The following is a 144,179-nucleotide window of genomic DNA, read 5'->3' on the forward strand; positions in this document are numbered from 1 at the left end:
AGCTCTATTCTAGATTCTTTGCCCACACTCTTCCTCCTTCTGACATTATTTCCTTTGACAAATCTGCTGCGTTTTTGGCATCAAATCTGCACCAAATAAGCAGGAAATCCGCAGCAAATTCTCAAACCTTTATACACCTGCGTATTTTCTTCAGATTTGAGTGCCTCAATGGAAGTCAATGGGTGAAAAACGCTGTAGATCCGCAAAAAGAACTGACATGCTGCAGAAAATAAAATGCTGCAAAGAGACGGAATTTTCTGCATCATGTGCACACCAATTCTGGATTCTCATTGATTAACCTTGCTTTAGTAATCCTTTGCGGTTTTGGTGCATTTCCGCGCAGAAAAAAACGCTGCGGAAACGCAACAAATCCACATCATGTGCACATAGCCTTAATTTCTATGAATGACTTGACTTGTTGGTGTCAGAAATTTTGGAAAGAGTCTTTTTTTGATAGATGAAATAGAAATCAGGAGAACAGAGAGTAATGCTGCTTTTCAGGAATTTTGTAGATTTGTACCAGAGAGTCTATTAAAAAGGTCAAAAATTGGTCTCCAGAGTTTGTTGAGAACAGGACATGCTGACCAAATATGAGTCCTACACCTCCAACATTTATCAGAGCATTGCATATCCTTCTTTTTATACTTATTAGGACAGCCTATACATCTTTCATATATTTTACTGCTCTATTGCCTGTTGTCATCTATCTTCAAAGTAAGAATTCTTTCTAAAACAAAATTGTTCATGTTATCAATTAACAAAATGCAAAGTGCATGCACAAAAGAGCAATCTAAAATCAATATTTGATATGACCACCATTTGCTTTCAAAATACCAATATCATATATACTCGAGTATAAGCCGAGGCACCTAATTTTGCCACGGAAAACTGGGTAAAGCTTATTGACTCAAGTATAAGCCGGGTATGCATTGTCCCCTCATCCCTGTCCTGGTATGCGTGGCTTAACCATCCTGTCCTGGTATGCATGCTTCATATTACAAAAAAAACCAAACATCCTACTCACCCTCGCAGCATCTCATTGATGCAGGCTTCCAGCAACTCTTCCTGTGCAGAGCAATTACATGACACCGCTCATTAAGGTAATGAATATTCCCTGAACGCCTATGGGAGTGGAGCCGTGTGCATATTCAATACCTTAATGAGCAGTGCCATATTATCGCTCTGCACAGGAAGAGTTGCTGGAAGCCGGCACCAACGAGATGCTGCGAGTGCACGCTGGAGGGGTGAGTAGGATGTCTTCTGGAAGTCTTTTCCCCCCGCCCTGCCACAGTTATGTCCATTTCAGTGGAGCTGGGGGAAATTGGTGTGAAAACGACAAAAGGCGCTACATTTTGGTGCAACTTCAATTTGCGCCCAAATTTTGTGACTTTTCAATGTTTTTACACCACATTTTGGGCATAAAAACTTTGATAAATTGGGCCTATTGTGTGTGTGTGTTTGTGTGTGTGTGTATATACACTAAGGGAGATTAACTTGTTTAATGTAGGGTCTCATCAGAAGAAGTTGCCTTGTCTGGGCAGGGAAGCTAACATTTTGTTTTGTATTTACACTAAAAAACACTAAGGGCCTGACCTGTATATGGTTAGTAAAGATGTGTGTATTTCTTGCCACTTACAGAGCACCATTGTATCTTTTTGTTTTTTTGAGTTGTGTTGCAGCCACAGCAGCCTTAAACTACACATTTGCCCCGTTGAAGTACTAGCCCACTGTTTTCCCTGTCACTTACACTTTTTTCCTCTTCTTCTTTTTTTTTTTTTTTTAACAGGGTCAATCTGCAGGAAATGTGTTTCTAATAAACGTAGGCTGTGTGAAGAAACCTCTGCATCTGTTCTGTCCAACCATAGCATATGTCTGCCAAGTTTAAGATGGAGAAAGACGGAGATGAAATGACTGAGACTTTATTAAGTCTGACCTTGAGGATGATCTACTTGTTAACTGGAGGGGTGAGAAATGCTTCCACAATTGTGTTTACATTTTGCATACATTTTCTATGTAAATCATGGCTTTTCATATGGAGGAGTAACAATTTTGACACTAAATTTATAGGAATATGTTATTGAGAAGAAGACCTTGGGGGATCATTTACCTCACTCTAGAAGAAAGAAGAAAAACAACTATCAGGAAATCTTAGACCTGACCAACATGATTGTTCATTTGCTGACTGGAGAGGTGAGCACTACTGGGAACGCTGGGAATTTATGTAGTATCATTAATGGAAGGATCTGGACAATGAAGGTATCATTGTATTTTAGGTTCCTCTAAGATGTCATGATGTTGCTTTGTATTTCTCCATGGAAGAGTGGGAGTATTTAGAAAGACACCAAGATCTATACCAAGATGTAATGGCAGAGACCCTCTGCCTCCCCACCACATTGGGTAATTGATATTGTAAGGGTTAGTAATCGGGATCTGATATCATTTTATAAGTTTTATTTCAAATCTATTTCTTTTAAACAGGTCAAAAAAATGTCGAGGACTTCCCAGAAGAACATGTCATCTCTGATTCCCCAACAGACTGTTCTGATCTTCACTCACCTGCAGACCTCTCAATATGTGCTTCAAAACCAAATATTTTGTTAAATAATGTACATGAAGAAATCATCTTGTGCGACGAAAATGAAGACATATCGGGCACAGCGATTTACAAACCCACAGACCATATGCAACAATATTCAGCCTGTACTCTTAACATAGACGTTTTGGGGTGTGAAGAAGAGGAAATCATAGATGCTGACATTTATATACCAGTTGATCATACCATACAATCTCCATCTACGTCTATAACTAGAAAATTGGTGTCAACTGAAGGGAAGAATCATCAGGTTATTGATATTATTACCATCCCAGATCACTCCCCAACCCATTCTGATGTCACAGGAGATTGTGATTGGTCTGATAATGCAAAAGTGAGGTATCAAGCTGTCTTGGAGAGTCCCAAAAATTCTGGTAAAATCTTGCATCAAGCTTCTAGCGTCCAAGCACAACATGATAAAGATGATAAAAAGTACAATGGCTCACAGTGTGACAAACCTGCTACAAAAATCCTTAACCATTTAGTAGAACATCCAGACTCTCCATCTTTTATCTGCTGCGAATGTGGAACGTGTCTTCCATCTCAGTCAGATTTGGAGATCCATCAACGGAGTCACATTAAAGAAAGCAAGTGTTCAGGACTAAACGGGAGGAAATCCATTAGTCGTAAACCCATTCCAAAACCACATATTGGTGGAAAAGACGAATTTAAATGTCGCATCTGTGGATTATGTTTCAGCAATACAACTGAACTTGTCACCCACCACCAAATTCATATCAAGAAACCATATTCCTGTTCAATATGTGGCCGAGGATTCTACAGCCATTCAGGACTAGTCACGCATCAGAAGACACATGCATTCCAGAGGCTTTACGACTGTCCCACATGTGGTAAAACTTTTATTTCAAATGCTCATCTCATATTACACCAAAAGGTACATTCCGAAGCTGGTGACACTTCAGAAACTGGGCCTGATGCTGGAGATAGTTCAGGAGGAGACTCCAACCTAACTGACTACAAGCATTTCGGAAGCCAAAATAAATTATTCTCTTGTTCTATATGTGGCGAATGCTTCTATAGCAGTGAACATTTTCTACAGCATCAGAAAGGCCACTTCAAGAGCAATCCTCTGATGTGCCCTGATTGCGGCAAGCTCTTTATGAGAAAGTCAGGGCTTTCTAAGCATCAGAGGGTCGTCCACCGAGGAGACGTAGCACTGATGTGTTCTGCATGCGGGAAAGGCTTTGCTTGCAAATCGGAGCTTTCTAGGCATATGACTGTTCACTCGGGACAGAAACCGTACACATGTACTGAGTGCGGAAAATGCTTCTCCTTTAAATCTGCTCTCGTGAGGCATCAAAGGATTCACACTGGAGATAGACTGCAATATTGCCCTGAGTGTGGAAAGGGATTTTCATGCAACTCCGAGCTTCTTCGGCATCAATCTGTTCATCAGTAAATATTTACTTTTTTTTTTTTCTTTTTTCTTTTCAAGGGCAGGAACTCAAAAGTTCTCTGTCAAATCAAATTTTCGCTAAAAACTTAAAGTGTAACTGTCTTTTAGAGCGCCATTAGGTAGGAGCGGAGACCCTGATTACTGGGATGTGTCAGTTACTTGGCTGTGTTTTGTTGTTTCAATGCAATCAGTGTTGTATCAGTAGGAGGTTATCATTACAGGTCTTGTGCTTCCTTGCCATCTCCTCTGTTCAATCCCACCCCCAGCACTGATTAGCAGCTTTCTGTCTATATACATTTTACAGAGAAAGCTGCCAATCCCTGGTGTGAGCGTGGATTTACGGGGCTTAACATTCCGGTTTCTGATTCTATCACAACTGCAACTGACACATCACTGGAATCGGGGTCTCTGTCACTACATCATTACGTAACAAAACCTACTGACAGATTCCCTTGAATATTGATTTTACTCATGAATTGAGAGTGAAAAATCAGTCCAAAAGAATCCGATTTCTCTCTAAGACTTATTACAAAGTTTGTTTCTTCTCTTTACCATTGATCTACTATGAAAAGCAAAACTAAAAACGAGAGTTACCCTTTAACATTTTATGTGCATTTAAATCCAATTTTTCCCCTTAGGCCGGGATCACACATGCGAGGAATACGGCGAGTCTCGCATGTTAATACCCGGCATTGCCACCGGCACTCGGGAGCAGAGCGTGTAGCTCCATGTATTGCTATGCGGCCCACACATTCCGCTCCCGAGTGCCGGTGGCAGTGCCGGGTATTAACATGTTAGACTCAGCCGTATTCCTCGCATGTGTGATCCCGGCCATAATTTTACTCTCACAAGGGCCACATATGACAGTTTTCATAGCACAATATTAGAATGATTCCATCTCTCCCACAACTTACAAGAGTCATCACTTGCATATCACCATAAAGTGTGGCTTGTTCTTCATCCGAGTTTCCTTTTCTGGAGGGTGGTAAGGACACTTACAACGGTCTGTACTGACTGTTTTTTATCCATCATTGTTCAACAGACCACTGTGTCTGTTTTTATATGCAACTAGCTGAAGAGCCCGGCGCTGCCCGGGCATAGTAACTAACTGTGGTTAGTTATAGCAAATTATAATTATCCTCCATCCCATTGTCCCGTGCCCATATACCCATCATACATATCCACGATCCTATAGGCCCGTCACCCATCATACATATCCTCCATCCCATAGTCGAGTGCCCATATCCCCATCACACATCCTCCATCCCATAGTCCTATGCCCATATACCCATCATACATATTCGCCATCCCATAGTCCCATGCCCATATACCCATCAAACATATCCTCCATCCCATAGTCCCATGCCCATATACCCATCATACATATTCGCCATCCCATAGTCGAGTGCCCATATACCCGTCATACATATCGTCCATCCCATAGTCCCGTGCCCATATACCTGTCATACATATCCTCCATCCCATAGTCCAGTGCCCATATACCCATCACACATCCTCCATCCCATAGTCCCGTGCCCATACACCCGTCATACATATCCACCATCCCATAGTCTAGTGCCAATATACCCATCACACATCCTCCATTCCATAGTTAACCAATACGACATCATAATGAGCGGCGGGGCTTGATGACATCAGCGTCGCCATGGCAACCATTGTGACATAATGAGGGGCGGGGCTTGACACGCACACACTGTTTCCCCAGTATGCAAATAGGGGCATTATGACATCATAATGAGGGGCGGGGCTTGACTCGCACACACTTTTTCCCCGGTATGTAGATGGGGGCAAAATTGTTTGGTGAATTGGAACGCGCGGGGTTAAAATTTCGCCTCACAACATAGCTTAGGACGCTCTCGGGGTCCAGACGTGTGACTGTGCCAAATTTTGCGGCTGTAGCTGCGACGGTGCGGATGCCTATCCCGGACATACACACACACACACACACACACACACACACACACACACACACACACACACACACACATACATACATACATACATACATACATACATACATACATAGATACATACACACTTTGAGCTTTATATATTAGATTGGATCACTTAATATTGAGCAGAATTAAGTATGCTGACACCCCTATATCGTTTGAACCCGATGACAGCCCCTTCGTGTACCATATGAGCCCCCCACAGCCCCTTATATACTGTAAGAGCCCCACACAGCCTCCGCCGTATGCGGCGTGAGCCCCACACAGCCTCCGCCGTATGCGGCGTGAGCCCCACACAGCCTCCGCCGTATGCGGCGTGAGCCCCACACAGCCTCCGCCGTATGCGGCGTGAGCCCCACACAGCCTCCGCCGTATGCGGCGTGAGCCCCACACAGCCTCCGCCGTATGCGGCGTGAGCCCCACACAGCCTCCGCCGTATGCGGCGTGAGCCCCACACAGCCTCCGCCGTATGCGGCGTGAGCCCCACACAGCCTCCGCCGTATGCGGTGTGAGCCCCACACAGCCTCCGCCGTATGTGGCGTGAGCCCCACACAGCCTCCGCCGTATGCGGCGTGAGCCCCACACAGCCTCCGCCATATGGCAGCATGAGCCCCACACACACAGCTTCCCCCATATGTGGCATGAGGCCCAAACAGCCTCCGCCATATGCGGCGTGAGCCCAACACAGCCTCCCCCATATGCGGCTTGAGCCCGACACAGCCTCTTCATATTGCGTCATGAGCCCCCCACACACAGCCTCCCCCATATGCTGCATGAGGCCCCACACAGCCTCCCCCATATGCGTCATGAGGCCCACACAGCCTCTGCATATACTGAATGATGCCCTCATAGCCTCCCCATGTGCTGCATGTCACCCCCATAGCCTCCTCATGCTGCACGACGCTCACATAGCCTCCCCATGCGCAGCACGTCGCCCCTATAGCCTCCCCATGTGCTGCATGTCACCCCCATAGCCTCCTCATGCTGCACAACGCCCACATGGCCTCCCCATGCGCAGCACGTCGCCCCCATAGCCTCCCCATGCGCAGCCCGTCGCCCCCACAGCCTCCCCATGCGCAGCCCGTCGCCCCCACAGCCTCCCCATGCGCAGCCCGTCGCCCCCACAGCCTCCCCATGCGCAGCCCGTCGCCCCCACAGCCTCCCCATGCGCAGCCCGTCGCCCCCACAGCCTCCCCATGCGCAGCCCGTCGCCCCCACAGCCTCCCCATGCGCGGCCCGTCGCCCCCACAGCCTCCCCATGCGCGGCCCGTCGCCCCCACAGCCTCCCCATGCGCAGCCCGTCGCCCCCACAGCCTCCCCATGCGCAGCCCGTCGCCCCCACAGCCTCCCCATGCGCAGCCCGTCGCCCCCACAGCCTCCCCATGCGCAGCCCGTCGCCCCCACAGCCTCCCCATGCGCAGCCCGTCGCCCCCACAGCCTCCCCATGCGCAGCCCGTCGCCCCCACAGCCTCCCCATGCGCAGCCCGTCGCCCCCACAGCCTCCCCATGCGCAGCCCGTCGCCCCCACAGCCTCCCCATGCGCAGCCCGTCGCCCCCACAGCCTCCCCATGCGCAGCCCGTCGCCCCCACAGCCTCCCCATGCGCAGCCCGTCGCCCCCACAGCCTCCCCATGCGCAGCCCGTCGCCCCCACAGCCTCCCCATGCGCAGCCCGTCGCCCCCACAGCCTCCCCATGCGCAGCCCGCCTCCCCATGCGCAGCCCGTCGCCCCCACAGCATCTCCATGCGCAGCACGGCGCCCCCCCATAGCATCTCCATGCGCAGCACGACGCCCCCCCTAGCATCTCCATGCGCAGTATGTCATCCCTATAGCCTCCCCATGCGCAGCACGTCTCCCCCACAGCCTCCTCATGCGCAGCACGTCTCCCCCACAGCCTCCCCATGCGCAGCCCGTCGCCCCCACAGCCTCCCCATGCGCAGCCCGTCGCCCCCACAGCCTCCCCATGCGCAGCCCGTCGCCCCCACAGCCTCTCCATGCGCAGCCCGTCGCCCCCACAGCCTCCCCATGCGCAGCCCGTCGCCCCCACAGCCTCCCCATGCGCAGCCCGTCGCCCCCACAGCCTCCCCATGCGCAGCCCGTCGCCCCCACAGCCTCCCCATGCGCAGCCCGTCGCCCCCACAGCCTCCCCATGCGCAGCCCGTCGCCCCCACAGCCTCCCCATGCGCAGCCCGTCGCCCCCACAGCCTCCCCATGCGCAGCCCGTCGCCCCCACAGCCTCCCCATGCGCAGCCCGTCGCCCCCACAGCCTCCCCATGCGCAGCCCGTCGCCCCCACAGCCTCCCCATGCGCAGCCCGTCGCCCCCACAGCCTCCCCATGCGCAGCCCGTCGCCCCCACAGCCTCCCCATGCGCAGCCCGTCGCCCCCACAGCCTCCCCATGCGCAGCCCGTCGCCCCCACAGCCTCCCCATGCGCAGCCCGTCGCCCCCACAGCCTCCCCATGCGCAGCCCGTCGCCCCCCCATAGCATCTCCATGCGCAGTATGTCATCCCTATAGCCTCCCCATGCACAGCACGGCGCCCCCCCATAGCATCTCCATGCGCAGCACGACACCCCCCCTAGCATCTCCATGCGCAGTGTCATCCCTATAGCCTCCCCATGCGCAGCACTTCGCCCCCAGAGCCTCCCCATGCGCAGCACGTCTCCCCCACAGCCTCCCCATGCGCAGCACGTCTCCCCCACAGCCTCCCCATGCGCAGCACGTCGCCCCTATAGCCTACCCAAGCGCTGCACGTCGCCCCCACAGCCTCCCCATGCGCAGCACGACGCCCCCACAGCCTCCCCATGCGCAGCACGTCGCCCCCACAGCCTCCCCAAGCGCAGCACGGCACCCCCATAGACTCCCCATACGCAGCGCGACGCCCCCCATAGCATGATAGCATCTCCATGTGCAGTATGTCATCCCTATAGCCTCCCCATGCCCACCCAGACATATGAAAGAATAAAAACCACCACATACTCACCTTGGTCCCATTCCCCGGTGCTCTGCTTCTGTTCTGGTCTCCAGTGTGCTGACTCTCTGCAGTACATAGCTGACGCGATGAAATTACGTCATCGCATCAGGTGTTTCACACGCTGATTGGTGGAGGAAGTGGCCACAGGCCCTTCCTCCACCAAAGAAGTCAGCGCTGATGGAGACAGGGAGCAGGCGGGCACAGTGTTTACCTGTAGGCCTCTGATTTCCAGCCCCACCGCTGTCTCGGTCCGCAGGCCGGACTGAGACGGCCAGAGGGTCGGATGTGGGCCACACTTTGCCCTGGTCTGGTCTACATGGCACTGTAAGCTTCATATTAAATCGGTTGACACTGAAAAGGATCTTGTGATCTCCACTCTTTACCTCCTCAGACACCATCAGTATCACTTGTTCCTTTTTTGTAAGAGTGCCTAAAACTGACTTGTCAGTTTTATACACTGAAGGTGTAATGTATGCCCAACACTTAAAAGGGGTAGTTTATTTTTAGAAAAGTGGATCCCAAACTCTGGAAAATATCTAAAATAGCAAACTCAGCAGGTACTCCCCCTCCTTGGGTCCATCACTGGCTCATCACCGCTCCTCTTGCATCTTGGATGTAGTGGTGACACCACGTTAACAGTGCGCATCACTGATCTAGCCAATCATTGATCTCCGTGCTGAGTTGGACCCCCAACATTCTTATATTGTTGACCTATTCCAAGGATAGGTCATCTATATGTTGTGACAAGTCAACTACTTTGATGCTAGAGGTAGAACTCTGAAAAAAAACTCTTGTGACCATTAAAAAAATGAAAATGTTGCATATATCACATAAAAGGCAATACTTTGATACAAGAATGTGCACCTTCCTTAAATGTGACTTTGGCCATGCACTCCATTAATAGGTAGAATAACACTGGAACTATGCACTTTTACACACAGGAGGAAAGTGGCAGTGCTTGACAAGCTGTTAGATGGGGGGTCCTTCACTTTCATAAAGAACCCTGCTCAATAAGTTATCTTACAATCATGTCTTCATTATGTCTCTTTAATCAAGGGGGTTGCAGAAGGTGCCCCAGTGGACATGGAGACTTTCTTTTTGTTTTGTAGATAGGTAACTGTAAAATGTGTGTTATTTGAACCCAAATTCTTGTTAGTACTTGCACTGATTTTTTTATAAATCTGGAGGCTTATTGCAGCTCTTTGTAGAGGCTGTAGTAGTTACAGGAAAATATATAGTGGAGGCAGCAGTTAGCATCATGTCTGTTAGAAAGCAACTATGATAAAGGTCCCATGTTTCTTCCATGTCACACCACAAAGTAAAACATTATATACATGAGCTGTACCCCAAGCCCCAAAAGGCCCTGGATCAATACTGTAAAATCCTATTTAACAATATCTGAGTTGTATAATGTATGGGAATATAAAGTAATGCCTATTTTTTTTTCTTACAGGAGTCTATATCTGACTTCCATGGTTCTGCCTATGGTTAGATCAGTTGGTGATCACACTACAGGGAGTATCTCAGGAGAGGCCTAAGAACAAACTTTACAAAGTGCAATCTCTTTAAACTCAGGTTTTCCTATTTAAAAACACAAAGCTGCTGTCTACTCCGAACATGAAACTACTGAGATGACAGCATTGAAATCACCGTGATCAGAGGCAGGCACAAGGACTTACAATGCTGCTATACAGTGTTAGGAACCCACCAAAGACCTTCTACCTTACCTTCTTGGATACTTGAGAGATTGATATTGGGGAAATGAGATTTTGCAGTATTCACACACGAATATATACTGTACACACAATGAGTAGTTAGTTATAGGTTATGAATGGCCATAAATTTGAAGTTTTTAGCAGGCGAAAAAGCAGCAAATTTCTGCCAACTTTTTGTGAACCAATGTCCAATCTATTCATCTACCATATTGGATTGCTTTTGGTTATAGTCAGGTGCTGTAGTTGGAAAGTTCATGACGAGCGACAGTTCTGCATCCTATTAGACCATGCATAGCAAGGTAGATATCAATCAGTGATTTGTCGATTTCCTAATGTCTATTATTGTCATAGATAATAACTTTTGCAGACCAACTAAAAACAAAACAGTGGTTCAGAATATGGCCATCTGAAATCTGTTTATATGGCTAGGTTTAGGATTTAAATGGGACGATTTCGGATTTTGTGGAGTGCAAAATTAATTTTTATTGTTGTAACATAATTCTTACTAATTTTATGTGAATGTTTTATATGGATGGGGGAAAAAATAAAATATATTCTACTGGTTAAAGAGTAATATTGTAACTTACCGCGAAAACTATGTTTTCCCTGCGTTGTCATATGTTACATTTCTTGTTCCCCAGCAGATTATTTTTGGTAAACAATTTTGTGGTTAGAAATGATCAATTCACAATTTTTCAGGTTACAGAATAAATGCCATCTTTGCTAAACTTTTAATATAGGATTTTGCTATTTTGGTCAAATGAGTCCAGTTGCCATAAGAACCGTCATTGCCCAGAACAGTAATGAGCACCTCCACGTTACATTAGAGGTTAAGTGGATTGATCTTAAACATTTAGGATGTGGTCAATAGTGGTGATCCATCCTAATTAAAAGGAAACTTTCTAGGACATTTGGTGTAACCATACAGTATCCGTGGGTGTGTAGGCCATACCATCAAGTTCATGCATGCGATGTGCCGCAGTGTAGAGAGAACCTGGATAGAAGTCTTTGTAAATGGCCCATTGTACTTCCATGCTCATCAGTATCTACTTCCTAACGGAGTCTTCTCTGTGCTGTATCATAATTACCCTAGCCATTTTAGCAGATTCCCTTTTAAGATATGTGCAATAATCCAAAATATTCGACATGGTCTTGGTGTTCAGAAGGATTACAGCCAATAAATATGAAGTTAAAACAAAACTCAAGGGAAGTCTCACATTCATCATACATAAATAAGGTCATGAAATGGTAGCACTGGAATGTGTTGTGCCCAGAATAATATCCACTTAGAGGAGTTGTCCTCAGAAATAATATTTTACTTCTAGATAACAACTTTTCAGATGCCATCATTTTTAGGGAAATGCCCTTAGTTAAAACTATTACATACTAATAGAGGTTGCCCACTTTCTCGTTAGTGCAACTTTCCTCCAAAACTAACCAGCTCTTCTGGCCTTACAATGGCTGCTGATGGAGGAACATGTGACCAGACCAGTCCATCAGTCTCCTTCCATAGAAAAGCAGCTTTCCCATGTGAGATGTTTGACAACTGAGGGAGGCTGATAGACTGGTCTGGTCATGTTCTCCTCCAGCAGCAGCCATTGTATGACCAGAAATGCTGTACAGTCTGTAAGGAAAACTGCATTAACCAAAGCAAGTGGCTAGCTACTTTAATATTGAATAGGTATTCTCAAGTTATTCCCTATATGTGGTCTGACCGCTGGGACTCCCACTCCCACTCCCGTGGATCTGATAAGCCCTGTGTGAATGGAACTGGGGTCAATCATTCTCTCTGTTGAACCACTCATTTTTTAAGAGAGTGCCAAAGACCAGACAGACTATATCCAGCAAGTCCTATTAAGAATGGACAGAGTGGTAGTGCACATGCTCAATCACCACTCGATTTGCACAGGAGCCCAAATTCTCAGGATTTGTGAGGATCCCAGCGATTGTAAGTTTTTCCCTATCCCATGAACTTGAAACAACCCCTTTTGAGTTCTTTCCATTTCTTTTGATGCCACTTAATGTATACAGTACCAGAGGCCTCTTAAATGCTGCTGTCAATCACTGACAATAACATTTAAGCACTGCGATTTGTCCCGGGTGTACTTTTGGATGCCGATCAGCAGCCAGCCAATGGTATGCTATATTAGAAAGAAAAGTAAAAACCAGATCACCCAGGCTGTAGGCACGTTGAAGCACGGAATCCAAGGGACCGCTTGTAGGTCAAATATATAAAAAATCCAGCTTCTTAAAATTGCGATATTTATTAGAAAAATTAATTTATAATAAAAAAATCAGTACATGGTATTTACATAGGTACTACCTATTAAAAACACACATGTGACATGCACAATGTGAACAAGTCTGTTGGACCATGTTCACTCCACCCTGACTGAAACACAAACAAAAAGCACAGAATGACAAATGTGCAAAAATACCTTGCAATAAGACACATAACAGTAGTCAGCAAGTGCTGATAAAAGGTAATAACAAACACAGGGTATTTAGTCTATACGTTTTTTTGCAAAAAAATGTATACCAAGCTGCCTCACCAACGTCAAGGTAACCCGTATTGAAGCAGTCCCTATCTAATGTATTTAATACCTGAACATATGAACTGTGTCTAATTGAGCAGGATTAAGACAGGCGCTTTCTGGTATGGGCACGTGATGCAAGACAGCTCCTTATGTGCATGTCACACAAGAGAGGGGTGGGGTCTCTCAAATCATGCATAAGCATGAAAAAAACTGGATTAAAAACACACATGTGACATGCACAATGTGAACAAGTCTGTTGGACCATGTTCACTCCACCCTGACTGAAACACAAACAAAAAGCACAGAATGACAAATGTGCAAAAATACCAGAGCCTGACTGTCCCTCTCTTGCACTATGCAGGAAAAGGCACAACCGACAGCGCCCATTCCCACGACCAAACAGATGGAGAAAGACCCAGGGAAGCCCAATAAGTGTCCCGTATACAGAGTTGAGCTCCCCAGCAAGCACAAGAAGTTGCTGTGTGACACTTGTACGGCCAAAGTAATGAAAGGCGAACAGCCGTCCCTCCTATCGGAGATGAGATCACTGATTCGAAAGGAGGTCCAGGCTTCCGTGGCCACCTTGTCCCAGCCACAGCCAGCCAGTCCAGGCCCCAGTGCTAAGCGAACCAGACAGGAGATGGAGCTTTGTTCAGAGGAAGGAAACTTACCGCCACATGGGAGGCCCTAAGAAGAAATCAGGACAAACTAAGAAATCAACACGTCAAGATTCTATCGGACAATGTGACGGCGGTTTCCTTCCTCCGGCATCAAGGAGGAACAAGGCATTGGGCACTCCAGGACCTGGCAAAAAAGATCTTTTCCTGGGCAGAAAATGCTGTTCTGTCAGTAACAGCCGTCCATCTCAAAGGGTCGCAAAACACAGTGGCAGATTATTTAAGCAGGCAGGAGATCTGTCCCACGGAGTGGGAGCTGAACACAGAGATCTTTCAGAACTTATGCCAGCGCTGGGGAAGACCGCAGATAGACCTCTTCGCAACCAGAAAGAATACGAAGACGTACAGGTTTTTTCTCTGAATCCGTTGGACAATCCAGAAGGGGTAGACTCCCTAAGCCAAAAGTGGGGGCAGACTCTCATATGCATTTCTCCCGATAGCTCTCATTCCAGCCATCCTCAGGAAGATTCAGGAGGATCAGACAAGAGTGCTACTGATAGCACCTTATTGGCCGAAAAGGAGCTGGTTTCCACTACTGGGGATTATGGCAGAAGATCGACCACTCCTGCTTCCACAGAGGGAAGACATCATTCACCAAGGGCCAGTGCTTCACCAAGATCCAGGGAGACTTCACCTGTCAGCCTGGATCCTGAACGGCAGATCCTGAGGGCTCGAGGCCTGTCAGACCAGGTCATATCGACTATTCAGGCCAGCAGAAAACCCGTAACTTCTGCGATATACCACAAAATTTGGAAAAGATTCTGTCTGGACTCAGCGGAAGGAAAGCCAGACACCCCAAAGATACTGGATTTTCTTCAGGCAGGCTTTAATAAAGGACTAGCACGCTGAAGGTCCAGATCTCGGCATTAAGAGCCTTTCTGGACTACCCCTTGGCATCCCATCCCTGGGTAATAAGATTTATCAGGGCAACCCAGAGGTTACGTCCCACAGTCAGGAGGTCAGTCCCCCCATGGTATCTTAGTCTTGTCCTGCGGTCCCTTTGCTCAGATCCCTTTATCCAGAGTCAGGAGATGCCCATCTCACATCGAACCATGAAGGTACCATTCGTAGTGGCGATCACCACTGCAAAACGGATAAGTGAGATACAGGCGCTATCTATCCGAGACCCATATCGCCGAATCTGGGAGGATCTAATAATCATGAGATTAGACCCCACCTTTTTGCCCAAAGTTGCGTCAGTCCAAAACTTAAACCAGGAAATAATTTTACCTTCCTTTTGTGAGAACCCCTCAAATGACAAAGAAAGGGCCCTGCACGAATTAGACATACGCCAGGCAGTCATTGATTACATCAGGGCCACGCAAGGTTGGAGACAGGACCATAACCTATTTCTACTCTTTGGGGGGAAAAACAAAGGGAGAAAAGCCTCAAAAGCTTCCATCGCGAGATTGATAACATCGCTAATCAGTTTAGATTGTCTCGCAGGGGGCTCCTCCCCCAGAAGGGTTAAAAGCTCACTCAACACGAGCTTTATCAGTTTCCTGGGCGGAAAGAGCAGGGGCTTCAGTAAACCAAATCTGTAGGGCCGCAACCTGGTCCAGGTTGGACACATTCTGTAAGCATTAAAAATTAGATGTGTTATCTAACCAACAGACTGCTTTCGGGAGAATGGTTCTCCAGGCAGTCATCCCACCCTAAGGGGATACTTTGGTATTCTCCCTAGTGCTGTCAGGAGGGATGTCCTGGAAAATAGGCATTAGACCTACCGGTAATTATGTTTCCAGGAGTCCATCCTGACAGCACGGATAGTTCCCTTCCCAAATTAATGATGTCATATGTCGGAATATGATTCTGGAAATAAAGTGTTCAGTTGCATCATCCACGGTGTGGTACTTGGAAAAACACTGAGTGAATGGGGGTGGAGACTGTTTTTATCCTTGTGTGCTCTTCCTGTCCCTGCAAGGAGGCGAGGGACGTCCTCCCTGGTGCTGTCAGGATGGACTCCTGGAAACATAATTACCGGTAGGTCTAATGCCTATTTTTCCCAAGGATGACAGGAGAAAATGGTCCCCAAAATTTGGTGTGCAATTTCTCATAAGTACTCCGATACCCCCTATGTGGAGAAAAACTACTGTTTGTGCGCATGGCAAGGCTTGGAAGAGAAGGAGCGCAATTTTACTTTTTGAATGCAAAAATGGTTGGAATCAAAAGCGGATGCCATGTCGAATTTGGAGAGCCCCTGCTGTGCCTAAATATTAGAAACTCTCCATAAGTGATCCCATTTTGGAAACTAGACCCCTTAAGGAATGTATTTAGATATGTGGTGAACACTTTGAACCCCCAGTTGTTTTACAGAAGTTTATAATGTAGAGCTGTGAAAATGAAAAATCACATTTTTCCCACAAAAATTTTCTTAGCCCCCAATTTTTCATTTTCACTAGAGTAACAGAAAAATGGACCCCAGAAATTGTTGTGCAATTTCTGCTGAGTTAACCAGTACCCCATATGTGATCAAAAACTACTTTTGAGACACAGTGCAAAGGTCAAAGGTGAAGAAGTGCCATATTGGAGTTCAGAGTTTGCCTGAATGGTTCGAGGATGCCAGAATAGCCGAAACCCCCCATAAGTGACATTGTTTTACAAACTACATCACTCAATGAATTCATGCAAGCATGCAGTCCTAATAGAAATTTATACGATTGGGCTGTGAAGAAAGAATAATTACATTTTTACCACTAAAATGTTGTTTTAGCCCCAAATTTTTATAAGGCATGATAGGAAAAAGTGGACCTCACTGTTTGTTATGCAATTTCTCCTGAAAGCACCAATACCCTGCATATAATCAGGAACTACTTTTGAGGCATATTGCAAAGCGCAGAAGAGAAGGAGCGCCATATTATAGTGCAAATTTTACTGTTATGGTTTGCGGTTGCCATGATGCACTGGGAGAGCCCCTGAGGTGCCAAAACAGCATAACCCCCTCCACAAAAGTGACCCCATGCAAACAACACCTCTCAATGGATTCATCAAAGGGTGCATGGGTGTGTCACCAAATTTTATTCTATTGGTCATTGGAGAAAAAAATTACATTTTACAAAATGTTTATTTTAGCCCCTGCACAAAATCATGGTGCCCACAGTCTCCTCCTTTCCATACTGGGCCCCCTATTCACACTACTCCTCACCCCCCGTGTATACTGTCCTCTCTTAATTGCCCCCCACACTACCCTGTCTACTACGTATATATACTAAATTTTATTACTATTGTGGTGTAGTGACCACTGTGTCCGCTAGGGGGCGCTGTGTGGGTGTCCCAGGACGAACGGATAGCCTTGTCCAGAGTGGTAACAGGAGCAGCGTGCTAAAGGATCGTTATGTATCTCAAGGTGGGTGGCCTTGGGATGGAGGCTTGCTTATGTGCTGATCAGCAGAGCTGATCTTTCATTCCAATGTGTCAGGGAGAAGTCTCTGGGTAGCTAGTGAGATGGGCGGAACCAGTTACCTACAAACCCACCCAGGGGGTGTGTTTAAGAACGCTATTGTAAAGTGTGTATGAGTGGTAGAAGGACCTGTGATGAGGTCATAGCCATGTGACCCGGTGGGCGTGGCTATGGTCCATATAAGGTGGTCAGGGTAGGTCACATGGAGTGAATGTTGGGACCTGGTTGGTCCGTTTTGGAAGGTCCCGTCTGAGAGAGATGGGGCTGTCTTCCTGACAGCAAGTGAATGCTGTGTTTAATGGCTGCATGTGCCTGATAGTTCCCTTGAGGGAATGGACGTCTGCTGCGTGGTGAAGCAGCCATGAGGTAAACCCAGAGAGGGGATACAACTGAGGCTAAGAATGCCTGTGTGCTGGACATGGCACAACCTGTGTGACCACAGGGATAACAGTGAAGCTCTGTCATGGACGCTATGCTGTTAATATCAACTTTATGTTGCTGGTCAGGGTTTATGATGCCTAAATAAACCGCATGGACTGTGATTGTTTTTATGGAAAACCTGTGCCGGATGTGATTTATTGGCTGCCAAGTGAGTATCCCCTACCCGAATGACAGCGCTACCTTACAATTGGTGGAGAATGCTATGGGCAGTGTTGTAGCCTTGTCTCTAGGAGCAACGGAAGAGGATGGCAAAATTCGGTTGCTACGGGCAACGGTTTCCAAAAAGCACATGGTGCAGTGCTGACAACGCTGAGCCAGGAGGGCTGACTGTCTAGAAAGCCATGTGATATACTGACAGCAGGTCAGTGGAAGAGACTTATAGGACACCTCTGCGGTAGAGGGGTCCGAGAGCCTGCGCGGCCAGCAGGTGACGGATGTGAAAGCTGTGTTGTACTGACCGGGGTCAGAGAAAGAGACTGGTGATTGCTAGGGTGCCTCTGCAAATATGAGGTACCCGAGGACCTGTGTGGCCGACACAGGTAACGAACAGGTGTTCGTGTTGTACTGACCTGGGTCAGTGAGAGAGACTGTGTATCTGGAGGGTTCAGTGAGCAAGGTCCTGGAGGGTCAGTGTTGGGAGGTTCTGGGAGAAGAATCGGATCCCTGGAGCACGTGGTATGACCTTGGACCTGGTGAGGCGTGAGTGTTGGGCAGTCTCAGGCGGAGACTGATGTCCTGAAGAGCACCCGCTGAGTCACTCGTCTGGTGAAGCAGGTGTGTTGGGAGACCCTGGGAGGAGGGTCGGCTCCCTGAATAGCACCCGGTGTGCCCTGTGTGTTGGACGGTCTCAGGCGGAGACGGAACGTCCTGAATAGCACACAGACAGGACACGTGAGTTTTGTGTGGTGTGTTTTTTTTTTTTTCTCTTTTCTCCACAGTCTGCGGTGGCTCAGGAGAGTCAAGAAGGTGACAAGCAGCTTGCTGTAACTCGGCATTACGAAGGGGACAAGCGGCTTCCTGTAACTCGGCAGGGTTACGAAGGTGACACCAGCAGCTGTGTGTGAACGGCAGCCGGTGGTGTCGGTGATCGGTGACAGCAGGAGCTGTGGTGGTGCCAGCAAGGACTTGTGTGGTATCGTAAAAGAGACATAAACTGTGTTGTGTGAACTGTGGTCTGAGAAGACCTGTAGAGCAGACATGGGGAAATCCCGAAAGGGGGTGGTGACCCAAATCGGGGTGGTAGCCCAAAAGGGGGTGGAGTCCCAGAAGGGGCAGAGACCCAAATTGGGGTGGTAACTCAAAAAGGGGTGGAGTCCCAGTGGGAGGCGGTGGCCCAAATTGGGATGGTGGTCCAGAAAGGGGCCAAGTTTGCAAAAGGGGCAGCACTAGGGGTACCTCAGTGGACATGTCTGGAGAACCGCAGTGTGTGTATGTCTTTTGAGGAGTGCGGCATGTATTTTCCAGATAACGACGGGCCCCAGGTGTGTACCGTGATGCTGCACTGGGAAGGAGTCTCTGGTAGGCTGGACTCAAAGAGTCAGGAGACTCTGACAGGAACTCTGCTCGTTTTATCTCTGACTGAGAAAAACGTCAGGGTTCGCTGCGACCATGGGGTCATTGTGAACTATATGGTGGACAGAGTCATGATGGAAATGACAATGGGGGTTAAGTGTCAAGGTGGTAGTATGCCACCAAACTTAGTGCATACCTTTGAGAGGGGTCGGGACTTTGTGTTGTTTGATGATATATGGCAGGAGGATGGAGACGTTCCTACTGTTGGGTTAGCAGACATGGTGACGGTGACGCCTGCTAAGCTGGACAGGTCAGTGGTAGAAGTGACCGGAAGAAGGGGTACGTCTGCCCAACTTACGGACCTAACGTCTCGTGACATGACGGATGGTGGGCTGGGAGATGAGACGACTGGAGTGGACACACGGTCAGAGGGTAACTGGAGGATTCTCTTGGATGGTTGGCGTGACTCAGACTCTAGGGGTGACTGTGGCTCTGAGAGAGAGAGGGAGCACAGACTAAATGAGCTAGAGAAAGACGTCTTCGAGCTCAAAAGTCACCTGGCATCGTGGCAAGGTCTGAATAAGTCCCTCAGAGAAGAGGTAGGAGTACTCACAGAAACTGTAAGAGGTCTTCTGCGGGAGAAGTGGGATGAAGACTTACAGCAGCCAGGCCTGAGTGATGAACAGAGTGAAGACAAGAAGAAACTGGAGAGTATGGAAACAGATGATCCATATGCAAGAGAAACTTGCTGCAGAGCATGCTAAAAGGTAAGCACAGCAGGAAAGAGAAACTGGCTGATGTGATTGCCAACAACAGTGGTAAAGATGCTCTGGCTTTGGAAGAAAAGATGCGGTTAGAGTCTCGCATTGTTCAGCTGGAAGAAGTGGAGGAAGAGCACGGCAACGTTAAATTAGCCAATGACAGGCTGAGAAAGGCCACACTTCAGGTTGACCAGATGAGTACTGATTTGAATGCAGAACGTAATAAGGCTCAGAAGAACGAGAATGCCTGTCAGCAATTAGATCGCCAAAATAAGGAGTTAGAAGCAAAGGTTGCACAACTGGAGGAACAGCTTGATGCGGAAATTAAAGTGCGACAATCTGCAAGCAAAAAAGTACGTCATACGGAGAAAAAACTGAAGGTTGTATTAAGGCAAATGGACGATGAAAGGCGTAGTTCTGAGCAGTACAAAGACCTGGCGGAGGGAAATGATGTGCGTCTGAAACAGTTGAAACGCCCGGTGGAAGAAGCGGACTTAGAGGCTCAACGTTCCAATACGTTGCACCGTAGATTACAGTGTGAACTGGAGGATGTTACAGGGACAGCAGGTGCAATGAACCATGAGGTTAATGCACTGGAAAGCAAACTGAGACGTGGTGGGGTACCATTTGTTACAAGACGCTTAGAGAAAGGATGGTGACTAAACAGTGTCTGACGACGCAGACAGACCATGACCGATTTTCTGACCGCTGGGGGCGGGGGAGGCCTAACATAGGGATGAGGCCGTATGACAGATGGAGACAGTTTTCTCTCGACCTGTGGGGCAGGGTGTAATGAGTGCCCGGTCTCGAGATCCTGGTGTAATGGTGTGTGTTCAACCCCACAAATTTGAAGAGGGGGGGAGGTATGTGGTGTAGTGACCACTGTGTCCGCTAGGGGGCGCTGTGTGGGTGTCCCAGGATGAACGGATAGCCTTGTCCAGAGTGGTAACAGGAGCAGGGTGCTAAAGGATCGTTATGTATCTCCAGGTGGGTGGCCTTGGGATGGAGGCTTGCTTATGTGCTGATCAGCAGAGCTGATCTTTCGTTCCAATGTGTCAGGGAGAAGTCTCCATCTAGCTGGTGAGACGGGCGGAACCAGTTACCTACAAACCCACTCACCTACAAACCCACCCAGGGAGTGTGTTTAAAAACGCTGTAAAGTGTGTATGAGTGGTTGAAGGACATGTGATGGGGTCATAGCCATGTGACCCGGTGGGCGTGGCTACGGACCATATAAGGTGGCCAGGGTAGGTCACATGGAGTGAATGTTGGGACCTGGTTGGTCCGTTTTGGAAGGTCCCGTCTGAGAGAGATGGGGCTGTCTTCCTGACAGCAAGTGAATGCTGTGTTTAATGGCTGCACGTGCCTGATAGTTCCCTTGAGGGAATGGACGTCTGCTGCGTGGTGAAGCAGCCATGAGGTAAACCCAGAGAGGGGATACAACTGAGGCTGAGAGCCTGTGTGCTGGACATGGCACAACCTGTGTGACCCCAGGGATAACAGTGAAGCTCTGTCATGGACGCCATGCTGTTAATATCAACTTTATGTTGCTGGTCAGGGTTTATGATGCCTAAATAAACCGCATGGACTGTGATTGTTTTTATGGAAAACTTGTGCCGGATGTGATTTATTGGCTGCCAAGCGAGTATCCCCTACCTGAATGACAGCGCTACCTTACACTATTATACTATTCCTCTTCCTCTTGCTCACATCCCTGCATACAGTCCCATCGATACTGCCCCCCCACACCACTCAGTATGGACACAGTATACAGACTATCTCCTCACCCATTTCCTCCCTGTTCTCCCCATACTGTTTCCTCACAAGATTCCCCCCTGCTTCTAAAACTTGTCTTAAGCCCAATATAAGGCTATGTGCACACGGTGCGGATCCGCAGTGTTTTTGATGCGTGGAATTGCAACAAATAAGCAATGTAGTGCCTAACCAATGTTAATCAATGGGAATCCAGAATTGCTGTGCATATGCTGCGGAAACATCCGCGCACATTCACATTTTATTTTTCGCAGCATAATTCTTTTTGCGGATCTGCAGCGTTTCTGCACCCATTGACTTGCATTGAGTCAGTCAAATACGCATCTAAACCGCAGGTGTAAAAAGGTCTGCGGATTTGCATGCCAAAAACGCTGCAGATAGGGAGAAGAGTGTGTGGGCGGAGACTGTGTGAGCGGAGAATATGTGCGTGACAGTGTCTGTGTGCCTGTCAGGCATCTTCTGATGGGTCTGCTACTCCCATCCAGTTATGTCTGGTGTCACATATATCCGTGACAGCATGAGCCAATGATGGGATAGTAGTCCCATCATCCGGTGACTGTGTTCAAGTGTAAAACAAAAAAAACACATTATACTCACCCAACACCTAATTCCCTGATGCCCTCCTGTAATAAAAATAAAATAATAAACCACCATAAATACTCCCTGGTCCACTGTAGTCCTAAATAACGAGTGTCCCACAACGATCTCACGAGTAGAACATTAAAGATCGAGACATATGATTGCTCTACACGGCTCCGGTGATACAGTGCGGGAGGATAGCTCCTGTCTCTGTATCACTACGCCGCCATCCGAGGTCACTGGAGTTCATGCTGTCACTTGTGCCACCACTGCGTGAGAAAATTCTCACAGCAGTGGTGCTGTAAAGTGACAGCACGAATTCCGGTAACCTGTCAGTGTATCACCGGAGCTGATGTGACTGTCTACAGGTGAGATTGTCGTGGGACACTCGTTATTTTGGACTTCATCAGACCAGGGAGTATTTGTGTTGGTTTATTATTTTATTTTTGTTGCAGGAAATGAGGGATTCGGGGATTAGGCGATGCAGTAAGTATGGAAAATTAAGATTAATAAAGGAGTCTGTTTGCTTATTTCAAATAAAGGACTTTATTTTGGGTGTCTGTGTTTATTTACCATGTAACTATAGGATTAGTAATGGATAGGTATCTTATGGATGCCTGTCCATTATTAAACCGTGGGCTTGATGTCAATACAAAGGTGACATCAACCCCACAACTATTATCCCACTTGCCACCACTACAGGGCAAGTGGGAAGTGAGGAGGCTAAGTGCCAGAATTGGCGCATCTATAAGATGCGCCATTTCTGGGGCAGCTGAGAGCTGATGCTTTTATCCATGGCCCCTTCTCAGGCTATTAACATCATGTTAGGGACGGCGGAACGCACTAAATATAAAGTAATAGAAAGTGCGTTCGCCGCCCGGGGTCCACCGTGCAGGTGTTAAACTGCTGCTATAGAATGGCAGACGCACAATATGGCGGTATATCGCACACGGATTGAACGTCAACCTGGTGTGCACTGGGCGTACTCTGTTATATTTGCAGAGTCGCCTTAAGGCATAAACATAAATGCCGAGCCTGTTGATCTCGCAGGTCGCAGCGGTGTACACGCATGGTATATGGTCACAGGACTCAGGCCCAAGACACAGGGACATTGTCAGTCTAGACCTACCATGCGTACGGCGTCGCTACCGGGGACGCCCACAAGTGCTGCTGACCGCAGCGCTGCAACTGACCCAGCCGCTATACGACAATGCCCAGGAGGGGCGCACTGTCGGATGCTAGCTCTGTGGAGATGAGCACTGTGGCTGGTAGTATGTCACTGACTGGCGCTGACTCTAAGGCTAAGTCCATATCCACACACGTAATATCAGAGGGAAGGGATCTTAATGAGTCATTCGCAGGTTCATGCATCCATCATCATTCACACAGTAGCAATTAGAGACTACACTAGCGCATGGCCGAGCGGCCATGCGGACCTTTTATAGTCGAGCGGGACCTTCCCGATCTCTGGGATGGACCAGTCAAATCAGGAGAAGGACCTGAGCACGTGACTCCCGATCTCCAATGGGAGATCGTCTCATGAGCATGCCCAGTAGCGTGACGAGGGGACTTAGCCACTGGAGTGGCTTGCTGCAGGACAGCCTGCGCTGCTATTGCTGACCCAGAGGTGGCAGCAACAACCAGCCCTACAGAGCTGGTCTGAGCAGAGCGCCTGCGACGCTGAGATTGCTGTGCAGGCTCCTGAGTGGTTGGAGAATGGGAGACCGCAGGATGCAAGGCTCTGGATTCCTGCTGTGCAGCTGCAGGAACCCGACGCCTAACACATCAGCCCTCAGGCGTCGGCTTTCCCTCTGCTGGTTATGAAAATTACGCAGCAGCCCACACAATTTTTTTTAAATTATTTTTGTAAAATAAACAGATATTGCGTTTGATGCAGATTTTGTGTGTGTGTCTTTTACTTAACTCTTTATGTACCATTTTGTTAATGAGGATATCTGGCTGACACATACGTATGTGTGTGTGTGTGTATATATATATATATATATATATATACTGCTCAAAAAATAAAGGGAACACTTAAGCAACAGAATATAACTCCAAGTAAATCAAACTTTTGTAAAATCAAACTTTCCAGTTAGGAAGCAACACTGATTGACAATCAATTTCACATGCTGTGCAAATGGAATAGACAACAGATGGAAATTATTGGAAAATTATCAAGACACACTCAATAAAGGAGTGGTTCTGCAGGTGGAAACCACATTTCAGTACCAATGCTTTTTGCCTGATATTTTGGTCACTTTTGAATGTTGGTTGTGCTTTCACACTCGTGGTAGCATGAGACATACACTACAACCCACCCATGTGGCTCAGGTAGTGCAGCTCACCCAGGATGGCACATCAATGCGAGCTGTGACAAGGTTTGCGGTTTCTGTCAGCGTAGTGTCCAGAGGCGCTACCAGGAGACAGGCCAGTACACCAGGAAACGTGGAGGGGGCCGTAGGAGGGCAACAACCCAGCAGCAGAACCGCTACTTCAGCCTTTGTGCGAGGAACAGGAGGAGCACTGCCAGAGCCCTGCAAAATGACCTCCAGCAGGCCACAAATGTTCCTGTCTGCACAAACGGTTAGAAACAGACTCCATGAGTATTGTCTGAGTGCCCAACGTCCACAGATGGGGGTTGTGTTGACAGCCCAACACCGTGCAGCACGCTTGGCATTTGCCACAGAACTCCAGGATTGGAAAATTCGCCACTGGCACCCTGTGCTCTTCACAGATAAAAGCAGGTTCACACTGAGCACGTGACAGACGAGACTCTGGAGAGCAATCTGCTGCCTGCAACATCCTTCAGCATGGTTTGGCAGTGGGTCAGTAATGGTGTGAGGTGCATTTCTTTGGAGGTCTGCACAGCCATCCATGTGCTCGCCAGAGGTAGCCTGACTGCCATTAGGTACCGAGATGAGATCCTCAGACCCCTTATGAGAACATATGCTGGCGCGGTTGGCCCTGGGTTTCTCCTAATGCAGGACAATGCCAAATCTCATGTGGCTGGTGTGTCAGCAGTTCCTGCAAGATGAAGGCATTGAAGCTATGGACTGGCCCACATGTTCCCCAGACCTGAATCCGATTGAACACATCTGGAACATCATGTCTCGCTCCATCCACTGTCACGTTGCACCAGACTGTCCAGGAGTTGGCGGATGCTTTAGTCCAGGTCTGAGAGGAGATCCCTCATGACATCCGCCAACTCAGCAGGAGCATGCCCAGGTGTCGTAGGGAGGGTCAAACAGGCACGTGGAGGCCACGCACACACACTACTGAGCATAATTTCCTTGTCTTGAGGCATTTCCACTGAAGTTGGATCAGCCTGTAATTTGATTTTCCACTTTAATTTTGAGTATCCTTTCAAATCCAGACCTCCACGGGATATTAATTTTGATTTACATTGATCATTTTTATATTTTCTTGTTCTCAACGCATGCCACTGTTTAATGAATAAAGATTTACAGTTGCGATATTTCATTCAGTAATATCTACGATGTGGTATCTTAGTGTTCCTTTTATTTTTTTTGAGAAGTGTGTGTGTGTATATATATATATATATATATACACACACACACACACACACACACACACACGAGTATATAGATATTATATTCACTTGTATTTGTTTTGTGTGTGTAAACATATTTGAATATGGAATGTAATGATATTATGGTCTTCAATGGAGAATGTAAAAGAGGTTGGACAAGGAAATGACATCACAGTTTATTTTTTTTGTTAAATAATACATTTTTATTTAGCTTGCAAATCCACATCAAAAAAGCATGGATTTTCAACTGCATTTTCTGCCAACAGAGGAAGAATCTACGCAGATTTTTACAAGAGCAAATCCGCAACGTGTACATTAGGATGACCGCAAAAAATCGATGTCGGAATTTTGTCCGTCTGGACCCCACAAAACGATTCCCCTTTCCAGATATTGAGAGAGCCAAAATTTGAGCTCGATCAAACGACGTTAACCCGTGCCGCTCGTCGCTCAAAGTTTGAAAAAATCCAAATTGAGGTATTTTAAGATTTAGGTATTTTGCATAGTCTGTTAGACTATAAAGAATGTGACAACAACATTGCAGAAATAGCCCTGTCCAAATTTTCAAACCATTTGTGGTATTTGAATGCAGAGTTGGTGGGATTATCGTTTTTTGATCCCACCATTACAGACAATGAAAAGTTGTTAATGGCTAATAAATTGCGCAGTAGCACAGATGAACCATCAGAGCACGCTAGGGTTGTAAATCCAAAAGTTAGGAAAGAAAAATTAAAAGAGGTAAGAAGTAACAGACTTTAACGACCTTCTGACAAAAGATGAAGAACAAAAGCAATATGTCCTGCAAGTTGTAAGCAAATGCCGAGCATTATATTCTGACGTTTCAAAAACTACTTTAACAAAAGCTCTAGAATAGATTAGATAACTATGTAAAATTATCAACTCATGTAGGTTAGCGTTCTCTGATGGTTCATCTGTGCTACTGAGCAATTTATTAGCCATTAACAACTTTTCATTGTCTGTAATGGTGGGATCAAAAAACGATAATCCCACCAACTCTGCATTCAAATACCACAAATGGTTCGAAAATTTGGTCAGGGCTATTTCTGCAATGTTGTTGTCACATTCTTTATAGTCTAACAGACTATGCAAAATACCTAAATCTTAAAATACCTCAATTTGGATTTTTTCAAACTTTGAGCGACGAGCGGCACGGGTTAACGTCGTTTGATCGAGCTCAAATTTTGGCTCTCTCAATATCTGGAAAGGGGAATCGTTTTGTGGGGTCCAGACGAATAAGATTCTGACATTTTTTCCCCCCATATGAGATCCGGTCACCCTAGTGTACATATACCCTAAGTACTTACCTTGCCGCTGATCACTTCCTCCAGCAGTGTGATCAGCTGAACTGACACTATTGATGTCGCCCTAATGGGCCGGTGCACAGGGTTTCAATTATACTCGAGTCTGAAAGACGTGAATGCGACTGAATGCTGGGATCTGACAGTTAATTTGACACCTGTCTCCAAGAAAGCTCAAATTCCACTCCAGGAGGTGGTATGCCACTGCCTGGGGTCATCTCAGACTGCCACATTAGGTGGCCTGACTGTATTCTCCTGCTAACTGCATCAAGAGAACATGCCCTGCCTACCTCCCACCTCTAGATATGCCCTTGGCCATTTCTGGCAGTCCCATTGACTATAAATGGAGCAAAAGTATGTGCACGTCCAATAAATTTAAGATGGGGCTACAGTGACCTGGGCTCAGGAATCCAGGACCCCTAAGTAGGGATCAGTGTGTGCCTGACCACTGGCACCCCCGGTGATCCTGCAATGCATAGGGGATAACTTTAGATATTTTGAAAAACCCTTTAAGATTTCAGTGTTGTGTGACATACAGTCCTGATTCCAAGGCTGATGCTCACAGTATGGGTCGACGGGCACTGATAACAGAGGTGATCTTTGATCGTTTATCTCCTTAGATACAGTGATCTATAGTTAAAAAAAAAAAATATATATATATATAAATAAATCAAGAAAAATAGGCAGCACTCCAAATTAAATGTAAAAAAAGTGGATACTTTACTGATCATCTTTATCATATATATATTTATTACAAATCTAAAGTGACTAATACTATCCATGAAATATCTACAGTACAGATTCCAAATGTATGATCGATGTAAGGCCCTGGTGTGAATGGATTGGTAGTGTGCGTGCATGAGCTCAGTCAGCACTCCCTTTCTTTGCCTCTTTATCCTATGTGCCAGCCTGCTGCTTAAACCTGGTTCACACAAGCTTTCTCTTCAAGAAGCTGACACAATGTAACAGATCAGCTCCCAATTCACTGGGTAGATCACATGGCAATGGCAGTGTGTGTAAACTAAGCCCAGTTCCCTTCATTTACGAGGGGCGCCTGAGAAGTTCGAGGCCCACCCATGAAATCTTTTTTGCATGGCCTTGTTTTGCAATGCAATATGTTATTTAGTTAGTTGAATCGTCTCATGAGCAATCTGGATTTATTTTGATTTTTTTTGTTTCCGTTACAGCATTTTAAAGTTGGGTCGGAAGGCTGAAATATGGAAATGGAGAAGTTGGCAAAGTTCACACATCGGCTGCTGCAATTCACTGCTGTGGTTTCCAACTGCTTCAGCACCCACCCTATTCCCCTGATTTGGCTCCCTCGGACTATCACCTATTCCCACAGATGAAAAAGCACCTTGGTGGAATTGCAGCCATTGCAACAGCCGATGTGTGAACTTTGCCAACTTCTCCATTTCCATATTTCAGCCTTGCAACCCAACTTTAAAATGCTGTAACGGAAACAAAAAAAAAATCAAAATGAATCCAGATTGTTCATGAGACCATTCAACTAACTAAATAACATATTGCATTGCAAAACAAGACCATACAAAAAAGATTTCATGGGTGGGCCTCGAAGTTTTCAGGCGCCCCTTGTATTTTTATTAAAAAATAAAAAGTGAAATATTAAACAGAAAACTGTGTAACGCACAGAGCAGGTTTTTGCTTCCTTTTTATGCTAAGAAATAATGGAACGGAAATGAGTGCATGTGTGAGTCTGGCTGGGTACGACCCTAGGTCCATCATTTGTTCAGCCCCTAAGCAGAATGGATGAGGGTGTTTTTGTTTTTGCAGGCATTCCTGTATTTGAAATTATGGAGCAGAAAAATGGAACGCCAATTACTAGTGTGAACCCAGCCTTAGTACTACCAGCAAAGGGTTGTTGGATTTGGGGCGCACTATGCCTTCTGCCAGTCATGTATAAAAGCCACATGTCAGAGAAAACATGCAGCAGTTGCCTAGAGCATCAACCACCTCTCACAGATGTAATTTGGTTGCCAGAAACAATTGCATCAGACTTTTCTATATCAGGGAATATAAAGCACCAGAATAGCACTGCACCAGTATGAGCCTGCCCCAGTATAACACTGCACTAGTATGAGCCCGCCCCATTATAACACTGCCCCAGTATAACACTGCACCGATATGAGCCCGCTCCAGTATAACACTGCACCGATATGAGCCCGCCCCAGTATAACACTGCACCAGTATGAGCCTGCCCCAGTATAACACTACACCAATATGAGGCCGCCCCAGTATAACACTGCACTAGTATGAGCCTGCCCCAGTATAACACTACACAAGTATGAGCCTGCCCCAGTATAACACTGCGCCAGTATGAGCCCACCCCATTATAACACTGCACCAGTATGAGCCTGCCCCAGTATAACACTGCACCAGTATGAGCCCGCCCCAGTATAACACTGCACCAGTATGAGCCCGCCCCTGTATAACACTGCACCAGTATAACACTGCACCAGTATGAGCCCGCCCCAGTATAACACTGCACCGATATGAGCCCGCCCCAGTATAACACTGCACCGATATGAGCCCGCCCCAGTATAACACTGCACCGATATGAGCCCGCCCCAGTATAACACTGCACCGATATGAGCCCGCCCCAGTATAACACTGCACCAGTATAACACTACACAAGTATGAGCCCACCCCAGAATAACACTACGCCAGTATGAGCCCACCCCCAGAATAACACACCAGTATGAGCATGCCCCAGTATAACACTACACCAGTATGAGCCCACCCCAGAATAACACTACGCCAGTATGAGCCCGCCCCAGTATAACACAACACCAGTATGAGCCCGCCCCAGTATAACACAACACCAGTATGAGCCCGCCCCAGTATAACACTACACCAGTATGAGCCTGCCCCAGTATAACACTACACCAGTATGAGCCCACCCCAGAATAATACTGCGCCAGTATAACACTATGACACTGCACCAGTATGAGCCTGCCCCAGTATAACACTGCGCCAGTATGAGCCCGCCCCATTATAACACTGCACCAGTATGAGCCCTCCCCAGTATAACACTGCACCAGTATGAGCCCGCCCCAGTATAACACTGCACCGATATGAGCCCACCCCAGTATAACACTACACCAGTATGAGCCCACCCCAGAATAACACGCCAGTATGAGCCCGCCCCAGTATAACACAACACCAGTATGAGCCCGCCCCAGTATAACACTACACCAGTATGAGCCTGCCCCAGTACAACACTACACCAGTATGAGCCCACCCCAGAATAACACTACGCCAGTATGAGCCCGCCCCAGTATAATACTGCGCCAGTATAACACTATGACACTGCACCAGTATGAGCCTGCCCCAGTATAACACTAATCCAGTAAGCGCCCGCCCCAGTATAACACTACACCAGTATGAGACTGCCCCAGTATAACACTGCACCAGTATGAGCCCGCCCCAGTATAACACTGCACCAGTATGAGCCCGCCCCAGTATAACACTACACCAGTATGAGCCCGCCCCAGGATAACACTACGCCAGTATGAGCCCACCCTAGTATAACACTACGCCAGTATGAGCCCGCCCCAGTATAACACTGCGCCAGTATGAGCCTGCCCCAGTATAACACTAATCCAGTAAGCGCCCGCCCCAGTATAACACTGCACCAGTATGAGCCTGCCCCGGTATAACACTGCCCCAGTATAACACTGCACCAGTATGAGCCCGCCCCAGTATAACACTACACCAGTATGAGCCCACCCCAGTATAACACTGCACCAGTATAAGTCTGCCCCAGTATAACACTACACCAGTATGAGCCCGCCCCAGTATAACATTGCCCCGATATGAGCCCACCCCAGTATAACATTGCCCCCGATATGAGCCCGCCCCAGTATAACATTGCCCCGATATGAGCCCGCCCCAGTATAACACTACACCAGTATGAGCCCGCCCCAGTATAACGCTGCACCAGTAAGAGCCTTCCCCAGTATAACACTGCACCAGTATGAGCCCACCCCAATATAACACTACACCAGTATGAGCCCGCCCAGTATAACACTACACCAGTATGAGCCCGCCCCAGTATAACACTGCACCAGTATGAGCCTGCCCCAGTATAACACTACACCAGTATGAGCCCGACCCAGTATAACACTGCACCAGTATGAGCCTGCCCCAGTATAACACTGCACTGATATGAGCCCGCCCCAGTATAAGGGTACGTGCACACTCTGCGGATTTGGCGGCGCGGATTTTGTAAAATCCGCAGGTAAATCTGCAGGTCAAAAGACCTGCGGTTTTACCTGCGGATTTTCATCTCCACAATGGAGGAGATGGCAAAGCGCAGCGAAATCCGCAGAAAGAATTGACATGTCAATTCTTTCTGCGGTTTAAAAACCGCAGGAAAACCGCGTGGAAAAATCTGCATCGTCTGCACTGCGGTTTTTAATATCCATAGGATATTACGGTAGTGTACACCGCAGCAGAATCCGTAGCGTGTGCACACACCCTAACACTGCAACAGTATAAGTCTGCCCCAGTATAACACTACACCAGGATGAGCCTGCCCCAGTATGACACTGCACTGATATGAGCCCGCCCCAGTATAAGGGTACGTGCACAGACCTGCAGTTTTACCTGCGGATTGCTCTGCGGTTTTTCATCTCCACAATGGAGATGGCAAACCGCAGCTAAATCCGCAGAAAGAATTGACATGTCAATTCTTTCTGCGGTTTAGAAACCGCAGGAAAACCGCGTGGAAAAATCCGCACCGTCTGCACTGAGGTTTTTAATATCCATAGGATATTATGGTACTGTACACTGCAGCAAAAACTGCTGCGGAACCGCAGCGGCCAAATCCGCTGCGGAACCGCAGCAGAATCCGCAGCGTGTGCACACACCCTAACACTGTACCAGTATGTCTGCCCCAGTATAACACTGCACCAGTATGAACCTGCCCCAGTATAACACAGCACCAGTATAACACTGCACCAGTATAAGTCTGCCCCAGTATAACACAGCACCAGTATAAGTCTGCCCCAGTATAACACTGTACCAGTATGAGCCTGCCCAAGCATAACACAGCACCAGTATAACACTGCAGCAGTATAAGTCTGCCCCAGTATAAGGCTGGTCACACTAACCAGCGCAAAATACGCTCCGTAGTTTACATGCATAATACGGATGAATGACCCCTAAATAGTGCTCCGTATGTCATCCGTAAGCAAGGTGTGGTCGCGTATTTTGCGCATGTCTGCATCCGTATGGCGAGATTTTCTCGCAGCCTTGCAAAATGGACATTTAACGGTTTTCAGGCCTGCTAACTATTTAAATCATTAGCCTGCACCCTATTTCTACACTCAGAAACAGGTGGCTGCCTCCATACTGTACATTTGTGAGCTTGCTTTCACGAGGTGTGTTGTTGTTCTTTGTGCAGCATGGCAGAGGGTCTGAGATTCAATACAACTGAGCAGGTTCTCTTGAACTGGCTTTTGTCACTCTGCTTTGGGCAACCATATCCTGTGATAGTGGATCCACGGAGGGGGAGACGCATGTGGGTCCATCCACTTTTGAGGCAACGACTCACAAGAGGTCATTTTCACCGCCTCTATTCTTCTCTGCGGGAGCATCCTGAGAAATTTTACCAGTACTGTCGAATGAGCATTTCCACATTTGATCGCCTCTTGGAGACAGTGCGCCCTGGGATCACCTTTCAGGACACAAGGATGCGCAAAGCCATATCTGCAGAGGAGCGACTTCTACTCACAATACGGTATGTACTACACAACCACATTCTCTATGTTCATAATGTGTGTGCTAAAGTATGTTTTTTTTGCCTTCTTGGACAAAGTTTTATGCCCTCATCTTACTCCAAATATGTTTCAACTTACACACCAGAATGTTAGCCCTAATATGTACTGCATATCACTTAGTCATTGTGGAACCAAATATGTGTGTGGTATTCTATCTCAATTCCTCCCAAGTTTGGTCGGCATGTAACTGATGTTTTTGGACTTTATGCATTCTAAACTTATCAATTTCTGTTGTTCTACAGCTTCCTGTCCACTGGCCTGTCTTATGCCGCCCTCCACCATGAGTTTCTCATTGGAAGATCAACCATTTCATTCATAGTGAGGTCTACATGTGCAGAAATCTGGACAAGACTCCATCAAGTGGTCATGCCCGAGCCCAGGATGGAAGACTGGTTGAGGATATCAAGGGACTTTGAGGAGGAATGCCAGTTTCAAAATTGTATTGGGGCCCTGGATGGCAAACATATCCGGGTGCGTAATCCGCCGAACTCTGGCTCACAATTCTTCAATTATAAACAATACTTTTCTGTTGTATTGTTGTCTCTGGTAGACCCTCAATACAAGTTTAGAATTGGTGACATTGGGGCCTATGGAAGGACGGGAGACTCAAGAGTCTTCAATACTTCCATTATGGCTCGGCGGCTACGCACCAACCAGTTGGATCTACCACCACCACGCCAGCTACCAGGCTCCCCTGAAGAATCAGTCCCTTATGTCCTTGTGGCAGATGAGGCCTTTCTGTTATCGCGCAATGTCATGAGGCCATATCCCCGGCGCAACCTTGACCACAGGCGCTGAATTTGTAACTTGCGCCTATGACGTGCTAGGCGACTGGTGGAGTGTTCCTTTGGGATTCTTTGTGCCAAATGGCAGGTACTCCAGTCTGCCATTCAGTTGAGTGAACAAAATGTCAATGAAGTTGTGAAAGCCTGTGTTGTTCTGCCCAACTTTACCAGGATACATGATTGTTCATCCTCTGATGGTGTTGTGCGTAGGCTGGACAATGTGCGCAGGGTGAGACCTCCTATGAACCCTCAACGTAGACCGCTCTCTGGCCTCAAAGTGCGTGATATTTTCACTAATTACTTTATCTCACCTGAGGGGGCAACTTCTTGGCAAGAGCATGCTGTGTCTATGTTATAATTTGTTGCTTTAAGTGTGTCTAAATATATATTACTCAAGCCTTTATGATTCTATGAGTGTTTCATTGCATTGGTTGGTGTCTGTTAGTATGTTGTGAGGGATTGTGAAAAATCACACAGAGACGTTAAGTAGAGTAGACAAATTTTTAGTTTTGCCTTTTTTTTTGGTTTCCTTAAAGGCAAACATAATATTGCCATAAGAACATTTTGGCAATGGGCAAAATGACCCTTTGTGCCTTCTTTAACTTTTTTGAAAAGTAACATTACATAACCCAAAAAAAGATTAGGCAATAACAACATTGCTGCATGACAATATTAAACTAGATTTAAAAAAAAAAAAGGTGAGCTCCATCACCAAAATAAATGCTAAAAGATAACATAACACTCACATTTCTTCATAATATTTTCCAATCATAGAAAGATTCCACCATGACAGGCAAGGCTACCTTACGGCTTTCAGACAGATATTACCTGTCTGTAGAACAGAGAATATTTAACCATGCTATACTGGAAAGGATGAAAAAACAAAACTCACTTGTTAAGACATAGAGAGAGCGTGATATTCTGAATGCTGGCTGCCTTGAATTTTTTTTCGAGAGATTGCTAGCAAAAAAGGTGACTACTTCACTAAGGCCAGCACGCCTTTCCTAGGCATTAGCAAGTGAGTAGTGTATTTTCATCCTTTCATTTTACAGTATAGCACGTTGAAATATTCTCTTTTGTACACACATGTAATATCTGTCTGAAAGGCGTGAGGTAGCCTTGCCTGTCATGATGGACTCTTTCATATGATTGTAAAACATTGTGAAAAAATAAGGATGTTAAATTATGTTAAAAAGTTTGGTGATGGAGAACACCTGTTTTTTCCTTTCTATTTGGAGCACCAGTTAAACCGCACTGGACTTCTCCGGCCGTCAGACTCATAAATCCTCATAGGTTGGGGAAGGGGAACGTGGAAGAGCAGCCTGTGGGTGCTGCTGGACACTGTGGCCAACATCGCCCTGTGTGAGGCCATACTGTTGCCCATGATGCTGGAATTGTCCTGCCTCCTGGGACTGTTGGGGATACTGGCCAGAGTAATGATGATGGTGAGGGGCATCTTGTTGGCTGTGGTAGGCACGTGGCTCATACCCACCAAGATAGCCAGATCGTCCCCAACCAGGTTGGGACCAGCCTCCAACACTGGGTGGGTACAAGTGGCCATATTGGTGGGGTTGGCTAGAGGCTGACATTTGGGGCTGCGGAATAGAAGGTTGGGTAGTGTGAGGAAGCGGTTGAGGTGTTGGCCCACGTACTAGGGGCTGTTCGGACCCTGCTTGAGCAAGCATCTGTGTTGATGGTCTCATGCGCATTAGATTTCGGGAGGAGAGCTGCCACCTCTCCAGAAATTCGAAAACCTCATATGGGGTATTGGGGGGGTGCTTGCATCAAGCAGGATCTGAATACATCCCCTAATACGGAGCCTGACCTCACGGGTAAGGGCACGGAGATAAAGGGTGAGGCTACGTGTGTAGGCCTCCTCCCCATCATCTGTAGTTACTCTAGATAAATAATTGAGCACCTCTGTGTCCACATTGGTCCTGCTCTCTTGAATAGTGATCTGGCGCCTTCTTCGTGTTCGCCGTGATGTAAGAGCAGCCTGTGGGGAGGCCCTGATCTGGCCAGTTGGGCTGCTGCTCAAGTTGCCCGGCTCTTCCAGGATGGGTGATGGGGCAGCCATTGGGTTGTCCTGTGATGCCTCATCTTCTGCCATCCTTCTTGTAGGGGGAGAAGATGGGCCAGCCACCTCATCCCCTACAAGATCTATTATGGGCTCTGCCTCTGAGGCCGTTCCTCGATCCGTAAGGTTGGATTGAGTTCTGTTATGAAATAGAACAGAGGCAAAAATACATCAATATTTTTGGCCCTGTAAAGTATTTGTGTAATGTGGTGTGAGGTATCTACTTACGGTCTCGGATCCAGAATTGAGGCGAGGAAGGACAGCCGGTCATAGTAGATGTACTTCCTTTTAACATATCCAGCATCCCCACTCCTGGACCGCTGCTGGCGTTCCCGGCGGTACTGGTCCCGGAAGCTTCGCCAGCGTTTCATCACATCTTCCACTGCAATGTGACAGGAAATATTGTCAAATTCACATATTTGAGAGGTCACATTTTCTACCAGTAGTCTAGGCATGGGGCCTTCTGGGGTGTGCTTTCTACTCATGGTGGCATATGTAATTGGGCAGATACACAGGGTCTCTTTAGCTACACTTAATAATTGTTTTGTCTAGGAGGATGAGGAGCTTGTGGCCTAACCCCAAATTATGGCTGTGTGAAGCCACGTGTCACATCCAAATCTAACGGCCTCATGAGGCTAAAAGTACATGCACAGGAAGGGGGGTGCTGATTCTATATTCCTTTTTTCTTGCGCGATAAGGTTACTGATGTTTTGCGTTGTACTTACGAATTTTATGCTGCTCCTCACGTGGTCGGTCACAAAAGTCATGGTACATCTGGTGACAGATGCGCCTCCATGACGCCTCCTTTCTTGCCCGGTTTGCATAATTTGCATCGCGTTGGTCCCAGATTTCGGGACGTTCCTGCACCAGGACAATGAGCATCTCAACATTTATGTACGTGGACGCCATGCTGCTGCTGTACTCCGTGGAGGCGTACTTCCTGGATGTCTGGAGCGCTTTTTGAGCTCATTTGCATGTCTAGGCTTCCTGATGATGGATTGCCCCATTTCCTGTCACCAGCCAAAAGACCTGCGTATTGCTCGCAGGTCACACGTCTGGTCCGTGTGTAATCCGTATTTTTTGCGCGCCCATAGACTTGCATGGGCGTAGTACGCTGACAATCGCAGCATGCTGCGATTGGCACGGAGCGTAGGATACGGATGAGAAATATACGCCTGGTGCGAGTGACCCCATAGAGAATCATTTGTCCGTGTCTAATGCGTGCTTTTAGCGCCTCTCACTCGGCCGTATTCCTCGCCAGTGTGACCCCGGCCTTACACTACACCAGTATGAGCCTGCCCCAGTATAACACTGCACCAGTATGAACCGGCAGAGCTTAACACTGCACCAGTATAAGTCTGCCCCAGTATGAGCCCGCCCCAGTATAACACTGCCCCAACATAACACTGCACCAGTATAAGTCTGCCCCAGTAAAACAATACACCAGTATGAGCCCGCCCCAATATAACACTACCCCAGTATGAGCCTGCCCCAGTATAACACTGCCACAGTATGAACCCGCCCCAGTATAACACTGCCCAAGTATGAGCCTGCCCCTGTATAACACTGCACCAATATGAGCCTGCCCCAGTATAACACTGCACCAGTATGAGCCTGCCCCAGTATAACACAGCACCAGTATAAGTCTGCCCCAGTATAACACTGCACCAGTATAAGTCTGCACCAGTATGAGCCTGCCCCAGTATAACACTGCACTGATATGAGCCCGCCCCAGTATAACACTGCGCCAGTATGAGCCCGCCCCAGTTTAACACTGCACCAGTATGAGCCTGCCCCAATATAACACTGCACCAATATGAACCTGCCCCAGTATAACACTGCACCAGTATAAGTCTGCCCCAGTATAACACTACACCAGTATGAGCCTGCCCCAATATAACACTGCACCAGTATGAAACTGCCCCAGCATAACACTGCACCAGTATAACACTACACCAGTATGAGCCTGCCCCAATATAACACTGCACCAGTATGAAACTGCCCCAGCATAACACTGCACCAGTATAACACTACACCAGTATGAGCCTGCCCCAATATAACACTGCACCAGTATGAACCTGCCCCAGTATGAACCTGCCCCAGCATAACACTACACCAGTATGAGCCAGCCCCAGTATAACACTGTACCAGTATGAGCCTGCACCTGTATAACACTGCACCAGCATAACACAGCACCAGTATGAGCCTGCCCCAGCATAACACTGCACCAGTATAAGTCTGCCGTAGTATAACACAGCACCAGTATGAGCCTGCCCCAGCATAACACAGCACCAGTATAACACTGCACCAGTATGAGCCTGCCCCAGCATAACACTGCACCAGTATAAGTCTGCCCTAGCATAACACTGCACCAGTATGAACCTGCCCCAGTATAACACTGCCCCAGTATGAGCCTGCCCTAGTATAACACTGCACCAGTATGAGCCTGCCCCAGCATAACACTGCACCAGTATAAGTCTGCCCCAGTATCACACTGCACCAGTATAAGTCTGCCCCAGTATAACACTGCACTGATATGAGCCCGCCCCAGTATAACACTGCACCAGTATGAGCCTGCCCCAGTATAACACTGCACCAGTATAAGTCTGCCCCAGTATAACACTGCACCAGTATGAGCCCACCCCAGTAAAACACTGCACCAGTATAAGTCTGCCCCAGTATAACAGTGCACTGATATGAGCCCGCCCCAGTATAACACTGCATCAGTATGAGCCCACCCCAGTATAACACTGCACCAGTATAAGTATGCTCCAGTATAACAGTGCACTGATATGAGCCCGCCCCAGTATAACACTGCACCAGTATGAGCCCGCCCCAGTATAACACTACACCAGTATAAGTCTGCCCCAGTATAACACTGCACTGATATGAGCCCGCCCCAGTATAACACTGCACTGATATGAGCCCGTCCCAGTATAACACTGCGCCAGTATGAACCTACCCCAATATAACACTGCACCAGTATGAGCCTGCCCCAATATAACACTGCACCAGTATGAACCTGCCCCAGCATAACACTGCACCAGTATAACACTGCACCAGTATAAGTCTACCCCAGTATAACACTACACCAGTATGAGCCTGCCCCAGTATAACACTGCACTGATATGAGCCCGCCCCCATATAACACTGCACCAGTATGAGCCTGCCCCAATATAACACTGCACCAGTATGAGCCTGCCCCAGTATAACACTGCACCAGTATGAGCCTGCCCCAGCATAACAGCACCAGTATAAGTCTGCCCCAGTATAACACTGCACCAGTATAAGTCTGCACCAGTATGAGCCTGCCCCAGTATAACACTGCACTGATATGAGCCCGCCCCAGTATAACACTGCGCCAGTATGAGCCCGCCCCAGTTTAACACTGCACCAGTATGAGCCTGCCCCAATATAACACTGCACCAATATGAACCTGCCCCAGTATAACACTGCACCAGTATAAGTCTGCCCCAGTATAACACTACACCAGTATGAGCCTGCCCCAGTATAACACTGCACTGATATGAGCCCGCCCCAGTATAACACTGCACCAGTATGAGCCTGCCCCAGTATAACACTGCACCAGTATAACACTGCACCAGTATAACACTGCACCAGTATAACACTGCACCACTATAACACTGCACCAGTATAACACTGCACCAGTATAACACTGCACCAGTATGAACCTGCCCCAGCATAACACTACACCAGTATGAGCCTGCCCCAGTATAACACTGTACCAGTATGAGCCTGCACCTGTATAACACAGCACCAGTATAACACAGCACCAGTATAACACAGCACCAGTATGAGCCTGCCCAGCATAACACAGCACCAGTATAACACTGCACCAGTATAAGTCTGCCCTAGTATAACACTGCACCAGTATGAACCTGCCCAGTATAACACTGCACCAGTATAAGTCTGACCCAGTATAACACTGCACTGATATGAGCCTGCACCAGTATAAGTCTGCACCAGTATGAGCCTGCACCAGTATGAGCCTGCCCCAGTATAACACTGCACTGATATGAGCCCGCCCCAGTATAACACTGCGCCAGTATGAGCCCGCCCCAGTTTAACACTGCACCAGTATGAGCCTGCCCCAATATAACACTGCACCAATATGAACCTGCCCCAGTATAACACTGCACCAGTATAAGTCTGCCCCAGTATAACACTACACCAGTATGAGCCTGCCCCAGTATAACACTGCACTGATATGAGCCCGCCCCAGTATAACACTGCACCAGTATGAGCCTGCCCCAATATAACACTGCACCAGTATGAACCTGCACCAGTATGAACCTGCACCAGTATAACACTGCACCAGTATAACACTGCACCAGTATAACACTGCACCAGCATAACACTGCACCAGCATAACACTGCACCAGCATAACACTGCACCAGCATAACACTGCACCAGCATAACACTGCACCAGCATAACACTGCACCAGCATAACACTGCACCAGCATAACACTGCACCAGCATAACACTGCACCAGCATAACACTGCACCAGCATAACACTGCACCAGTATGAGCCTGCCCCAGTATGAGCCTGCACCTGTATAACACAGCACCAGTATAACACAGCACCAGTATGAGCCTGCCCAGCATAACACAGCACCAGTATAACACTGCACCAGTATGTCTGCCCCAGTATAACACTGCACCAGTATAAGTCTGCCCTAGTATAACACTGCACCAGTATGAACCTGCCCAGTATAACACTGCACCAGTATAAGTCTGACCCAGTATAACACTGCACTGATATGAGCCTGCCCAAGTATAACACTGCACCAGTATGAGCCTGCCCCAGTATAACACTGCACCAGTATAAGTCTGCCCCAGTATAACAGTGCACCAGTATGATCCCGCCCCAGTATAACACTGCACCAGTATAAGTCTGCTCCAGTATAACAGTGCACCAGTATGAGCCTGCCCCAGTATAACACTACACCAGTATAAGTCTGCCCCAGTATAACACTGCACTGATATGAGCCTGTCCCAGCATAACACTGCGCCAGTATGAACCTACCTCAATATAACACTGCACCAGTATGAGCCTGGCCCAATATAACACTGCACCAGTATGAACCTGCACCAGTATAACACTGCACCAGTATAACACTGCACTGATATGAGCCCGCCCCCCGTATAACACTGCACCAGTATGAGCCTGCCCCAGTATAACACTGCACCAGTATAACACTGCACCAGTATAACACTGCACCAGTATAACACTGCACCAGTATAACACTGCACCAGTATAACACTGCACCAGTATGAGCCTGCCCCAGCATAACACAGCACCAGAATAACACTGCACAAGTATGAGCCTGCCCCAGTATAACACTGTACCAGTATGAGCCTGCCCCAGTATAACACTACACCAGTATGAGCCCGCCCCAGTATAACACTGCCCCAGTATAACACTGCACCGATATGAGCCCGCCCCAGTATAACACTGCACCGAAATGAGCCCGCCCCAGTATAACACTGCCCCAGTATAACACTGCACCGATATGAGCCCGCCCCAGTATAACACTGCACCAGAATGAGCCTGCCCCAGTATAACACTGCACTGATATGAGCCTGCCCCAGCATAACACTGCACCAGTATGAGCCTGCCCCAATATAACACTGCACCAGTATGTACCTGCCCCAGTATAACACTGCACCAGTATAACACTGCACCAGTATAACACTGCACCAGTATAACACTGCACCAGTATAACACTGCACCAGTATAACACTGCACCAGTATGAGCCTGCCCCAGCATAACACTGCACCAGTATGAGCCTGCCCCAGCATAACAACTGCACCAGTATGAGCCTGCCCCAGCATAACACAGCACCAGAATAACACTGCACCAGTATGAACCTGCCCCAGTATAACACTGTACCAGTATGAGCCTGCCCCTGTATAACACTGTACCTGTATGAGCCTGCACCAGTGTTAGCCTGCCCCAGTATAACACTGCACCAGTATAACACTGCACCGATATGAGGCTGCCCCAGCATAACACAGCACCAGTATGAGCCCACCCCAGTATAACACTGCCCCAGCATAACACTGCACCGATATGAGCCTGCCCCAGTATAACACTGCACCGAAATGAGCCCGCCCCAGTATAACACTGCACCGAAATGAGCCCGCCCCAGTATAACACTGCCCCAGTATAACACTACACCAGTATGAGCCCACCCCAGAACAACACTAAACCAGTATGAGCCTGCCCCAATATAACACTGCACCAGTATGAGCCTGCCCCAGTATAACACTGCACCAGTATGAGCCCGCCCCAGTATAACACTGCACCGATATGAGCCCGCCCCAGTATAACACTGAACCAGTATGAGCCTGCCCCAGTATAACACTACACCAGTATGAGCCCACCCCAGAACAACACTACACCAGTATGAGCCCGCCCCAGTAGAACACTGCGCCAGTATGAGCATGCCACAGTATAACACTATAACACTGCACCAGTAAGAGCCCGCCCCAGTATAACACTGCACCAGTATAAGTCTGCCACAGTATAACACTACACCAGTATGAGCCCGCTCCAGTACAACACTGCACCAGTATGAGCCCGCCCCGGTATAACACTGCACCAGTATGAGCCCGCTCCAGTATAACACTGCACCAGTATGAGCCCGCCCCAGTATAACACTGCACCAGTATGAGCCCGCCCCAGTATAACACTGCACCAGTATGAGCCCGCCCCAGTATAACACTGCACCAGTATGAGCCCGCCCCAGTATAACACTGCACCAGTATGAGCCCGCCCCAGTATAACACTGCACCAGTATGAGCCCGCCCCAGTATAACACTGCACCAGTATGAGCCCGCCCCAGTATAACACTGCACCAGTATGAGCCCGCCCCAGTATAACACTGCACCAGTATGAGCCCGCCCCAGTATAACACTGCACCAGTATGAGCCCGCCCCAGTATAACACTGCACCAGTATGAGCCCGCCCCAGTATAACACTGCACCAATATGAGCCCGCCCCAGTATAACACTGCACCAGTATGAGCCCGCCCCAGTATAACACTGCACCAGTAAGAGCCTGCCCCAGTATAACACTGCACCAGTAAGAGCCTGCCCCAGTATAACACTGCACCAGTAAGAGCCTGCCCCAGTATAACACTGCACCAGTATAATACTATAACACTGCACCAGTATGAGCCTGCCCCAGTATAACACTGCACCAGTATGAGCCCTCCCCAGTATAACACTGCACCAGTATAAGTCTGCCCCAGTATAACACTGCACAGATATGAGCCCGCCCCAGTATAACACTGGACTGATATGAGCCTGCCCCAGTATAACACTGCACCAGTATAACACTGCACCAGTATGAGCCTGCCCCAGTATAACACTGCACTGATATGAGCCCGCCCCAGTATAACACTGCGCCAGTATGAGCTCCCCCCAGTATAACACTGCACCAGTATGAACCTACCCCAATGTAAAACTGCACCAGTATGAGCCTGCCCCAGCATAACACTGCACCAGTATAAGTCTGCCCCAGTATAACACTGCACTGATATGAGCCCGCCCCAGTATAACACTGCACCAGTATGAGCCTGCCCCAATATAACACTGCACCAGTATGAACCTGCCCCAATATAACACTGCACCAGTATAACACTGCACCAGTATGAACCTGCGCCAGTATGAACCTGCCCCAGTATAACACTGCACCAGTATGAACCTGCCCCAGCATAACACTGCACCAGTATACTACACCAGTATGAGCCTGCCCCAGTATAACACTGCACCAGCATAACATAGCACCAGTATGAGCCTGCCCCAGCATAACACAGCACCAGTATAACACTGCACCAGTATGAGCCTGCCCCAGCATAACACAGCACCAGTATAACACTGCACCAGTATAAGTCTGCCCTAGTATAACACTGCACCAGTTTAAGTCTGCCCCAGTATCACACTGCACCAGTATAACACTGCACTGATATGAACGCGCCCCAGTATCACACTGCCCCAGTATAACACTGCACCAGTATAAGTCTGCCCCAGCATAACACTGCACCAGTATGAGCCTGCCCCAGTATAACACTGAACCAGTATGAGCCTGCCCCAGCATAACACTGCACCAGTATAAGTCTGCCCCAGTATAACACTGCACCAGTATGAGCCCGCCCCAGTATAACACTGCACCAGTATGAGCCCGCCCCAGTGTAACACTGCACCAGTATGAGCCCGCCCCAGTGTAACACTGCACCAGTATGAGCCCGCCCCAGTATAACACTGCACCAGTATGAGCCCGCCCCAGTATAACACTGCACCAGTATGAGCCCGCCCCAGTATAACACTGCACCAGTATGAGCCCTCCCCAGTATAACACTGCACCAGTATGAGCCCTCCCCAGTATAACACTGCACCAGTATAAGTCTGCCCCAGTATAACACTGCACAGATATGAGCCCGCCCCAGTATAACACTGCACTGATATGAGCCTGCCCCAGTATAACACTGCACCAGTATAACACTGCACCAGCATAACACTGCACCAGTATAAGTCTGCCCCAGTATAACACTGCACCAGTATGAGCCTGCCCCAGTATAACACTGCACCAGTATGAGCCCGCCCCAGTATAACACTGCGCCAGTATGAGCTCGCCCCAGTATAACACTGCACCAGTATGAACCTACCCCAATGTAAAACTGCCCAGTATGAGCCCGCCCCAGTTTAACACTGCACCAGTATGAGCCTGCCCCAATGTAACACTGCACCAGTATGAGCCCGCCCCAATGTAACACTGCACCAGTATGAGCCCGCCCCAGTATAACACTGCACCAGTATAAGTCTGCCCCAGTATAACACTGCACCAGTATGAGCCCGCCCCAGTATAACACTGCACCAGTATGAGCCCGCCCCAATGTAACACTGCACCAGTATGAGCCCGCCCCAGTATAACACTGCACCAGTATAAGTCTGCCCCAGTATAACACTGCACCAGTATGAGCCCGCCCCAGTATAACACTGCACCAGTATGAGCCCGCCCCAGTATAACACTGCACCAGTATGAGCCCACCCCAGTATAACACTGCACCAGTATGGCTCCTTACTACCGTTATTGGAGCAATAGCTGTCACCACGCACAGCCATCATTCCGTCGGACCCCTAGTACTTATTATTTCTCCTCAGTTGGCGCTGCTGCCGCCGGCGCTTGCGCAGTGAACGACAGCTGAAAGTCCCAAGTCTCCACACGCGCCCCGAAGGCTGACGTATTTCTCAGCGCGACTCCATCCCGGCCGGAAGTGCCCCCCCTTGTAGAAATGGGTTTATGAACTCGACTTCATTCCGGCAGAAGCCTGTGTTTTCGTCGGACGTCGGTGATCGACCCGGGCCAGGTGAGTGAATCGCAGCTGTGAATGTCATTCTCCTCAGTGTGGCAGCCGGGTCTGCCAGCTTTATTCCTGTATGGCGGAACATCGCCAAGAACATGGCTGCCAGGGGTGGCGTGGTAATATTCATGTGCACAGGTAGTTGTGCTGGTCACAGTACAAGAGGAGAGAAGACTCTGCACAGGGATACTGTATGTATAGTGAGGGAGGACATGATGGTTGCCAATATACAGGAGGAGAGGGAACACCTTGCACATGGATACTGTATGTGTAGTGCAGCAGGACACTATGGCTGTCACTATACAGGAGGGGAGAGTAAGACCCTGTACTGGGATATTATGTATAGTGAGGGAGGACACTATGGCTGTCACTATACAGGAGGGGAGAGTAAGACCCTGTACTGGGATGTTATGTATAGTGAGGGAGGACACTATGGCTGTCACTATACAGGAGGGGAGAGTAAGACCCTGTACTGGGATGTTATGTATAGTGAGGGAGGACACTATGGCTGTCACTATACAGGAGGGGAGAGTAAGACCCTGTACTGGGATATTATGTATAGTGAGGGAGGACACTATGGCTGTCACTATACAGGAGGGGAGAGTAAGACCCTGTACTGGGAGATTATGTATAGTGAGGGAGGACACTATGGCTGTCACTATACAGGAGGGGAGAGTAAGACCCTGTACTGGGATATTATGTATAGTGAGGGGGGGCATGATGGCTGTCACTATACAGGAGGGGAGAGCAAGACCCTGTACTGGGATATTATGTATAGTGAGGGAGGACACTATGGCTGTCACTATACAGGAGGGGAGAGTAAGACCCTGTACTGGGATATTATGTATAGTGAGGGAGGACATGATGGTGGCCAATATACAGGAGGAGAGGGAACACCTTGCACATGGATACTGTATGTGTGGTGCAGCAGGACACTATGGCTGTCACTATACAGGAGGGGAGAGTAAGACCCTGTACTGGGATATTATGTATAGTGAGGGGGGACATGATGGCTGTCACTATACAGGAGGGGAGAGCAAGACCCTGTACTGGGATATTATGTATAGTGAGGGGGGACATGATGGCTGTCACTATACAGGAGGGGAGAGTAAGACCCTGTACTGGGATATTATGTATAGTGAGGGAGGACACTATGGCTGTCACTATACAGGAGGGGAGAGTAAGACCCTGTACTGGGATATTATGTATCGTGAGGGAGGACACTATGGCTGTCACTCTACAGGAGGGGAGAGTAAGACCTTGTACTGGGATATTATGTATAGTGAGGGGGGACATGATGGCTGTCACTATACAGGAGGGGAGAGCAAGACCCTGTACTGGGATATTATGTATAGTGAGGGAGGACACTATGGCTGTCACTCTACAGGAGGGGAGAGTAAGACCCTGTACTGGGATATTATGTATAGTGAGGGGGGACATGATGGCTGTCACTATACAGGAGGGGAGAGCAAGACCCTGTACTGGGATATTATGTATAGTGAGGGAGGACACTATGGCTGTCACTATACAGGAGGGGAGAGTAAGACCCTGTACTGGGATATTATGTATAGTGAGGGGGGACATGATGGCTGTCACTATACAGGAGGTGAGAGTATGACCCTGTACTGGGATATTATGTATCGTGAGGGGGACATGATGGCTGTCACTATACAGGAGGGGAGCGTAAGACCCTGTACTGGGATGTTATGTATAGTGAGGGAGGACACGATGGCTGTCACTATACAGGAGGGGAGCGTAAGACCCTGTACTGGGATATTATGTATAGTGAGGGAGGACTCTATGGCTGACACTATACAGGAGGGGAGAGCAAGACCCTGTACTGGGATATTATGTATAGTGAGGGGGGACATGATGGTTGTCACTATACAGGAGGGCAGAGTAAGACCCTGTACTGGGATATTATGTATAGTGAGGGGGGACATGATGGCTGTTACTATACAGGAGGGGAGAGCAAGACCCTGTACTGGGATATTATGTATAGTGAGGGAGGACACTATGGCTGTCACTATACAGGAGGGGAGCGTAAGACCTTGTACTGGGATATTATGTATAGTGAGGGAGGACAATATGGTTGTCACTATACAGGAGGGGAGAGTAAGACCCTGTACTGGGATATTATGTATAGTGAGGGAGGACATGATGGCTGTACTGGGATATTACATAGATAGTGAGGGAGGACACGATGGCTGTCACTATACAGGAGGGGAGAGTAAGACCCTGCACTGGGATATTATATGTATAGTGAGGGAGGACATAATGGCTGTGACTATACATGAGAAGAGTAAGGCCCTGCCCAGGGATGCTGTATGTGTAGTCAGGGCTGTGCAGTTGGCAAATCAAACCACCGACTCCTCAATTTCCCTGACTTCCGACTCCATTTCTGACTCTATGGCTCCGACTCCACAGTACTGCAGAACAGACAATTATAGGACACTTCAGAAGTTTCCCATATTATGAAAACAGTTACAGCACATCCCGTACTGAACCCAATTTATTTATTTTAGGAGTCTGAGTCGACTCCACCAAAATAGACTCTGACTCCACAGCCCTGTGTGTAGTGAGGCAGGACATTGTCACTATACAGGAAGGGGAGAGGAGGCCCTGCACAGAGATGCATGTGTTGTGAGGGATGACATGATGGTTGCCACAAGGCTCTCCTTTCTCATCCCAAAGTCTTCCTTCAGGTAAATATACAATATGCACATGTATATATGGGATAGGCGCCCCTTCCTCTGTATTCTGCACATATTACATGTACATTCCCCTATATCAAGCACAGAGAATAGAGTATACAGTTGTATATATGAGAATGGAGGAGCAAGGAATTTAGCATATAGGTGTGGCATAAATGATGTAGTCAATAAATCTGTATATAAAATTACACACAAAATGATGCACAGGGCAAAAAAAGGACAGTCGGTATAATGCCAATAGGAAAGAGGACAGAAAAACAAACCGTCCAAAGAAGCCCAGTATAGACAAGAGTGTATTCAATTATAAATTAGCTTTATTAAGAAGGCAACAATGAGAATTACAAAAATTACATGGATGCAGGGACGCACACCCAGATTTAGTAAAAAAAAAAAAAAAAAAAAAAAAAAAAAGGTTGCGACAGGGAGTCAGTAATACAGAATAAGGTACAGTGCCAGTAATTGTGTATATATAGTGTAAGATATATAGCAATCAAATGTGGCATGTCACATAAATTACTGGTAACAAAATGCAAAAGTGCCCAAAGTAAATTGTCGATGCAGAATAATTAAATGATAGTGGGGGCTGTACTTACTGCACTGACTGTAGGAAGTGGATGAGGAGTCCCTGCTGAGTGGAGTTTACCTCTGTGTGTTTTAGATATTGCCTTCATCAGCCCAGACTGACTGTTCAAACTAAGGGTACCGTTGCACCAGCGATATGACGCGGTCAGGATCGCTGGTGCATCGCTAGGTGGTCGCTAGTGAGCTGCCACACAGGCAGATCTCACCAGCGACATCCCTGGGGACGGGGATCGCTACATACCTGTCAGACGCGGCGATCCTGACGTCCTCCCGCCCGGCTCCACGCGTCGCTCGTCGGTGCCACAGGAAGCCCAGCAGGAAGTGGCCGACGAGGAATGGTCCAGGAGCTTCTCGCGCGATCAGCGATAACCAGCGGGGGAGCGGTCGGAGGTAAGTATCACATGCAGCGATATCGCTAGCAATATCGCTATAACGTCACAAAATCGGTGACTTTACAGCGATATTGCTAGCGAGATTGCAGTGTGTAACGGGGGCTTAAAGCCCCCGTCACACACAGTGATCTCGCTAGGGAGATTGCTGCTGAGTCACAAGTTTTGTGACGCAACAGCGATCTCACCAGCGAGATCGCTGTGTGTGACACCTATCAGCGACCGCCCCCCCCCCCCGCTGGGTATCGCCGATCGTGCTGGAATGGCCAGGACATTTTTTTGGTCGCTGGTCTCCCGCTGGCCAGCATGCATCGCTGCGTGTGGCGAGCAGGAACTTGTAACCAAGGTAAACAGCGGGTTTCTAAGTGCTGTGCGGCACTTAGAAACCCGCTGTTTACCTTGGTTACCAGCTCCCTGCATTAGCGCGCTGGTAACTAAGGTACACAGCGACGCCAGCGCTCGTTGTCGCTGGTGCTGATTGCTGGTGAAGCTGCCTGTTTGGCTGCTCACCAGCGATCATGTAGCGACACACCAGCGATCCTGACAAGTTGATATCGTTGTCGGGATCGCTGGTGAGTCGCTATGGCCCTAAGTCCCACTTCTTGGTGCATCACGGCAGGGTCAATCACTTAAATACACCTCTACACCTGCTTGTTTTTCCTCATTATCTACCCCCCTCCTCTCTGACAGCTTTGGTTTCATAGAGCCAGAGAAGGATGGAGATAGAAACCAAGCATGTGGGAAGGTGTAGTTAAATGATTGACCTGCCATGATGCACCAAGCGCCTGTACTTTGAACAGTCATTCTGTGCTGTTGAGTCCCATTAACGACATTGGCTGTAGGGAGTAGTCACGTTCTACGTTGTATGTGCAGGGTGAAACGGTGGTGGTGGGAGTGATTCACTGTGGGGATAGTATACTTAATGTGAGTGTTGGTGGGGGCATTTTTATAAGCATTCTCTATAATGGCCATAAAAGGGGTATCGCTATTGAGAATACTAAGGGGCTTCAATAGGGAAATAATTGCTGTGCGCTTGTGAAAGTATTTCTCCCTCCTCCTTGGCATTTTTCATGTTATGCTACCTCACAATCTGGTTGTCTTTTTTACCCTTCGCCACGACAGCACCCACTGGAGGTAGCGGGATCCGCCCCATAGGAACAGGAAACCTACAGAAAGATAAAAGGGGGCAGTCCGCGTCTCCTCCTCCATTTTGGGTTTCCTGTTCCTTGGGGAACTTCTGGAAGAAACCTTTGGAAAGATGTACCTGGGTCAGTGCATGCCGCCTGTGCGGTGTCCGTGAGAACGGCAGGGGCTGCGGTCCAGAAGCAGTGTCGGGGGAGTTTCCGTTAGACGGCTTCCCCCTCGTCTGGTAGGATGGATGGGGCAATGACCATGTCCAGGGGGGCCGCCCGGTCTCACCCAGGAGCTCACCGGGTGCGCTGCATGGAGCCAAGAGGACGCTCGGCGGCGACTCTGGGATCAGGAAGAGCCGCTGCAGTGGGAGCGGTAAGAGCGCCAGTGGTGCAGAAGAAAAATAAAAAGATGCAGCAGCGGCTTTCCGGGCGGAGGACGCGGCCCGGGGTACAGAGCGGGCCTGCGCATTTGCCGCCTGACGTGGTTTCTCCAGGCCCCGGAAGTAATGAGTGAACTTCCAGGGCATAATGGCTGAGGTGCAGGGCGCTACTGCGCAGGCGCGAAGCACGCGATTTGACCCGGAACTAGAGGGGACTTCCGGGTCGGTGCAGAGGGGATAGGAAAAAAAAAAAAGAAAAAGAGGCTGAAGCCCTATTTAATCGAACGCCGCACAGCAGTTGGCGGTGAATCATGTCATCCCCAGGAGACGCGCATCCTCTAGCAGGAGACTCTGCCGGTGGGGGCACATCCCGAGACCGCTCTGGCAGGACATCCACGGACACCGCTCGCAGGAGTGACGCAGGAGTCTCGAGATCCAGGACTGGACCTCTGCCATCTGATCCGGTACCTTAAGCTTCACTGGGTGAGTGCGCAAAAGATACTTTGCCTATTAAGCTGACACCCCCCTTTTTTCTCGCCATCCCCCCCCCCCCCCCCTCCTCTTTCCAGGCTAAGAAAAAAGAGGAATCCAAACACAAAGAATGCGCTCAGTCTCTACCTGACTCCTACCCCAAAAAGCTCTGCAAGCGATGCATTAGGGAGACAAGACAGGGAGCCGCAGTGTCATCTAAGGACATACGGACTATCATTAGGGAGGAACTACAGGCTATTGCCCATGCTAGAACTCCCTCAGAGAGCAGGAGCAAAAAACAAGTAACCCTCAGCTCAGATACGGAGGAGGAACAAGAACTAGCCTCAGACTCCTCGCTCACGTCCTCATCATCAGAAATTGAGGGACGGTCATGTTTCCCCCTGGATAGTGTGTACAACTTGGTTAAATCCGTAAGAAACACTATGGGGTGTGAGGAGACAAAAAGCGCCCAAACCACGCAAGATATAATGTTTGCGGGTTTGGCGGAAAGGAAAAGGAGAGCTTTTCCGGTAATACCGGCAATTAAGGCCCTAATAAAGAGAGAGTGAGAAAAACATGATCAGAGAAGTTTTCTCCCATCGGCCTCAAAAAGGAAATATCCATTTAGCGATGACTAACTTCTAAAATGGACAAAAATTCCTAAGGTTGATGCTGCGGTAGCCTCCACCTCTAAACAATCTACTCTGCCAGTAGAGGATGCGGGCTTACTGTCCGACCCACTTGACCGTAAAGCGGAGTCATCATTAAAGAGGTCATGGGAAGCAACAACGGGCATTTTTAAACCAGCAGTAGCTAGCACATGCACCGCCAGATCAATGCTCGTATGGTTAGACCAATTGGACCAACAAATTGAGCAGAAGGTGTCTAGGGAAAAACTACATGCCGCTATACCATTAATTAGAGGAGCAGCAGCCTTTATGGCCGATGCATCTGCAGACACCCTACGCCTAGCAGCAAGATCGGCGGGTCTGGTGAACAGTGCCAGGCGGGCACTTTGTGCGTCCCCCTTCCAGCTTTTCATCCAATCGAAATCTAAGATCTGCGCGATCCCGTGCGAGGGTGAGTTTGTCTTTGGGAAAGCCCTAGATGACCTACTCACCAAAGCTAAAGAAAGGAAGAAGGCTTTCCATGACCCCTCTATCCCTTTCTACAGGAGAGCTTTTAAGAGGCGGCCGTTTGGAATGAGGAGACAAACGGATAGGTGAACAAGATGGCCCACTAAAGAAGAAAAGCAAAAGGGTAGCATGTTTAGAAGCTCAAACTTCCAAAAAGAAAAATACTGAACAATCAGTCCCCCAAGTAGGGGGTAGACTAAAATTTTATTTTCTAAAATGGGGGGGGGGGAAAATAACATCAAGCTCGTGGATTCTGAAAATAATCAAAGAAGGAATAAAGTTAGAATTCCTTCATATTCCCCACAACTCATTTATTATAACCTCCCATAACTCAACAATACAACAAAAAGCCCTCAAAATAGAAATTCGGAGTCTACTATAGTCTTCTATCCAAGAGGGTCTTAGTTAAAGTCCCAGAGGGACAAGAGGGTAGAGGGTTTTACTCTCCCTTTTTTTTTTTTTTTTTTGTTCCTGAACCTGATGGTACGTTTAGAACAATCATAAATCTAAAAAGACTTATTACATTTCCCTCTTTCCCCCATCTCACAGATCTTCCTTACCCGACCTTTCTATAACAATTGACAACATCACGCTTTCCCCCGTACCGGAGGTCCGTTGCCTCGGCGTAACCCTTAACTCTGCCCTGTCCTTCAAACCGCACATCCAAGCTCTCTCCACCTACTGTCGCCTCCAGCTCAAAAATATTTCCAGAATCCGTTCCTTCCTCAACCCTCAATCTACTAAAATGCTTGTGCATGCCCTCATCATCTCCTGCCTCGACTATTGCAACATCCTTTTCTGTGGCCTCCCTGCTAACACTCTTGCACCTCTCCAGTCCATTCTCAACTCTGCCGCCCGACTAATTCATCTCTCTCCTCGCTACTCCTCCACTTCACCCCTCTGCAAATCTCTTCACTGGCTCCCATTCCCTCAGCATATCCAGTTCAAATTAATAATACTGACCTACAAGGCCATCTACAACCTGTCTCCTCCATACATCTCTGAACTAATCTCCAGATACCTTCCGTCAAGGAATCTCCGGTCCTCCCAAGACCTCCTTCTCTCCTCCACACTTATTCGCTCCTCACCCAACCGCCTCCAAGACTTTTCCCGAATAGCCCCCATCCTCTGGAATTCCCTCCCCCAACACGTCCGGTTATCAACCACACTCGGCTCCTTCAGACAGAACCTGAAAACCCACCTCTTCAGGAAAGCCTGCAGTGATCCCCGCTGCCTCCTCGCCACTACTGGAGCTACCGCCTCACCATCACTGGAACTGCTGCAACCCCCCAACCTACTGTCTCCTTCCCCACCATCCTGTGGCATGTAAGCTCGAAAGGGCAGGGTCCTCTCTCCCCTCTATATCAGTCTGTGATTGTTAGTTTGTTTGCTGTAAGTGATATCTGTAATCTGTATGTAACCCCTTCTCATGTACAGCACCATGGAACCAATGGGGCTATATAAATAAATAATAATTTATAAAAAAATTATAAATTTAAAATGGAATCAATCAGGTCCACCATTAGACTTCTTTTCCCAAACTGTGTAATGGCAGGCATTGACTTGAAAGATGCTAAAGATGCTTACTATCATCTTCCTATTCATGACAGATACCAAAGATACCTAAGGGTCGCAGTAGCATTCGAAGGCAAGATCCATCACTTTCAGTATACGGCCATGCCCTTCGGTCTCTCTACAGCGCCAAGAATTTTCACCGAGGTGATGGCCTATCCTCGTCAAAAAGACACCTTGATCGTGCCTTACCTTGATGACTTTTTAGTTATCGGGAACTCAATTAACCAGAGTGAGAGACGTGTGGCTGATACGGTCTCATCTTTACAGGATCTAGGCTGGATCCTCAATTTCCAGACTTGTTTCACTCTCCTTCCATAAGTTTTTAGGGTTCCAGTTAGACTCTACGTCCCAGAGGTGTCTACTTCCACAGGTAAAGATTATGCTCATTATAAATAAGGTTAGAGCAGCACTGGACAGACCACAAATGTCTCTGAGAGAAGCAATGTCGCTATTGGGGTCGTTTACCTCTTGCACCCCGGCAGTTCAGTGGGCCCAATATCACATCCGCACATTGCAACATCACATCCTCCAACAGGACAGACGGCACGGCGGTCACCTCGAGAGCAAGATAACCCTATCTCAGGAAGTCTTGGCCTCTCTAGAATGGTGGCTAGACAGTAACCATTTGACCGCGGGAGTTCCATGTGTAATATCCCCATCCCATACTTTAACCACTGACGCTAGCCCCCACGGTTGGGGAGCGTATATGGGGAATAGCTACGGTCAGGGAATGTGGATTAAGGAGGAACTACAGTACTCGTCCTACTTAAAGTAGCTGACAGCAGTAGATTATGCATTACATCATTTTCTTCCACAGCTCCAACAGACACATGTCAGGATCTTATCGGACAACACCACCACAGTGGCGTATATAAACAGACAGAGAGGTACTCGATCAGAGACTCTGATGTCTTCCGTGGCAAGAATCTTAAGCTTAGCTGAAAATTATTTGTCCCTTTCTGCCCTCCACATCAAGGGGAAGAATAACCAAGAAGCAGACTTCTTAAGCCGACATACACTTCGGCAAGGGGAGTGGCGCCTCAATCATCGCGTCTTCAAGGACATAATAGCTCTATGGGGGCAGCCTCAAGTAGACCTCTTTGCCACGAAAGAAAACAGACAAATAAAAACATTTGCCTCCCTGTCCTTGTCGGATCATCCAGACATACTAGACGCCCTTCAGGTTCCATAGAAATTCGACCTAGCATACGCCTTCCCTCCGATAATCCTTCTACCTCAGGTCATTCGGAAAATCAGAGAGGACAAGGCGAGAATAATTTTAATAGCGCCATTCTGGCCGAAGAGACCGTGGTTCTCATGGCTACGACAAATGTCGATATCAGATTCTTGGGTCCTCCCTTCGATCCCCAACCTACTCTCCCAGGGCCCTTTTTTCCACCCCCAAGTGAACAGCTTACACTTGACGGCGTGGAATTTGAGAGGCAGCTACTAAAATCAAGAGTGTTTTCTGAGACTCTAATTGCTACACTCTTGCAGAGCAGGAAGCAGTCCACTACTCAGATATACACGAAAATATGGAAGAAATTTCTGCAGTTCCATACAGCCTCTCATTCCACAGAAATCCCAATAGTTCCTGTCTTGGAATTTCTACAAAAATGGAAGGATCTAGGTCTGGCAATAAATACAATAAAAGTCCAAGTGTCTGCATTAGGAGCACTTTACGGCCATAATATAGCAGGGAATAAGTGGGTGTCCCGTTTTATTACAGCTTGTGAACGAATGACACCTGTACACATACCTAGAATCCCTTCTTGGGACTTAAATTTGGTCCTAGACGCTCTAACAGAAGCCCGTTTTGAACCAATAGACACTGTATTTCCAAAATACTTGTCACTCAAAACGGCCCTCTTAGTAGCACTGACATCTGCGAGGAGAGTTAGCGACATTCAGACTCTATCCATAGATCCACTCTTTTTTTTCAGATATATCAGGACAGGTTGATTCTAAAACCAGACCCCTCGTACCTTCCTAAGGTATCAGCAAAATTCCATAGATCGCAAGAGATACTCCTCCCCACTTTCTTCAGGGACCCCTCCACTCCTGAAGAACAGAAATTTCACACCCTGGACGTTAGGAGAACTGTCTTAAAATACAATGAGGCTATGTGCCCACGTTGTGTGTTAAAACGCACACTGAAAACCGGACTCCTTCCCAGAAATCGCGCGTTTTTTTCCGCGCAATTCTGTTCGCGATTTTGCCACGATTTTCTCAAGCACTTTCCAAGCGATTTGAAGCATCGCTTGGAAAGTGACAGGTTGGTCACACTCGTCAAACATAGTGTTTGACAAGTGTGAGTAGCTTTTTACTATTGAGGCCGCCTATGCGGCTTCAATAGTAAAAGATAAAATGATAAAAAAATAAAAAATCGGGGTATATTTACCTTCCGACGTCCCGCACTGCCATCCCGGGCCTCAGCGTTCCCAGTAATGCCTTGCGAGACCTGTGATGATGTTGGTCTCGCGTTACTATAGCGATCTCGTGAGACCACGTCATCACAGGACCTTGCCACAAGGCATTACTGGGAACGCTTAGGCCGGGAATGCAGCGCGGGACGTCGGAAGGTAAATATACCCCGATTTTTTTTAATTTTTTTATTTTTATTTTTTTTTCTCTTTTTTTACAGGGGTATGGTACCCAGGGCCTGGAGGACAGTCTCCTCTCCTCCACAACGTGGGTACCAACTGCACATGAGACGCTTAACTTCCCGCATGGTGGGCATAGCCACATGCGGGAAGTAAGCGATTCTCATGCATTCCTATGGTTGCGGAATCACGGCAATTCTTTGCGATTCCGCACAAAAGAATGATCATGCTGCGATTTTTTTTTTTTTTTTTTTTTTTTTTTTTTTCCCGCGATGCGATTCCGCCGCAGAAAAAAGCGCAGCATTAGCACAGCATGTGCGGAATGCCATAGGAATGCATGGGGGGGCATCCTGTACACTATTTTTAAACGTTTTTGCGGCAAAAACGCTTAAAAATCGCATCGTGGGCACACGGCCTCAAAGATCCAGGCGCTGGAGGCAGTGTAGGGCTCTGTTCATATCCTTTCAGGGCTGTAAAAAGTGGTTCGGAGTCACGAAGAGCACCTTATCCCGATGGATCAAGGATGACATCCGATTAGCCTACTCCGCGAGAAATGAAGATCCTCCGGAGAGCATCAAGGCGCATTCCACTAGAGCAATTGCATCTTGTGCTGAGAGGGGAGACGTTCCAATCGAAGCCATATGTAAAGCGGCAATTTTGTCAACCCCTTCTACCTTCTATAATCACTATAGACTCGACCTATTGTCAACTGCTGACCTAAGCTTTGGCAGGACTGTACTTGGCACGGTGGTCCCACCCAGGTGATGGTCTCTGGAATCTCTCCAGTGGGTGTTGTCGTGGCGAAGGGTAAAAAGTCGGATTACTTACCGGTAATGCTCTTTTAATGAGTCCAACCCGCTCCCTTCCCTCCCTATGAAGATAATAGCAATAAATACACCATGTAAATAAGTTAAACTTAAAATGCAAGCACTTTGCCTAACTTTTGACGGTCCTCCTGGTACTCTGAAATACAACTGAGGAGGAGAGGCGGACCGCCCCTTTTATCTTTCTGTAGTTTTCCTGTTCCTATGGGGCGGATCCCGCTACCTCCAGTGGGTGCTGTCGTTGACTCATTTAAAGAGCATTACCGGTAAGTAATCCGGCTTTTTTTTTTTTCCTTTTTTATTGTGAAGCAAACAACAAATAGGACAAAACGGAAACCGTCAGTGTGCATAACTATTCACCTCCATAAAAGTCAGTACTTTGTAGAGCCTCCTTTTGCTGCAATTACAGCTGCAAGTCTCTTTGGATAAGTCTCTGAGCTTTCCATATCTTGCCACTGAGATTTTTCCTCTTTTGTCAAGACAAAACTGCTCCAGCTTCTTCAAATTAGATTGGTTCCTTTGGTGAACATCAATCTTCAAGTTGGAGCACAGATTCTAAATTGGATTCAGGTCTGGGCTTGACTAGGCCACTCCAAAACATTTACACACACTCATTGAAACCACTTGAGTGTTGCTTTTGCTGTACCTGCTGCAGAAAAAATTCCCCACATTGAAACATGGTGGTAGCAGCATCATGCTGTGGGATATTTTTCTACAGCAGGTACATGTTGTTCTTGGGGAGCTAAGCTGTTGGTTTGGCGCCAGACATAGCGTTTACCTTGGTGGCCAAAAAGTTCAATTTTGTGCTCCTCATCTGACCACAACACCTTTCTCCATACATTTGAGGAGTCTCCTACATGTCTTTTGGCAAACTCAAAATGAGCCTTACATTTTTCTTGTGTAACTAAAGGCTTTATCCAAGATGTCCCTCCTGACAGCACCATGGAGGTCGTCATCATCCTCCTCCTTCTTACAAGGACAGGAAACGCACGAGAGGTTAAAAGACCCCTCCCACCCACCTCCCCTAGTGTTTTTCCTGTCCCTGCATGGAGGGACACGCGAGAGGAGCAGAGCAGGAAGCTTACCAGACGGGCTCAGGGGAATCGTGCGGCACAGCTAATCCTTCCCCCGGTCAAGAGGCCCAGTGCCGAAACTCTCCAATGGGGAGTCCCTTGGCTGCAGAGACAGCGGAGGCCTCCTGGGTTGAGTCGCTTCCCCTGATGGGGAACTTGTGGCGCTGGCCAGCAAGGTGCTGCATCTTCCGAGAGACGGGCGATGTGTGTAAGTTTCGCACTTCCGATGATGTCAGAGAAGCTCCTGGTTCCGGTGTTGGCATGTGTTCCAGGGTGGAGTGCAGAAATAATTTGCAGACTGGTAATAAAACCATTACCTGGATCTCGAGAGGCACCCGGCATGCACATGGGCACTATGGAGGAAGCGGGCAGAGGTGATCACGACTGCTTGGTAAGTGTGATTGATTGCAGTCCCACCAGCAATCTGATTATCCCTTCTCTTTATGCTAAAATAGGATAAGGGAATCCCTGCTATTTCCCTCCCTACACCTAATAGGTCTGGCAATGCCTCTGTAAAGTCCAAGTGATGCCCTATATGTATTGTAAAATTTCCGGAGGCATATGGAAGAATACCCTATGAAGGCTGCACCACCAAAATTGTGAGGGAGGAACAGCCGTCCATGGTATCTGAGATGAGGTCCTTAATCTGTGAGGAGGTCCATGCCGCTTTGTCTATCCTCACCCTGCCACAGTCTGCCAATCCTGGTTCAAGAGCTAAGAGACCTGGATGGAAGATCGTGCTAAGCTCAGACAAGGAGTTCCAGTTTCTGGGATCAGATCAGGAGGAAGAAGGGGAAATAGTGAAGGAAAACCCAGAAGGGGGCAGGAGATATTTATTTGCAACTGAGGACACCAACAAGCTCGTACAAACATTCAGAATTACAATGCAGGTGGAGGAAGTTCCAAAACTGCAGTCCATACAGGATGAGATGTTAGGGGGGTCTCAGAGCACAGAAGCAACAGGTATTCCCGGTGAATGACCATATCCGGGCTATGGTTCGGGAAGAATGGGAGGATGCGAAGAAATGCCTGGTGATACCCCGAGACTTTAAAAATTGTTTGCCCTTTGAACGAGAGGACATTAAGATCTGGGAGGAGGTTCCCAAGATAGACGTACCGGTGGCCAAACTAGGTAGAAAAATGTCTATATGTTTGAGGACTCCTCGAGCCTGAAGAGACCCTATGGACACAATGGCAGATAATCTGCTGAAGCGGGCTTGGGAAACGTCCGCAGCATTGATTAGAACGAATATATCCGCCATTTTAGTTGCCAGGTCCATGTTTCTGTTGATGGGGCAACTGGAGGAGTATTTGAGTAGTAAGACTCCTACAGAGGACATCTTGCCCTCCGTCCCGCTGATGAAGTTGGCCACAGCATTTCTGGCGGATACGTCCGCCGAGTCAATTAGGTTTTCGGCCATAAATAGTCCTTTGGCTAATGTGGCCTGCAGGGCCATCTGACTGAAGACCTGGTCAGGGGACAACAACTGTAAGAATAAATTATGCTCCATTCCCTTCTCAGGGTTCAGGGTGTTTGGGCCGGCCTTGATGATATCTTAGAGAAAACGTTGGATAAAAAGGGATTCCCTGAGGATTTGTTTAGAAGGACTTGGTCCTTTCAGAAACCTGGGCCATCTCGGAGGCAGTCCGATTATAGAGGCCAGGGGAGGTCCAGTAGAGGGAGCTACCATAAAGGAGGGAAAGTTAGAGGATCTCTCTTTGGGTCTGGTTCAAGATCAAGGAGGCAATGACTCCTTCCTGGTTGGGGGGTGACTCAGACAGTTTGTGGAAAGTTGGCACCATATTACCCAGGATCAATGGGTTTAAAGGGCCAAAAGAAGGGTTTATTGTTCCCCGTACTTTTCAGTGGGTTTTCTTGTGGTTGCAGACATAAGAGAGCTGGTGGACACAGCCGTTATTCCAGTCCCTTGGTTGGAAGAGGGCAAAGGCCACCATTCAACATTATTTACCATCAAAAAGCTCTCAGGCGAAACCCGCACCATAATAAACTTAAAGCCCTTAAATTTCTGGATACTGTACAAAAGATTGAGCATGGAATCAATAAAATCTTCCCCTTATAGACATTGGCACATTTATTTATGTGCACCCTAGGTCTAAAGAGTGCGTATTATTAGGTGCCAATACATCCTGTCACAGAAATTCTTGAGATTTGCAATAAAAATTCAGAATTGAACCTGTCACTTTCAATTTCAGTGCCTTCCCTTCAGTCTAGCCTCAACCCCTCGGGTCTTTACGAAATTGGTGTCAGAGATTGTAGCCTATCTAAGGAACATGGGAATAATTATAATTCCATATCTGGACGATTTCCTCTTGGTGGAGAGTTTGGTGGAAGAACTCCAGTCCCACAAGGATAAGACCATATCAGCCTTGGAGTACCTGGATTGGATCCTTAATTGGCTGAAGTCAGACTTGGTGCCAGGAAGCAGAAAGGTTTTCCTGGGAGTGCTGCTAGACTCCAGCGTAGAGCATCCTTCTTGCCTGGAGAAAAACAGGAAACCGTGAGAAACAGAATCCAGCTGTTCCTGAAGAGTCAGACTTCAATCAGGTCAGCGATGAAGATTCTAGGCCTGCTGACAGCTTGCATTCCCTGTGTCCTGTGGGCCCAGATCCGGTCCAAATCATCAAACTACAGGAAGCTGTACGCTGTGTGGGAAGTCCAAAGTTGAAATCAATCGTTGCTAAAAGAGCCGCACGTCAAGATCTTATCGGGCAATGTAATGACTGTGTCCTTCTTGTGACACCAGAGAGGCCCGAGACACCGTGCACTCCAGGATTTGTTGTCCAGAACCTTTTCGTGGGCAGAGAAAACAGTCCTTTCAGTGGCGGCAGTTCATTTGTACTGATCCCACAATGTAGGGCGGCACGGTGGCTCAGTGGTTAGCGCTGCAGCCTTGCAGCGCTGAGGTCCTGGGTTCGAATCCCACCAAGGACAACATCTGCAAGGAGTTTGTATGTTCTCCCCGTGTTTGCGTGGGTTTCCTCCGGGTACTCCGGTTTCCTCCCACATTCTAAAGACATACTGATAGGGAATTTAGATTGTGAGCCCCATCGGGGACAGTGATGAAAATATGTGCAAACTGTAAAGCGCTGCGGAATATGTTAGCGCTATATAAAAATAAAGATTATTATTATTATTATTATTATTATTATTATTATTATTATTATTTCTTGAGCAAACAGAAGGTCTGGCCAACAGAGTGGAAACTGAGTGAGGAAGTATTCCAGCAGTTATGCCATCTATGCCATCTTTGGGGTACACCTTACATAGACTTGTTTGCGACAAGAAAGAACTTAAAGGTTGCTAGATCTTACTCTCCCTAATCTCGCAGACAATCCAGAAGTGGTCGACGCGTTGAGTCAGAGGTGGGAAAGGACACGGTCCCCGGTGGCACTCATCCCAAGAGTGCTCAGAAAGATCTAGGAGGATCAGACGAGGGTACTTCTGATCATTCTGCTTTTGCAGAAGAGAAGTTGGTTGACGATGCTAAAAACCATGGCCTTGGAAGATCCTGTTATGTTTCTTGGAGAAGAGATTTGATTCACCAGGGCCTAGTCTTCCAAAGATTTTATATTTTCTATTTTCTTCATGCAGGGTTTAATAACTGTTTCAAACCAAGCACCCTTAAGGCCAGATATCAGCATTGAGTATATCCATTGGCTTCTCAACCGTGGGTAGCTAGGTTTGTCAGGGCAATACAGAGTTTGAGGCCTACTATAAGACGGTTGGTGCCCCATCCCACCCCCGTGGGATTTGAATCTAGTACTTAAAGCCCTTTTGTAAAGATCCTTATGTAACTGGGGGAAAATGGGTCCATTTCATGTCGGACCATCAAAATGGCGTTTTTAGTGGCCTTTACTACCCGAAGAGGGTAGGAGAGATTCAGGCCCTGTCCTCCCAGGATCCGTATCTTCATATATGGGATAATCGTATAGTCCTTAAGCCCCAAGGGTGGTTTGCACGTTCATGACCGGGCCAATTTTTACAATTCTGACCACTGTCCCTTTAAGAGGTAATAACTCTGAAACGCTTCCATGGATCCCAGTTATTCTGACATTGTTTTCTCGTGACATATTGTACTTCATGTTAGTGGTAAAATCTCATTTAAATAACTTGCGTTTATTTGTGAAAAAATCGGAAATTTGGTGACAATTTTGACAATTTCGCAATTTTCCAACTTTGAATTTTTATGCCCTTAAATCACAGTGATACAGCACACAAACTTGATAAGTAACATTTCCCACATGTTTACTTTACATCAGCACAATTTTGTAACCAAAATTTTTTTTTTTGTTAGGAAGTTATAAGGGTTAAAAATTAACCAGCGATTTCTCATTTTTGCAACACCATTTTATTTTTACAGACCACATCACATTTGAAGCCACTTTGAGGGGTCTATATGATAGAAAATGCCAAAAAATGACACCATTCTAAAAAACTGCACTCCTTAATGTGCTGAAATCCACATTCAAAAAGTTTATTAACCCTTTAGGTGCGTCACAGGAATTTTTTGAATATTTAAAAAAAAAAAAAAAACGAACATTTAACTTTTTTTCACAAAAAAAATACTTCAGGTTCAATTTTTTTCATTTTACCAAGGGTAATAGGAGAAATTGGACTGAAATTTATTGTGCAATTTGTCCTGAGTACGCTGATACCTGATATGTGGGGGGGAACCACTGTTTCGGCGCATGGCTGAGCTCAGAAGGGAAGGAGCGCCGTTTGACTTTTTCAATGCAAAATTGGCTGGAAATCAGATCGGACGCCATGTCACGTTTGGAGAGCCCCTGATGTACAAAAACAGTGGAAACCCCCCACAAGTGGCCCCATTTTGGAAACTAGACCCCCCCCCCCCCCCCCAAGGAACTTATCTAGATATGTGGTGAGAACTTTGAACCCACAAGGGCTTCGCAGAAGTTTATAACGTACAGCGGTACAATTAAAAAATCATATTTTTTCCACAAAAATGATCTTTTCACCCCCAATTTTTATTTTCCCAAGGGTAACATGACCCTAAAAGTTATTGTGCAATTTGTCCTGAGTACGCTGACACCCCATATGTGGGGGTAGCCCACTATTTGCGCGCATGGCAGAGCTCGGAAGGGAAGCAGCTCCACTTGACGTTTTTGGCTGGAATTGAGGTCGGACACCATGTCGCGACTGGAAAACCCCTGATGTACCAAAACAGTGGAAAACCCCCACAAATGACACCATTTTGGAAACTAGACCCCCCCCCCCCCCCCCCCCCCCAAGGAACTTATCTAGATGTGTGGTGAGCACTTTGACCCCTCCAGTGCTTCACAGAAGTTTATAATGCCCGGGCGTGAAAATAAAAAAAATCGTATTTTTTCCACAAACGTGATCTTTTAGTCACCAATTTTTTTTATTTTCCCAAGGGTACCTGGAGAAATTGGACCCCAAAAGTTGTTGTTCAATTTGTCCTGAGTACGCTGATACCCCATATGTGGGAGAAAACTACTGTATGGGCACACGTCGGGTCTCGGAAGGGAAGTAGTGACGTTTTGGAATGCAGACTTTGATGGAATGGTCTGCGGGTGTCATGTTGCCTTTGGAGAGCCCCTGATGTACCTAAACAGTGGAAACCCCCCACAAGTGTCCCCATTTTGGACACTAGACCCACCCCACAGAACTTATCTATATGTGTGGTGAGCACTTTGAACCCGTTAAACACTGTTTGGGCGCATGGCAGAGCTTGGAAGGGAAGGACCACCATTTGACTTTTTCAACTCCGAATTGGCTGGAATTGAGATCAGACGCCATGTTGCATTTGGAGAGCACCTGATGTGCCCAAACAGTGGAAACCCCTAACCCCAACACACCCCTAACCCTAATCTCAGCCCTAACCCTAATGGGAAAATGGAAAGAAATACATTTTCTTTTAATTTTATTATTTTTCCCTAACTAAGGGGGTGATAACGGGGGGTTTGATTTACTATTTATGGCGGGTTTTTATGTTTGGCAGCTGTCACACGCTAAAAGACGCTTTTTATTGTAAAAATAGTTTTTGCATCACCACATATTGAGAGCTATAATTTTTCCGTATTTTGACCCACCGAGTCATGTGAGGTCTTATTTTTTGCGGGACGAGTTTACGTTTTTATTGGTACCATTTTCGGGCACGTGACATTTTTTTTATCGCTTTTATTCTGATTTTTGGGACGCAGAATGAACAAAAACCAGCGTTTCATGAATTTCTTTTCGGGGGGTGCGTTTACACCGTTCCGCGTGCAATAAAAGTGATAAAGCCCTTTTATTCTTCGGGTCAGTACGGTTACAGCGATACCTCATTTAGGTCGTTTTTTTATGTTTTGTCGGTTTTATGCAATGAAAACTATTTTATATAAAAAAATTATTTTTGCATCGCTTTATTCTGCGAGCTATAACTTTATTTTTTCGCTGATTATGCTGTATGGTGGCTCGTTTTTTGCGGGACCAGATGTTTTCAGCGGTACCATGTATATTTATATGCGTCTTTTTGATTGCGCGTTATTGCACTTTTTGTTCGGCGTATGATAATAAATCATTTTATTGCTTCGTTTTTTATTTTTTAAGGGGTTCGCTAAAGGGGTTAACTAATGGGACAGTTTTATAGGGCAGGTCGTTACGGAGGCGGCAATACCAAATGTGTACTTTTATTATTATTATTTTTTTTTTGTTTTTTTGTATATTTCAAAAAAAATTGAATTTATTGGGGGAATATTTTTTTTTTTTTTTTTTTCTAATTTGGCGATTTTTATTTAATAATAACACTTTTTTTGTTTTTTAACTTTATTACATTGTCCCAGGTGGGACATAACTGTCCTGTGACAGATCGCTGATCTGTCACATCACAGATCACTGTGACAGGCAGTGCAGAAGGCTTCCTCGTGCCTGCTATTTGCAGGCACTGAGGAAGCCGGTTCCCTGCAGGCCCCCGAAGGTCCCCGTCGCCGTCTTGGATTCGGGGGCCTGCAGGGAAGGAGCCCCTCAGCAGCGCTGCACATTGCGTTGCCGTGGGGGGCTCAGGGAAGCACGGAGGGAGCCCCCTCCCTGCCGAAGCTTCCCTTTAACCCCCGATAAACTGAGATCGTGTTTGATCGCGGTGTGCAAGGGGTTAACGTGTCGGGGGCGGTCCGTGACCGCCCCTGACACATTGTGCCGGGTGTCAGCTGTGATAATCAGCTGACACCCGGCCGCGATCAGCGGCGCTCACCACGTGGGCGCCGCTGATCGCTATGACGTACTATCCCGTCCCTGGGAATTAAGTCCCAGGGCACATGGACGGGATAGTACGTCATATGGGATGAAGGGGTTAAATTAGATCCTGCTTTTTTACCAAAGGTAGTGTCCACTCAAAATCTATACCAGGAGATAATCTTGCCTGCCTTTTGTGAGAACCTGTAGAATCAGTGTTTTCCACCCCCCCCGCATTGGACGTTAGACAGGGAGTCATTAAGTATCCAGAGGCTCTGCTAGTTCGAGGCAGGATGCTACATGTTTTATTTGGGGGCACAAATGGAGGGAAAGAAGCTTCCAGAGCCACTATTGCAAGATGGATCATTTCGGCATTCTCCCTTGCTTACGGTTCAGAGGGGATTATTCCCTCTGAAGGATTAAGAGCCCACTTGACGAGAGCAGTTTCCACATACTGGGCTGAGAGGGCAGGGCCGTCAGTCAAGAAAATATGTAGGGCCACAGCGTGGCCCAGATTAAATACAGTTTGTAAACATTATACATTAGGTGTATTATCTGGTCAACAAACTTTGGTAGGAAGGTTTTCCAGGCAGTGTTCCCACCCTGAGGAGGTACTTTGGTATTCTCGTGGTGCTGTCAGGATGGACGTCCTGGAAACATAATTACCGGCAGGTCTAATACCTATGTTTCTACGAGTCCATCCTGACAGCACGGTTAGTTCCCTCCCTGTTAATGTTTGTTTTCATGATGTCTTGATGAGATATCGAATGTAATAAATTTAGGTTGCATCAATCCTGGTGTGGTACTTGGAAAAGCACTAGGGGAGGTGGGTGGGAGGGGCCTTTTAGCCTCTTGTGTGTTTCCTGTCCCCCTGGCTTCTTTTACACTTGCCGTGTTTTTGCGGCCCCAATGCATTTTTATGGGGCCGTAAAAAACGGCCTGCAAAAATTAGTAGGAAGATCGTGCTCCGTATGGATGTATTTGCTGCCGTGAAATAATATCCAGCTTGCTCGATATTTTTCACGGCTTAAGGACATGGCTGTAATGCATTTCAATGGTACAGCAAAAACAACGTTAAGTTGTTTTTGCGGTCCACTTATTATTTATTTATTGTTATAGCTCCATTTATTCCATGGCGCTGTACATGTAAGGAGGGGTATACATAATAAAAACAAGTACAATAATGTTAAGCAATACAAGTCATAACTGGTACAGGAGGAGAGAGGACCCTGCCCGCGAAGGCTCACAATCTACAAGGGATGGGTGAGAATACAGTAGGCGAGGGTAGAGCTGGTCATGCAGCGGTTTGGTCGATCGGTGGTTACTGCAGGTTATAGGCTTGTCGGAAGAGGTGGGTCTTCAGGCTCTTTTTGAAGGTTTCGGTGGTAGGTGAGAGTCTGATATGTTGTGGTAGAGCGTTCCAGAGTAGGGGTGATGCGCGAGAGAAATCTTGTATGCGATTGTGGGAAGAGGCGATAAGAGGGGAGTAGAGAAGGAGATCTTGTGAGGATCGGAGGTTGCATGCAGGAAAGTACCGGGAGACGAGGTCACAGATGTATGGAGGAGACAGGTTGTGGATGGCTTTGTATGTCATGGTTAGGGTTTTGTACTGGAGTCTCTGGGCAATGGGGAGCCAGTGAAGGGATTGACAGAGGGGAGAAGCTGGAGAATAGCGGGGGGACAGGTGTATTAGTCGGGCAGCAGAGTTTAGAATAGATTGGAGGGGTGCGAGAGTGTTCGAGGGGAGGCCACAGAGCAGGAGGTTGCAGTAGTCAAGGCGAGAGATGATGAGGGCATGGACTAGTGTTTTTGCAGATTTTTGTTTGAGGAATGAAGGGATTCGTGAAATATTTTTGAGTTTAAGTCAGCAGGAAGTGGCACTGTATTTGTGGATCGCCTTTTTTTTCCGTTATTTATACAACAGGGAAAAATGGCAATCCAAGAAGGTTTTTTTGCGGCCCGTTTTTGCGTAATACCATGAAAATCACGGCAATACGGCCCGCAAAAAATACGAGTGTAAAAGCGGAGGAGGATGGTGCGGTCAGGATAGACTCCTGGAGACGTAATTACTGGTAGATCTAATACCTATTTTTCTCCCCACTCTTCCATAATGGCCACCTCCTATGGAGTTTATGACTTATTGTAGTCATAAGGACAGATACACCAGTTTCTACTTCTGAACTTTGCAGCTCCTTCAGGGTTAACTTTTGGTCAGAGATTGACGGCGGCATTTAACAGGTTAACATCTACGGTGGATCGCGATAACACCGAACTTTTTTCTATTCTTAAAATCATAACAACCCAAAACATCCAAATGACCCTGATCAAAAGTTAACATACCCCATTTATTAATACCTTGTATTGCCCCCTCTAACATCAATGACAACTTGAAGTCTTTTGTGGTAGCTGTGGATGAGGTTCTTTATTTTCTAAGATTGTAAAGCTGCCCACTCTTAGCAAAAAGCCTCCAGTTCCTGTAAATTCCTGGGCTGTCTAGCATGAATTGCGTGCTTGAGATCTCCCCAGAGTGGCTCAATGATATTGAGGTCAGGAGACTGAGCTTGCCACTGCAGAACCTTCATTTTGTTCTGCTGTAGCCAATGACCGGTCGACTTGGCCTTGTGTTTTGGACCGTTGTCATGTTGGAACGTCAAAGTACGTCCCATGCACAGCTTCCGGGCTTGATGATTGCAGTATTTGCTGATAACGTGCTGCATTCATCTTTCCTTCAACTTTGACCAAGTTTCCTGTGCCTTTGTAGCTCACACATCCCCAACACATCAGCGATTCACCTCCGTGCTTTACAGTAGGAATGGTGTTCCATTCATCATAGGCCTTGTTGACCTCTCTCCAAATGTAACGTTTATGGTTGTGGCCAAAAAGTTACATTTTGGTCTCATCACTCCAAATTACCTTGTTCCAGAAGTTTTCAGGCTTGTCTCTGCTGTTTTGCGCATTATAGGCCAGAATACTTTGTGGCATTTGCACAGTAATGGCTTTCTTCTGGTGACTCGACCATGCAACACATTTTTCAAGTGCCTCCTTATTGTGCATCTTGAATCAGCCACACCACTAGTTTTCAGAAAGTCCAGTATTTCAGCTGTTATTTGTGGGCTTTTCTTTGCATCCCGAACAATTTTCCTGGCAGTTGTGGACAATTTTGTTGGTCTACCTGACCACGGTTTTGTTTGTAAAGAGCCCCTGATTTTCCATTTGTTTATCACAGCTTGAACGCTGCTGACTGGCATTATCAATTCCTTGGATATCTTTTTGTATCCCTTTGCTGTCTTAGTGTGAGTGCACATGCCGCGGATTCACCTGTGGATTTTTCCGCTCGGATTTGCAGGTAAAACTGCAGGTAAAGTGACCTGAGGTTTTCCCATGCGGGTGGACAATGGAACAGGTGTCAAACCACTGCGGAATCCACAGAAAGAATTGACATGCGGATTTAAAACTGCAGCAAATCTGCGCGGAAAAATCTGCAGCATGTGCACTGCAGATTTGAAATCCCTTAGGCTAACGTTATACTGTACAATGTCTGCGGAACTGCTGCGGATCTGCAGGGCCAAATCCGCAGTGGAGCCGCAGCAGAATCCGCACTTTTGCACATACCCTTATGCACACACTGATTACAAGCAAACAGGTCACAAGTGAGGATGTTACCTTTAGTAGTCATTCAAACCCATTTGTGTCAACTTCTGTGTATGTTATCAGGCCAAAATCACCAGGGTATGTAAACTTTGGTCAGGGTCATTTGGATGTTTTGGGTAGTCATTATGATTTCAGCCCTTTCTGCCAGCTGACGTACTATACCGTCCATGTGCCCTGGCACAATTTGACCATGGTCGGTATAATACGTCATAGCGGTTGGCCGCGCACACGGGTGGTGTGCGGCCGAGTGTCAGCTGATTCTCACACTGCGAACACGATCGCAGCATTCCGGGAGCAGACAGAGGGCTGACAGCTCCCTGCCTTTGGATCAGAGACCCCGCGGCGGCATGCGGGGTCCCAATCGTTGCCATGGTAACCTGATGTCATGACACCATCTAGGTTACCTGAGCAAAGAAACTTCCTGTCGTGCAGTTCATGTCTGGAAGTCTCTCAGGTCAGTGTGCAGTAAGTACAGCACTGACAGCTTCTAAAAGCGATCAGCCTGCAAAAAAATGATAGTCCCATAGTGTGACAAAGTGTAAAAGTTAGAATAAAGTAAAAAAAAAATGTTTTAATAATTGTAAAATTAGTGTTTAAAAAATCATCAATATTTATTTTATCACTAAATATTTTAATGAAAAAAAACTTAACAATAAAAGTACACATTTGGTATCGCCGCGTCCGTAATGACCCTGTTAGCGTGGCTGGTCTGGATCCGGAATCTCCAGGAGTGGACCCTCTGGGCCGTGGCACAGAGGGGCCCCGGACGAGCTGCCAGGTGGAACCGACCCCCTATACAGGGACCGTTAGGAGCAGGCCCAGGGGTTCGAGCACCACGATAGCCGGTACTGAGAGGGGCGGCTCAGGATGGACTGGAGTAGGACTGTGGGACAGAAGTGTAGATGACAGAACAAAGCTGGAACACAGGAGACAAGAGTGGAGTAAGACTGTAGACTGGAACGTGGAGGGATGGCTGGAGCAGGAACACAGGAGACAGGATTAGAGGAGGACGGAAGGACTGGAGCAGGATGGAACTGGAACACCGGAGGCAGGACTGGAGTAGGACGGAAGGACTGGAGCAGGATGGAACTGGAACACCGGAGGCAGGACTGGAGTACAGAATGGGACACGGATAGCCGGACTGCGAGGCTGCTGCAGGGAGCACACGAGAACGGGACTGTGAGACTGCAGAGAGCACATGAAGAAGCGAGGCCCAGTGTGCTAGGAAACAATGATCAGGCGCCTCCCTCAAGGGGAAGCGGCCTGATATGCCCGTCTGGTCTGCCATTGGTCAAGGGGTGCTTCCAGGTCAGGGCATAGCCAGAGCACAAGAACCAAAAGGGAGGCGCGGCCTATGGCGCATGCGCATTGCATGCAAAGACGCTGTCGGCCGCGCGCCTGTCAGAGCTGGCTGTCAGGCGGCGAGGGGCTGCGGCGTGGGAGCGATGGCCGGGTGAGCATGCAGAGACGGCGTGACAGACCCGACCTAACCCCTTTAGTGAACACCATACAAAAGGCATAAAACAATGCTTCATCATTATACCGCTGAACAAAAAGTGGAATAACGCGATCAAAAAGACGAATATAAATAAACATGGTACCACTGAAAACGTCATCTTGTCCTCTTGTTGCTCAAACAATCAAAAATGCCCCCTTCCCCCATAGAGATTCATTAGTTGATGGGTTTTTGTTCATTCTGCCTCCCAAAAATCGGAATAAAAAGCGATCAAAAAATGTCATGTGCCTGAAAATGGTACCAATAAAAATGTCAACTCGTCTCGCAAAAAACAAGACCTCACATGAGTCTGTGGGCCAAAATATGGAAAAATTTTAGCTCTCAACATGTGGTGATGCAATAACAATTTTTTGCAATAAAAAGCGTCTTTTAGTGTGTGAACGCAGCTAAACAGAAAATCCCGCTAAAAGACCTCTTTCACACGTCCTGATATTTCCGGTACTGGAGAGGTCAGTGTCCGTGTGTGTGTAATACTTGCGGCATGCGTGTGCCGCATCAGTACAACGAGGACGAGCGTCAGGGAAGAAGCGTTAGGCCGGGGTCACAGTAACCGACGCAAAATACGGTCAGTATTTTACATGCGTAATATGGATGAATGGCCCCTAAACAGTGCTCCGTAGGTCATCCGTAATCAAGGTGTGGTCGCGTATTTTGCGCATGTAAGCATCCTTATGGCGAGATTTTCTCACAGGCTTGCAAAATGGACATATAATGGAGCCCTATGACAGGGTTTATAACAGAAACCAAAGAATAGATATAGACACATAGAATGTGTGTGTATATGTATGTGTGTGTGTGTTTGTGTATGTATATATATATATGTGTGTGTGTGTGTGTGTGTGTATGTATATATCTATATCTATATCTATCTATTCATTCGTTTCTTTATTAAAACTGTCAGTGTGAGTTTACTGTATAGCGCACTGAATTGCCGGCTTTGCTAAAAGACACCTGGTGCGTATTTCTTGCAAGTCACATGTGTGGTCCGTGTGTAAGCTGTATTTTTTCTGCGCACGTATAGACTTGCATTGGCGTACTAAAAAATGCTGCGATTGGCACGGAGCGTAGAATACGGATGAGAAATATACGCCTGGTGCGAGGGACCCCATAGAGAATCATTGGTCCGTGTCTAATGCGTGCTTTTAGCGCCTCTCACTCGGCCGTATTCCTCGCCAGTGTGACCCCCGGCCTTAAAGTAAGCGCTGTTTCCCGGCGTCGGGTGCTGAACACTCTCGTCATTCTCACCTGCTTTGCCGGCGATCGGCACAAGCAGGGGAGTGACTAGAGACGTGTTCAGCACCCGGTGGCGGGGAACAACGCTTACTGTAACGCTTTTTCCCCAGCGCCGATGCGTGTCACATGGATGACATCGATGTGTGTTGTGTGTGTGCTGGATGTTTTGTGACTCTTGCTGACAGTAAAAAACGGACATGTCCGTGTGTTTTGCCCACAGCCACCCGGTCCGTAGAAACACACATATGCAAAGACCCATTCACTTGAATTCGAAAGTAGCTCTCCGTTCCTCCCAAGTCTCTCTGCATGGCTGCCCAATGGTATAAAATTCTGTAACGCACCCTTAATGTCAATATGATCATTTCTCCCCTAGATGAATTCATTGAGAAGTGTAGTTCTTAAAATGGGGTCACTTATGGGGGGTTCTGCTGTTTTGGCTCCTGCAAACCATAATGGTAAAATCTGGCGCTCCTTCCCTTCTGAGCTCTGCCATGCGCCCAAACAGTGGTTTACCCCCACATGAGGTATCAGCATACTCGGGACAAATTGCACAGCAACTTTTGGGGTCCAATTTCTCCTGTTACCCTTGGGAAAATAAAAAAAAAAAAATTGGATCTGAGGTAATTTTTTTTTGTGAAAAAAGTTTTCTTTTTTTTTTTGTTAAACATTACAAAAATTCCTGTGAAGCACCTGAAGGGTTAATAAACTTCTTGAGTGTGGTCTTGAGCACTTTGAGTGGTGCAGTTTTTAGAATGGTGTCACTTTTTGGTATTTTCTTTCATAAAGACCCATCAAAGTGACATCAAATATGATGTGGTCCCAAAAAAAAAAAAAACATAAAATTTGAGAAATCGCTGGTCAACTTTTAACCCTTATAACTTCCTAACAAAAAAAAAATTGGTTCCAAAAGTGTGCTGATGTATAGTAGACATGTGGGAATTATTTATTAACTACTTTGTGTGGTATGACACTGATTTAAGGGCCTAAAAATTAAAATTTGGAAAATTGTGAAATTTTTGCTAAATTTCTGTTTTTTTTCTCACAAAATAAACACCAGTCATATCAAAGAAATTTTACTGCTATCATAAAGTACAATATGTCATGAGAAAACATTCTCAGAATCAGTGGGATACGTTGAAGCGTTCCAGAGTTATTACCTCATAAAGGGACAGTGGTCAAAATTGTAAAAATTGGCCGGGTCATACCCAAAAACCCACTGGTCTGCATACTGGGATATGTGGAGGAAATTGAAATAGTTAATAGTGCAAAGCTTGCTATAGCCAGACTACTATATGTAGCAAAGAAGCTGATTGCGAGGAACTGGATCAGGAAAGAACCACCTTCTGGGAGAGAGTTTGTGAAACAGGTGTCTTGCATCATCCAGCTGGAGGAAAGGATATATGCTAAAAGAGGCAATTCTAAAACCTATGAGAGGTTGTGGAATCCCTGGTTACAATACGGTACAGTTAACTCATGGGAGTGTGCTATATTTTACAATGCTAGTGTTGTGGATAGACCATTAATACCCGGACATAGGAACATTTCTGTTTTGTATGGTTTGATTGACAATATGGGTAAAAAGGATGACTAATGGTAAATTACAGGTAAGAGAAATCTTATGGAGAAAAGAGTTATATAAGCTGTCTACATGGGGGGGGGGAACAGGGATGTTCAATTTGTAAATCTATTGTTTGTGGAAGATTTACTGTATATTCTGTATTTTGAATTCTAATTAATAAAAATCTATTTGATCAAAAAAAAAATTGGCCGGGTCAGAAAGGTGAAAACATGCTCGGTCGCGAAGGGGTTAACCTGGGGGGGTGTAAAGAGGTTAAAAAGAAAAAACACAGTAATTTGACGTTAAATGGCTTCACCCAACCAGTAACCATGAGTAGAGAAAAAGTTTTGGTGTTATTCATATTCTCTGGAAAAAGGCCAAGAAAGCAAAAATTCTGCCGTGTTATGCAAACTTTTTTGAGCACATCTGTGTGTGTGTATGTATATGTATGTGTCTATATACAGCTCTGGCAAAATTAAGAGACAACTGCAAAATTTTCATTTTGTCTGTGTTCTCTCTGTATATTGAGTAACATGTAAATTGAATTTATTCTATAAACTACTGACAACATGTCTTCGAATTTCCAAGCACTAAATTTTGTATTTATTTTCAGAAAATTAGAAATGGTCAAAATAACAAAAAAAAATGCAGTGCTTGCAGACCTCAAATAATGCTAAGAAAACAAATTCATAATCATTTAAAAACAACAATACTAATGTTTTAACTCGGGAAGAGTTCAGAAATCAATATTTTGTGGAATAACCATGATTTTTAATCTCAGCTTTCATGCATCTTGGCATGCTTTCCACCAGCCTTTCACACTGCTTTTGGATGTCCTTATGCCACTCCTGGTACAAAAATTTAAGCCGTTCTTTGTGTGATGGCTTGTGACTATCCACCTTCCTCTTGATTACATTCCAGAGGTTTTCAATGGGGTTCAGGTCTGGAGATTGGGCTGGCCATGACAGGGATTTGATGTGGTGGTCCTTCATCCACACATTGATTGACCTAGCTGTGTGGCATGGCGCACTGTCCTGCTAGGAAAAACCACTTCTCAGAGTTGGGGAACATTGCCTGAGCAGAAGGACTCAACTGTTTTTCTAGGATAACCTTGTATGTGGCTTGATTCATACGTCCTTCGCAAAGATTAACCTGCCAAATTCCAGCCTTGCTGAAGCATCCCCAGATCAGCACCTATCCTCCACCAAATTTCACAGTGGGTGCAAGACACTATGGCTTGTACGCCTCTCCAGGTCTTCGTCTAACCATTAGATGACCAAGTGTTAGGCAAAGCTGAAAATTAGACTCGTCAGAGAAGATTACCTTAATCCAGTCCTCTATGGCCCAACCCTTATGGTCTTTGGTAAACTTCAGCCTGGCTCTCCTTTGCTTCTCATTGATGAAAGGCTTTTTTCTATGTTTACATGACTTGAGCCCTGCTTCTAGGAGCCTGTTACAAACTGTTCTTGCCGTGCACTTCACCCCAGCTGCCACTTTCCATTCCTTTTGTAGGTCACTTGATGTCATCCTGTGGTTGCTGAGGGATGTTCTAATAAGATGACGGTCAGTGGACAGTCATTCTCGCCCTCTGCCAGCTTGTAACTTTGTTGTCCCCAATGTCTGCTGTTCGACCTTGTTGTAATGGACTGTTGTCTTAGAAATTTTAAGTATGGAGGCAAGATGATGCTTACTGTATCCCTCTGCTAGTAAAGCCAGAACTGAGCCCTTCTTTTCCTCACTCAAGACTTAACTTTTAACCATGCCAAAGGAGTTGAAAATAAATTTTTTCATTCCTATTACTTTTGGGATATTACTAGCACTTGTTTTGCCATCCAGCTTGGCCTATTGCAAGAGGATTGTGAACACCACAGCAGGGTTTTTTATACTTTCCTTGATTAAATAAGATTTGGTTCAGGTGATCACCTAATCAGAAGCACATTAAGTAGAATGAGTTATATTCTGGTTGGAATTCAACGGACACTGGAATGGAATGGCTGTCAGACATGTAGAGAAGCTGATTTTTATAAAACTGTGCAGTGGTCTCTTAATTTTTGCCAGAGCTGTATATATTCATAAATTACTTAAACTGTGGATATGTGTAATAATGAGAAATGACCTAGTAAAAGTATTTAACACGATTTCTGTAATTTAATACTATTTACAAAAGATTTTTTGCCTTTTACACACACACACACACACACACACACACACACACACACTCTTTAAATCCTGAAGGTTACGTGGGCTCCTTCTATGTATCTTTTGCTATCAGGCCCTGAGATTTCTATGTATGCCACTGTTCGGGATTATTGTCCTGCTGCAGAAACAATTTGGTGGCAAGCATCGATTTTTCCTGATGGTATTGCTGAATAATTGTCTGGGGTTTTCAATGATGATAAAATACAGGCAAATAATTGACAACATTGAAGATTGTGGATGCAGTGGTCGGCAAAAGAAGCTTTACATTTTGTTAATTGACAAAAATAAACTATTATCACTTGTATTTTTCATGCACTCTTACATTGCAGTATCTTTTCCACATATACCTAAAACTTGCACAGTAACCTACCGTCTTGTATTTGTAGTATTTAAGGGATTGTCTACAAGTGGGCATCCCCCCTTTTTTTAATAACGTTGATGTCCATTATAAACACTGCATCCTTCCATCGAAGACCAACGCTGCTTCTCCTCTAAGCACTGTCTCCATCGTGATCTCATGACATTGTTTGCCACGTGAGTGCATTGCTGTCACGGTAAAGTTGGACAATGTCCAAAGATCGCTGAGGGACATGATGGTCAAAGCGTGAGGGCAGAACAGGTTTGGGGAAATAAGATATCTTTTTTTAATTTTATCCTTTCATTTTTTTATTTTGTTAGCATTGAGTTCAACAAATATATGTTTGTGTTTTTTTAAATAGATTTCATCTGAAATCTGGCAAAACTTGACAATACACTCCATTATTCCGGTCTGTGAACCTAAGTGGAGATGGACAAGGACAGAAGTCACGTGACTGAAAGCATATTAAAATTTACCTTGGAAATCATATACCTGCTAACTGGAGAGGTGAGATACAAGGAGATGGATCATTTGACATTGTAGATTCTCCTTTCTTAACCCTGGATCACAGATAAGTTGAATATTTAAAGTGATTTCTTCTTTTGTTTAGTATTATGGCCCAACAAAGAAGTCCAGGAAGCATGTGACATCTAGCATTCACAGCAATGTGTCAGGAGGTTGGAGCAGGACCCAGCATCTAATCTCGGAGCCCCAGTCTCACTTATCGATGCATGAGAGCAGCAATGATCAGAAGATTCTGGAACTCGCCAACAAAATAATTGAGCTGCTGAGCAGAGGGGTGAGCGTGACAATTTGTTTTTTCCTATTAGTTGCAGGTATGTTTTGACTCTGCTATCAGTTTAGAAATTAAAACCCCATTTTTATTCTTCCAGATTGAAATTAACAAAACAAGCCCAAATGGTGGAAAAAAAATAAATAAATAACTAGAAAAAAAACCATTACTGTATATACTCGTGTATAAGATGAGATTTTCAGCCCATTTCTTTTGGCTGAAAGTCCCCCTCTCGGCTTACACACGAGTCATACACCTGGGAGGGGGAGTGGGGGTGTCACAGATCATACTTACCCCCCCTGGCTTGGTCTCTGCAGCTGCCCCCCCCCCCGCTTCTCCACGGTCTCCCTTCCTGCCTTCAGCGGTCACGTGGTACCGCTCCATTAAACTTATGAATATGCGCATATTCATGAGTAATGAGCGGTATCACTTGACCGCTGAAGGTAGGAAGGGAGACCGTGGAGTAGTGGGGCTGCAGAGACCGCGCCAGGAGGGGGTAAGTATAGCGATATTCACCTGTCCGGGCCGGGGTCCATCGCTGCTCACCGCTGTCTGCTGCATCCTGTGTCCGTGATGTTTAGCCAGCAGGTGGTGCGGTGACGTGATTAGTGTGCGCCGCGCCCTCTGCTGGCTGACCAATCACTGGCAGAGGACGCGCAGGCAGCTGTGAGCAGCGATGGACCCCGGACAGGTGAATATCTCAGGTGCTGGGTCCTGAGCAGGAGAGGTGAGCATGGCCTTTTTTTTTTAGCAGCAGCATATGGGTGCATGATATATGGAGCATCTTATGAGGGCATATTCTATGGAGCAGCATATGGGGGCATAGTCTATGGGGCAGCATATAAGGGCATATTCTATGGGGTGGCATATGAGGGCAATCTATGGGGCAGCATATGGGGGCAATAATCTATGGAGCATCTTATGGCGCCATAACCTTTATTGAGCACTATATGGGGCATTATTAACCTTTGTGCCGCATTATATGGGGTGTATTTTATATGGAGCATCTTATGGGGCCCATCATGAACTGTATGGAGCACTAATATGGTGCTCCTGATTCAATATGGATATTTAAAAACATTTAACCTACTGATGTCTCAATTTTACTTTTATTGGTATCTATTCTTAATTTTTGAAATTTACCAGTAGCCGCTGCATTTTCCACCCTAGACTTATACGCGAGTCAATAAGTTTTCCCAGTTTTTTTGTGGCAAAATTAGGGGGGTCGGCTTATACACGAGTATATACGGTAACTAGAAAATGCCAAATTGCATAGTCCATTATAATATTAAACTGTGTTTTGGGGGGTTTTTCTCGTGAAAAAAAACCCCAGTATTTTCGCTTAAAAAGTTCTATATTAAAATGAATGGTGAAATTCAAAACTACAATCTACTGAAAGCTGGTAAAATAAAATCCAAGTTTGATGAAAATGGTGACAAAATAATTTTTTTTTGTACAGTATAAATAACCTGTGGGATTCATCAGGGATGTGCGAATATCCAACTTATATAGCGTGGTTTGTTTTTTTTGTTTTTCTTTCCTTATGGCGGTACAGTATAGGAGGGCTTATTTTTGTGAGGTGTGCTGAATCATTAATGCCATTTTGGGGTAGATAGGACTATTTGCTTACCCTTTTGTGGGTGATATTCAAGTGTTTCTCACAAAATTAGAATATCATCACAAAGTTAATTTATTTCAGTTCTTCAATACAAAAAGTAAAACTCATATAAAATCATTACAAACAGAGTGACCTATTTGAAGTGTTTATTTCTGTTAATGTTGATGATTATGGATTACAACCAATGAAAACCCAAAAGTCGTTATCTCAGTAAATTAGAATAACAAAAAACATCTGCAAAGGCTTCCTAAGCGTTTAAAAAGGTCCCTTAGTCTGTTTCAGTAGCTCCACAATCATGGGGAAGACTGCTGACTTGACAGATGTCCAGAAGGCCGTCATTGACACACTCCACAAGGAGGGTAAACCACAGAAGGTCATTGCTAAAGAAAATGTCTGTTCACAGAGTGCTGTATCCAAGCATATTAGTGGAAGGAAAAAGTGTGGTAGAAAAAGGTGCACAAGCAACCGGGATAACCGCAGCCTTAAAAGGATTAAGAAATTGCCATTCAAAAATATGGGGGAGATTCACAAGGAGTGTACTGCTGCTGGAGTCATTGCTTCAAGAGCCACCACACACAGACGTATCCAGGACATGGGCTAAGTGTCACATTAAAACAAAAAAAGCAACGCGTATATATAATCCACTGATTTCAGGACAATGTATTAGCAAAAGGGGGAAATAGAACTTAACTTTGTGGTATGACACTATGTCAGCGGGTGACATTTTTCTTGGGGTGAAAATGGCCCCATGATGCTGGTTCTTACTCCCCTGATGAATCTACATGAGAGGAAACACGTTGGTAGTAGCGTAACCCCTTCATTCAAAGAATCTGCATCATCACTACATGACCTTACAGTCTCTTATAATACAATATTTGGTAATCTTGGTTTATTTACTATTGACAAGAACTATATGCTAACTATTGACCACGATTGATAGATCGTGTTTGTGTTTTTTTTTCCGGTGTGGTGCTGCACTAATGTGGCTGTGTGGCTTTTAAATGAATTTTCTGCTATTTATAATTGTCTAATTAAAAGTTAAGTTTTATTGCAACATTTTGCCAATACCTTTACAAGTGTCACACTCCTTGTATCAAACCACTCATGACCAATAGATGACACCAGAAGAGTCTTACTTGGGCCAAGGAGAAAAACAACTGGACTGTTGCTCAGAGGTCCAAGGTATTTTCATATGAAAGTAAATTTTGCATTTCATTTGAAAATCGAAGTCCCAGAGTCTGGAGGAAGAGTGGAGAGACACAAAATATCCAAGCTGCTGGAGGTCTAGTGTGAAGTTTCCACAATCGGTGATGGTTTGGGGAACCATGTCATCTGCTGGTGTAGGTCCACTGTGTTTTATCAAGACTAAAATCAGCACAGCCATCTACCAGGAAATTTTAGAGCACTTCATGCTTCCCTCTGCCGACAAGCTTTTTGGAGATGGAAATTTAATTCTCCAGCTGGACTTGGCACCTGTCCACCCTGCCAAAAGTAACAATACCTGGTAGTGATGGGCAAGTAGCATCGTTGCTCGGGTGATCTCTGAGTATTTTGGCGTGCTCGGAGATTGTTTTCGTCATCACAGCTGTATGATTTGCGACTTGTAGACAGGTGGGAATTCCCTAACAAACAGGAATTCTACAGATGTATTCAAGCTGTCTAGCAGTCGCAAATCATGCAGCTTTGGTGACGAAAACTAAATCTCCAAGTACGCCAAAATACTCGGAGACCACCCGAACATGCTCGGGAAAACCCGAGCAACGAAGTGTACTCGTTCATCACTAATACCTGGATTACAAACAACAGTATCACTGTGCTTGATTGGCCAGCAAACTCGCCTGACATTAAAGGGAATCTGTCACCCTTTTTTTGGCCTTTCACCTGCCGGCATAGACATCGGGGGATTATCTACAGCATTCTGTAATGCTGTAGATAAGCCTCCGATGTAACCTGAAAGAGAAAAAAAACACGTTATATTATACTCACCGAGGTGGGCGGTCCAGTCCGATGGGTGTTGCGGTCCGGTCCGACGCCTCCCTTCTTCATGCGATGACGTCCTCTTCTCCCGTCCTGAAATGGCTCCGGCGCAGGCGCATTGCTCTGCCCTCTTGAGGGCAGAGCAGAATTCTGCAGTGCGCAGGCGCCAGACCTCTCCCGACGCCTGCGCACTGCAGGACTCTGCTCTGCCCTCAACAGGGCAGAGCAGTGCGCCTGCGCTGGAGCCATTACAGGACGGGAGAAGAGGACGTCATCGCATGAAGAAGGGAGGTGCCGGACAGGACGATGACACCCATCGGGCCGCCCACCTCCATGAGTATAATTAACTAACTAGTTTTTACTCTTCGCCACGACAGCACCCACTTGGAGAGAGGGATCCGCCCATAGGAACAGGAAACCTACAGAGATAAGAGGGCGGTCCGCCTCTCCCCCTCAGTTGGTTTCCTGTTCCTAAGGGGAACCGCAGGATACGCTACAGTCTTACCTGGGCCAAGTAACCGCCTGTGCAGTGCCTGCGAGAACGGCAGGGGTTCCGGTCCAGAGGCAGCGACGGGGGGAGTGCTGGAATCCGGCTCCCTCCTCGGCTGGTATGGACGGATGGAGCAGAAACACCGGTACCGGGTGGCGCCGACCGGGTGTTTTTCTGATAGTGACATGACACCGGCGGGAGGATCTATTTCGGTCCATGTGGGGGCACAGGAACCGGAGAAACGGCGTTCCTAAGGGCTTCAGCGTCCAGGAGGACGCACAGGCAGCGCGGCAGGAAGTGGTAAGGAGGAACTTCGGGTTACCGGAGGTTCCTCGGCTCACAGCGCACGCGCGGCTGGGCGGCACTGCAAGCGTAGAGGCGCTCCCCGCCCCCTCCAGAGGGGGAAGAGAAAAAAACCGATTTAACCTGCAGAGCGTGGGCGGCTAGAGTCAGCGCTGAAGCGCATACTAATGAGCCGCAAATAGGCGCACCTGGAGGGGGAGGTACCAGGTGTGAAGGGGCTTACAAAAGGCCTGGGGCAAAGGGATACGGCGTGCAATCATGTCTTCACCAAGGCAGGACACGCATCCCCAGGCAGGCGATGCAGCAGCAGCCAAGGGCCACGCAAGACGAGGTTCCTCAGATCGTAGCCACAGAAGCCACGCCAACAAGCCTCCTTCTCAGCCTCCTGAGCCGGTACCTACAGCTTCTCTGGGTGAGTGGACGACGCTCTGCCTATCAAGCTGATAAAATGTCTCTCTCTCTCTCCCTCTCCCCTCCGTCATGATGTCTCTATCTCAGACTAAGGGGAAGGAAAAATCAAAAAATAATGTGCCCTGTGTACACGTCCGCTACCGGACTCTTACACAAAAAGGCTATGCAAAAGATGCATTAACGAAACAGCAAAACAGGCATCAACATCAGCCGCAGATATAAGGGCCATAATTAGGGAAGAACTACAGGCCTTAAACCAGTCTAGCAGGCCTACTAATATCGAAACTACTAAGCCAGCAGGGGCCGTAGACACCGATGAGGGCGAAGTAGCCTCAGATAGTTCCAATGCATCCACATCAGCATCCTCCTCAGATATGGAGGGCCGTTGCTGTTTTCCTTTAGATCATATGGACAATTTAGTTAAATCCGTGAGGAATACAATGGGATGCACAGACACAAAGGAGCCGCAAACGACTCAAGAAATTATGTTTGCGGGTCTGACAGACAGAAAGAGGAGAGTTTTTCCGGTTATCCCAGCAATAAAAGCTCTGGTTAAGAAGGAATGGGAGAGACAGGACCAGAGAGGGTATCTTCCCTCAACCTCAAAGAGAAGGTACCCCTTTAGCGACGAAGAGTTGTCGACGTGGATTAAGGTCCCGAAGGTGGACGCGGCAGTGGCCTCCGCCTCAAAGCAAACGATCTTACCAGTGGAGGACACAGGGGTTCTAAAAGACCCTCTTGACAGCAAAGCTGACGCCTCATTGAAGAGGGTATGGGACGCAGCTACCGGCACGTTTAAACCGGCAATAGCTAGTACATGCACAGCTCGTTCTATGCTGGTCTGGATCGATCAACTAGACCAGCAAATAGACCAGAAGATCTCCAGAGACAAGCTACGAGCCGCCATACCACTAATCCGGGGTGCAGCAGCATATATAGCGGATGCTTCTGCCGATTCCTTACGCATGGCAGCCAGAACAGCAGGGTTGGCTAATAACGCCAGACGTAGCCTTTGGTTTAAAAGCTGGAGAGGTGACACCCAGTCCAAAGCAAAGCTGTGTAACATTCCTTGCGAGGGTGAGTTCTTATTTGGGAAAGCCTTAGGTGAAATCCTTACGAAGGCAAAAGAAAGGAAGAAAGGATTCCCTTACCCTCCACTCCCATTTTATAGGAGGTTGTTTAGGAGAAGACCATTTGGCCGGGGAAGACCAGCAGAAAATCAAAACCGCTGGGCCACAAAGGAAGGAAAGGGCAAAGGTGCCATGTTTAGGGGATCCTCCTTCCGCAGGGACAGGAACTGAGGAGCCAGTCCCTCCAGTAGGAGGGAGACTAAAATATTTTTTTCGAGAATGGGAGAAAATTATGGCTAGCCCTTGGGTCCTGAGCATTATTAAAGAAGGGTTAAAGATAGAATTCCATCATGTACCCCGTAATTCATTAATCATAACATCCTTCATCTCATCAATCCAACAGCAGGCCCTGGAGGCTGAGATTTGGAACCTACTGGACAAAAAAGTTTTGGTCCATGTGCCTAAAGGGCAGGAAGGGAGAGGATTTTACTCCCCTCTCTTTCTGATATCTAAACCAGACGGATCATTCCGGACGATAATCAACTTGAAGAAATTAAATTCATTTATAATAAATCATAAATTTAAAATGGAATCCATAAGATCCACGATTAAGCTCCTCTTCCCCAATTGTATGACGGCAGGCTTGGATCTGAAGGATGCTTATCATATTCCATTGCAGATATCAGAGATACCTCAGAGTGGCGGTCCTCCTCGATGGCAAGATACAGCATCTCCAGTTCACAGCCATGCCATTTGGCATTTCCATCGCACCACGAGTATTTACAAAGGTGATGCTGGAAGTGATGGCTTTTTTACGCCAGAAGGACACACTAATAATACTCTATATGGATGATTTTTTGATAGTAGGGAATTCAAATGGGCAATGTAATGAGCGAGTTGCTGATACAATCTTGTCCCTACAGGCCCTAGGGTGGATAATAAACTTCAAGAAGTCCAGAATCGAGCCGCAGTCTGTTCAGTCCTTCCTGGGTCTCGAGCTAGACTCCATATACCAAAAATGTCTGCTGTCACAGGTAAAAATTTCAGCAATTAAAAAGGTTAGGATAGCAATAGATCGGACACACACATCTTTAAGGGAAGCAATGTCCCTCCTGGGATCCCAATGTCAAAGACACCGCACTGAACTTGCTCACTGAGCCAGTGTGCGTGTCCTGAGTAAAGCGAACAGTGCTCAAAGCTACCTGTGGAGCGGGCAGCAACCGAATAGATGCGTACTTCAGAGCTGCAGGGCCTGAAGCATGTGACTGCTAGGGGCGTGGCCTAAACTCCACAGAGCTAGGAGCTGCAAGACAATTCCTAGCAGAGTAACTGTGAGACAAAGTTACTAAGGGGCATAGACAGGGAGAATAGTCAGGACGTAGCCAATGAGTCACACACAGAGATAGCTGCAAAGGTACAAGAGGGGCGAGCAGAGAGTAGTCAGGTCACAGGCAATGAGTCATACACAGATAGCTGCAAAGGTACAAGAGGGGCGAGCAGAGAGTAATCAGGTCACAGGCAATGGGTCATACACAGATAATAACGCAGTACAAAATCAACAGGCAAACTCACAACGGGAAACAGAATCGGGTCAGAACCATATAAACAAGCTATAGCAATAAACAGGCACACGGGGGTCAGCACACTAGACCAAAGGCAAAAGTATAACTGGCAGGGATTGAAGCTACCCAGAGGTTTATGAAGCTCTCCCAGAACCAGAAAGAGGCCACAATCATTAACCCCAAGTGTGCAGGTCAAAACCTGCACAGAGCTCCAGACATTAACCCCCGGTGTGCAGCTCAAAAACCTGCATTGGGATCATGACACCCTTACTGCCTGCATCCCGGCAGTTTGGTGGGCCCAGTTCCACACGAGGGAGCTACAACACCAAATTCTCTTAGAGGAGTCCCGTGACCGGGGGAATCTGACAAAGAAAATCACACTATCCCAGGAGGTCCTAACCTCCCTCGCATGGTGGCTAAGGGACGATAACCTAGCGGGAGGAGTACCTTGGGTTATAACACCCTCCCATATAATTATCACGGACGCTAGCCCCACAGGATGGGGAGCCCATATAGGGAATATTTTTGCCCAAGGCCTATGAGGTATAGGCGAAGATAAGGATTCGTCAAATTTAAAAGAACTAAAAGCAGTCTATCATGCATTATATCATTTTCTTCCACAGTTACAAGGGGAAAATGTGAGAATCCTTTCGGACAACACCACAGTAGTCACATATCTGAACAGACAAGGCGGAACTCGATCAGTCACCTTAATGTCTTCCGCAAGAAGGATTTTATCCCTAGCCGAAAAACATTTTTTGTCTCTCTCGGCCCTCCACATAAGGGGAAGAGACAATTTGGAGGCAGATTTTCTAAGCCGCCATACACTGCGGCAAGGAGAGTGGTGTCTAAGTCGGGGGATATTCACACGCATCGTGTCACTATGGGGTTTTCCCCAAATAGATCTCTTCGCCACCAGAGAAAACAGGCAGGTGCGAAGGTTCGCCTCTCTAAATATGACTGACAATCCGGAAATTCTGGATGCCCTCCAGGCCCCGTTGCAATTCAAACTGGCATATGCTTTTCCACCAATCATACTACTACCGCAGGTGATCAGGAAAATCAGAGCAGACGAAGCACGAGTAATCTTAATAGCGCCATTCTGGCCCAGGAGGCCATGGTTTTCGTGCCTGCAAGCAATGTCTGTGACAGACCCGTGGGTGCTTCCTTCAACCCCCAAGCTCCTCTCACAGGGGCCATTCTTCCATCCTCAAGTGGACAATCTCCACTTGACGGCCTGGAACTTGAAAGGGAAATGTTGAGATCAAGAGGATTCTCGGAGGGATTAGTCAATACACTCCTACAAAGTCGAAAAGTGGCAACGACAAAAATTTACACCAGATTATGGAGAAAATTCCTAGAGTCCCACACAGGCCCTGATTCTGGAGAAATTCCGATTACAGCAATCCTAGAGTTCCTACAGAAAGGAAAAGAATTAGGGCTATCTGTTACCACACTAAAGGTCCAGGTGTCGGCTCTAGGGGCCCTCTATAGTTATAACGTGGCAGGCAATAGATGGATAGGCAGATTCATCTCGGTCTGTGAGCGGAGCGAGCCGGTGCACATACCTAGAGTTCCTCCTTGGGACTTAAACCTGGTTCTGGAGGCTCTAACACGTCCTCCTTTTGAACCTTTAGATTCAATATCCCTTAAACACCAATCCTTCAAAACAGTACTGTTAGTTGCACTAACCGCAGCCAGAAGAGTTAGCGACATACAAGCACTTTCAATAGAACCCCCTTTTCTGTTGACATTCCAGTTTCGGCTAATATTAAAACCAGATCCCTCGTACCTACCAAAAGTAGCAGGGAAGTTTCATAGATCACAAGAGATTCACCTCCCTTCATTTTTTAGAAACCCTTCTACTCCAGAGGAAGAAAAGTTCCATACACTAGATGTTAGAAGAGCTGTATTACAATACATCGAGAGGTCTAGCAGCTGGAGGAAGAGTAGGGCTCTATTTGTTTCCTTCCAGGGCCAAAAGAAGGGATATGAAGTCACAAGGGGTACTTTGTCTCGGTGGATCAGAGACGCGATTGGGCTGGCATACTCCGAGAGCAATGAAAATCCTCCGGAGGGTATCAGAGCACATTCCGCCAGAGCTATGGCTTCCTCTTGGGCAGAGAGGGGAGATGTCGCAATCGAGTCTATATGTAAGGCGGCAACCTGGTCTACACCCTCTACCTTTTATAATCACTATAGGCTTGATTTATCATGCTCATCTGAACTAGCCTTTGGTAGAGCGGTCCTCAGCACGGTGGTCCCTCCCAGGTGAAGGTCTCTGAAAGTCTCTCCAAGTGGGTGCTGTCGTGGCGAAGAGTAAAAAGCCGGATTACTTACCGGTAATGCTCTTTTAATATGTCCATGACAGCACCCGTTCACTAACCCTCCCTAGAAGTTAACATAATGTATATACACCTTCTTAGTTGTAAAGTTAATAAATTTAGAATATTGGATAATATAATGGCCTAATAATTGGCGGTCCTCCTGGTACTCTGAAATCCAACTGAGGGGGAGAGGCGGACCGCCCTCTTTTATCTCTGTAGGTTTCCTGTTCCTATGGGCGGATCCCTCTCTCCAAGTGGGTGCTGTCGTGGACTCATTAAAAGAGCATTACCGGTAAGTAATCCGGCTTTTTCTTATCTTTCAGGTTACATCGGAGGCTTATCTACAGCATTACAGAATGCTGCAGATAAGCCCCCGATGTCTATGCCGGCAGGTGAAAGGCCAAAAAATGGGTGACAGATTCCCTTTATAGGGGTTTTCCGGGCTTTTCACATAATCTCAGTGCATATCTGAGCTGCAGAATTATGACAATAAGTAATTTACTTTGTCACCAGTTTGCACGGTTTTCTAGATATTCTGAACAGAACGTCCAAGGGGGGGGGGGGGTGTTGTGGCATTGAAATGAGAACTGGTCGTTTCCTCCTACTCTACTAAAAACATGCCATCTGTAGCAACAACCCCACCCTCCATAGCTACAGGCCCTCCCCGTCCACATAAAGAAGCCCTCCACACACAGTAACAAATCCTCCCCGCTGTGCCATTTCCCCCCCCTCCCTGCTGCTCCTTCCCCCCACCACGCTGGTCCGTCTCACCCGGTCTTCACATTGCCGGTGAAAGCTGCAGCAGGGAAGGAGCGGGTCATGTGACAGGCTCTGTGCACGTCACTTCAGCCTGCCTGTCACATGACCCGCTCATTCCCGGCTGCAGCTTTCACCGGCAATGTGAAGACCGGGTAAGACGGACCGACGTGGTGGGGGGGAATGGCGCCGGGGAGAATGGAGCGGCGGGATTTTAAAATCATTTTTTCAAGCTGGTGTTATAAAGTATTCAAATGTACTGAGATACTGACTTTTGGGTTTTCATTGGCTGTAAGCCATAATCATCAACATTAGCAGAAATAAATACTTGAAATAGATCACTTTGCTTGTAATGGCTCCATATAAGAGTTTCACTTTTTGTATTGAAGAACTGAAATAAATTAGCTTTTGATGATTTTCTATTTTTGTGAGAAGCAGCTGTATATTGCACACCACAAAAGGGTAAGCAAATAGTCTTATCTACCCTAAAATGGCATTAATGATTCAGCTCACCTCACAAAAATATGAGGTGTGATACAGTGATACAAGTTTTGGCATTGTAGCGGTTTACCAAAACACATTCAAGATACAATTATATAATCAATATGGGCTTATTACAGTGCAGACTCTTATCTTTAATTTGAGGGTATTTACTTTCTAATTAGAGTAAGGGTTTAGGAATTACAACTTTTTTTTAATATGTAGCTACCTCTTTTTAAAGAGACCAAACGTAATTGGACATTTTATTTCAAAATCTCTTTAATAGCCTGCGTAGGCTGTTCACTCATCAATCCATCTTCATTTAAGCAGGTAAAAGGTCTTGAACTGATTCCAGTGTGTGGCATCTGCATTTGGAAGCTGATGCTGTGAACCCACAACATGCAGTCAAAGTAGCGCTCAATGTAAGAGAAAGAGACCATGATTAAACTGAAAAAAAAAAAAAGATATTCATCAGAGAGAGACCAGAAATATTAGGAGTGGCAAAATGAATAGTTTGGTGTAATCTGCAAAAAAGGGGCACAATGCTGAGCTTGGGAACTCAAAAAGGCCTGGATGTCCACTGAAGGGCAGTTCCATGGTAACGTACGTTACATTCACAAGCCAAAAACTGAGTTAATAATGGCTACAGAGGGCAGGCACAAAAATGAGTGAATGTATTTTGTACATTAAACTATTCTCAATAGATTTCAACACAGTTTGATTTTTTCAACAATACAAATTAAATACAAAATAGTGTTATTACTTGGTAACTTACGTTACACAAAAAGGAAAGGCAATTGTCCATATCTTGAGACTGCCAAATTTTCTGTTCTGGTAAACAGTGAGAAGCACTATTTTTATTGTACTAAAACACCATAGTACAAGCAACTTTATCAAATTTATTTTAACCTCTCAAGTTACATGCTACAGTTTTTATTACAAGAAATGTAGGTAACTTTGTTACAACACAATATAGTAACTTATGTTGCAAAAAAAGAATGTGTTCAACTTTGTCAGTGTTCATATTTGAGAAGGCAAAACTGACTTCATTTAGACAAAACATAGGCTGCATGTGAATTCATTGGTGTGAACTACATATGTAGACTAAAATCTAAAATATATAATATATATATATATATAATCGTGTCTGTCTGTAACCGAAATCGCGGGCTGCTGATTGGTCGCTGCCGCCAGGCCCCTGCCAGGCCGTAACCAATCAGCGACAGGCGCAGCTGTTTGTAACGGTAAGCTGCGCCTGCCGCTGATTGGTCGCGGCCGGCGCAGGCCTTAATCTGTAAAAAAGAATTAAAATTAAAAAAAAAAAATTTTATTCTCGCCTTCCGACGGCCTCGTGTCTTCTTTCCACGCGCCCGGCCTCGCGTTCCCAGTAATACTTTGCGGCTTAGACCGCTGATGACGTCGGTCTTCTTTCTCGCTCTCGTGAGAGTGACGTCGGTCTTCTTTCTCGCTCTCGCGAGAGTGATGTCATCAGCGGTCTAAGCCGCAAAGCATTACTGGGAACGCGAGGCCGGGCACGTGGAGAGAAGACAGGAGGCCGTCGGAAGGTGAGAATAAAACTTTTTAATTCTTTTTTACAGATTAAGGCCTGCGCCGGCCGCGACCAATCAGCGGCAGGCGCAGCTTACCGTTACAAACAGCTGCGCCTGTCGCTGATTGGTTACGACCTGGCAGGGGCCCTCTGACGCTGATTGGTCGCGGACAGAGGGCCGTGACGCTGATTGGTCGCGGACAGAGGGCCGTGACGCTGATTGGTCGCGGCCACACGGAAAGGGGGGTGAGGGGACCATGCATACCAGGATTGGGGGGTGAGGGAACCATACATACCAGGATTGGGGGGTGAGGGGACCATGCATACCAGGGAAGGGGGGGTGAGGGGACCATGCATACCAGGGAAGGGGGGGGTGAGGGGACCATGCATACCAGGATTGGGGGGTGAGGGGACCATGCATACCGGGATTGGGGGGTGAGGGGACCATGCATACCAGGATTGGGGGGTGAGGGAACCATACATACCAGGATTGGGGGGTGAGGGGACCATGCATACCAGGGAAGGGGGGGTGAGGGGACCATGCATACCAGGGAAGGGGGGGTGAGGGGACCATGCATACCGGGATTGGGGGGGTGAGGGGACCATGCATACCGGGATTGGGGGGTGAGGGGACCATGCATACCGGGATTGGGGGGTGAGGGGACCATGCATACCGGGATTGGGGGGTGAGGGGACCATGCATACCGGGATTGGGGGGTGAGGGGACCATGCATACCGGGATTGGGGGGTGAGGGGACCATGCATTCTAGGATTGGGGGGGGGGGGGGGGGGTCAGGGGACCATGCATTCCAGGATTGGGGGGGGGGGGTTGTCAGGGGACCATGCATTCCAGGATTGGGGGGTCAGGGGACCATGCATACCAGGATTGGGGTGTGAGAGGACCATGCATACCAGCAAAGGGGGGTTACCATGCATACCAGGATTGGGGGGTGAGGGGACCATGCATACCAGGATTGGGGGGTGCATTATTATTAAATTTTCTGAAATAAACTGCATATATATTCTAGAATACCCGATGCGTTAGAATAACGGCTAATGAAGAACTTCAACAAGGATGGAAATTTGTGCTCACTGCTCATCTAACTTCCTGGCTAATCATAAAATTCCCAAATGTCCCTAGAACCCATTTTCAAGGGAGGATCAACCTTTCTTAAAATTTGACAGACATCATAATAAATTTCATCATCTTTTGATGACCATTTCCAGGTATTTTTATTCTTGCCATAGAGTTCCATGGTTTTCACTTTCATCTCATTGCGTGCAACCTCAGTAACCACTCCACAATACTTTCTGCCATCATACATTACTTCAACTCAGTCATCAACTTTGTATTCAATATCAGGGTACGTGCAGTTATTAGCAATGTAATAGACCATGGTTTTAGTGCTTCTAAAGCCAATAAATTTGCCTGCAAAATACCCTATGGCATGAAATTTTGAAATTCCTTCAACAGGCTTTGCATTGCCAGCAGGAATATCATGGACATCTTCACTCTGAAGATAATTTAAACATAAGGTTTCCTTTACATCTTTCACACTTTGAAAACCAACAATTCTCATTTGATATTTTGCAAAGAAAAGTCAATAAATTTTTGGCCATAAGGTGGAAACGTGTTGCATATTTTACAGAGGGACTCAATAGCAAGCTTAAAATTCTCATGGCATTTGCACAGACACACATTGTGTGGAATCTTACTACTTAGCAGCACATGTTGTGGACGAAGAACACAAAATTTGCATTTGCCATTTTCAATATCAGGATGTTCTTCAACAAAAACTGCATATGTTTCCAACAGTGATAGGTACAGATGCCGTTTCTGCACTTTTTTTTTTTCTTGGAGGAGCGCACTGTCACAACATCTTTTACACCTGGGGAAGCTCTACTTATATCATCTCTTTCGTATAATAATGTGATTGTATCTGCAGTACTGGGCTTCAATGCTGTTGGTCCTACTCTCTTGGATGAAGAACTTGTACTTTCAATAGGTCCACACAATGATCCAAATAGTTTTTTTTTTTTACTACACATTTCTTGGTGTGCTGGTAGGAAGTAACTTCCTTACTTTTGCAGTTGCTTTGCCTAAGGAGTTAGCTGATTTGTATGGCACTGGTGACTTAAAGCCAGCTGAAAAGATTCAAACTGTTAATGGCATTGTGACTCTAAAACTACAAAGGATGACCTCTTAATATAAAGTAAAATGAACATCAAAATTATGATAGGATTTAATTATTTCAAAACGCTGACTGTAAGTGTTGTCCAGAAATTGAAAGGCAGGTAACTTACATTGAAAAGCTAAAGTAACTTACGTTACAAAGCTGATGGTAACTTACGTTACAATAAGTTTGCTTCCTGCAGAAACTGAAACTTTTAGCAGCAACATGAAGCTTAGTGAATAGTTAATACATTATGCAATATAAGAACTCTACAAGTTACAACTTAATTTATGCTTAGTTCTCAATCCTACAAAAACTTTATCTTTTTGGTAACTTACGTTACTGAGAAAATGTCTACAATGGATATGTGCAAAATTTCTGGTAAACAATAATCTTACAGAACCAAAGATATAGTATTTTGGTTTCCTAACAGTACTTCTTTTATATTTACTGAAATTAAGTTATGCATGTTGCTAGTTAATAGTAATCCACTTACCAATATAGCCTGTTACTGTATGATTCCAGTAAGAACAGTAGGTGTTCACATTCAACCCTCTGCCATCTTGGAAATATATGGAATTTGAAAGAAACAGTGTTGCCACCTTATGCCTTGTGTAATGAAGTACCAACTTACAAAAAATTAACCATTTCCAAAATATTTGAAAATATTCCTTCTCCGCATGGAACTGCCCTGAAGACAACAGTTTTCCTCCACCAAAGTGAAGAACACTCTCCAGGAAATGGGTGTTTCGCTATATAAGTGTATGATAAAGAGAAGACTTCAGGAGAAAAAAATTAGAGGATTCACTAAAAAGGCAAACCATTAATCAGCCTTAAAAATCGAACAATCAGATTAGACTTTGCCAAAAAACATCTAAAGATGCCAGCCCAGTTCTAGAAAATCATTTTTGGAACAGATGAAACGAAGATCAACCTGTACCAGAGTGATGGAAAGAAGAAAGTAGGCTTGGAATGGCTCAGATCCAAAGCACACAACATCTTCTGTAAAACATGGTGGTGACAGTGTAAAAGCATGGGCATGCATGGCTTCCAATGGCTCTGGGTCACTATAGTGTTTATTGATGATGTGACAAAGCAGACAAGCAAGCAGCAACTCAAGTCAGCTGCAGTATAGGATTGGCAACACTTCACAACGAAGTAAAGCCAGAGTTTGATGATGGCCGTAGCTTCCAGACATCAGGCAGTCATTGCTAAATGATTGTCTACAATATATAAAAAATGAACATTTTATTTATGGTAAAGTTAATTTTTAAAACTACTTTTCGGCCTCTGAAATGAGGAGGCATTGTAGAAAAATGGTTGCAACTCCTAAGCGTTTCACAGGATGTTTGGTAGCCATCTATGACGTTCAGCAAGTTGACAGAAGTACTAAGATGGCAGCCCCAGGTTGCCATGGAAACCCATTGGTGCTCTGCAGTCGGGTTAAACTAGGTATCTAATTAGTTTACTGTGTATGTCTATCACTGATATATCTGGTCTGAATGATCTACAGTGGCTGCTACAGCTTGAACAGATCTGTAATCTTAATTTTTTTACATCTGTTCGTTGTCTATGCTAATAACTGATGGGTGAGGGTATCGAACTCCCAGCTATATTATACTAGCTATGAACCCGTTCTACGCCCGGGTGGCGGGCATTTTTATTGGTATATGGTCTCCCATCCTGGTATGTTGCTGCCCCCCACCTATCCTGGTGTGCATGGCACCCCTCATCCCTATCCTGGTATGCATTGTACCCTTACACCCCCCCCCCCCAATCCTGGTAAGCATGGCACCCTATTCCTCATCCTGGTATGCATAGACCCCTCACACCCTCACCCCCCAGTCCTGGTATGCATGGTCCCCTTGCCCCCCCTTTTCGTGGTATGCATGGTCCCCTCACCCCCCCTTTCGTGGTGTGCATGGTCCCCTCACCCCATTTTCGTGGTATACGTGGTCCCATCACCCTCCTTTCGTGGTATGCATGGTCCCCCTCACCTCTATTAAACTACACACACACACACACCAACCCATTTATACTCACCCTTCTTCCCTGTGCTCCAGCGCTGCCTGTCACGTTCTGCTGGAGGCCGGGGGAGGAGTCTGGCGCCGGAGTACGCGCATGCCCATAGCGCTGTCCGGCGCCATATTGCTGAAGACACACTGCAAATGTGTCTTCAGTAAAGTGCTGTCGGATCGCGCTATGCGCAGGCGTGATTCCGGCCGCACTCCTGCCCCGGTCTCCGGCTGAAGAGAAGCGCTGCGGCAACGCTCCTCCAGGTCAGGTAAGTATGTAAGTATGGCGCCGGACATAGCGGTATGCAGTGTGTATGCTTACTGCCATCTCCGATGCCATACACACTCCTCAGCGCTGGATGCCTCATTCTGTCTGGAGCCAGACTGCGCAGGCGCGTCGCTCTTGCGCAGTCTATAAAGACTTCAGACAGAGTGACGCTTAGCCGGTTATATTAGAGATGCCCAACAACCTATTTATTGCAACACTAAGCATGTTATTATTCTGCATGATTCATTAGTGGCAAAACAATGAGGACTATAGTACGGAGAACATAAAACTAAATTTATGGATGAAAAACATTATACAGTTAGTAATCATTCACACAACACCTCTATGTATCTTTGTCCTTTTCAGGTCCCTGACAATTTTCAAGATAAAGATGATGATTCTTCAATGGAGGAGTGGGATTATTTAGAAAGCTGCAAGAATCCTAACATGGATATCAAGTTGGAAACTCGCCAAAGCTGCACATCACCTGGTAAGAGAGGATTTCTAAAACTAGCTCTAGTATGCAGAATGATCTTTAGAGTGTTCATATTTGTGACTTTTATGAGCAAAAAAAAAAGAGAATTAATTAGGAACTCAAACTACTTCTCAGAATTGGGATTCTATTCACATTCTATAGGATGACTATAACTAGATCAATTTCCAGTCTGTGCTTGTATGGAGCTGCATCACGCCTTCATCTTGTAAATGTTATATTGATATATTGACAAGCAAGAAGCCTTTTACTCCTTACTAAAGCATGGCAGTGATTCTAACCTCTTAACATGATGTATTCATTTCCTAACAGATTTCACTGATGATGCAGAAATATCGGAGGGGTCTCATTCTCCTGTTTCTTCTCAGGATGATATGGTTGACAATGATATTACCATAGGAAGTGGAAAATGCGCATCAGATGTCCCAGATATTGTTGACAGTCCACAAAACCCTATGGACACACCAGCTGTATGTAAAGAACCATCGATCACCAAGGCTAAAACGTATAAATCTGCACAATCCACACATTACTCACCTTCTCATGTTAAGGAGGAATCTGTCTTATGTGGTGGAGGCAATGCTTCACATACTGCCCTCAACGTGCGCACCGAGCAATCCCCTAACAAATATTTGCATGCCAAGGAAGAGTCTATTTTGGATGCAGCAGAAAATCTTGCCAGCTTGGAAATGTGTTCAGATCTCCAAAAGTACACTGACATGTATACACCTATACTTAGTGTTCGTAAAGGTTCGTTTTCACATATTAAAGATGAACCTGTTTCGGGTGATGAAGAAAATATTGTGGATCATCCTTCATGGATTTATACCAAAAGTGACAGCAAGTTTAAAAAGAAAGATCCCATGTGTTTCATATGTGTTGAATGTGGGAAGAATTTTCCATACAAGTCTCACCTCCTTCGGCATCAGAAGATTCACATGGAAGAGCGACCGTATTCTTGTCTTGAATGTGGAAAAAGCTTTAAGTTGAATTCTAATCTTCTAAGCCATCAGCGAATTCACACAGGACAGAAGCCCTTCTCCTGCTGTCAGTGTGGGAAGTGTTTTATCAGTAAGTCTGAACTTGTTAAACATGAACGAATTCACACAGGAGAAAAGCCGTACGCTTGCTTGCAGTGTGGAAGACGGTTTTCAAGAGTGTCAAATCTTATTGATCACAATAAAATACACACTGGAGAAAAGCCGCACTGCTGTTTGGAGTGTGGCAAGTGTTTCAGGCGTCATTCCAACTTGCTCAGTCACCAAAAGACTCACACGATAGAGAAGTTGTAGTCTTGCCCTGAGTGTTCAACATGTTTCCTCACCAACTCGAACCTTCTAAAACCTCAGAAAACTCACACGGAGGGAAACCGTATTTCTCCACAAAGTGTGGTTTTTGTTATGTGAATACATGGATTTAACCCATGAGATGTCTCCAAGCATTTACTACAAGCAATATCCAGGGCTGCTCCACCCAAAATGCATGGTCATGCAAGTTATGTTTTTATTCCAGGTTCATCAGTATTTTTTGTTAACTGTTGTTAAAATCCCCATGCGTTATATTCCAGTAATGGGTATTACATTTATGACAACCTCTGTCCCATTTGCAGTGCATATTTATATGCTCTTGTATGTTATTAATGACCTACAGAATGTTATTAAATGTTATTATTGTACCCAAAGTTACTAAACTCAATTTGCTAATGTGTGTCAGAGCACAACTTTCTCACCATAAATATGGCAGATGCATGTCTTAGGAGACTAAGGTTGGCGTTTTCGTTTTACCGAAGTCTATGCTGCGTACCTTAGCTGTGACTTTTTAGAGAATTCCATTATATTGCTGGACTTGCGCCCACCACAGCCAGGTATGATGTCACCGAACTGATCATCGTTGACCTGGAGGGAGAAGACGAGATTATAAGCTGCAGCCTAAGACAATATAGAGGTCCTTAAACATCCTGCATAGCAGGTAAGCTACATAATGTTTAAAGGGGTTGTCCTGTCTTGAGCTACAAATATGCAGTCACTTTGTGTGACTGCAGACCTGTGAATCCTCACATTGTGCGCGCTGTAAGGATTGTACAGTGTCTGCTGGGAACGGTGGTCATGTGACCAAGGACGCGATATGCATACTCCTGGCCACATTCCAACTAGAGGGGGGTGCCTCTCTCAGTGCAAGTGTATTGAGCGAGATCAGAAACTGGCTAGTCAGAATGTGGTTGAGAATATACATATCACATACTTACTAAGGTCACACCCCCTCCCCACATCGGGGAATCCTCACCGTGCACATTTCGGTGTCACAAGGCTGCAGTATTGTAGTGACTTCAGACTTGTAAGGCAAGATCAGGTAATTGCTTTAACTTCTCTAAAGCGTTAAAGACCTCACATCCCTGCCCTCACCCATAAATTGAGATAATGCAATGTCCCAATATTTTATCACATTCTTTAACATGTATATGCATAACAAATGTGTCACAATTATATTTTTTTCTGTTGAGAATGTTTCCCCCCCACTTTGCACTGCTTTTCTCCATTATCCAGTTTAAATCATATTTCATAAAGTATTCATGATGTCTGAACACTAAAATGTTGCCGAAAAAGGCTGAATCCCAGGGTTAGGCCACATTCAGTATCACTATTTTTACCTCCAGTATGTGTAAGCCAAAACCTGGAGTGGTGATAAATCCAGAAGTGGTGACGTGTTTCTATTATGCTTTTCCTCTGGTTGTTCCTCTCCTTGTTTGGCTTACAGATACTGACCAAGTACTGGTTTGTTTGTTTTTAAGTCCCTTTCCTTTTTTATCATGTGGTATTAGTTGCTGTTTTGGCACCAGATTAAAGTGGCCCATGCGATGCGTAAATTTGGCACAAAGTGAAAAATGAGCTTTCTTCTTGTCTTGAACAATTTTTGTAGCGTTTGGTGCAATAATTGTGCCAACCTTTGAGCTAAAAAATATGGCATGGGCAGACAGGAATGGAATTGTGGCAAACTTTGCAACTATTTGTATATGAATTGGATGCAAAGATCTGGAATCGCTAGACTCTGTCCATTAAGTGGAAAAACAAAAAGGTCAGCACATATAATGGACTTCTAAAAAGTGGGAAAAAAAAAATCTGCTAGAAAATGTGAAAAAAGGCAAAGGCAGTGATGAATGCAGCTGTCAAACCATAGACTGGGAAATATTGCTGCCATTTCAAAAGGTGTGGTAAAACCTTTGCTGCAGATCTGGAGCATGTAAGGAAAAGCCTCTGATTTTTATATGCCTCATTTGCACTTGTTCCAGCCAGTTTTTACAGTTTTACTACACATTACAAGACTACTTCTTAATGTGGGATAACCTCACTCTCTGCAAACTACATTTAGTTAATATGTAGGAAGTCATTTTTCTCCAGCTCATTCTTGGAATGCTCATTATGTCTTGTTGTGGGTAGCAGAGCCCCACGTTTTGGCAACGTGGGAATCACATTGTGGGTAATCAGACCTCATTTACTATACTTTAGGATCTTGGATAGATTAACACCTTCCCAGTTGCATTAATGGGTGTATTGTTGTGTCCTGGGGGGTCATGTGGCACAGGAGCTGTGCCCAGCTGATCACTGCTGGAATTTGGCTTAACTGAAAGCCTATCTCTTGTAGCAACAGCACGGCCCAGAGCACCATTACTGGCTGTTTATCCCTCTAAATGCCATGCGCAGTAGCGACTGTGCCATTTAGCTGATTGTGAGTGAGGGGGGCTCCTTCTTTCATCCCCTTGGCTTCAGAGCAATGCAGTTCACCAGTGGGTGTCATGGCAAACGGTGATCAAAAATTGACCTCTGAGTCTGCCAGGCATACTGGCCTGGTAGACTATGCTTATGGCAAGAAGTATCAAGCAGAAAAAGAGTCCCAGATAAAAAGTGACACATTAAATTGCTTGTCTAAATAAAAAGACAAAATATATAAAGAATAATCCAGTGGTAAAATGAACAGTATGGAACAAGGTGCAAAGCAAACAGACCCATACTAGTTAGGTAGATGGGAAGACCAAAAAGGAATAGCAGCAATTCATATAAAGCGTCAGTGCTTCACATACTCCCTCCCAGATTCTAGTACATTTTCACACTATGTCTAAAACATTTGAGCCTCAGCAGAGAGCATGCGTACATATGACTTAAACTAAGTAGCAGTAACTCGGAGGCCAGTGTTAAATATCTCAGGTAGAGAGGAAACAGTGATCAGATAGTATTTGTCACTTAAGCCATTATGGTACAAGTCTTACCCATAGTCTCCACTCAGGGTCTGATGCTGGCAGCTCCAACGAGCGTTTCGCTTGGGCTTCCTCGGGTGGGTGTATGGCAAGGCCTAACTTGACTGAGTGTAAGAGCTCATTCACATGACTGTATTTTTGGTCTGAGTGCTATTTGAAAAAAATAGGGGACAACACTCAAACCAATGTTGTTCAACAACTCAATGCAGATGATCTTCCACTGACCAAATCTGCTTGTGAAAATTGCAGCGTGCACTAGTTTCTTCCATAAATCAGATAAAATTCACCCATTTAAAAGAATAGGCTACCATATGGATCCACAGTGTAGCATCCAATTTTTGCAGATGCATTGCAGTTTTGTAACATAAACTGTAAATGGTCTTAGAAATGGTTAATAGCTGCAGCTGTACGAAACGGATTTATACGGACTGCACATAAAGGACACGTGTGGGGAAAAAATGAGTTTTGTCGATGAATCTTTGACTATATATGAGATGCGCACGCACACACACTCTGTTGCAAAAAAAAAAAATAAAACCTTTTGGAGTCCATGGGTTATGTAGAACTATTCCAGTTATCGCCACACCCAAAGTTATTACAGGTCAGATTGGGAAACATTTCTCCTAATCAGGAAGGTGAAAACTGAGTTAGGTGGGAAGGAGTTAAACAGAACCCATAAACCAACTTCAGCTTTCCCAAAAGAAAGGGCAAATTCTGTGTGGAACCCGCTATGAATGTTTCACAGCTCAACGTAAGCAAACAGACTTGGTGAAATGGCCTTCTTGTTAAGATGGGGTTTCTTATACGGTGAGATGGGGTTCACTAGTTAGGGTATGTGCACGCGTACATCTTTTTCAGGCGAATTCAACCGCCAAATTTTCCTGAAGTGTCTTTTGCACAAAAAAATCAGGGTATGTACTCTAGAGTACTCCCAAACTGGGGAAGTAGTTTTATTCTAAAGCCTTCCTCTAGCTGCACTTATGTCAGGTTTAGCTACATAATATGACTACTGTACTTGTTAAGACAAATCCTATGATTTGACCTGCAAGACGTAAGTGTGTGTATATACAGATGCTCGTTACAAGTTACATCATGTCCACGCAGCAATAAAGTGCAAGCATAACAACAATTGGGTTGTAATTGAGAGTATATGGTAGCTGGAGACCTGCTGTAGGTTTTTCTCTACATGCTTATGCGGAGCGCCACAGGTTTTTCTTTAGTGGTTCTTTTGGGCTATGTGCCCACGTAGCATTTTATTCCGGACACTAAAAACCGGACTCCTTCCCAGAAATCGCACGTTTTTTTCCCGCACGATTTTACCGCAATTATGATCGCGATTTTACCGCGATTTTCGTGTGCGATATTCAAGCACTTTCCAAGCGATTTGAAGCATCGCTTGGAAAGTGATTGACAGGTTGGTCACACTCGTCAAACATAGTGTTTGACAAGTGTGACTAGGTTTTTACTATTGAGGCCGCCTATGCGGCATCAATAGTAAAAGAATGTTAAAATGCTAAAAAAAATAAAAAAAAAAATCGGGGTATATTTACCTTTCAGCGTCCCGTGCTGCCATCCCGGGCCACAGCGTTCCCAGTAATGCCTTGCGAGACCTGTGATGACGTAGTCTCGTGTTGCTATAGCGATCTCGCGAGACCACGTCATCACAAGGCCTTGCCGCAAGGCATTACTGGGAACGCTTAGGCCGGGAATGCAGCGCGGGACACCTGAAGGTAAATATACCCCGATTTTTTTTTTTTTTTTTTTTTTTTTTTTTTACAGGGGTATGGTACCCAGGGCCTGGAGGACAGTCTCCTCTCCACCACACCGTGGGTACCAACTGCACATGAGACTCTTAACTTCCCGCATGGTGGGCGTAGCCACATGCGGGAAGTAAGCGATTCTCATGCATTCCTATGGGTGCGGAATCGCGGCAATTCTTTGCGATTCCGCACAAAAGAATGAGCATGCTGCGATTTTTTTTTTTTTTCCCGCGATGCGATTCCGCCGCGGAAAAAAGCGCAGATTTAGCACAGCATGTGCGGAATGCCATAGGAATGCATGGGGGGCGTTCTGTACACGATTTTTAAACGTTTTTGTGCCGAAAATCGCTGCAAAAACGCTTAAAAATCGCTACGTGGGCACACAGCCTTAAAGTGATAAAGTAAAGATGCACTAAAGTAGACATAGAGGTGCTTCTCACAAAATTTTAATATCATCAAAAAGTTAATTTATTTCAGTTCAATACAAAAAAGTTAAATTAATATATTATATAGAGTCTTTACAAACACAGTAATCTATTTCAAGTGTTTCTGTTAACGGTAATGATGTTTGGGTTTTCATTGGCTGTAAGCTATAATAATCAGCTCAGTAAATTAGAATAATTAACAAAAAACACCAGCAAAGGCTTCCTAAGCGTTTGAAAAAGTTCCTTAGGCCATGTGCACACATTGAGTATTTGAGGGGTTTTTTACCCCAGTATTTGCAAACCAAATCCACGAGTGGAACAGTCAGAGGAAAAGCATAATAGAAACACGTCACCACATCTGCATTTTTCCCTTCACCCATGACAGCACCACCTGAGAGAGGGATCCGCCCCGCCAGGACAGGAACCTACTGAGACATAAGGGGCGGCACCTCTCCCCCGCTTCAGTTGGGTTCCTGTCCTGGAAGGAATCCCACTGTGGCGGTGCCTGTCATGGGCGAAGAGAAAGATAAAGACCCAGGCCCGTCCCGGCGCGGGAAGAACAGGTAGCTTACCTGTAGCGCCGGCCGTCGGGTCCTGGAAGCGCAGTCCCCGGGGTCCCTGGGGCTCCGGGTTCGTGCGGGCGTGGATGGGATCCCGGTGGCTCCGGGAAGCCCCCACCGCGCCGCCCTCCCCTCGCGCACGCCGCATCTCGATCCCCGTGGTAGGGGAGAGATGCTGGCGTCTTCCGGCCGCTCACGTCAGCGGCGCTTGGAATGCTGGGTGCGCCGGCTGACGTCAGCAGAAGGCGACGGTGTAATGGCGCCGGGTGCGACGCCGGCTTTCTGAAGCGCTGGGCCGGCGGTCGCAGGGGGGAGGGGAGGAAGACGCTCACCAGGCGGAGGCATGCAATTTAAAAGGAGAAAGACAGCTGTAGATCGGCGGTGCAAGATGGAGTCCGAGCAGGAACGTTCAGCGTCCCTGCCTCCCTCACAGCCCTCTGGCAGAAAGCATGGAAGCCATTCAAGCAGCAGTCGCCCCAGCCGCAGGTCGGGGCACTCCTCAAGGTCCAAAGAGCGCGGGTCAGGTGCTCCGACGCAGCCTCCAAATCCGGTACCCTTGATTGCGGGTGGTGAGTGATCTTCGTGAATGTCAGCAGTATATTAATAGGGGTTTTTTTCTATTGTATGCTTCACCCTGTAGGAAAGGCCCAGAAAAGCGGGAAGCAAGAAGAACAATAGGGATTGTGCTATATGTAAATCTCCCCTAGCAAGAGACTGGCAAAAAGATCTCTGTGCTTCGTGCATTCAGCGGACTATGGCGGAGGAAGCGCCTAGTTTCGCAGCCAATCTAATATCTGCCCTCAGGTCAGAAATGGAAGGCTCAATTAAGTCCTTATTGAAAAAAGGGAAAAAAAGCAGGAAGGATTTCCCTAGTTCCCCCTCAGATTCCGCATCAGTATCATCTCAGGCGGAAAAATCATCCTCCTCAGATAGTGACACAGGGGGTAAGCCATGTTTCCCTGTAGAAGATACAGATGCCCTCCTAAAGGCCATTAGAACCACAGTGGGCCTACAGGAAGAAAGGGCGGCTAAAACCCTAGAGGACGTCATGTTTGGGGGGCTTCAGGAGGGGAAAAAACGAACCTTTCCAGTAAACGCGAAAATCCAGGCGCTTATTGAGAAGGAGTGGAAAAAGCCTCAAAAATCGGGGGCCCTTCCATCCGCCTCTAAGAGACGATACCCCTTTGAATACAAGGATACGGAAATATGGGACAAAGTCCCAAAAATAGATGCAGCGGTGTCCAGGTCTTCCAAAAGGTCGGCCCTGCCCTTGGAAGACGCAGGGGTTCTTAGAGACCCGCTAGACAAAAAAGCGGACTCATATTTGAGGCACACATGGGAAGCGACAGCAGGAGGTCTTAAGCCGGCGATAGCGGGCACCTGCACGGCACGCTCCCTCATGATCTGGCTGCAGCAGTTAGAAGAGAAGCTGGCGTCAAGGGTCCCAAGAGAGAAGATCTTATCAGACATGTATCTCTTGCACGGGGCAGCGGCTTTTCTGGCAGATACCTCGGCGGACTCTATGCGATTGACAGCCAGAGCAGCGTCACTATCAAATGCTGCTAGACGCGCGTTATGGCTTAAGGGCTGTCCGGGTGACCTTCAGTCCAAGGCCAAATTGTGCTCTCTCCCCTGCGATGGCCGATTCCTGTTCGGCAAGAACTTGGACGATATTCTGGAGAAAGCAGGCGATAAGAAAAAAGGCTTCCCCAGATTCCCTATGGATCAGAGGAGACAGCCCTTTCGGAGGGGGAGATTCAATAGAGGGCGTCCTCCCGCTGACAGAAGAAGATGGGAGGATAAAAAGAAGAGAGAATCAGGGTTTATGTTTGGTGGAGGCACCTCCACCTCCAAAAAGTCACCACAGTGACGCCAGTATTCCAGTAGGAGCGAGATTGGCACTCTTTTTCCAGGCCTGGGAAAAGATCTCCTCCAACACCTGGATTCTGAGCATCCTAAAAGAAGGCCTGAAAATCCCCTTTATTCGTCAGCCAAAATCCGTGGTCGTCATCACACCTATCAGGAAGATGACCGAAGAACAACTGGCCTTAGAAACAGAAATCCTGAGCCTGATAGACAAGCGGGTACTATCCGAGGTGCCACGCTTACAGGAAGGAAAGGGGTTTTATTCACCCCTTTTCCTAATAAAAAAACCGGATCAGTCGTTCAGGACAATCATAAATCTCAGACGCCTCAATCTATGGATAAAGAACCCGACCTTCAAGATGGAATCAGTAACTACGGCAGTGAAGCTGCTGCATCAAGATTGCTTCATGGCCGTAGTCGATTTAAAGGATGCGTATTACCACATCCCTATCCATCCAGATTACCAGAAATACCTGAGGGTAGCGCTTTATATTCAGGGCACACTAAGGCACTTTCAGTTCAGGGCTCTTCCGTTTGGCATATCCATAGCCCCGAGGGTCTTCACCAAGGTCATAGCGGAAGTGACAGCCTTTCTCCGGATTCACGATACGGTCATAATACCATACCTGGACGATTTTCTTATAGTGGGCAGTTCAGAGGACCACTGTACAGCACAGCTGACTCAGGTGATCAACACCTTGCAAGAGTTAGGGTGGATAGTCAATTTCAAAAAATCAAAATTACAACCCCTAAAGAAACAGACCTTCCTAGGATTTATACTGGACTCAGAAAGGCAAGAGTGTCTGCTCCCAGAGTCCAAGATAGAGAAGGTGCAAAATCTGGCCTTGGCGGGCCGAAACCAACCATGTATGACATTAAGAAAAGCAATGTCCCTGCTAGGTACCCTAACATCCTGTATTCCGGCGGTCAGGTGGGCTCAGTTTCACACCCGGCAACTCCAGGGGGAGATACTAAGAGCACAAAGATCGCTAAGAGGGCGTTTGGAAGGAAAGCTGGAGCTTTCCTTAAAAACCAGAGACTCTCTCAACTGGTGGTTGAACGAGACAAATCTGACCTTAGGAATACCATGGGACAGACAGGCGACAGATATAATTTTAACAGATGCAAGCTCCTCGGGGTGGGGGGCACACCTAAGGGGCCTCATAGGTCAGGGTTCCTGGACACCTCAAGAAAGGAAGGCATCCTCCAACCTGAGAGAACTGTGGGCAGTGGGCAAGGCCCTAAACCACTTCATTCCGCTACTCCAGGGTCGAGATGTACGCATCATGTCAGACAACAAGGTAGCAGTGGCATACATCAACCACCAAGGAGGGACAAGATCACACTCCTTAATCCATTAAGCAGCAACAGACATTCTGAGCAGTGCAGAGGATCACCTACACTCCGTGACAGCCCTACACATAAAAGGGGCAGAAAACATAGAGGCAGATTTCCTGAGTCGCAATACCCTGAGGCAAGGAGAATGGGCGCTAAACCGATCCATTTTTCAAAAGTTAATTCAGCTTTGGGGGGAACCGGTGATAGACCTCTTTGCAAACAAGCACAACAGGCAAACAGAAAGGTTCTGCTCTCTAAACCCAAGGGAAAACCCATGGGCAGTGGACTCATTGCACATCCAGTGGAACTTCAGACTGGCTTACGCGTTCCCCCCCAGTAGCTCTGATCCCGACTGTGGTAAGAAAAATCAGAAACGATCAAGCCAGGGTGATTCTAATAGCTCCATTTTGGCCAAAAAGGCCCTGGTTCGCTCTGCTACGGAAGATGTCCCTCTCCGATCCTTGGGTTCTGCCAGAAATCCCGGACCTACTAGTTCAGGGTCCAATATTGCACGCTCAGGTCAAAGGATTCCATCTGACGGCGTGGAATTTGAAAGGTCGCTTTTAATAGATAGGGGGTTCTCCCCTGGGCTGGTGGCCACTCTGCTAAAAAGCAGGAAACCGGTGACTACTAACATCTACGGCAGAACATGGGATAAGTTCCTACAGTTCTTGGGTAAGCCGTTAGGGAAAGAACCCCCGATTAGTGACATCCTAGAGTTCTTACAATCTGGGTTGCAGATGGGGTTAGCAGTAAACACACTTAAGGTTCAGGTGTCGGCACTAGGGGCGCTCTACAATTGCAAACTGGCATCAGATAGGTGGATAGCCAGATTTATTAAATCCTGCCATAGAGCTAGGCCTATTCCAATACCTAGAATAGCCCCCTGGGATTTAAACCTGGTGTTAGAAGCCCTTACAAAAGAACCGTATGAGCCATTACATCAGCTACCCCTAAAGTTTTTGACCCTAAAAACGATCCTGTTAATAGCCCTCACATCAGCCCGCAGGATAAGCGACTTACAGGCTCTCTCAGTAAATCCTCCTTATACGCAAGTCTTTCAGGATAGGGTAGTGTTAAGAACAGACCCCAGTTATCTGCCCAAGGTAGTGTCAGATTTCCATCGGGGTCAGGAAATTGTTCTTCCATCCTTTTGCGAAAATCCAAAAAATCTGGGGGAGGAAAAATTCCATAGTCTGGATGTTAAAAGAGCTCTCGTAGAATATATATCTGCCACTAGCCAGTGGAGGAGGTCACAGTCCCTATTCGTAGCTTTTCAGGGTGCCAGGAAAGGCTATGGGGTTTCAAAAGGGACTATTGCTAGATGGATCAGGGAAGCCATTAGTGTAGCCTATTCAGCTAGTGGTATCCCGATTCCTGACGGCATCAAGGCTCATTCCACCAGAGCCGTGGCGACCTCCTGGGCTGAAAAGGCAGAGGTATCAATCGAACAAATTTGTAAGGCCGCTACCTGGGCCTCACCTTCAACCTTCTTTAAGCACTATAGATTAAATCTATCCTCCTCTGCTGACTTAACCTTTGGTAGAAGGGTGCTGCAAGCGGTGGTCCCTCCCTAAGGTGTTTCGAAGTCTCCAAAAATCTCTCAGGTGGTGCTGTCATGGGTGAAGGGAAAACCACCATGGTTACTTACCGGTAGCCGGTTTTTCCGGAACCCATGACAGCACCCGTACATTCCCCCCCTTTTTCACTGTATGGTGTGCACAATTAGTAGGGTGTTTTGAGTGTTGTGGTGTTGGATTAAACATGTAACTAACCGGGAAGTCCTCTCAATGCTCTGTAACCCAACTGAAGCGGGGGAGAGGTGCCGCCCCTTATGTCTCAGTAGGTTCCTGTCCTGGCGGGGCGGATCCCTCTCTCAGGTGGTGCTGTCATGGGTTCCGGAAAAACCGGCTACCGGTAAGTAACCATGGTGGTTTTCACCCTCTCCTGGATTTGGCTTACAAATATTGGGGTAAAAAACTCACCAAATACTCAATGTGTGCATGTGGCCTTAGTCTGTTTCAGTAGGCTCCACCATCATGGGGAAGACTGCTGACTTGACTTGTACAGAAGGCTGTCATTGACACACTCCACAAGGAGGGTAAGCCACAAAAGGTAATTGCTAAAGAAGCTGTCTGTTCACAGAGTGCTGTATCCAAGCATATTAATGGAAAGTTGAGTGGAAGGAAAAAGTGTGGTAGAAAAAGGTGCACAAGCAACCGGGATAACCGCAGCCTTAAAAGGATTAAGAAAAGGCCATTCAAAAATTTGGGGGAGATTCACAAGGAGTGGACTGCTGCTGGAGTCATTGTTTCAAGAGCTACCACACACAGCTGTATCCAGTACATGGGCTGCAAGTGTCTCATTCCTTATGTCAAGCCACTCATGACCAACAGACAATGCCAGAAGTGACTTACCTGGGCCAAGGAGAAAAAGAACTGGACTTTTGCGCAGTGGTCCAAGGTGGTGTTTTCAGATGAAAGTAAATTTTGCATTTCAATCAAAGTCTCAGAGTCTGGAGGAAGAGTGGAGAGGCCACAATCCAAACTGCTTCTAGTCTAGGTCTAGTGTGGTTTCCACAATCAGCGTTTGTTTGGGGATCCATGTCATCTGCTGGTGTAGGTCCACTGTGTTTTATCAAGATTAAAGACAGCGCAGCCGTCTACCAGGAAATTTTAGAGCACTTCATGCTTCCCAATGCCGACAAGCTTTTTGGAGATGGAAATTTCATTCTCCAGCAGGACTTGGCACCTGTCCACACTGTCAAAATTACCAATACCTGGTTTACAAACAACAGTGTCACTGTGCATGATTGGCAGCAAACTCGCCTGACTTTAACCTCATAGAGAATCTATGGGGTATTGTCAAGAGGAAGACAAGAGACACCAGACCCCACAATGCAGATGAGCTGAAGGCTGCTATCAAAGCAACCTGGGCTTCCTTAACATCTCAGCAGTGCCACAGGCTGATCGCCTCCATGCCACGCCGCATTGATGCAGTAATTGATGCAAAAGGAGCCCCGGCCAAGTATTGAGTGCATTTACTGAACATACATTTCAGTAGGCCAACATTTCAGATTTTAAAATCATTTTTTCAAGCTGGTGTTATAAAGTATTCTAATTTACTGAGATAATGACCTTTGGGTTTTCATTGGCTGTAAGCCATAATCATCAACATTGTAACAGAAATAAACACTTGAAATGGATCACTCTGTTTGCAATGACTCTGTGTAATATGAGATTCACTTTTTGTACTGAAATAAATTAACTTTTTGATGATCTAATTTTGTGAGAAGCACCTTTTATTTTTACTGTTAGTGAAGACTAAGGCTACATAAACACATCCGTATGACATGTCTTACAGCTCACTCATAGATCCATTTTTTTCATGTATGAGTGTGTTTACATGTCGGATTTTTTTTTTTTTTTTTCTTCAGACTGAGTGGTACGTGCAAAACTTTAGAGTCATGTCCGATATTGATTTAATTGTTTGGATCAAAATTTTCAAGTCAATGGTTTGGTGTCATAAACACCATTCACATCACAGGTGCCTCAGATCTGTTGTAATGGGGGCTCCACCTCCCACACTCACTCGTCCACTCACCTATTGCAATAGGTTGAGAATGAGCTAAGCGCACACCACCACTTGCTGTTTCACTTGGCCAGCGAGACGCCTGCACTGGACAACACACTAGTACACATGCACACCCAGTTTTCCCAAGCTGCTGAACAGTTCACTACTTGCACCATGGCTGCAAGTTATTACAACCAAGGTATTTTCTCTCCTCGAGATAGTTGATACATTGGAGAAACTAGGGACAAACTTATTACATTATTTAATTTGCAAAAAAGAGTAGGGTGCTTAAAATGTTACAAAAGATGGAATGATAAAAGAACGTGCAGATAAGAACAGTTTAAAATACATAGATGTCTTACGAATTGGATCTGTGATTGCTACTTGGGAGAACACCGCAGGAAATACAAATAGATCTGCAATACACGTTACCTCTCCTGGGGTCTGACATAGATATTCGCTAGGTGACCTATTGTAAAGAGTCTCACCAGGCCCCTCCCTCAGCTGAGGCAAGAGAGGGGCAGCTGATGGGCAGTGAGAAAAATCCAGCCTGCCTTGGGCTTAAACAAGTGTGTTGCAGTCTGGTTGAATGGCTGAGGTGGATATAGGTAGGATGGCTGACAGGTGATCATCATTGGGTGAGGCTCTGTATCTAGATTTGTTAAACTTCATTACCGAGAGTGTTCACATATGTAAGTAGATCCAAAGATAACGAACATCATCTGAGCATGCCTCCTCCGGTTTGGAAAGTTCTCTTTGAGAGAAGAGTAAAAATCCTGCAGTGATGCTGACTAGTGGTGAGCGAGCGTGTTCAGATATAGCGTTATCCGAGTATCACTGGGGTTGTAAGATTCGCTACTGTTACACAGCACATATGCAGGAAATGCCTAACAACCGCGAATCATGCAGCCATGGGGACTTGAACATTTTACTTGAGCTGCCCCGATACAAGATAAAATAATCCTTTAATCGTTCCACCATGGGGAAATTCAGAGCATTACAGCAGCAAGGCAGGAACAAGTACAGATGCATAAAGGCATTACATTATGTGGATAACACCGAAGCTTGTTCGCTCAACACTAATGATGACCTAAAGTTCTCTTCCAGTAGTGTATCAGACTGCTGGTCAGTGAGTTCAGGCTGCACATCACTGCATCTATTATCAGCAATGCAGATCATTTGGGGGTATCACAGACCTGGACCAGACCTTAATGACAGGACACTAAAACTCTTACACTCCTTATCTATAAACTGTTGCAATAAAACACTGCGGTAAAACACTTACTGCAGGTCAGCAGGCGTGAGCTGATGAGACTACTACTCCTGTCAGGCTACGTCTACTGTCACTGATAACAGTGATGGCAGGAGCCGCTGATGGGAGTAGTCTCTCGTCAGCCGGCGCCTGTACTCAAACTTTAAAAAAAAAAAAAAAAATGTAAAATAATTAAATACATATTCAAATAAAAATAAAGTTTATACTCCTCTAACCCCCAATCCGATTCCCATGTCTCCTATAAAAATGTAAAATAATAAAACACTATATAATCTCCTGTTTGCTGTAGTCCACGTAATCCTGAGTGTCCCACGACAATCTCAAGTGTAGACCAGTCACAGCGGGAGATGTGACTGCTCTACCCAGCTGCCGGCAATCCACTGACAGAAGCGTTATCGCTGCCGCAGTGCATAACTGAGCTGCTGTGAGGTTGCTCGAGTTCATCAGCTGATGAGCTCCGGTGCTCTCACGGCACCATCACTGCGTGAGAACTTTCTCACACAGCGGTGGTGCCGTAAGGGAGATCACAGGTGCTAATCAGCTGATACACTCTGGTGAACTCTCATTGCAGCTCAGTGGTATACAGTACACTGCAGGAGCGATTACCTCCTGCGTCCGTGTATAGCCAGCTGTTCTTGGGAGCAGTCACATTTGTGACTACTCTCAAAGTCATCAGGATCATTGTGGGACATTATGGACTATCTTCTCTGCAGACAGGTGAGAAATAGCGTGGATAATATTTTTGTTGCAAGAGACATTGGTTTCAGTGGATTAGGCATTCGGTGAGTATGGTTTAAACTAGCCTCGCTCTTCTCACTTCCTTTATTCAATCTAAGTGCCAGAATTGGTACATCTTAGAGCTGATGTTTTTAGTCTGGACCCTCCATAACCCCTTCCTAGGCTATTACTATCAGTCAGAATTTGTCTTGTGTAGCCTCTGCTGGTTATATTTTATAGGAGGACCCCATGTCAGTTTTTTTCTGGGGTCCCCCTGTAAACTAGCCAATCAGCTGTGAGCTGATATTAATAGTCTGGGAACCTTTATGGCTATTGGCTCCTTCCCAGAATATTAACATCAGCCGTCGGTTTTCCCTCTTCTGGTTATTAAAATTATGTGGGAGCCCATGCAATTTTTTTTTTTTAAGTTAACCATTTTCTGGTTTAATAACTTAGACCTTGTTGTCAGTTATAAATTTGACCTGTGTAACATAATTCCCTGCTCTATGGTGGGGTAGCAGCGTGGAAACACCTACAGACTCACCAAAAAGTACAGTGAAGAGCAAAAAGGTAACAATGTTTTGAACTTTTGACTTTCAGGCTCTATATCTCATCCACTTCTGCTGACAAGTACCTACCTGCTGTCGCTTCTTCAGCAGACTAAAGATGGCTGCTGCTGCTGCAGACAGATAATGGCAAAGGACCCATTGGGGCATGTTAAGTGTTCCATTGGCCCATTCCATCTACTGCAGGCAGTACACCTGGCTGCTGCAAACCATTAGAATACACAGACAGGTGAAGATAGGCCGCAAATTCAAACACCACTCCAGACCAATTTTTTTTATTTTTAATCCACATACAGAAAATTAAGAAGTCGGTGCGCCACAAGACTGAGACCATGTTTCACAAAAGAAATCAGTGTCAGGAATGTGGTAGGAATGCAATGCCTACACATGGGATTCTTGAATTAAAACAGTAAGTACTGACGGCAAGGAGGCTGGCTTTGTAGGAGGTGTGTTTGCAGCAATGTAACAAAGGCCAAATCCATTATTGCAGCTTATCACACCTGTAGCAAGCAGCAAAACCCTGGAAAGATAGATTACATTAATTACATTACAAATTGAATACAATATAATGCTTTACATACATAAGTGAAAACAATGCTCACACAAGATATAGCAGAGTTGGTCAAGTTGAACCAAAATGTGCAACTTTGACCCTGAAAAAAAACAAATGAAGGGGGGAAAGAACACAAAAAAAATAAAAAAACAGTTCGATAACACAACTTGCATTGATTTCAATTCAACCTGTTTTTGGAAACCGGATTAGGGAAGTGGTTTGCACCACTCCTGGAAATACTGCAATACCAGGCCAATGTGTGGAGTTGACAGAGCAAGCGCTTTTTCCATCTCCCTGTTCTAAAAATCCATTTATTATTTGGTCCCCAGATAGGGGACGTATCAGATATTAAACTGATAAGAACTGATTTTTTGATTGAAGCAATATCCAAGGTGCTAAAAATTTCACCAAAGTCACACCAAAACAGCACACCAGGAGAGGATCCTCAATAAACCATTCTCGTCCCTCAGACAGAAGGCCACAACAAGGGTTGGGGATCTTTGATGCTCTTCCTAGCCGAGGAAGAGCCATTTTCGTGCTCCTAGCATCCAACCAGACTCTCACCCTAGTGGAGCTGGGAGCCCTGTTTCGTGTTGGTTTCACAGCCCAAAGCTGACCGGACCTTCGACCGTGTTTATAAAAATTCCCTTTCCTGACCCGAAGGCCAGGAATGGAGGGGTGCTCAAGATAGTATGAAAGGCTAGGTGCAACATGCTACGGAGTCCAAGACTTTACTAACATATTCTTAAATGGTATGGTGCCATAAAAGAAGGAAGTGAAAAGAAGATTTAGGTTTAAAACATATATTTATAAATAAGTAAACTACATGAAGTAAAAGACAAAGGGGGAACCTCCAAATGCAGGGTGAGTCTGTGCCCAGCACTAGTTTATCGACTTGTTGACATATCAGCACAATGTTGTAAGTATGTCTAAATTAATCCTAAGTTGATAAAAAGGAATATAGATAAGCAAAATAGCTAAAGTGCACAGTGCAATTATATAGCAGCAAGTACAGGGAATGAATGCAGTACAAAAAAGTATCTAGATGCCCTTAAATCAATGACGCGGTTATATTATGTCACCAGTAGTGCAAGACAATGTTTGCTATTCAATACTGGGGAGTGAGCTCAGCACTAAACAATTGATATACCACCATGATAAATATGGAAGAAAAGAAAAGGCATAATGTATTGGAATGGTTACTGTTGTGAACTCTCTTAATCCGACTTTTGAGGCAAGGCTCCCTCTGGTGGATACTGCTGGTAGTGGAGCTGGTCTACATGATAACCCAACAGCTGCAGAAGATAATTGGAGGAGTGTGGGTAGTGACTGGGACTACATAAGCGAGCAGACTTCTCTCAGTGGCTACCGGTGATACTCCTTTCTTTGCTTATTGAGGATTTCTGTCTCCTGCCTGATCCTGCATTTTTCAGCTAAGTGTCATTTGCTAAACCCTTTGCATCTGATTTTGCCTTGCTGTCAGGGGTCAGCTTGCTCCCCCAGGGGCTGCTGGCTCCTGCCCTGTATTTTTGTATCTTGTGTTTTTTGCTCATTCCCATGCTGTATTAGCCTGTTGCTAGCCTCCAGTTCACACCTGAGTGCTGATATAGTTGGGGCGAGGTTTGTGCAAACCTCAGTATTTTTGTACATCAGTCGTGTTGGAATTGTTAGGGTTTTTGCGTGATTGCAGATAGGACAGGACAGAAAAGGCACTATCTAGTCAGTGTGGGCCCCATCATTTGCTCAGTCTATTTTCTGTCTGTGTTTGTGCTTCATCTTGTCTCACCGACAATATATGTTTGGGGGCTGTCTATTCCTTTGGGGATCTTCTCCGGGGCAGTTTAGATTTCACCTTTCTGTCTTTAGGCTTAGTTAGTCCTCCGGCTGTGACGAAGCGTCTAGGGCAACATAGGAACGCACCACGGCTACTGCTAGTTGTGGTGTTAAGATCAGGGGTCTGCAATCCGCTGAGCGACCAACATCTCTGGTGTTCTGGTGGCATAGCCTATTGCGCTCTCCTCAGTGACCCATTCATAACAGGTTACCCGGCTGCTGCTCATGAAAATATCGCACAACTGTGCACAGGGGATGATGTGCAGAGGCAGCTCCCCCACGCCCGACGAGCGCCATTTCGCAGATGTTTCACAAAAAGGGGAATCTCACGCCAAGTAAGCTCAGACTCCCACCAGAGCGACCACTCCTGGGGCACATTGCACCATAAGCCCTCACACTTACACCTAGTGACTTCGATCCTGGGTTGCCATGGTTTCCACCAACTGACTGTATGAGCCATCTGGCTTACTAGCAAGTGCACTAACCCAGTATGTATTGTGTATCAATGCACTAAGGTGGTACTAGGCCACCTTTTCTAAAAAAAAAATTTTTGAAAGGAGAAGGATCCCCCAAACCATTCCCCTTCCCTTCGAGCCAGAAGGCCACAGCGAGGGACAGGGGCAATTAGCCTCCTCCAGGTGTAGCCAGAGGAGACACAATCTTACCTCCAGCATCTGCCCGAGTTCTCACCCAACCAAGACACTGGGAGCCTAAGACTGTGCTCCCCTCCCGGAAAAGGGGAGCCAGGGGGTTTAGTGGGGAGCAGAACCTGATGGCCACACACTTCCCCCTAGACCTGTCAAGAAGGGAACCCGTGAGGGAACCGCATCCTAACAAAAGTCCAAGTGACAAGTGGACACACGTGAATACGTGACACAGTGACAAAAATATAATAAATAAAAATAAATGGTGAAGGTTTAACAGTGTAATACTGACCGGACTTTTGACCGTGAATTTAAAAATTCCTCATCCTAGCCAAAATGCCCCGAAATAAGGATGTGTGCAAGAAGAATGGAAAAGTGCTTGTGCAAAATGTGCCAAAACTCAAGTGGGGTTCCCAAACCAAGTGAGTTAAAGCACTCCAGGGTCACCACTCCTGGGGCACATTATACTTCTGGATTTTAATCTTCCCCGGCCAAATGGCATCGAACCTGGGGAGCCATGTTTTCCACCAGATGACTATGTGAGCCACCTGGTATACTAACAAGCCTCAAAACCCCAGTGTGCATTGTATCAATCTACTATGGCGTCCGAGGCCAAAACCGCCTTTTTGAAAGATACTACACTTGATGTTAGCCAAAAAGCTGAGCAGCAATAACCAGAATTGATTTTGTACTTGTGCTGCCTCAAGTCCTATGACAGACTTCCGTTGTGGAGAACGAGCCAAAAAATGCCTTTTGGAAGACCTCTTAAACACTGGATGCATTAAAAACAACAGTTCTGCTGCTTGTTCTAGCTGCAATCCACGCATTTTTAATCTGCATAACTCCTATTTTAACACACCCTCCCCCTGTTGTTCCAACGCGCCTCAACACCAGGAGGAGGGGGGAGAATATTCAACAAGCAAGCAGCTGTCTTCCCTTACCTCTCCTGCTCCGAGTACCTTACCTGCTGTTGCTTCTTCAGCAGACTAAAGATGGCTGCTGCTCCACAGCCAAATAATGGGCAAGGGCCCGTTGAGACACATTAAGTGTTCCATTGACGCATTCCATCTACTGCAGGCAGCGCATCTGGCTGCTACAAACCACTAGAGTATTCAGACAGGTGAAGATAGGCAGCAAATTCAAACAGCACCCTGTTGTGAGTTCATTTTCCCCTTCACCGTCGATGTCTGATGAACTCCCTCTTCTCGTGAAGGAGGTAGTGAGGCTGATTACCAAACACCTGATCTGGTGGATGATGACTGGGTAACAGGAAGTTCTGACTGGATATAAGGCAGCCGACACCCTTCTGAGTCGCTGGTGATTTCTCTGCTGGATTCTTGGAGACCAGTCTGATTCCTGCTTCCCAAAGATAAGTTTTGCTCTGCTATTGAACTTATTAGTTTTGTTTACTTTGTTTTTTTTGGAGTTCAGCCATCTCCGGTTGGGGGTGTGCTGAGTTCCATTTTTGTCCCTGATCAGTTTGTCTCTTTGCTCTGTCTTCAGAATTTACCTGAGTGCTGATATAGTCTTTTTTAAGTCCTAGCGACTTCAGGGCCTGTTTTTCCTATCAGACGGTTGGGACATTTTTTGGTAGGGGTTTTTACGGATTGCAGACAGCAGCTTTTCTATCCTGTCCTTTTTAGTTAGCTTGGGCCCCATCGTTTGCTCAACCTATCTTTCTATCTGTGTTAGTGTTTTCATTTTGCTTCACCGGCATTATATGTTGGGGGCTACCTATTGCTTTGGGGTCTGCTCTGGGGGCAGTTTAGATTTCCCCTTTCTTTCTTTAGGCCTATTTAGTTCTCCGGCTGTGATCGAGGGGTCTAGGGCATCGTAGGAACCCCCTACGGCTACTGTTAGTTGTTGTGGATAGGATCAGGGGTCTGCAATCCGATAGCTACCAACCTCTCCGGTTTCCTGGACTTAGCTTGTATTTCTGTTTTTTCCTCCTTCGGTGACTCATTCATAACAGAATCACCAGCCATACCGCAGATCCTAGGGTACTCAATAGCAGGAGAGAATTGAAAAAAAGAAAAAGGGGAAAAAAAAAAGTTTTTTTTTCATGCATTCAGTTGCTGAATTTTTTTTTTTGTGTGTGTGTTGTTTCCTCTGTCTCTGAGGCCGTAGGGGGATTTTTTTTTTTTTCTTTCTCAATGGAGATGAAGCAATTGTCTGATCGTGTGGAGCAGCTCACTGCTGAAGTGCGGGGAATTTCCGCCTATCTTGCTCATTCACATGCTGCTGAACCAAAGATCCCTACTCCTGATGTGTTTTTGGGGATCGGTCTAAATTTTTGAATTTTAAGAATAATTGTAAATTTATTTTTTGCTTTGAAGCCTAACTCATCGGGGAGCTCTGCGCAGCAGGATAAAATTGTCATCTCTTTGCTGTGCGGCGATCCCCAGGATTGGGCGTTTTCTTTGAAACCTGATGATCCTATTCTTACTAATGTGAATGCATTTTTTCAAGCCTTGGGGTTGTTGTATGATGAACCTAATGCTATTGATCAGGCTGAAAAGGCCCTGTTGGCATTGAGCCAGGGTCGGGATTCTGCAGAATTGTACTGTCAAAAATTCTGAAAGTGGGCGGTCCTTACTACCTGGAATGCTGGTGCCTTGGCAGCTCTCTTTCGGAAGAGTTTGTCAGAAACTGTAAAAGATACTATGGTGGGATCTCCTGTTCCCTCTGGTCTTGACAATTCTATGTCATTAGCCATTCAGGTTGATCGGCGTTTGCGTGAACGCAAAACCGCACGAGAGGTGTTGCCACCTGTTGAACAAATGTCTGAACCTATGCAATGTGATAGAGTTTTGTCTGGGGTGCTGCGTCAGGAGTTCAGAAGGCGTAATAAGCTGTGTTTCTTCTGTGGTGGTGCCTCGCATATTATTTCTGTCTGCCCTAAACGAGAGAAACGTTTTGCACACACATTTCCTGTGGGTGGTGTTCAACCTAAGTTTCTTCTGGCAATTACTCTGATTTGCTCCTTGTCCACATTTTCCGCTAAGGCTTTTGTGGATTCGGGAGCAGCTCTGAACCTGAAGGACTTGGATTTTGCTAAACATTGTGGATTTCCGATGACACCTCTGCGGACGCCTATCCCTTTGAGGGGTATTGATGCTACTCCTTTGGCGAAGAATAAACCTCAGTTTTGGACCCAGGTGGTAATGCGGGTCGCCCCAGACCATCAAGAGAATTGCAGATTTTTGGTGTTGCATAATTTGCATGATACCATTGTTCTGGGGTTTCCCTGGTTGCAAATCCATAATCCAGTTTTGGATTGGAAATCTGTGTCTGTGGTGAGTTGGGGTTGTCCGTGTGCCCTTAGTGATGCTCCTGTTTTCTCCACCTCTCCCCAGTTGCATGATGTTCCTGACTATTTGGCTGATTATTATGATGTATTTAGTGAGAATGAGTCTGCATCTTTGCCTCCTCGTAGGAGTTATGACTGTGCAATTGAGCTGAGCCCTGGGTGTAAATTTCCCAAGGGTCGACTTTTCAATTTATCTGTACCCGAACACGAGGCTATGCGATCCTGTATTAAGGAGTCGTTGGAGAAGGGTCATATTAGACCATCCTCTTCACCCTTAGGTGCTGGGTTTTTTTTCGTGGCTAAGAAAGATGGGTCATTAACCCCTTCACCCCCAAGGGTGGTTTGCACGTTCATGAGCGGGCCAATTTTTACAATTCTGACCACTGTACCTTTATGAGGTCATAACTCTGGAATGCTTCCATGGATCCCGGTGATTCTGACATTGTTTTCTCGTGACATATTGTACTTCATGTTAGTGGTAAAATTTCATTCAAATAACTTGCGTTTATTTGTGAAAAAAATGGAAATTTGGCAAAAATTTTGAAAATTTCGCAATTTTCCAACTTTGAAGTTTTATGCCCTTAAATCACAGAGATACGGCACACAAAAAACTTGATAACTAACATTTCCCACATGTTTACTTTACATCAGCACAATTTTGGAACCAAAATTTTTTTTTGTTAGGAAGTTATAAGGGTTAAAAGTTGACCAGCGATTTCTCATTTTTACAACACCATTTTATTTTTAGGACCACATCACATTTGAAGCCACTTTGAGGGGTCTATATGATAGAAAATACCCAAAAGTGACACCATTCTAAAAACTGCACCCCTTAAGGTGCTCAAAACCACATTCAAGAAGTTTATTAACCCTTTAGGTGCGTCACAGGAATTTTTTTGAATATTTAAAAAAAATGAACATCTAACTTTTTTTCATAAAAAAAATAATTCAGGTTCAATTTTTTTTATTTTACCAAGGGTAACAGGAGAAATTTGACTGCAAAAGTTATTGTGCAATTTGTCCTGAGTACGCAGATACCTGATATGTGGGGGGGAACGACTGTTTCGGCGCATGGCAGAGCTCAGAATGGAAGGAGCGCCGTTTGACTTTTTCAATGCAAAATTGGCTGGAATTCAGATTGGACGCCATGTCACGTTTGGAGAGTCCCTGATGTACCTAAACAGTGGAAACCCCATACAAGTGACCCCATTTTGGAAACTAGACCCCCTAAGGAACTTATCTAGATGTGTGGTGAGAACTTTGAACCCCCATGGGCTTCACAGAAGTTTATAACATAAAGCCATACAATTAAAAAATCATATTTTTTTCCACAAAAATGATCTTTTCACCCTCAATTCTTATTTTTCCAAGGGTAACAGGACCCTAAAAGTTATTGTGCAATTTGTCCTGAGTACGCTGATACCCCACATGTGGGGGTAAACCACTATTTGGGCGAATGGCAGAGCTCGGAAGGGAAGCAGCGCCATTTGACGTTTTTGGCTGGAATTGAGATCGGACACCATGTCGCGTTTGGAAAACCCTTGATGTACCAAAACAGTGGAAACCCCCCACAAATGACACCATTTTGGAAACTAGACCCCCCAAGGAACTTATCTAGATGTGTGGTGAGCACTTTGAACCCCCCAGTGCTTCACAGAAGTTTATAACGCCCGGGCGTGAAAATAAAAAATTCGTATTTTTTCCACAAACATGATCTTTTAGTCACCATTTTTTTATTTTCCCAAGGGTACCAGGAGAAATTGGACCTTAAAAGTTGTTGTCCAATTTGTCCTGAGTATGCTGATACCCCATATGTGGGAGAAAACTACTGTATTGGCACACGTCGGGGCTCGGAAGGGAAGTAGTGACGTTTTGGAATGCAGGCTTTGATGGAATGGTCTGCGGGTGTCATGTTGCCTTTGGAGAGCCCCTAATGTACCTAAACAGTGGAAACCCCCCACAAATGACACCATTTTGTAAACTAGACCCCCCAAGGAACTTATCTAGATGTGTGGTGAGCACTTTGAACCCCCCAGTGCTTCACAGAAGTTTATAATGCCCGGGCGTGAAAATAAAAAATTCGTATTTTTTCCACAAACATGATCTTTTAGTCACCATTTTTTTATTTTCCCAAGGGTACCAGGAGAAATTGGACCCCAAAAGTTGTTGTCCAATTTGTCCTGAGTATGCTGATACCCCATATGTGGGAGAAAACTACTGTATGGGCACACGTCGGGGCTCGGAAGGGAAGTAGTGACGTTTTGGAATGCAGACTTTGATGGAATGGTCTGCGGGTGTCATGTTGCCTTTGGAGAGCCCCTAATGTACCTAAACAGTGGAAACCCCCCACAAATGACCCCATTTTGAAAACTAGACCCACTAAGGAACTTATCTAGATGTGAGGTGAGCACTTTGAACCCCCAAGGGCTTCACTGAAGTTTATAATGCCAGGGCATGAAAATAAAAAAATCGTATTTTTTCCAGAAACATGATCAATTAGTCCCCAATTTTTTCATTTTCCCAAGGGTAACAGGAGAAATTGGACCCCAAAAGTTGTTTTCCAATTTGGCCTGAGTACGCTGACACCCCATATGTGGGAGAAAACTACTGTATGGACACACGTCTGGGCTCGGAAGGGAAGCAGTGACGTTTTGGAATGCAGACTTTGATGGAATGGTCTGCGGGTGTCATGTGCGTTTGGAGAGCCCCTGATGTACCTAAACTATTGAAACTCCCCACATGTGACCCCATTTTGGACACTAGACCCCCCACGGAACTTATCTAGATGTGTGGTGAGCACTTTGAACCCCCAAGTGTTTCACAGAAGTTTATAACACTCGGACGTGAAAATAAAAAAATCATTTTTTTCCACAAAAATGATATTTTTGCCCCCAATTTTTTATTTTCCTAAGGGTAACAGGAGAAATTGGACCCCAAAAATTGTTTTGCAATTTGTCCTGAGTAGGCTGATACCCTACATGTGGGGGTAAAACACTGTTTGGGCGCATGGCAGAGCTTGGAAGGGAAGGAGCACCATTTGACTTTTTCAACTCAGAATTGGCTGGAATTGAGATCAGACGCCATGTTGCATTTGGAGAGCCCCTGATGTGCCCAAACAGTGGAAACTCCCAATTATAACTCCAACCCTAACCCCAACACACCCCTAACCCTAATCTGAGCCCTAACCCTAGCCCTAACCCTAGCCCTAACCCTAACCCTAGCCCTAACCCTAACCCTAAGGCTGTGTGCACACGCTGCGGATTTTGCTGCGGTTCCGCAGCAGTTTTGGCTGCTGCGGACCAGCAGCAGTTTTTGCTGCGGTGTACAGTACCATGATTCCCTATGGGAATCAAAAACCGCAGTGCAGACAGTGCGGAATTTTCCGCGCGGATTATCTGCGGTTTTCAATCCGCAGAAAGAATTGACATGTCAATTCTTTCTGCGGATTCTCCTGCGGTTTGCCATCTCCTCTATTGAGGAGATGAAAAACCGCAGGACAAAACCGCAGAGCAATCCGCAGGTAAAACCGCAGGTCTTTTGATCTGCGGTTTCACCTGCGGATTTTACAAAATCTGCGCGGGTGAATCCGCACCTAATCCGCAGCGTGTGCACACAGCCTTACCCTAACGGGAAAATGGAGATAAATACTTTTTTTTTAGTTTTATTTTTCCCTAACTAAGGCCGGTTTCACATTAGCGCTTTTTCAGCGCGCGCACGGCCGGGGGTAGCTCCGCCCCCGAGCCGGCTCTCTGCCCGGCGTGCCCGCCCCTTGCTTGTAGCGCCGCCTCCTAGCGGACAGCGGCGCCTGCGATCGGCGCACCCTATCTTTAGCATAGGGTGCGCCGATCGTGCGCAGGCCGTGCGCTAGTTGCGCTTTGACCTGCGCTGCGTACTTTTGACGGTGCGCCGTGCGCGCCAAAATCCGAAAAGTTTGATTTTGGCGCGCACGGCGCACCGTCAAAAGTGCGCAGCGCAGGTCAAAGCGCAACTAGCGCACGATCGGCGCACCCTATGCTAAAGATAGGGTGCGCCGATCGCAGGCGCCGCTGTCCGCTAGGAGGCGGCGCTACAAGCAAGGGGCGGGCACGCCGGGCAGAGAGCCGGATCGGGGGCGGAGCTACCCCCGGCCGTGCGCGCGCTGAAAATGCGCTAATGTGAAACCGGCCTAAGGGGGTGATAACGGGGGGTTTGACTTACTATTTATGGCGGTTTTTATGTTTGGCGGCTGTCAGACGCTAAAAGACGCTTTTTATTGTAAAATAGTTTTTGCATCACCACATATTGAGAGCTATAATTTTTCCGTATTTTGACCCACCGAGTCATGTGAGGTCTTATTTTTTGCGGGACGAGTTGACGTTTTTATTGGTACCATTTTCGGGCACGTGACATTTTTTGATCGCTTTTTATTCCTATTTTTGGGACGCAGAATGAACTAAAACCAGCGTTTCATGAATTTCTTTTGGGGGGGTGCGTTTACACCGTTCTGCGTGCGGTAAAATTGATAAAGCGGTTTTATTCTTCGGGTCAGTACGGTTACAGCGATACCTCATTTAGGTCGTTTTTTTATGTTTTTGTCGGTTTTATGCAATGAAAACTATTTTATATAAAAAATAATTATTTTTGCATCGCTTTATTCTGTGAGCTATAACTTTTTTATTTTTTCGCTGATGATGCTGTATTGTGGCTCGTTTTTTGCGGGACAAGATGACGTTTTCAGCAGTACCATGGATATTTATATGCGTCTTTTTGATCGCGCGTTATTACACTTTTTGTTTGGCGGTATGATAATAAATCATTATTTTTTGCTTCGTTTTTTATTTTTATTTTTTAAGGGGTTCGCTTAAAGGGTTAACTAATGGGACAGTTTTATAGGGCTGGTCATTACGGACGCGGCGATACCTAATATGTGTACTTTTATTGTTTTTTTGTTTTTTTTATTATTTCCAAAAAATGGATTTATTGGGGGAATATATATATTTTTTTTTTTCTAATTTATTTGGCGATTTTTTTAAATTTATTTTTACATTTTTTTTTTTCATTTTTTTTTTTTACTTTATTACATAGTCCCAGGTGGGACATCACTGTCTTGTGACAGATCGCTGATCTGTCACATCACAGATCACTGTGACAGATCAGCAATCTGTCACAGGCATTGAAGCAGACTTCCTCTTGCCTGCGCTTTGCAGGCACTGAGGAAGCCAGCTTCCTCAGGTCCCCGAAGGCCCCCGTCGCCATCTTGGATTCGGGGGCCTGGAGGATAGGAGCCCCCCGCAGCAGCGCTGCACTTTGCGCTGCCGTGGGGGGCTCAGGGAAGCACGGAGGGAGCCCCCTCCCTCCCGATGCTTCCCTTTAACTCCCGGTACACCGCGATCATGTTTGATCGCGGTGTGCAAGGGGTTAACGTGTCGGGGGCGGTCCGTGACCGCCCCTGACACATAGTGCCGGGTGTCAGCTGTGATAATCAGCTGACACCCGGCCGCGATCAGCGGCGCTCACCACGTGGGCGCCGCTGATCGCGGTAGACGTACTATCCCGTCCACGGTCATACGGGCCCGGGTACCGTGGACGGGATAGTACGTCGGATGTCAGGAAGGGGTTAAGGCCTTGTATTGACTATTGTTCCCTCAACAAAATTACTGTTAAATATCAGTATCCGTTACCCCTGATTTCTGATCTATTCTCCAGAGTTAAAGGTGCTTGCTGGTTTACAAAGCTTGACCTCAGGGGGGCGTATAATCTTATTCGCATTAAGCATGGGGATGAATGGAAGACTGCGTTTAATACTCCAGAGGGACATTTTGAGTACCTGGTGATGCCTTTTGGGCTCACTAATGCCCCTTCTGTCTTCCAGTGCTTCATGAATGATATTTTCCGAGACTTGGTGGATAAATTTTTGATCATCTATCTGGATGATATTTTGATCTTTTCCAAGGATTGGGACTCTCATGTGGAACATGTTTGGACTGTGTTCTGGATTTTGAGGGAGAATTCCCTGTATGTCAAGGGATCGAAATGCCTTTTTGGTGTACAGAGGATTTCATTTTGGGATTTATTTTGTCTCCGTCAACTATTGAAATGGACCCTGCCAAGGTACAGGCCATTTATGATTGGGTTCAGCCCACTTCTTTGAAGGCCCTCCAGAAATTTTTGGGTTTTGCTATTTTTTATCGTAAATTTATAGCTAACTTTTCTGGTATTGCCAAACCATTGACTGATTTGACTAAGAAGGGTGCTGATGTGCTGAATTGGTCTCCGGAGGCTTTCTTCCTTTCAGGAGTTGAAGCGAAGGTTCACTTCTGCTCCGGTTTTGCAGCAACCTGATGTCTCACTCCCGTTTCAGGTAGAGGTGGACGCTTCTGAGATTGGTGCAGGAGCTGTTTTGTCCCAAAAAAATCCTGTAACATCTAAAATGAATCCCTGTACTTTCTTTTCCCGAAAGTCCTCCCCATCCAAACGTAACTATGATGTGGGGAATTGGGAACTGTTAGCCATGAAATGGACATTTGAGGAGTGGAGACATTGGTTGGAGGGAGCTAAACACCAAGTCGTGGTCCTTACTGACCACAAGAATTTGATTTACCTGGAGTCGGCCAAACGCTTGAATCCTAGACAGGCTAGGTGGGCCTTGTTTTTCACACGTTTTGATTTTGTGGTCTCTTTTCTTCCGGGCACTAAGAATGTCAAGGCAGACGCCCTCTCTAGGAGTTTCTTTGCTGATTCTCCTGTTGTGACCAAGCCTGCTACCATCTTAGGTGAGGGGGTAGTTTTTTCTACCATCTCGCCTGATTTGAGACGTGCTCTGGAAGAGTTTCAGGAGGACAAACCTGAGCGTTGTCCCATTGGAAAATTGTATATTCCTGACCAGTGGAGGAAGAGAGTGATGTCTGAAGTTCATTGCTCTGCATTGGCTGGTCATCCAGGTATTTTTGGCACTAGAGATTTGGTGAGTCGGTCTTTTTGGTGGCCCGCCTTGTCTCGTGATGTCAGGAATTTTGTGTAGTCCTGTGGGACTTGCTCTCGGTCTAAACCTTGTTCTCGCTCTAGTGGGTTGTTGATGCCTTTGCCGGTGCCATGGACCCATATTTCAATGGATATTATCTCTGATATGCCTGTCTCTCAGAGAATGACTGTTATTTGGGTGATTTGTGATAGATTCTCTAAGATGGTCCATCTTGTACCACTCCCTAAGTTGCCATCTTCCTCAGAGTTGGTGCCCTTGTTTTTGCAACAGGTGGTTCGCTTGCACGGGATTCCTAAGAACATTGTATCTGACAGAGGAGTTCAGTTTGTGTCTAGATTTTGGAGGACTTTCTGTTCCAAGCTGGGAATTCAGTTGTCCTTCTCCTCTGCGTTTCACCCTCAGACCAATGGGCAGACGGAGAGAACAAACCAGACTTTGGAGTCGTATTTGAGATGTTTTATTTCTGCTGATCAGGATGATTGGGTTTCATTTTTGCCCTTGGCCGAATTTGCTTTAAATAATAGATCTAGTTCTGCCACTTTGATGTCACCTTTTTTTGTAACTTTGGGTTTCATCCTCGATTCTCTTCAGGGCAGGTGGAGCCTTCTGCCTGCCCAGGTGTTGACACTGTGGTGGAGAGAATGCACCAGATCTCGGACCAAGTGGTGGATAAGTTGTCTCTCTCCCAGGAAAAGGCCCAGCGGTTTTCCAACCGGCATAGGACCATTGGTCCCCAGTTTAAGGTGGGTGATATGGTTTGGTTGTCATCAAAGAATATCACTATGAAGGTGGCTTCTCCAAAGTTTAAACCAAGATTTATTGGACCTTTACAAGATTTTGAAGATTTTTAATCCAGTCTCTTTTCGATTGGCTCTTCCTGTTACATTTAAGATCCATAACGTGTTTCATAAGTCTCTGTTAAAGAGGTTTGCTGAGCCAGTAGTTCCTGTGGTGGCACCTCCTGACCCGGTATTGGTTTAAGGTAATGTGGAATATGAGGTTGAGAAGATACTGGATTCTCGCCTGGCTAGTCGGAGACTCCAGTATTTGGTTAAATGGAAGGGTTATGGCCAGGAGGTTAATTCTTGGGTCCCTGCATCCGATATTCTTGCCGAAAGATTGGTTCCTTCCTTTCATCGGGCCCATCCTGATCGCCCTAGTGGCGTGGATGCGAACCCTCATCCAAGGGGGAGGTACTGTTGTGAGTTCATTTTCCCCTTCACCGTCGATGTCTGATGAACTCCCTCTTCTCGTGAAGGAAGGTAGTGAGGCTGATTACCAAACACCTGATCTGGTGGATGATGACTGGGTAGCAGGAAGTTCTGACTGGATATAAGGCAGCTGACGCCCTTCTGAGTCGCTGGTGATTTCTCTGCTGGATTCTTGGAGACCAGTCTGATTCCTGCTTCCCAAAGATAAGTTTTTGCTCTGCTATTGAACTTATTAGTTTTGTTTACCTTGTTTTTGGAGTTTAGCCATCCCCGGTCGGGGGTGTGCTAAGTTCCATTTTTGTCTCTGATCAGTTTGTCTCTTTGCTCTGTCTTCAGAATTTACCTGAGTGCTGATATAGTCTTTTTTAAGTCCTAGCGACTTCAGGGCCTGTTTCTCCTATCAGATGGTTGGGACATTTTTTGGTAGGGTTTTTTACGGATTGCAGACAGCAGCTTTTCTATCCTGTCCTTTTTAGTTAGCTTGGGCCCCATCGTTTGCTCAACCTATCTTTCTATCTGTGTTAGTGTTTTCATTTTGCTTCACCGTCATATGTTGGGGGCTGCCTATTTCTTTGGGGTCTGCTCTGGGGGCAGTTTAGATTTCCCCTTTCTTTCTTTAGGCCTATTTAGTTCTCCGGCTGTGATCGAGGGGTCTAGGGCATCGTAGGAACCCCCCCACGGCTACTGTTAGTTGTTGTGGATAGGATCAGGGGTCTGCAATCCGATAGCTACCAACCTCTCCGGTTTTCTGGACATAGCTTGTATTTTTGTTTTTTCCTCCTTCGGTGACTCATTCATAACAGCACCCCAGACGATTTTTTTTAATCCACATACACAAAATTAAGAAGTCGGTGTGCCACAAGAGGGAGACAATGTTTCACAAAATAATTCATAGTGTCAGGATTGTGGTAGGAATGCAATACCTACACATGGGATACTTGAATTAAAACAGTAAGTACTGATAGCAAGGGGCTGGCTTTGTAAGAGGTGTGTGTGCAGCAATGTAATCAAAGGGACAAATACATTATTGCAGCTTATCACACCTGTAGGAAGCAGCAAAACCCTAGATAGTTAGATTATATTAATGATGTTTCAAATTGAAAATAATACAATGCTGAAAACAGGTGAAAACAATGCACACACTAGATATAGCAGAGTTGGTCAAGTTCAACCAAAATGCATTTGACATCTGAAATGTGCAAGTTTGACCCTGAAAAAAAACAAATGAAGGGAAAAAAAGAGCAAAAAAATTAAAAGGACAGTCTGATAACACAGCTTGCTTTGATTTCAATTCAATCTGTTTTTGGAAACTGGATTAGGGAAGGGATGCATTGGTCCTGGAAGTACTGTAATACCAAGTCAATGCGTGGAGTGGACAGAGCAAGCTCTTTTTCCATCTCCCTGATCTAAAAATCCGTTTAATATATGGCCTCCCAAGATCTTGATGCCGAGATCTCCATCTGCGCATGCGCAGCCCCCCGGCGGCCATTTTCCCGGGGTCCACCACACCGGAAACCAGGGAACTGAGTGGGGCTCTGGCCTTTCACAAAATGTTGGCAGAGTCCCCGCGCAGCACCGCCAGACACCCCAGCAGCACCGCCAGGCACCCCTCATCCCAGCCTGCAGCAATGGTACCGGTAAGGTATATACGCATTATATGACGCACCCCCATTTCCCCCCCAAATATGGGGGGGAAAAGTGCGTATTATAATGCGTAAAATACGGTAATTAAAATTCAAATACATGCAAATAGCAACAACAAAATTAGCATAAACACCCCCTTTTTTGCATGCTCAATCAGAGCATCCATATCTTGTGAGGATATATGTCCCCAGTCATTCCTGACTTTGTCACTTAACCATTTGGGTATTTTATACATAGCAATAAAGCAATCAAAATTTGCCTTCATACTCGAAAAAATCATTTTTGAGATATTCATAATCTTCACTTGCTGCTTTCATTCCCTCCACCTCAGGTTCTTCCTCTTTAGGAAGTACCCTTGCAGGAGACTGAGGCACATCAACCTTCCTTGACATTCTTGTCACTTTAGGGCTCGATTCTTCAATTTTAGGGTACGTGCACACGTTGCAGATTTGCCTGCAGAATTTTCTGCACAGAATCTGCATCTCTTACCAGAAAAATCTGCATGTTTTTGATGCGGATTTGAAGCATTTTTTTCATTTGGATTTGTATGCGTTTTTGTAAGCTAAATAAAGATCTATTATTTAACAAAAAAAGAGTTGTGATGTCATTTCTTTGTCCAATCTCTTCTTTTGCATACTCCATTGAAAAGTGATGTTTACACACACAGATAGATCTATAGATAGCTCTATCCATATATCTATCTATATCTATCCATAAGAGTCCAAAACAAACTGGCAGCACACCGTTCTTGATGAAAATAGAGCTATTTAATTAGCCCAAAGAGGCGACGTTTAGGTCCTAACAGCACGGACCTTTCTCAAGCACCGTTCGTGATGAAAATAGAGCTATTTAATTAGCCCAAAGAGGCGACGTTTTGGTCCTAACAGCACGGACCTTTCTCAAGCTTGAGAAAGGTCCGTGCTGTTAGGACCGAAACGTCACCTCTTTGGGCTAATTAAATAGCTCTATTTTCATCAAGAACGGTGTGCTGCCTCTGATTCTTTTGGACTATTAAGGTTTGGTATTTGCCTTGGGGGCTTTGCACCCGGTTTTCTCTTTTCTCCTTTTTGTGCTGCTTAAAATTTTTTCATTTCTATATCTAGCCATAGATATATCTATCTATGGATAGATATAGATATATGGATAGATCTATAGATATATTTATAGATGGAGATATATCTGTAGATCAATAGATATATCTATAGATAGATAATCTATACATACATACACATACTGTGTATATATAGATAGATAATAGCAAGGCTGATGTTTATTAATGAACAATATGTTTCAGTTTGAAAAAAAAAAAACACAGGAAAAAATTGCGTGGACGCCCGCTCAATTTTTCTGTGCCAGACAGGGAAAGCTGATGACTGGGGGCAGATGTTCATAGCCTAGGAAGGGACCATGGTTATTGCAAACCACCCCACCCCCCCGCTACAAACACCTGCCCCCAGCCTCCCCAGAAATGGCGCATCTCTAAGATGCGCCAATTCCGGCACTTAGCCTCTCTTCCCACTGCCGTGTAGAGGTGGCATATGGGGTAATAAGGGGTTAATGTCACCTTTGTATTGTAAGGTGACATCAAACCCGGTTAGTAATGGAGAGGCATTTATAAGACACCTATCCATTACTAATCCTATAGTTAAGGGTTAAAGACCACCAGAAAAAATGTCTTTTAATTAAATAAAACACTACACAGTTTTGCCATATTTATTAGACGCCTAATCCATGCGACGCCCTCGATCTCCTGCAAAAAAATAAACAAATACTCTCTGTTCCGAAGTAGTCCATTTAATAACGAGTGTCCCACGACGATCTCCCCTGTAGAACACTGACATGGGTGATGTCACTGCTCCATAGGGCCTCCCATGATGCACTGACAGGAGACAATGGCTCCTGCAGTGTATCACTGAAGAGGATACCTGAGTTCAGGCTCTCACTTTACGGCAGTGCTGCGTGAGAATTAGGGTTAGGGGACCTCTCTTCCGGCAGCGGAGGATTACCTCCGCCTGTCAGTTCATCGCGGGAGCCCCTGTAGAGCACTGACCACCCGATGTCAGTGTTCTACATGTGAGATCGTCGTGGGACACTCATTATTAACTGGACTACGGCGGAAAGGTAATGTATAAGTTGGTTTATTATTTTTATTACAGGAGATCGAGGACTAGGTGATTGGGTATGTACTCTATGTTGTACGTAATGTATGTACTGTATGTTTGCTTTTTTACAATTGACATGCATTGTCTGATGGGAATACTTTCCCATCATCGGCAATGCTATTGTCATGATCTCAGTGCGGGTTTGACTCGCACACGTGGGGTTTATGTCTGGAACCAGTGCTGATGACTGGCATTTCTGGGGTTAAAGGTTGTGATCCCGGTGCAGGCTTACCTGCACCCCTGGGGCTATGATTGTGGCCTCTCCCTGGTTCTGGGAGAGGCTTCTTATAGCCTCAGGGTGCTCCCATCCCTGTCAGTTATACTTTCGCCCTTGGCATAGTGTGGTGACCCCTGAGTGTGTTTTTGCTGTGTTCTGGTTGCTTGACAATCTGTGTATGACTCGGTCTGTTCTCTGGATATTGCTTTGGATTCTGCTTGGTACCTTCTATGTCTGTTTGGTTTTGACTGCTGCTTGGCCCTGACTATCCGCTCTGTCTCATCCTTGGTACGTTACGGCTATCTCTGTGTATGAACCCCGTTTTGACTGACTCTGAGTAATTCTGTATAGTGTCTTTCCATCTCAGTAAGCAGGACGCTAAGCCCCGCCCCCTTGCAGTCACATGACCGTAGGTCCCGTGTCTGCTTGCTAAACTTCAGCATCCACAGGTCCTGTGCATCGGTAATTTCTGGCTGTACCTGACCCCGGTACCCCTACCGTGCGGGTGAGTCCCCTGCTCAGCGGAGGCTGCACGCCGGCGCTGACAGGATCCTGACACTCAGGACATGCGCACTGGCTCAGTGTGCAAGTACAGTACAGTGTTCCTGACCGCTATCACTGTGAGCATTCATAGCTGGATGGGAGCAGTAGTCCCATCAGACAATGGATGCACATAGACACACACGCACACAGACACAGGCACACACACATAAATGTAGACCCCTGCACACATTCTCCACACACACATTTCTTCCCTCCTCCTGATCTGCGTTTCTAGAACCCACATCCGCAGCAAATCCGCAGATTTTTTTTTTTACATCTGCAGTTTTGCTGTGGATTTACCTGACTCAATGGAAGTCAATGGGTGCAGAAACGCTGCAGATCCGCAAAAAGAATTGACATGCTGCGGGAAAAAAATGCAACTTTTTTCGTCTATAAGATGTGGCCACCGCCATTAGAGGCTTATCTACAGCATTCTGTAATGCTGTAGATAAGCCCCCAATGTAACCTGAAAGAGAAGAAAAGCAAGTTAGATTTTACTCACCCAGGGGCGGTCTGGTGTGGTCCAGGTCCGATGGGTGTCAAAGCTCCGGGTCTGGTGCCTCCCATCTTCATGCGATGACATCCTCTTCCATGCTTCCCGTCACGACTCCTACACAGGTGTACTTTATCTGCCCTGTTGAGGGCAGAGCAAAGTACTCTATTGCGCAGGCTCCGGGAAAAGTCGTTGAGGCCAGGCGCCTGCGCACTGCAGTACTTTGCTCTGTCCTCAACAGGGCAGATAAAGTAAGCCTGCGCAGGAGCCACGACAGGCAGCAAGGAAGAGGACGTCATCGCTAGAAGATGGGAGGCAACGGACTCGGAGCTGCGACACTCATCGGACCCGGACGGCACCGGACCTCCCCTGGGTGAGTATAATCTAACTTGTTTTTATTCTTTTTCAGGTTACACTGGGGGGCATAACTACAGCATTCTGTAATGCTGTAGATAAGCCCCTAACGGCAGTGGCCGCATCTTAGGCTAAGTGCACACGTACCGGAACTCTCGCGGAAATTACCGCAAGAATTCCGGAATTCCAGTCCGCGGGAAAATCGCATTTTAAATTCCCGCGATTTTCCCGCGGAAAAACTAGCATTTTGCAAGCGTAATTAGCTTGCAAAATGCTAGCGTTTTCCAAGCGATCTGTAGCATCGCTTGGAGAACTGATTGACAGGTTGGTCACACTCGTCAAACATAGTGTTTGACAAGTGTGAGCAACTTTTTACTACTGAGGCCGCCTATGCGGCATCAGTAGTAAAATATAGAATGTAAAAAGAAAAAAAAAAAAAAACGGTGTTATTCTCACCCTCCGACGTCCCGCGCATCCGTTCCCAGTAATCCTTTGCGAAAATGCCCGCGATGACGTCAGTTCTCGCGGGATCGCGACGTCTCACGGTAATTCGCGATGACGTCGCGCGAATGACCGCGAGAACGGACGTCATCGCGAGCATTTTCGCAAAGGACTACTGGGAACGAGAGCGTGAAGAGAAGCGGGAAGGCTGCGCGGGACGTCGGAGGGTGAGAATAACAATATTTTTAATTTTAAATTCTATTTTTTACAGGGATATGGTACCCAAAGCCCGGAGGACAGTCTCCTCTCCTCCGGACCATGGGTACCATCCGCAATTGTTCTGCTTACTTTCCGCATGGTGGGCACAGCCACATGCGGGAAATAAGCGGAACAATGCATTCCTATGGGTGCGGGATCGCCGCGATTCCGCAAATTAATGAGCATGCTGCGGTTTTTACCGCAAAGCGATTCCGCCGCGGTAAAATCCGCAGCATTAGCACAGCATTGCGGAATCCCATAGGAATGCATGGGATGCTTATTTTTCGCGGCAAAATCGCGCGGTTAAAACCGCCGCGGAAACGCGAAAAAAACGCCACGTGTGAACTCAGCCTTATAGATGAAAAAATAGGTGACAGATTCCCTTTAAATCTTGCTGGTGGTAGCAAGTATTCACCTGATTTTTCCGGATTATTATTCATCTTACACATGAATTTCATTTTTCCTGTCCAAAAACCGAATTCATTAAGAATTTTCCCTTCACTTTTAACCTCCATCCATTATATATTTAAGAAAGTCTTAATGTCTTCCTCTTCCACTAAGGCTGGTTTTACACTTGCTGTGTTTTTTGCGGCCCGTTTTTATGGACCGTATTGCCATGATTTTTGCAGTGTCCCGCAAAAACGGGTCGCAAAAAAAGCCTGTTATGACAAATAGCAGGGAAAAACGACGATCCGCAAATATGGTGTACCGCAAAAACAACTTACCGTTTTTGCAGTACCATTGAAATGCATGCAAGCTCGATATTTTTTTCACGGACGCAAACACAGCCCTCATGGCCATACGGAGCACGGCCCTCCTAATATTTGCGGGCCGATTTTGAAGTCCCATAGAAAACTATTGGGGCCGCAAAAACAACCAGGAAAAATATGGTAAGGCTGCGTTCACACATCGCGTTTTTTATTCGGACTCCCATGACAGCACCACGAGAGAGGGGATCCGCCCTATAGGAACAGGAAACCTACAGATACAAAAGGGCGGCACCTCTCCCACGCATCAGTTGGTTTCCTGTTCCTGAGGGGACGGGATCCTACAGAAGATTTGGATCCCAGGCCGGCCAGCCGACTCCGGTAGCGAGGGGGTCTCCTACCTCGGCCTGGTTCGGATTTCCTGGAGGACGCCACGGTGGCCCAGGATGGGTATCACGGCGGTGGCGTGGACAGCAGGGAGCGGCGTCCGGAGGATGTCCGTCTCCAGGAATTTAGCCGCCGCCGGTAAGTATACCCCCCCCGGGGATTCCCGGCTCCGGCGGTGCATATGGGTTGGCAGCGCTGTGCAGGGGGCTGCGACCGGGCGCTGCTCCGGAGCTCCCGGGCGTCCCGCGAGGCTTCCGGCGTTTCCGGGGTAGCGGTGACGTCAGGGGGCGGGCGGAGGAGGCGCTTCCGGGTCAGCGCGCCACTGCGCATGCGTGGCGATTCCAAGATGGCGGCGCCCATCGGAAACACCGATGGAGCGAGTTCAGGCGCCAGCTGGGGTAGGGAGCTCCGTTAAGGGGGGGAGGGGCGCGGCATGGATACTGCTGACCGGAGGAGGGGGTATTTAGGCGGGACCCGGGCAGGGTTCCTTGCCTTGGCCACATTACTACATGCAGCAGTGTGCAGCAGCAGCAGCAGCAGTGGTAATGGAAAGCGATCGAGAGCAGAAGCAAGGGCAGCAGCGGCAAACATCACTGCCGCCCCTGGATGACCTTCGGCAGGTCAAACAGAAAAAGAAAGGGTCCCATGACAGTAATGCGGGACGAAGTGACCAGTCCACTCGTAAGAGCTCCTCCAGGCAGACAGGAGCATCGGCTGAAAGAAATCCCCCTCGTTCTCCGGTACTTGATTGTGGCACTGGTAAGTGATCTTCGTGAAAGTTCACTCAGTGACGGGACCCCCCTTCTGTGTTTTTCTTCTTCTAGGGAAAAAAAGCTACAAATAAAAATAAGCATAGGGAATGCGCACTCTGTGCATGCCCATTACCGGACGCGTGCCTCAAAAGATTGTGCCCCCCCTGTATTCAGCAGACGGTGGCAGAAGAGTCGCCTGCAGTAGCGGCGAGTTTGAGAGACATTGTCAGGGTAGAAATGAGGGAAACCCTAAAGTCCTTGTCTCAGCCGCAAAGTCTAAGGGGCGAGGTCCCGGCGGAGTCTGATTCCTCGGCAGAGTGGAGAAAAAGCAGAGACTCCCAGGCTTCATCTCCCTCGTCCTCCTCAGGAGAAGAGGACTCGGGGCGATTTTGTCTGCCTCTTGACCGGGTAGACAAGCTGGTCAAAGCAGTCAGAGGGACAATGGAGGTAGAGGAGCCTAAGCCCCATTTATCCATGCAGGATGTCATGTTCGGTGGGCTGGAACAGAGGAAGCGGAGAGTCTTTCCGTTAAACCAAAAGATACAGGATCTGATCCACAGAGAGTGGAAAAGACCGGACAAAAGAGGGTTGCTACCACCAGCCCTCAAAAGGAGATACCCCTTCGACGATCCGGCAGTAAGTTCTTGGGACAGAGCCCCCAAATTAGACGCTGCCATTGCGAAGGCATCAAAAAAATCCTCGCTCCCCTTTGAGGACATGGGATCCCTTAAAGATCCCTTAGACAGGAAAGCTGATACTTTCCTGAAAAACACCTGGGAGATGGCGGCCGGGTCCTTAAGACCAGCAGTGGCTTCAACGTGCACGGCCAGGTCCATGATGGTCTGGTTGGACCAGTTGGAGTCACAACTAAAACAGGGTACATCAAGACAGACAATTCTTGGGGCCCTACCGACCATCCAAGAGGGAGCAGCCTTCCTAGCAGATGCCTCAGCGGATGCAGTGAGAATGGCCGCCAGAGCAGCAGGTCTCTCTAACGCAGCTCGCAGAGCCCTGTGGCTAAAGTGCTGGCAGGGAGACATCCAGTCCAGAGCAAAGCTCTGTGCGATTCCATGTGAGGGCGAATACTTGTTTGGAACTGTCCTAGACGAGCTGCTTGAAAAGGCGGGGGACGACAAGAAAAAGTTCCCAAACCTTTCATCAGCGTCCTACCGTCGCCCATTTGGTAGAAGGAGATTTGGCCAGGGGAGAAGGCGCAACTCTTCGCCTGTTAGAGATCGACCCAGATGGGAAGACAGAAGGAGACGAGGTACGGGCTATATGTTTACACGCTCGTCGAGAGATCAAAAGAAACCAAATCAATGACTAGCGGTTCCCGTAGGGGGTAGACTGTCATCCTTCTTCCCGGCATGGTCACAGATTACGAATAGTGACTGGGCGCGCAAGGTAATATCCACCGGGCTTAGGTTGGAATTTACCCAGATCCCGCGGGACACCTTTAAACTGACCCCCTTAAGATCTTCTCATCTCGAACAAGCGGCTTTAGAAGCGGAAGTCTTGAGCCTATGTCAGAAAAATGTTCTGGTAGAGGTCCCAGAGGCTGAAAGAGGAAGAGGGTTTTACTCTCCCCTGTTTCTAATCCAGAAACCTGATAACACATTCAGAACGATTATAAACCTTCGTTCCCTTAACGAGTTTTTGATTAATCATAAATTCAAAATGGAGTCCATTAATACAACAATAAAAATATTGTTTAAAGGTTGTTTTATGGCAGTCATAGATTTGAAAGACGCGTACTATCATGTACCTATCCATACAGACTTCCAGCAGTTCCTGAGGGTGGCAGTTTCAGTAGAGGGCACAGTACGTGATTTTCAGTATAGAGCCCTTCCCTTTGGTCTCTCAGCAGCACCCAGGGTTTTTACAAAGTTAGTGGCCGAAGTTATGGCTCACTTACGGGAGGTGGACGTCTTAATCATTCCATATTTAGACGATTTCTTGATTGTAGGAAAATCAGTGGGTCATTGTAAATCCCAGATAGAAGAAGCTAAATCCAGGTTAGAAAACCTGGGATGGATTTTAAACTACGACTCCAGCCCTTAAAAATACAGAAATTTTTAGGGTTGATACTAAATTCAGACACTCAGCGGTGCCTGCTACCACTAGATAAAATACAAAAGATACAGGAGCAGGTTCTTCGGGCAATGGATAATCCATCTATGACCCTCAGACAGGCCATGTCCCTGTTAGGTTCTCTAACTTCATGCATCCCAGCAGTAAGGTGGGCACAGTTCCATACCAGAACCCTTCAAAACGACGTCTTGATTAATAGCAGGGCCCTTGGAGGCTCCTTACAGGGTCGGATGTGTCTAAGCCCCTCAACTGTTGCATCACTGAGATGGTGGCTTGAGAGCGAGAACCTAGCGTCAGGGGTGCCCTGGATAACACAGATAACCCGTATTATAACCACAGACGCAAGTTCCTTCGGTTGGGGAGCCCATATGGGGGACATAGTGGTACAGGGCCAGTGGGATTCTAATTCTGAAATCTCATCCAACCAGAGAGAACTATTGGCGATAGAGCGGGCAGTCAAGAAACTCATTATCTACCTGCAGGGCCATCATGTGAGGATTAGAGTTGAGCGATACCATCCGATACTTCAAAGTATCGTATCGGATGGTATCGGCCGATCTTTAAAAAAAGTATCGGTATCGCCGATTCCGATACCGGAAGTCCCATTCAAGTCTATGGGACTTCCGGTATCGGAATAAGAAAAACCCTTTCCTGCCCTTGTACAGCCTCTCTGGGGTCTGTACGGGCCTTTCGGGGGGCTGTGCCGGCCTGCCAGGGGGTCTGTGCAGGCTCCGGTGGTCTGTGCCGGCCTGCCGGTGGTCTGTGCAGGCTCCGGGGGGCTGTGCCGGCCTGCCGGGGGGCTGTGCCGGCCTGCCAGGGGGTCTGTGCAGGCTCCGGTGGTCTGTGCCGGCCTGCCGGTGGTCTGTGCAGGCTCCGGGGGGCTGTGCCGGCCTGCCGGGGGGCTGTGCCGGCCTGCCGGGGGGCTGTGCCGGCCTGCCGGGGGGCTGTGCCGGCCTGCCGGTGGTCTGTGCAGGCTCCGGGGGTCTGTGCAGGCATCGTCCGATGGGACTACAAGTCCCATCGGGCGATGCCTGCTACCATGACAGTGATTGACACATTAGCCAATGATGGGACAGTAGTAGTCCCATCATCCGGCTAATGTGTTAAATGTTAAAAAAAAAAAAAAAAAAAAAAAAAAAAAATACTACATACATACTACATGCTACATACATACTACATATATACTACATACATACTACATACATGCTACATACATACTACATGCATGCTACATACATACTACATGCATGCTACATACATACTACATGCTACATACATACTACATATATACTACATACATACTACATACATACTGCATGCTACATACATACTACATACATACTACATACATACTACATGCATGCTACATATATACTACATGCTACATACATACCACATGCATGCTACATATATACTACATGCATGCTACATACATACTACATATATACTACATGCATGCTACATACATACTACATGCTACATGCATGCTACATACATACTACATGCATGCTACATACATACTACATACATGCTACATATATACTACATACATACTACATATATACTACATGCATGCTACATATATACTACATGCATGCTACATATATACTACATGCATGCTACATATATACTACATACATACTACATATATACTACATACATGCTACATACATACTACATACATACTACATATATACTACATGCATGCTACATATATACTACATGCTACATACATACCACATACATACTACATACATGCTACATATATACTACATGCATGCTACATACATACTACATATATACTACATGCATGCTACATACATACTACATGCTACATGCATGCTACATACATACTACATACATACTACATGCTACATACATACCACATATATACTACATACATACAATACATTCATACAATACATACATAGACATACAGTACATATAACATAGAGTAACATACTTACCAATACTTGTCACATTGTTCCCCGAAGCCATTGTCTTTTACGGAATAAATATTAACATAACAAACCACAAAAATACTCACCCACGATCCGAAGCAGTCCACGAGTGTGTCCCACGACGATCTTGGGTAGAGAACTGCAGCATCAGCTGATGCTGCCGTTCTCTACGGGCTGCAGGAATCCAATGACGGAAGGTAGGTATCCTTCCGCACTGTATTCCTCCGCCACTTAAAAAAAAAAAAGTCCCTAGTCTCACTTTATGCCATTGCTGTGTGGGAATTTCCCACGCAGCAATGGCATAAAGTGAGACTAGGGACTTTTTTTTTTTAAGTGGCGGAGGAATACAGTGCGGAAGGATACCTACCTTCCGTCATTGGATTCCTGCAGCCCGTAGAGAACGGCAGCATCATCTGATGCTGCAGTTCTCTACCCAAGATCGTCGTGGGACACACTCGTGGACTGCTTCGGATCGTGGGTGAGTATTTTTGTGGTTTGTTATGTTAATATTTATTCCGGAAAGACAATGGCTTCGGGGAACAATGTGACAAGTATTGGTAAGTATGTTACTCTATGTTATATGTACTGTATGTCTATGTATGTATTGTATGAATGTATTGTATGTATGTAGTATATATGTGGTATGTATGTAGCATGTAGTATGTATGTAGTATGTATGTAGCATGCATGTAGCATGTAGTATGTATGTAGCATGCATGTAGTATATATGTAGTATGTATGTAGCATGCATGTAGTATATATGTAGCATGTATGTAGTATGTATGTGGTATGTATGTAGCATGTAGTATATATGTAGCATGCATGTAGTATATATGTAGTATGTATGTAGTATATATGTAGCATGCATGTAGTATATATGTAGCATGCATGTAGTATATATGTAGCATGCATGTAGTATATATGTAGCATGCATGTAGTATATATGTAGCATGCATGTAGTATATATGTAGTATGTATGTAGTATATATGTAGCATGTATGTAGTATGTATGTAGCATGCATGTAGCATGTAGTATGTATGTAGCATGCATGTAGCATGTAGTATGTATGTAGCATGCATGTAGTATGTATGTAGCATGCATGTAGTATATATGTAGCATGCATGTGGTATGTATGTAGCATGTAGTATATATGTAGCATGCATGTAGTATGTATGTAGTATGTATGTAGCATGCAGTATGTATGTAGTATGTATGTAGTATATATGTAGTATGTATGTAGCATGTAGTATGTATGTAGCATGTAGTATGTATGTAGCATGCATGTAGTATGTATGTAGCATGCATGTAGTATGTATGTAGCATGTATGTAGCATGTATGTAGTATATATGTAGTATGTATGTAGCATGTAGTATGTATGTAGTATATTTTTTTTTTTTTTTTTTTTTTTTTTTTTTAACATTTAACACATTAGCCGGATGATGGGACTACTACTGTCCCATCATTGGCTAATGTGTCAATCACTGTCATGGTAGCAGGCATCGCCCGATGGGACTTGTAGTCCCATCGGACGATGCTTGCACAGACCCCCGGACATCAGCACAGCCCCCCGGCAGGCCGGCACAGCCCCCCGGCAGGCCGGTACAGACCCCCACAGGGTGCACAGCCCCCCGGCAGGCCGGCACAGCCCCCCGGCAGGCCGGCAGAGACCCCGGGCAGTCCACACAGCCCCCCGGCAGGCCGGCACAGCCCCCCGGCAGGCCGGCAGAGACCCCCGGAAGGCCCGAAATGACGGCGCATCATGATGCGCACACACCGCGCATCATGATGACGTCAGGCCGTCAATCAACTGAACTTCCGATTCCGATGCCGAATTCCGATATTGAAAAAATATCGGAAGTCGGTATCGGAATTCCGATACAGCAAGTATCGGCCGATACCCGATACTTGCGGTATCGGAATGCTCAACACTAGTGAGGATACACTCGGACAACCAGGTAGCGGTAGCATATGTCAACCACCAAGGTGGAACCCGCTCCAGCGCTCTGATGCAGATAACAGAATGGCTCCTCCAGATAGCAGAGAGAAATTGTCTATCTTTGACCGCGCTCCACATCAGCGGAAAGGACAATGTAAGAGCAGACTTTTTAAGCCGCAAGGCTCTAAGACAAGGAGAATGGGCTTTGAACAAAAATATTTACCGCCAGATTGTCCGCAGATGGGGCCAGCCAGAGGTAGACCTCTTTGCCACCAGAAAAAACAGAAAAGAAAGATTGTTCTGCTCTCTGAACCCCAGGGAAAATCCCCTGGCGGTGGATGCCCTACTGATAAGATGGGATTTTTCTCTGGCATACGCCTTCCCACCATTGAATCTTCTTCCTCTGGTAGTCAGGAAGATCAGAGAGGATCAGGCAAGAGTCATACTGATTGCCCCCTTCTGGCCCAGGAGGACCTGGTTCGCATGGTTGAGGACCATGTCGGTGGGCGATCCCTGGGTACTGCCGAACCTTCCGGATCTCCTCCACCAGGGGCCAGTCAGCCACCCGCAAGTAGCGGGACTTCATTTGACGGCGTGGTATTTGAAAGGTCACTATTAAAAAATAGAGGGTTCTCCAAGAACTTAATTGACACCCTCCTAAGAAGCAGAAAATTAACCACCACTAATATTTATGCTAGGACCTGGAAACGCTTCCTGTCCACCTTTCACTTTGACATCAGAGATGGAATTCCCACGAAACATATTCTGGAATTTCTCCAGAAAGGTTTCGAATTGGGTCTCTCCACAAGCACGCTAAAAGTACAAGTTTCAGCCTTAGGGGCCCTGTTTGCAGCTGATATTGCAAAAGATTATTGGGTAGCAAGGTTCATCAGAGCAGCGGCCAGATCGAGACCTATACACAAAGACAGATGCGTACCGTGGGACTTAAACTTAGTCCTTACAGCCATGACAGAAAGTCAGTTTGAACCTTTAGATTCCGCCTCACTAAAGATTATATCCCTTAAAACAGCATTCCTGGTAGCAATAACATCCGCACGTAGGGTGAGCGACATACAGGCACTCTCCAGATTGCCTCCTTACACAGAGTTCTTACAGGATAGAGTGATCCTAAGGCCAGATCCAGCATACCTTCCCAAGGTAGCAACACAATTCCACAGGACACAGGAGATAGTTCTGCCTTCCTTCCTCCCTAACCCAACCAACCCTAAAGAGCAGAAACTCCAGGCGTTAGATATTAGAAGATGCTTACTGACATATTTAGCAGCCACGGATCCTTGGAAGAAGGAGAACGCATTATTCCTATCCTTCCAAGGTTCCAGGAAAGGATACAGAGTATCAAAACGCACATTAGCAAGGTGGATTAGGGAGGCTATCTCTCTTGCCTACACAGCAGGTGGCGGTCCGGCTCCACAGAACCTGAGGGCACATTCCACTCGGGCCATGGCATCATCCTGGGCGGAGAGATCTGGAGTATCAATTGATCAAATATGTAAGGCGGCCACCTGGTCATCTCCTTCCACCTTTTTTAACCACTATCGGTTAGACATGGGTGCCTCCTCAGACCTCACCTTCGGGCTAAGGGTGCTGCAGGCTGTAGTCCCTCCCTAGTTAGTTTACATCTCTGTAATTCTCTCGTGGTGCTGTCATGGGAGTCCGAATAAAGTATTAAGTTACGTACCGGTAACGGTATTTTTCGGAAGCCCATGACAGCACCCTTAGTTCCCTCCCTTGTTCACGTATAGGGGTGCACTCCTTTAGAAGATTGTTCATAGAATCACCATAGGAGGGAGATGGTATGAAATAATTCGGTTAAATAGGGTAGATAGGTTGTATATATCATATGTTGTGTACTAACCATGGTAGCCTCTCAAGCTCTGTAATCCAACTGATGCGTGGGAGAGGTGCCGCCCTTTTGTATCTGTAGGTTTCCTGTTCCTATAGGGCGGATCCCCTCTCTCGTGGTGCTGTCATGGGCTTCCGAAAAATACCGTTACCGGTACGTAACTTAATACTTTCGCGGCGGTTTCAAACACTCGATTTTGCCGCGAAAATGCAAAAAATAAGCATCCCATGCATTCCTATGGGATTCCGCAATGCTGTGCTAATGCAGCTGTTTTTTCCACGGCGGAATCGCTGTGCCCACCATGCGAAAAGTAAGCAGAACATTTGCGGATGGTACCCATGGTCCGGAGGAGAGGTGACTGTCCTCAGGGCTCTAGGTACCATATCCCTGTAAAAATAGAATTAAAATAAAAAATATTGTTATTCTCACCTTCGGCGTCCCGTGCAGCCTTCCCGCCTCTCTCCACGCTCCCGGCATCTACCGGTCCCAGTAATCCTTTGAGAGAATGACCGCGATGACGTCGCGGTCTCGCGGGAGCGTGACGTCTCGCGATCATTCTCGCAAAGGATTACTGGGACCGGAAGATGCCAGGAGCATGGAGAGAGGCGGGAAGGCTGCACGGGAAGCCGGAAGGTGAGAATAACAATATTTTTTTTATTAGGATGTAAAAAATAATTAAAAAAATATTGTTATTCTCACCTTCTGGCTTCCCGCGCAGCCTTCCCGCCTCTCTCCACGCTCTCGGCATCTTCCGGTCCCAGTAATCCTTTGAGAGAATGACAGCGATGAAATCGCGGTCTCGCAGGAGCGTGACGTCTCGCGGTTACATCCTATCTTTTACTACTGTTGCCGCATAGGCAGCATCAGTAGTAAAAAGTTGGTCACACTTGTCAAACACTGTGTTTGACGAGTGTGACCAACCTGTCAATCAGTTCTCCAAGCGATGCTACAGATCGCTTGGAAAACGCTAGCATTCTGCAAGCTAATTACGCTTGCAAATCGATAGTTTTTCCGCGGGAAAATCGCAGGAATTTAAAATGTGATTTCCCGCGGAATGGAATTCCGGAATTCTCGCGGTAACTTCCGCTACGTGTGAACGTAGCCTTAGTGTAAAACCAGCCTAAGCTGAAGTACATTTTAACTATAATCATTTTCTCATGTCTCTTGAAGTGAGGTATAAAGGCCCTTTTACATTTAGCGATGCACCAGCGATCCAACCAGCGATCCGACCCGGTCAGGATCGCTGGTGCATCGCTAAATGATCGCTAGTGAGCTTTCATACAGAAAGATCTCACAGCGATGCAGCAGCGACGCAGCGCACGATACTTACCATTCACACACAGCGATCCTGCGTCCTCCGGCCCGCCTCCACGCGTCGCTGGACGTCACAGCAGGAAGTCTCAGCAGGAAGCGCCCGACGAGAAATGGAGCCGGACATTCTCGCGCGATCAGCGATAGACAGCGGGGGAGCCGGTCGCTGGTAAGTATCACACATAGCGATATCGCTAGCAATATCGCTATAACGTCACAAAACCAGTGACGTTTTAGCGATATTGCTAGCGATATCGCTTAGTGTAAAACCCCCTTAACACTCACTCCAGCCAGACGAGCATCACCCTTAATTTTCTCAAGATATGCTGTAAAATCCCAATAGGCTTTATCAACTACCAAAGTAACATCATAATACCCAAGTACCTTTTCTCTGGATAGTTTGAAGTGACTAAGCAGAAGCACCATGATTAGGAATCTCAATTGCTTTCATCGTCACACAGGACTCCAAACACGATCAAGAAACCTTCAGCACATGAGTGCCAGGTGGGTGATCGCTTCCTGTTGTCCTGTGACTAAGAGTCCTGTTTCACTTAGCGACGCACCAGCGATCCCGACAACGATACCACCTGGCAGGGATCGCTGGGGCGTCGCTAAATGATCTCTAGTAAGCTGCCAAACGGGCAGATCTCTTCAGCGACGCAGCAATGATCCAGCGATCAAACACAGCCATGCATGCTGGCCAGCGGGACGCTGACGATGAAAAAATGGCCCAGGACATTCCTGCACGATCAGTGATATCCAGCTGGGGGGCCGGTCACTGCTGCGTGTCACATGTAGCGCGATCGCTGTTGCGTCACAAAATCAGTGATGCAATAGCGATCTCGCTATGTGAGACGGGGCTTTTAGCCGCCTCCCTATAGCTGAAAGGGTGTTACAAACGCAATCCCCCAAGGCCTAGAGAACTGGTACCCAGGACACCTTGGGTCAGACCAAGTAGAGCAACCGTTAGATCACTGCACTTGATCTTAGCCAACAGGCCAAGAAGTGATAACCAGAAATGGTTTCGCACTTATGCCACCCCATGGCCTACAACAGACACCCATTGTGAAGATTAAGCCAAAGATTGTCCTTAATAAAACATCTTAACGAACACTGGACACATTAAAAACAACAGTTCTGCTGCTTGTTCTCGCTGAAATCCATGCATTTTTAATCTGCATTACTCCACCTATTTTAGCACACCCTCCCTCCCCCTGTTGTTCCAACGCGCCTCAATGCCAGGAGGAGGGGGAGAGGAACATTCAACAAATAAATGAGCAGCTGTCTTTTTACGAAACTTTTTTAAAAATATCTTTATTCAGCTCAAAAAAAGCCATCATTGCTGTACAAACATGCGTGAAAAAATGCCTACAAATCCGTGGCAAAAATGCAGCAAACCGAGCGTTTTTGAAGCCAAGATATGCAGAAACATTGCAGAAATTTCTGCAAGTAAATACTCTATGTGCGCACATACCCATAGGATCGCTACATCTATTAGGTGATATTAGAGTTCAAAAAAGTTGTTTTATACCTCTGAAGAAGCAATTTGCATAGAGAACTATAGCCAAACTCCATAAACATGGTTTGACTACTGGGCACAGCTGTGACCAGGGGCGTAACTACTGAGGTTGCAGGGGTCACAACTGCGAGGGGGCCCCGGAGTGATTAGGGGCCCATCCAGTACAGCAAAGAAGCAGCCGGCTTCATGTGGGACCTGGGCTTCCATCACGTCCTGCGCCCCCTCCTCCAGCATGGACTCAGTTATTCCTCCCCCTGAGCTCTGCACTCCACCCCCCAGTGTCTCAAGTGATGGAGGATGAGACCTGCTGCCGACACCTCTTAGTGACCAGTCATGGAGCTCCGTGACTACAGAGTGCAGGGGAAAGATGCGCATTCAGGAGCGCACGATGGCTGTTCTGTGTGAACAGGACCTGTGATGAGGTCACAGGAGGGGAGGAGTCAGGGGTCCCATGATCAGGGGCCTCTGCTGTGCTGGTTGCCATGGTGCTGGATGGAGTAAGTTTATGTGTGGGGTCAGGAGGGGT

The 144,179-nt window shown here is 46.4% G+C and overlaps 3 protein-coding genes, 1 non-coding gene and 1 pseudogene across 9 annotated transcripts in view; 2 read left to right on the plus strand and 3 right to left on the minus strand.

Moving 5' to 3' along the window:
- The window catches only part of LOC141074240 (uncharacterized), a 64,941-nt gene extending 53,703 nt beyond the window's left edge, over positions 1-11,238 (plus strand). For all 5 annotated transcript variants that reach the window (XM_073561842.1, XM_073561841.1, XM_073561843.1 and 2 more), the window contains 5 exons: positions 1,787-1,964; positions 2,068-2,190; positions 2,274-2,397; positions 2,479-4,009; positions 10,409-11,238. In XM_073561842.1, coding sequence (XP_073417943.1) covers positions 1,869-1,964; positions 2,068-2,190; positions 2,274-2,397; positions 2,479-4,009; positions 10,409-10,493 — 1,959 coding nt within the window. In that variant the 5' untranslated portion in view covers positions 1,787-1,868 and the 3' untranslated portion in view covers positions 10,494-11,238. The remainder of the gene's footprint in view (positions 1-1,786; positions 1,965-2,067; positions 2,191-2,273; positions 2,398-2,478; positions 4,010-10,408) is intronic.
- Positions 11,239-34,919: 23,681 nt separating this feature from the next.
- Positions 34,920-42,570, minus strand: LOC141074264 (uncharacterized). The gene is made up of 3 exons (XM_073561886.1): positions 36,611-42,570; positions 36,114-36,267; positions 34,920-36,024 (listed from the first exon to the last, which is right to left on the minus strand). The coding sequence occupies exons 1-3, from the start codon at positions 36,792-36,794 to the stop codon at positions 35,517-35,519; spliced, it is 846 nt and encodes a 281-aa protein (XP_073417987.1). The 5' UTR covers positions 36,795-42,570; the 3' UTR covers positions 34,920-35,516.
- A 2,444-nt stretch (positions 42,571-45,014) lies between these two features.
- Positions 45,015-95,853, plus strand: LOC141074255 (oocyte zinc finger protein XlCOF8.4-like). Of its 2 annotated transcripts, XM_073561872.1 has the most exons (5): positions 45,015-45,284; positions 76,248-76,393; positions 76,497-76,685; positions 94,046-94,169; positions 94,485-95,853. In XM_073561872.1, the coding sequence occupies exons 2-5, from the start codon at positions 76,316-76,318 to the stop codon at positions 95,462-95,464; spliced, it is 1,371 nt and encodes a 456-aa protein (XP_073417973.1). In that variant the 5' UTR covers positions 45,015-45,284; positions 76,248-76,315; the 3' UTR covers positions 95,465-95,853. The 2 variants fall into 2 exon arrangements, with proteins under 2 accessions (XP_073417973.1, XP_073417974.1); XM_073561873.1 differs by lacking the exons at positions 45,015-45,284; positions 76,248-76,393; positions 76,497-76,685 and adding an exon at positions 86,598-86,729.
- Positions 95,854-111,266: 15,413 nt separating this feature from the next.
- LOC141074275 (U2 spliceosomal RNA) lies at positions 111,267-111,456 on the minus strand. The gene has a single exon (XR_012227170.1). It is a non-coding gene; the product is annotated as a U2 spliceosomal RNA (small nuclear RNA).
- Positions 111,457-126,332: 14,876 nt separating this feature from the next.
- LOC141074276 (U2 spliceosomal RNA) lies at positions 126,333-126,467 on the minus strand (annotated as a pseudogene).
- Positions 126,468-144,179: the final 17,712 nt, after the last annotated feature.

The sequence above is a fragment of the Dendrobates tinctorius genome, unplaced genomic scaffold (assembly GCF_039654945.1).
Source record: "Dendrobates tinctorius isolate UK_male_01 unplaced genomic scaffold, ASM3965494v1 ptg000331l, whole genome shotgun sequence".
NCBI lineage: Eukaryota > Metazoa > Chordata > Amphibia > Anura > Dendrobatidae > Dendrobates > Dendrobates tinctorius.

Bases quoted from the DNA above. Each gene is read 5' to 3' on its own strand.
- LOC141074264 (XM_073561886.1), bottom strand. From the start codon at position 36,794: ATGGCGTCCACGTACATAAATGTTGAGATGCTCATTGTCCTGGTGCAG. The intron at 36,268-36,610 runs GTAAGTACAACG...GTCACATTGCAG, and splicing joins TGAGGAGCAGCATAAAATTC to TGGAAGATGTGATGAAACGC. The intron at 36,025-36,113 runs GTAAGTAGATAC...ATTTCATAACAG, and splicing joins TCAATTCTGGATCCGAGACC to AACTCAATCCAACCTTACGG.
- LOC141074255 (XM_073561872.1), top strand. From the start codon at position 76,316: ATGGACAAGGACAGAAGTCACGTGACTGAAAGCATATTAAAATTTACC. The intron at 76,394-76,496 runs GTGAGATACAAG...TCTTTTGTTTAG, and splicing joins TATACCTGCTAACTGGAGAG to TATTATGGCCCAACAAAGAA. The intron at 76,686-94,045 runs GTGAGCGTGACA...TGTCCTTTTCAG, and splicing joins TTGAGCTGCTGAGCAGAGGG to GTCCCTGACAATTTTCAAGA.